This window comes from Struthio camelus, chromosome 3, assembly GCF_040807025.1.
Source record: "Struthio camelus isolate bStrCam1 chromosome 3, bStrCam1.hap1, whole genome shotgun sequence".
In the NCBI taxonomy this organism is placed as follows: Eukaryota; Metazoa; Chordata; class Aves; order Struthioniformes; family Struthionidae; genus Struthio; species Struthio camelus.
This window is the reverse complement of record NC_090944.1, coordinates 76,264,404-76,386,299: the sequence shown is the minus strand read 5'-3', so window position 1 is coordinate 76,386,299 and position 121,896 is coordinate 76,264,404. Positions and strand designations below refer to the sequence as shown.

General features: G+C 37.7%; 3 protein-coding genes across 4 annotated transcripts; 1 reads left to right on the top strand and 2 right to left on the bottom strand.

Annotated features, from left to right (window-relative positions):
* Positions 1-15,390: 15,390 nt before the first annotated feature.
* VTA1 (vesicle trafficking 1) lies at positions 15,391-58,328 on the bottom strand. Of its 2 annotated transcripts, none has more exons than XM_068938518.1 (8): positions 58,109-58,328; positions 43,721-43,815; positions 40,219-40,346; positions 39,618-39,693; positions 35,382-35,493; positions 26,427-26,600; positions 24,566-24,646; positions 15,391-18,178 (listed from the first exon to the last, which is right to left on the bottom strand). In XM_068938518.1, the coding sequence occupies exons 1-8, from the start codon at positions 58,215-58,217 to the stop codon at positions 18,033-18,035; spliced, it is 921 nt and encodes a 306-aa protein (XP_068794619.1). In that variant the 5' UTR covers positions 58,218-58,328; the 3' UTR covers positions 15,391-18,032. The 2 variants fall into 2 exon arrangements, with proteins under 2 accessions (XP_068794619.1, XP_068794618.1); XM_068938517.1 differs by having other exon boundaries at positions 26,427-26,603; positions 58,109-58,319.
* A 3,943-nt stretch (positions 58,329-62,271) lies between these two features.
* On the bottom strand, positions 62,272-64,289 carry GJE1 (gap junction protein epsilon 1). Its single transcript, XM_068936496.1, is given in 4 exon segments — positions 62,272-62,379; positions 62,381-62,647; positions 63,032-63,214; positions 64,281-64,289. Coding segments are annotated over 4 exon segments (567 nt in total).
* Positions 64,290-71,316: 7,027 nt separating this feature from the next.
* Positions 71,317-89,293, top strand: NMBR (neuromedin B receptor). Its single transcript, XM_009688941.2, has 3 exons — positions 71,317-71,732; positions 86,048-86,396; positions 88,584-89,293. The coding sequence occupies exons 1-3, from the start codon at positions 71,317-71,319 to the stop codon at positions 88,983-88,985; spliced, it is 1,167 nt and encodes a 388-aa protein (XP_009687236.2). The 3' UTR covers positions 88,986-89,293.
* Positions 89,294-121,896: the final 32,603 nt, after the last annotated feature.

Here is a 121,896-nt window from a genome sequence, read left to right as displayed (position 1 = left end):
ATACTCGGCAGACAGGTAATCTAAACTGAACTAGCATCAGTCTCGTATTTTGAAAACGGACAAGATTTAAATTTATCTATCAATGCAATATAGGATGTTCTGCACCTTACGTGCATTTCTAAATATCTTAGAGACTGTGGAATGGGATAGGATTCGGAAGTTTTGTTCTATACTCTATCATGTTGCCATACACAGAATTATTAACGCTGCCCACTTGGATATAAGAACTAGAAATACTGACAGTGACAAAATGCAGCTTTTAATTCTTAACTTGTGAAAACGTGCCATAAATCCCTGCCCGATGCTGTATTCCTTCATCAGAACAATTCATTGCATCCTTACAATTATCTTATTGTACATGTGCATGTAATACATTTAATATATTCTTTCTCCATCTCATCTCATTTATATTCTTTTAATATGCTTTAGTCACTTTCTTTACATGATTCACTATAGCTACTTCTCCCCAATGAAGACTGTAAAGATGAGAGAGAGAGAAATTGAAGGGCAATTAAATCTCCTGCTTATTTGCCATGTTTTAAAATAAACTGTCATATTATCTGTGATCAGTCTATGTTTTGTTTGTGTTTTTATGTAGAATTTCTGTATATTAAAAATATTTAATTTTATGAAACTCCTATTACACTCATCTATGAGTGTAATCATGCTTACAGACCATTCTTCTCTTTTTCACTGTGATAAATTCCACAGGAAACTGTGGTTCAGAGCCTTAATTTATAATAAACTTGAACAGCCCGGGAGTTGCGATTGCCAGGTCAAAAGCATAGCTGAAATTTAAACACCAGCAGAAATGGTGTTTGAAATTATCAGCATGAGAAGTGATGTAAAGAAAGAACTGATTTTGACTTTCTAGAGCCATGTACTAGCTGAATTCCAGGTACAATTTATCTTTTCTTTCTAATAGTTGGATAATTTGAGTGCCATGTGGAACCAGCTGTGGGTCTTCTGTGTACTCCCTTACTGGTGCTGAGTTCTTAGATCTTCTTTTGTAAGTAAATTTAGACTCTGTGGCAGGTTATTGAAAGCAGAATTTGCCCAGATATCCTTGCCTAAAGACTCTCTCAAATTACTTGGACAGAATACATTGTTCCTCACTTGGTGTCCCTTTTTCACCACAGGTGCCATTTGTTATCTAATTTATTGCATTACCTTGCTTCAGGATCAAGGGTCCCGTATTCCCATAAAAGGTATATTAGGATATAAATGTTTCTCTCAGTTTGGTGGAATTACAGAAAAAAACTTGAGGAGTGGATTAAAAGAGAAGGCAGGTTAGATTATTCATTGGAGTATTATATCACAGCACTGGATACCAGCTCCAATAAGGCAAGCAAAATGAGCCCAGTCTGTTCCAGGGAATTTATTTACTTCTAAAAAAACAGAATTTGTGCTGAAAATACTGTTTTTAATAGCACATTCTCATTGTGCGTTTCAGGACTGTTGTTTAAAAATTTGTAACTAGCTTTTATGTCTACTGCCAGCCATCTTTGCAGGAAAGCCAAGAGATCAGCTTGTGAAAACTGAGCCCCTCCAGCAGTGCACATTTCTTATGGCTCAATGAGGAACACTCCGCTACAGTGCTGATCTCTGTCTTTTCTGGAGATAGAATAATTTAATCTTTTGTAGACCAATGACAATTAAAATATATTAGAATGTTACAATTAATAAATTTTAAGACTAATAAATCATATCAAGTGAGATAAGAACCACCCATTTGTTGAGCCTTTTATGATTTTTGCTCCCATCAACAGCAATTTTTCCTGAAGTTTATCAGTTTTATTGAGCTTGTACTACAGAAAACAGAAGACATTCTCAAGAGAAGAACAGCCACTAGTTGGATGAGACTCATAAGAATTTACTAGCAAAATGCAATAAAAAAATAGAACTCCAAAAATTATAACAAAAATGCATCACTATAATCAAAGTAAAGGCTAGATTTTTTGGCTTTGGCCCCAGTCCCATGTTAGGGATGGTTCATAAAGTAATCAAAGTTAAATATAAAAACGCACAGTTCTCCCTTCAGAGGTTCAGCTCTATTAGGCACGTAGGAAACTCAAGGCTCTGTCTGATCCTTAGGTCTGTATTGTCTCCTAGTTTTGCCACGCAGGCAGTGCACAATGTCTGCTGACTCCAAACAGGCAGGAGTAGGAAGTCTAATTAACATTGGATATACTTAAACATGTGAATACACTTCTTTAAGAAGAAGGGTGCTTTGTAAAGCTCTGGCATGCTTACATCTTATTTTTTCCTAATGCATCATACTGTAGTCAGAAGTACTGGTCTTGAATATGCATCAGAGCAGCTTCTGAGACAAAATTAGTATATACTTAAATCTCATTTTGTTTTTAAAATGACATTCCTATTTGAAAGGAATCAGTTAGAACCACAGAACAGAGAAGAAATAGCACACCTGTCAAACAGATAAAACCTCGATATAGAAAAGTGGCCACAGTCATGTAGAGTAATGAGAGCTAGAACAAAGCTTGGTCATGCTGTTTGACAGAGGGTCCTGCTTCTAACTCCCTTCCCCTGGTTCATTTGGGTTTGCACCCAAAGGTTTTGTTATTCAAGAAACTTTCAAAATACAAAGCAAAACGTGGCCAAAGTAGACTCTTTACTGCAAAACACTGACTCCAGCCTTTTTTCCTCTAGACCAGTCTTGGTTGACTGGATTGTCAATTTTGGCAAATTTAGCCAAGTTTCACATCCAAAACTGTCATTAGAGAAAATAACCAGAGGTGCGTCCTGTTAAGAAAGGATACACTCAAAATTATAATGGAAAGAAGCACTGAAAAATCAACATTTTGCCTAGGAATAAGGCTAAAAACTCATAGAAATATACCAGTGGTGTATTTTTCCCTTCCAGTTATGCTTACAAATTGCTTATCTTGTATAAGATGCTCAAGAAAAATACATTTGAGATTATCTGTAAGGAGAAAAAAAAAGTTCTCCTTTGGTTAGCCTGCTGACTTTAAGGAATGTTGATGAGGTACAGAAATAAGTGAGTCCTTCCATCCTTGGCCATGGTCACGCTGCTTTGAACAAGAATGTGGGATTAGTAGAAAAAGTGAGAAGGTGTGGGAAATCTGTATCCCTGCAGAAAAGACAAAGAAATTCTAAAGCATGCCAGCAACTTCACGCACAGGCAGAAAACTGCAGCAGTCTCCAGGAAATGTCCAGATGGGGGTATGCCAGCTGAAAATTATGACTTCTATTCCCAAGCAAACCTTGGAAACTGCAACTGCTATAAAGGCAGGAAAGAAATATCTGAAAAGACACACACAAAAGCCTTTGTAATAGATACATATTTCTGTACCATGTGATCCACAGACACCAGACCCTAGTATTGCAAAGCAGATGGGCAAAATCATTATACATATTGATGACATTTTGTCTATATAAACTTCGAACCTGTGTGAAGAAACTTTAGAAGCACATTTTAGTAGCTAAAATCTTCATAATAAAGTCTTAAAATTCTGAACTGATTCTTAAGAATATTCTTCTCTTTACAGCATCTTTTCTTCCACTCAGAGCAATCTGGCTACAAGTTCTCCAGCATCCTCCAATTATTTTTCCCCACTTCTCTTTTACATGATCTGCAATCACATGTCACCAAAGAATATCTCTGTCCCTTCTCCAAGAACCTACTGCTTCTGTAGATATTAAAAGGATTCATGGAAATCACACTTGCAGATATGCCTATAATGGCATACATCTGTACGAGCACGCTCTGTCTTCCTAGGAGAACAAAGCAAGCCATTCACCAGCACCTCACACAACAGTTACAACATACTGTCAATAAAAAGAAAAAAGAAAGAACTATTGACAAGCCTAAAGTACCTGCCATACCTGCCATTACTATTGCCACATCCAGGGGAGAGACTGAGTTTCTTTTAAACTTTACGATTTGTTCATGAGTCATGATAACTCCAGGAATGAACAAGCTCGCTGCTTGCATGAAACAGTAATTGAAAGCAGTCAGAGAAGGGTAAACAAAATAAAAAGAATAATGATTCTTGCACACAAATGTTCATATTGCATAACCTTCTCTGCACAGAATTCCACATGCTAATTGAAAGGTTTAATTTTGTCCCCAGCAAAGTGTTAATTTCATCATTTTAGTGAAAGATCTTTAAGGTTTTAAGATCCTTCCTACTGTAAACAGAGAACTTGACCATCTAAACACTGAATTAGACATGACAGAATCATATATTACCAAGGTGGAGGCCAATGGTTACATGCTGAATTTTATTAGCTTTCTTTCCTGCAGAATCTGCCAGGGTGACTCTCCTTACTCCCTGGCTGCTTTGAGCATGCTAATAATTTTTTTTTTTTTTTGGGGGGGGGGGGGAGGAGAGGCAGGACAACCCAAAGAAATCTGAATTTGCATACAACAGCTGAACACTGCAACAGATTCCAGGCTTCGGCATGATCCTGAAGCATGCTGGTTTGTTTGTGAGTGCCATAATGCAATTTAGGATCTACCATTTGGTGGCAAGCATAGCACTTAAACAAATATCAGATAAAAAATGGATACGCTGTGCTAACTTTTACAGCCACACTTCTCAAGTACGGAGTATGTTCAAACATCCATGTGGCTAAATACAAATTTGTACTGACATTCTCCTACTTTTTACTTTGCCTCTGTGTGGTCTAAAATACAGCTTGAAGTTTTAAGCAAAACAGTAGCTAGCTGAACGTTTGAACTTAGTAAAAACTTATTGCATACAAAATATGCAAATCTCTCCCACTCTGGACAGTCAAATGAATTTGTGGTGTTACTCGACTAAACTCATTTAAAAAGTGCCAAGAGTGAATTTTGCTCTGGAAATTTCCTCTCTCGCATCAACCTTCTCCTATATTTTAGGTTTATATTGTTTTGAGGCTTCAAATACAATGGAAAGCAGAGGTTTTATGTATCTAGCCACAGACAATTATTAATTACATTGAAAACTATAATTCTGTTTACATTTTCAAACATTAAGTGCATCATCTTATTAAGATGTCCACACAGAAGAAAAACAGAAGCTTATAGTATTGATAGCACAAACAATTAGCATGTTTCCCAGAGAAATAAATACTGCAATAAAGGTGTAGCCAGTTTAATCTTCTGCATTTGATTTTATTTTAGAATCTGGGTTCAGTTTTCCTTTTTCTATACATTTCTGTGTAGAAATTTCTATATGGAAATTTCTGGGTGTCGTGTGCTTTTCAAAATGAAGTCCTGTTACTGGCAAGTGCCCAGGGCATAGCTAGAAAGAAGGTCCAACCTAAATTTTCTATTATGTTTTACATTTGCAGTAACTGTATAATTTACATTGCATCTTCATCAACAAAACATGATATGGTTGTTCTAGCAATAGAAGGGTGTCTTAAAAAGCTGTCATATTTCTGTATTCAACAATCTCTATCATCCACTCTCTAACAATGGTACATTTCCAGCTTCATCTGCCCTACTGCTATGCATGGATCTATCTCTTCCCTCCTCACCTCCATGCAGTGAGGCTTTTCACCTCTTGAAAAGCCCACTACACCAAAACTGTCAATTAGTTGTACATACAGACAAGAGGGCAACCGGAATGAACTTTCCCTATGAACAGAAAATGTTGAAGCCAATATAAATTCAGTCAGCCTCAGTCCTGGGACCATGCTTAAGGAGGACAGACCTATCTTCAGAATAAAACGTACGATGAATTCTGGGAGTAACCTACTCCTCAAAGAATACAGAGAATCAGGTTTGTACCCCAGGGCCTGACTCTTTCCTACGCTCCTGGCTGGAGGGACAGCTAGTAGGAAAAACTTCTTTTGACAGAGAAAGAAAAGGAAGCAAATAGTCCTTAGTCAAAAGGCTGGTATCAAAAATACAAAGACAAAATTAAGTCACATTAAGGATCCTGCCCTTCAATAAGAGGAAAAGGCATCACCAAATGCTTCAAACATTCCAGACTAACAGAGAATATTCAGAAAATTGCAGCTACAACCACTGGTTGCACATTCATTGCTCTGGGCTTATGCATTCAATGCTTGATGCATTAGCTCCACAGACTGACTCCCAGGAAGGTGAAGAGGACCTTCTGAAGCCATGTAGAGGACTCTAACCAGAAATAGTCCTGACCAGTGCTTAAGACTGAGAAATCTAAAGCACTGAAGATGAAGTTATTGATATGCTTACTTCCCTTAAGCTGAACAAAGATATTTGTGCGTTTAAGGTTCAAGACCTACTCATTTTTAATGATAAGAAATAATGGTTGTAAATCCCCCTTTTTCAAGGCATGTTCTGAACCTGATTCCATAACTAAGTCTGATGAGGTAATCAATTCCCATTTCAATGAGTTTTCATGGGATGAGTTCTAGAACAGAAACAAGAGGAGGAAGGAGCTCAAATGTGGTGAAGAAATGAGCTGCGTTTAATAATTTTGAGCGTGTCCGAGGTTACTGAACTGCCAAAAACTGGAGATAACTGGTACCTAAAGGGATGTTAGGTCAAAGAGGCCAGTTATAGCACAGAGGACAAACAATTTGGATTGCAGAACTCAAAAGAACTCAAAACACTTTCTTTACAGCTATTATATGTAATATCAAGGTTCAAAGTCAATAGTGATACCTCCACAGAGGTTCTTAAACAGATTCTCCTGGAAGTCGCCTATCTGGGCTTTGGGAGACAGAGGGCAAGCGAGCATAGTATATGTAACAGACTGATATCCTTTTAGAAGTGAAGGGAGAACACCTAGAGGCAAAGTAAATCCTTGTCAAAAAGACAACCTCACCATACAGATGCTAAACATACTTTCCTGCAAAGGAGGATTCCTCACTGTAGGCTAATTTTTCTTTAGAAATCAAGAGAAACACAGTGGACATTAATGCATGGGCTCTGGTATCCTGCTGGGAGGCCCAAAGTCACGTGTAACAATTGCTTTGTTCTACTTGCACATCAACATCCTCGAAGAAATTACTTAGCAGTCTTGCAAATGGTTAAGCAGTTGACCATCCTCTATTTACAAACAAAGCCACTCAGTTCCTGATTGTCACACTTTAAGGCTGCAATAGATATGAGGGCTGCTGTAGTAGGCTGACAGGGTCATATGAACAAAACAAGCTGCTTCTATACCATTTAGTACTTTTTGACAAAGTTCCTAGATATCTGAGCATAGCGTCAAGTATTTTGAGATTGCCCACTCAGTACGTACCAGCAGCAAGGCCTTTGTTTTGGAGTGGCGAAGGAAGACTCTACCAAGACATGGATCGATTCAACAGATTTCTCTTGCAGATGTACTACTGCCAGTTGCATGCCAAAAATCAAGAAATTGCTTTGAATCACAGCCTTAAGAGAGGCACAGGAAGAGATTCAGAAAAACAACTGATACTCTCAGGTCTTCCTAGGGTGTCCCATGAATACCTTTCAAAGAGAAGATCTCTTTCATCTCTAAAAGCATCCCATCTGTCCCTTTTTAAGACATGAATATGAAAGGCTTTTAAGCTCGGATGCATAAACAGATGTTTTATCCTGGGAGCTATAGCATAGAAGTAACATCTCACATAGTTGAGGACTGAAAGACAAGAAAGATGACTGGAAAAAAAAATCAAGAAATATCACCACTGAGAGCAAACATATGTAGAAATGCTGAGTTAGCTCATCTTGTTGTTCAGTTGAGGACTGGGGCTGTGTGACCCAAGGGGAAAAAATTAAGCAGGTTTTTCTCAGGCTTGTCTTGAAGATTTGCACATTGCACAGATGTTGGTGCCTACAGTGACTGGCAAGACTCATCAAAATAGTCAAAGGAAGCCAGACGATCTCCGAGCAGGTGAGTTGTGACAAAGGAAGAAGTTTTAGAATTAGGACCTGCATCTCAGTAGAGAGTGATCTTGGTAGACATTTTCATTTTCAGATATCAAAGAAATTGTCTTTGCAATTCCTGGAAAGACAGTGGAAGGATGTCTAGCGCAATCCAATATGCTTAGTTTCAAAAAACTCAGTGATTTGACCAAATATACATGAATCAAGAAACTTGATGGATATAGGAGGAATCATTTACAAACAGATTACTTCCCAGAAAGTCACTTGAACAGCAGCAACTATTACACAATTACTATGAGAAGTTGCTGTAAAAAAGCAGCATTCTTATTTTACACTGTTTGTATCTCACTAGACCTTCAGCAGGGAGGGCTGTCAAATACTCAAGAGAGTCTGAGAAATTTATCACCTAAAGCTGCATGGTAAAGGGAAAAAAGCTTCAACGGTGTTCACAATGCTCTCTCCAAAAGAAAGCTGAATGTTACAGAACAACTTCTGATTTAGGTAAGTGGTTGAGAGTGAACAAAAATAAAAGTTGCCTTCTTTCATGAGCACCTACAAAGTACATGGCAGTACATGGTAAAGTTCCACCTCAATTCAGCAAACACTTATGCACAGGAGTATTCTTAGTGGTTCAATAGAACCATTCACATACGTGAAGTTAGTCAGGCAAGTAAGTGTTTGCAGGATAAAGGCCAGATATGTGCAAAGCTTCTGTTATCAAAGGGCTGCTGAGCTAAGTGCAGCGATCACGAGTTGTATGCTTCTTCTACAAATATAGATTTAATATCTACACTAAATGAGGCATTTTTCCCAGGACTGTGGTTACTCAATTCAGCCAGGACTGGGGGACTCAATTACTTTCATCAACAAAGAAATGCCTGCCGTTTTTCACAACGGTTTACAGGGTTTTTGATATGGCAAGGTAACTGCAAAGCTCTATGTCTGAGTGGCACTATACCCTGGAAAGATGCTATACTATACATCTGTATCTTTGATAAGCTTTTCATGTTGCAAGTTTAAAAGGTGTCTACATTCTGAAACGTATTGAAAGAAAATACCTAGTATCACCGGGTTATTTTTCCAACAGTCACAAGCGAAAGTACAGTAGTTAGAACTCATAGGATGCACAAAATCTTTTCCATCTGCTCCACACTCACTACAAGTCACAAAATGCTTCTAATGCACCACAACAACCATTAGGTCTAACCAAGACAAAAATGACACATTTTTGGAAGACACTGGGAGAAATCAGGTCATCACAGCTTCTCAGACCTTGCAGTACATTTATCTTCAAAAGGTAATATTTCTAGGTTATTTCAGAAGGTGAACCACCAGTCAATGTTGAGCCGGAACCAGAAAAACCTTCCCCAGACCTCAGAGACTGACAAACTAAAATTTAAGCTCCGGAATCACTTCAGTCTTGTAATATAATCCCATCTGTAAGTTTATCCACGTGCTTTAAAATGTTAATGCTCTTTGTCCCTACCGCCCTAAGAAAGCCATTCTGTAATGACTCAATTTATTTTCAACAGCATCTCCATTTTCTTAGTCATCTCAGCAGCATTTCTTTGCATTTCTTACTGTTTAATAACTTCCATCAGCAATGATCAGAAATAAACTTGATATTTTAAATGACAGCTTACTTACTAACCTGTAATGAAACATTTTGTCCAATGCATCTTAAATTTGCACTAGCCTGTTGAATTAAATGAGGCTGATCAGGACGATTTCAGTTTCTAGCATCTTAGTTTTTTATTAAAAATTTTCTGTTCTTAGAGCCCAAGCGAGTGACTTTGTATTTTTGTGCTATTCAATTTCACTTGTTTTTCACTTTACAGTTACAGAATTCTTCCTAGTTCTCTGCAGTACTCACAATACCTCCCCAACTGCATCTCACCCACAAATTGCACATGACCGACTTAGATGGTGACCTCAATCTAGGTCACTGACATACGAAAAAAGATCTGTCCCAAAGTTGATCTCTATCTCCATCCAAAAATCATTCAGAATTTACTGCAGTCTCTTTCCACCAGGTCTCATCCATTTTTCAATTCTCATGTTAATCTCATTATTTCCACTTATTTTTAAAGCCCTATGTCAATCATTACTTCAATTTAAATAAATTAAATTCATTGCATTCATTCTCTAAAAGCTTAATAACTAAAAATGTATCTGAAACTTCCAAGGGGAGAGGTTAGAAGAAAATACACTGTATGTTATCATATGCATATTTCGACTACAAGGATTAATTGTCCTTGGTTGGTCTTTTGTTCAGAATCCAATATAAGATTTTGCTCAATCTTATGGTTAAACTAGTAAGTCTGAAGTTGGTCACAAAATTGTTTTTCTTTTTAAATAAACCCAAGTGCTTTATTTGCTGTTCTTCACTGTAAAATGCTAACTCTGAATTAATTAAAAATCCACGTTACTAGATTTATACTTCTTTTAGTATAAGGACGCAGGTCCTCCGATGAACCAGAAATTTTAAGATTTGCTTCTGCACCAGATGCTGGAATTTCTATTACTCTGCACTCATTTTCTTTGGGTAATGAATCATTATTCTCATGCACTTCTTCATCCTCATGGAAAATGGCAAGATGGTTGAAAATGGCAAGATGGTTGGAACATAATGGATCCTCAAGCTACATCCATTTGTAAGCATACTAATGTAAGAATGCTTTTCATTAACAAAAATACTTTTTGCAAGGTAGAGTTTAAGTTAAAGAAAAAGAAGCTGTAGGCCATTCTTAAATTTCTGTCAATTCTATGCTCCAAGGCACAGTAATACACAGCTGTATTTTGGCTGTCTTCTAACTCATCATGTTACATCCAACCTGTAGACTTCCATGAAGTTTCAAAACCTATCTAGCTTGTCAACTTTTTTCCTCAGCTTTCAGTGCCCTATTGAAACCTCACATTCAAGGTCAAACTACACCTTTTCTGCTCTACGTATTTCCATTTTCCCTCCCCTACTACTACATCAACTTTCATATTTATTATCCTATTTCCCAGGGTGATGTCACTTTTTACCTTCTGCTTACACGACCAGTCTGACGATTTCATAACTTCTCCTCTATAAAACTACATAAACCTTTTTCTTCATCATTTCCCTTGCTCTCCCTACTCCGTCTCAACTGCTAAAATTGCTGCCTGTGAGTTACAACAAAGTACATTGTCTCTATGTCTCAAATCTCCTTATTCCTGCCCACTGTCCCCTAAACTATTCTACTGAGCTTTGCTCCATTTTGTCCATTCTCATTATACACACGTTCTCATTATACATTAACACTTTCTCCACCTCTCCCAAAACTCTCCTATAAAATTGATTTATTTCATTAATTCTTGGGAAGTTGTCACCATAATCAACCTTTGTTATTACTTCATCTGTCGTGTAATTTCATCTTTTTCTATATCTTATAAAGTAGCACGCATGTTTATGGCACTACTCAAATATTTTTCATAGTTACTTTACATCAAAGGTGCATGCCTATATTAAAAGCAGAAAAAAAACCCTGGCAATTTCTAGCATGTGAATTTTTACAACTATTTCCATCAATCCTCAGGTCTGTTGTCTTTTAAGATTATGCCACTTTTTTCTCATAACCTCTGCCAAATCACAAGGTAATAAGATTAGGTTTAAAATTGTTTGATTAAAAAGTAATTAAGTCCTCAACATTGTAACATCATGCATTGTCTGCAACCAGAGGAAAATAACTTTACAGAAAGAGGACAGGGGAAGAAGTGAAAATGCGTTTGAAATATGTGTATCTACAGGAGTAAAGTTTGCATTAACAAAAACGCACAGTAACAATATCCAGTAGCGTGTCTCTGTGGTCTCAGATTTTAACTAAATTCAGGCATTTATTCTACCACATTAAAAGTCACCGAAATTGCCAAAGAGCACAGCAAAATACAATTTTAATATGCTCTACCTTAGCACTTTTTTTTTTATTTTTATTTTCAAACTTCTAGTCAAGATCAAAACGCAAGTAAACAATCCTGACTATATTAAGAAGTCTTAAATCTAAAGAAGCCCATTTTACAGATGGGTTAATTAAGACAAAGTAGATGATTTCACCAAACGACCAAATCACTGTTAGAACTTGCAACTCCAAGTTTTCATACCTGTATGAAGACTGGTATATCTACTGTTCTACAGTTTCTTTAGTGAGGCCCATATTTAATCAGTTAACAGAAACTATAACTTCTGTGAAGCATCAAATCTGATCCCATGGAGGGTAACAAACTTACCAAAGCTATTAATATGAAAATCAAGTTGATAACTCATGGAAATGAACCACCTCCTCCCCGAATAACATTTATATAATCTGAAAATTTTTAAGAGTCAATTTTTACACTTCATTTGAATTAAACCCTATCAACTGAGGCATACTTACCAGTTCTTCTTGTAATGGTGCCTTCTGGCAGAACGTGTCAAACCACAAGGGAAATAATTTGGGCTCTGGGGATCTCTGAACTGGCTTATTAAAAAATTAACTACTTCATGAAAACCTTGCCAAGAAATTGAGTAAATCAGAAAACATGGATCTTTGCATTGCTACTGATAACCTTCCAGTACCAGAGCTAACTTGTTACAGCCTATCAAGACATCACTACACTAAAGCATGTTTTGCAAGTGTACATTTCCTTAGAATTCACAATTTCTGATTATATTCTATTTCAAAATATATGACTATGTTTCAACAAATACTGCCCTCATCATTGAAATACGATACCAAATGATAGAGCAGATTACAGAAGATACTTTCACAACAAAATCGAGACATTTCAAGTTTCTTACATGTTTATTTTTTGTCCTTTGAGTTTAGTTGGTCTCTGAACTCCAAGAGTCGGGCACTTTGTTGGGCACTGATTGGCGATAAGACTCTCAGTGGAGTTAAGTTCCGCACATCATCCTGCAAATATTGTAGCCATATCGCTGCCAAGGAGCCCTTGATACTCAGGAGGGAAGTAAAATCTCTACTTTTGCTCTGTGGTCCACACCTGGCAGAGCTGAGATCTGTTAATTTTCTCAAATTACCTGAGAAGGTCTAAACATGTAGGCTATTACTCATCTTTAGTACTGTATTAAATCACAACAATCTCCCCTCTAGGTATGGAAAAACCACAAAGCAAATACAGACAGGGAAGAAAGGGAGGCAAATCAAAACAAGAGGAAAGGACAAGATCAGGAGGTAGCCTTTTAAGGACAAACTGTACCTTACGCAGTTATTTACGCAGTTTCATAATATGTTTTCCAGAAAGAGCTCCCCCTACTATAAGTTTTAATCATCTAATAAATTTGACATTTTTTAAGAGCACATTAGTCCCAAGGGTAAGAAGGTATGCTCTTCCCCATTTTCAGAATGTTGTCGACTTTTTTCTTCCCCCTTAGAGCTAAATTTAAATAGTTTCTGCTTTCGTTTCCTCAACTAGCTTAACTTTCTCCTGTGCTGTAACTTGCATTTTTTTCACAGTTTGCAGCCAAAACATTTTTGACACTCTACTGCTCCTCTCCATTTAAGATACCTTAACTATCTTCCTGTAATCTTTTGCCTTAAGCTCAAGCTTCTTCCTTGTCTCTTTCAAGGTGCTACAGAAAACCTGTTGCAGCTAACACCTTACTGCAGTCACTGATGCACTCTCAGGGTTCCTGGTGGGAGTCTCAGTATTTCTTCCATTTTCTCCTGCAGTCATTTTCATGCCCTCTCCCATTACCACGAGAGTGAAATTTGTTTTTCTCCACTGGCACATGCCTTTACTCTCTTTCAAATTTTTTCTGATGCTCTTATTTACAAAGTTCGTATCCTGAGATCTTTTAGGGCATTACACTCAGAACCATCTCTATGACCAGACTGTAAATTCCTTATGTAGAGGAAATGTTCCAATGCTCTTGTAACGCAAAAAGATCTCTGCTGCCAACATTACATTAATTCCTTTCTTGCTGATAGCGAAATGTTGGATGTAAATGCATGTTGTCTTCAGTTCTGCTGTGACTCTACTTGTGCACTGAAAGGTGACAACACAGGAAGAAAGAACAGACACGTTGCTGCTTTGCCTGGTACCAAATTGGTTAAAATTGTAAAATGTAAAGAATATAGAAATTCTGAGGTGATTGTACAAAACAACTGCTGCCAACATCAGGATGCACCAGTGGTTTAGAAACTTAGCATAAAACGTCAAGTTTCCAAAATCCAGATATCCAGGCTCAGGGTCTAATTCCATAAACTACAGAACAAAGAACATTTTAAAAAGCAGCAAGAATCATATTTTGTAAGTGAGGGCACCTTGCAGTCTCAGTCAGAGAATTACCACAACAGAAACTGTGACCTTTTGTAACTAAAACTTCCTCTAAAATTTATGTTTCTTTGTTTGTTTGTTTTTAAATCAGGCTCCTATTTATTTTACTGCGGATATGAAAAGGGAGGAAAGCAAACTTATTTGGAATACTGCACAATTAAAAGCTAACCTTTGGCACCATATTAGTGCATTTAATGTTTAGCACTAAATCCAACATTTGTCAGCAGTGCCTATACATTCCTATCTGACACTTTTCCAATACTTGTAAACAATGTACTAACTGTATTTTTTGGATGGCATTCTTATGGCTCACCATTTAATTTACATGAGTTATGTTATAAACAAACATACTCTTCCCCCTTGCCCCCTCCTCCCGCCCCCAAAATCCTACCTCACACAGTAAGTTTCTTTATTGTTAATGTCTGGTAGACAATATAGGACCTAGTACTTACAATCACATCTTGGAATACAATCACGCTTAAGTCTGTGGCTTTGAAACTTCACCTACACTGGATATCTGTTAAAAATTCCTCCTGAAATGACTGGAACAATTCTAAAGGAACACCTCCAGTACTAGCAAATCCAATTGGAACACTTCCAAAAAAATCTCCACCGTTGCATATGGAAGGGGCAAGATACCGTCCAAAACATTATACAGGAATTCTGAAGTATAGTGTGGAACTTTCCCTGCAGACAGGTGAAAGTATAGAGAACTGTAAAAATACTAAATAATTCCAAAGCCTTATAAATAACAAACATTGAACAGATTTACTAAAATATCTTACATAAATAGCAAAATTGAACATGGATTATCTGACAGAAAACTTTTCTTTTTCCTTTTTTAAACACTGAAGTAGATTGATAACTCGTAATAAAAAAGAGAAAGGCCAACAAACATGTAAGCGGAGAAGAGTTGTCAACTGAGGTGTGCAACAAGAAATGCCAAGTTCCTGCTATAACCATATGTGTTGGGAATTGGTTTAAGAGGGAGCTATAGGTGGATGCTTTATCATCCAGAGGGGCTGTAAAATCAATCAGTCAGCACTTAAGGCCCACACAGTATTTAGCAATGGGGCCATAAATTCCAGTGTCTGCCACGAATTCCAATTTAGAATATTTACAGGATATTTATTTACATTTTCCTGACTGTTCTGCAACATTGATTTGAAGTTCCGGGTTATCTGACACTCTTAAGTTGTCCCAAAAATGGCTGCACTTAATGGAATTTGAAATGTTTTGCTATTTACAGTTTGCTTCAGGCACTGGTTTAGATGACAAATATTCAAAAAGAAAGTGTTTATTCACAGAGCAAAATATTACAAACACTGGGTCTTTTCTCCAAGCTGAATCAACTGCAACAAATACTTTAAACTATGTAACCTAGAACTCTAAGCAAAGTCGAACAGAATGGCACAAATTGTTTCGGCATCCATAGAAAACCTAAGGAATTACGTCGCATGAAATGCTAGGAGCTTAAAGAGCTGGCTTCAAACATGGCATGGTGAACTGTTTCATAAAACTACTAATTAAAAAATATGATCAGGACAAAATAATTTTACGCAAAAAAAATTCTTCAATATGCTAATTCAGACATCATGGCCTGGAGGTTAGCACTGGGGTATCTTTAATTTTCTAGAGTTCATGAGAATTTCATATGGCAAATTCTCTAAAAAATTCATTTTCAGAAAGAACACCCTGATAGCTTCTCCATGAAATTCTTAAACTTCTGTATAAGGATTTTCATCTCCATTCCATTCAGTGACAGTTGTTTTATTTTTTCTAGACACAGGAAAATTACACATCTGTAAGTGTTCACTCAAACTGCTTATGGCTTTTTCACTGATGATTCTCTGGTTTTCTAGAGGTTGAACATAAACATGACCAACAGACAATCTGTTATACTCTTTAAGAAATACTTAAATTTAGTTTGCAGCCTTCTTATTTACTTATCACATCACTTAATCACCAAGAAAAAAAAACAATTGTAATTGAAAAGCTTCTAATTGATACAGTTAATATCACATCTTGCTTTTTTTTTTTTGTGTAATACAAAAGCCCATAAGTTCTTTTAATTATTTTATAAATAGAAACAGCAAAATTGACCTTTCTCCTTCAGGTATTGGGGACTGAAACTCCACAAAGGAAAGGAAGTCATGATTTTTATAGCAATGCAATATAAATTTCTACATGGAGGAACGTCCTCCACCCTCCTCTTACCCGAAAAGCAGCTTTTCAAATCACCGTACAACCCCACAATAATATAAATGGAAGAATTTACAGTAAATCAGTTTGATGCTGAAGCTAACTGAAGGATTTAACTTGTACGAAGCACTGTATAAAACACAGGTTCACTGCCCAAGGTTATAGAGCATTACTGTCCAAAATGTTTAAAATTCTTAACTTCCTAAACCAATGCAAATCTAATTCAAACTACTGTCCAGATTAGCATACGTTCCCACAGCATAAAACAAAACAAAAATAATACTAGATCTCTTTTATCTATTAAATGTTGCTCAGCTAAAATGTACTATGATAGATTAATACATTTCATACTAACCTTTTCAAACTTGCTGTTAAACAGATTCTGCTCTCTTAACAGGATATGAACAGGTGATTTTAATGCATCGTTATATGTTTGTTTGGTTTTCTTTTCCTCCTCTTTTTGCATTAAATATCAGGTATATTTTAGTCACTGGAAAACAGTGCAGCTATAAAAGATACATACATTTCATCTGGAGACTTGGAATGAAAGACATACCAGATAACCTGATGTTAAAATATATTACACAAATCAGACATGCTTTAGGATATACTCATTAGTTCACACTAGTAAAAAGGCTTGCCTTTTTTTTTTTTTTTTTTTTTTTTAAAAACAGCATGGATCGATTTTTAACAACCAAGAGCTCTATAATTGCAGGGATAGACCTTATAAAGACCCGAAATTCTGTTTCCAAGACACTTTAATTCCGACGCCCAAAAAGTCTCCACAACAAAGCAGGCAGGGAAGAATGCCGGCTGGAAATACCAAGCTCTATGACACTAGTACTAGAGATGAACCTACGCTACAATAATGGTTGAAGAACTGCTCTATGATTCAGCCTATTAAAGAGATGGAACAACTATGAAGTAAATCTCCCTGAAAGTTCATATAATCTAGAATCTCTCTTCTAGTTTCAGGATCATCTCTGATTAATATCAGTATTTCCTCTTAACTACCCATACATATACAAAATTTTAAACGTTCATGCAAAAGGAGCAAGACTGGTATACTGGTACGCTGCAGTCCACAGCATTGTGGGGAACAGGGTCAGAACACCATCAAAATGACTCCACCTGAAGTATCAAGAGATGGATTTCCAGCATATTTTAAAACTAAACATAAATGTTGACTTGGATCTCAGATGATACCCAAATAATTTACACACTGAAATAAATTCTTTCCATTGTGGATCTGTCAGTCCTCTCACGTGCTCTCATTTCAGAAGGAAAGCTCTAATCTTAGTTACCATTTTAAAGCTATTATACTTATTAAATATTTGTTCAAAATAATAAAAACAGACTCAGAATTTTAACAGAACACTCTTCTGTTCATGGTTTTACAGATTCAGCATTTTCCCTCTCCAGTAGTCTAAATATTGCAACGTGAATTCTAACTCTTGAGCAGTGTTCACAGTACATTCTTCAATTTTTGCTTATATCAATCCACTGCATCCATATATTTCTAGTTCCACTGAGTGGAAAATGAAAACTGTTTGAGATTCCTACTGTACCATTAATTGGTAATGTGACACTGAAACAGTGATTTCACTGTCATGGGCAATGGGATTAAGAACTTTTGTGTAACTCCATTCCCCTAACAGGTACAATAATAAACTGTTAGTTCTTTAGGCAAAAGACACAAATCTGTTGGACAAAGGCTTCATTCTCTGCCTGTAATCAGTAACTTGAGGGCCTTCTGTAGATTCTGAACAGCAGTGCTCACATCTTCATACTGCAAAGCACTGCCAGCATATTTGCAATATTTCTGAGCTCTGGCAAAGTCCTCTGGAGTCAAACGGACTTCCCCTGCAAAAACACAATTATTACAAAGTTATAATAAAGGAACTCTGACTGAGTTGTCATCTCAGATCATTTATATGTTTTTGACTTATATTTGCAGTAGTATTACAAAGATCAGGCTACGTTGTTTCTTCTGTTAATTCTTCTTTCCATTCAGGTAATGCTCAACGACTTTGCTGCTGCCATTTGAAAAATATAAGAGAACCTTTCAAAACACTAGTATTTATATACAGTGCCTTTCATGAGTAAGCCAATACCTTTGAGAAAGATCTGGTCTTCATCTAATGCAGCAAAGGAGAGCTTTTTAGGCACAATAAGTTAGCTGTAATCATGTTACAGCCTGTAAGAAACAAGGACAGTGGTTTCTGTGCTGACTGTATAATTACTTTGCTCTCTCCTTCAGGAATAATATACTTGCAGTCAGAAACTGTTCCCTCTCAACTGGAATAACTTTTCAAGATGCGGAAACATTTCTCACTGCAGTCTTTTTACACATTTTGCATTGCTGTTTGATTCAATTAATGTTTATGTTTCCACTGTTTACACTGAATGAGTGGAAACAACATTAAACGTGCCCATTTTTGTAATACTGCAGAACACTAGCGAGAAAAATTCTCACAATAAAGTACAAAACAATTAATTGTCATTTATTAATTAAGAGTATTTTCTTAAGAAACGTCCAAACACTGAGAAATCTGTAGTGCTCACACACATGTATTCAGCTTTCTAAAAGGCCATTAGGGACTTAGACCCTAAGTGGCAGAATGTTTGGTATGAGAACAGTGTCACTGATGTGCACATAACAAAGTACGGTTACGCTAATGCCCCTCTCCCCCTCCTCAACTCTTGAGGAGTCTGGAGGCTAATCCCATGCCTTTCCAAAAACCTACCTGCAAATTCTAAACCCTTTACTCATGTTTTCCTCAGCACAAATTGTAAAGGATAGATTCTTATGAACATATTTGAATAATGATACATAATACTAAAAATTAAAACACATTTATTCAGTAGGTATCCTACAAAGCATTTATAAGCAATAAACAATTTCACAGATTAAGAACAAATGCATTTTTAAATACACCACAGATTTTAATATAAAATCGGTTAAACAAAAGCCGAGCTATCTAAGCTTAGCTTTATAACTTTTACAAAGTACATGAAGATACCTAAGTGCATTTTATTTGGTACAATTTTGGTTAGCTGGATCACTTTCTTTTAAAATAAAACTCTCTTGCTAGCAATACTGTGAGAACATTCACTAAAGCATCTCAGTTCTTATCAGAAAATGTCTATTCTATTTGCTTTTCCTTTTCCCTATCTTATTATTTAACAACAGTTTTTGAACAAATAAAATGGAAAGCACGTGAAACTACATTGGTTTGCTAGTTTTCAAAACAACCATAACCAGTAATAAGCAGGAGGGTAAGTGCTCTTAAGATTAATTTTACCCATTTTTAAATAGCTGTTGAATATTGAGGCACATGACAATTCAGTGAAATCATTATCACTGCAGCGTATATTAGTTTACTGTTGAATCTGCAAAGCCACATTAAGTCTCTCAAAACACATATACACAAGTAAATACGTGTGTGAGTGCATGCATAAACACAAGTGTACACTTAGGGTATTTTGTAACCTAAACAAAGTCACAGGCTAAAAGCAGCTGGGGACAATTTACAACCACAGTACTGAACATATCTAAGAAATTAAAAAGAACAAGTTCCCCTCAAAGTTGCTTTATATTACGATGCCAAAAGAAACTAGAAAATCATTCTTTAAAAAACGGTCAAGGCATCAGTCCAGTATTCAACTAATTTTTTGGAAGGAAGCCTAAACTCACCATTCTAATCTTATTTTTACAGTATGAGCTCCATTAATGTTTTGCTGGCATAAAGCCTTATTTATTATGAAATCTACTTCAGATGCTATTATGACATAACTTAAGGGGAAAAAAGTTAACTAGTTCAGACTTATAAATTGAAGGGTGTCAATGTCTTGATGCGCTGAGTGGCCTCAGCTCCCACTGAAGTCAGCACATCACAATGGACAAACAGAACAGAAATAAAACAGCCTTGCGTTCTTACGTTTTCAAAATACCATGGAACTTAAAGATGACATCTATACTTACATCAAAGTTACCACCCTAAAAGCCTGCCTATTTAAGTAACTAATTTAAACTTACACATTCTAAGGGCTAAGCTCTGAAATACCAAAAATATTGAGATAGGAAAAAGTACACTCTACTTATCCTGAAAAAAAAGCTGTTTCTGTGTTAATTCAAAACTACTAGCACACTAGTTATATTTATCACTGAAATGTGACAGACGTGGAATCCATAATTAATGTCAATAAGCATAATTCCTTTAGTTTAAAAGGGGAACACAGAGTGAAAACTGAAAGCCAATTTGACTAGAGCTGTTGAAAGTCACGGTGAGAAAGAAAAGCAGTTTCAGAATGAAAATAATGGTACTGATATCCATTTCTATTCAGATGCTTTTTCCTTGTTATGAAATTGCCCAAGTGCAAGGGCAATTTCATTAAGAATATTTCAGTGAAATCACTGAAACATGGTGCATACAAACAGTGATGGCAAACAGAATTTTTAGCAATGCTAATTACTAAATGTACTACTTTTTAAAAGTATTAAGTGCTACTTTAAATGACTTTTAAAAAACAGATGATCTTTGGTCCCATTAAAACAGTTAAGATATTCAGAATGTAAATCCTCAAAGATTTCTTAAGATCATAAAAACATGTAAAATGTCACATTGTTATTTCTACTTTATGTGTGGAAAATCAAATATTATTATACACACAACTAGAATGGAGAAATGGTTTCTCTATATTATGCCACCTGTGGAGGGAAGCAGAAGGGAATTTACGAAAGTTTTATAAAAGCTCCATGTAACACAGCCATGAATGCCTTTAGTGTTGGCAAAATCTAGGGGTAATAAATTTTTTAAACAAACTACGCCAGAGAACTGCATGCACATACTATACACAGTTGCCACACAGCTCCACGCTCTTTTAGTAGTGACATTAACCAATATGGGAAAGGCTTTGAATTGTTTAAGTTTTGACACTTTCAAAAGCTGAAGTTAAACACTGAAACCTGTTCCTATAGGACAGGACAAGTATTGAATGCGTCACACTGACTAAAATCAAAGGAATGCTGTTACTTTAACTTCATTTTCTTTCAGGAATATATTCCACTCTTTCCCACCAAAAGTTACTCTCCCATCACAGCATTAAACAAATTGCTTCCCTCATGTTATGGGAAGGAAAGAAAATATATAATTTATTTTAAAAATATACATTTGATCTGACTACCACAAACAGCCTTGCAGAAATATGTGGAATATCCTGTTTGGCTGTGTCTATACTAGTACATTAAACAGTGCCAGGTAATGTGCCTCAGCACTGGAACTTGACTGTCTACACAGTCAAATTGCTGGAACTGACTCCAATATGGTTTTGGCCTATGCTAACGAGCACTTTCCCAAACAATTCCTGGGCATGATTTGTGGTTAGAGCAGGCTAGAGACCATTCAGTACTGGTAGCCTTCATGAACTACCTTGTTTAGGAGGTTTAAAAGTTTAATAGTATTGATGTGAATGGTTCTGTGCCAGCTGTTTTCAATATCAAATATTTACAGGCAGGTTTAATTTATTAGTATAGACATAGGCATTGCGTCCAAATCGTGAAGCAAGTGTACTTTTGCACTGTGCTAGCTCTATAGATCGACTGAAGGGCAACACCACTCCCTTCCTCCCTCCCAAAGAAAACCACATTTCCATAGGAATGGTGCACACCAAAGCCTTAACCTCAACGTGCAGCCAAGACCTAGCCAAAATACATACTGGGACTCAGGAACCGAGGAGGGCTCCTAGGTCCCACAGTTTAATACTCGGAGCACAGTACCGGTGCACGTAAAAAGGAACTTCTCAACAGGAGGTAGAGAAAAATGATTTCGCCTGCTACTCTTACATGGCTAGGTAAGGGAGGATGTTTTGGGTAATGGTCAAGCATGCTTGGCAAGAATACAGAACGGTCACAGGCAAGGACAAACACTTTCCTTCCCTCTCAAACTTCTTAATTCTAAGCATGCAAAAAAATTGTATTTTACTGTATCTCTGCTGACTGACACGTCCCTTATGCCCTCTCAAACTCCGACATAGTTGAGAGCATTTTTTCTAAAGCTTTCACAACCAAGGATCCGCATGAGCCACGTTGCCTTCCACTTTTGCAAAACATCCTAATGATAAGGTAACACCTTGTAACGCTGTTAGAAGATCCACATTTGTAGTAAGAGGAGACACAGGGAGGAAGAACGCAGGCATGCAAATACTCAGGTTAGATTGAAATAGAGAGTCATCGCTATGCTGGCAAAAGGTCTTAACCTCTTAACTACAGGATATCAGTTATTATGAATTGTTACACATGCAGGGTTATCTTAATTCATTCATTTCAATATTATTTAATTTACATATTTATTTAATCAGGTTATTACAAGTAAATGACTGGAGGGAGCAATGCGCTGATACTCCCCAGATACCAAATAATGGAACTTCTATTACCTAATAAGTAAAGTTTGATTCAAAATTTTGACATTTTTGGACAGTTAGAGTTAAATAAGTAAACCAATAAACATAGACAACTAGAAATTTCAGAGTAGTTATCCAAAAACCTATTTGAATGACTGTCCAGAGGATTGCAGTAAGCTGATTATACAGATATGAAAGCTTTGCTGTCAAACAGTAGAAAAATCTGTTTTCCAAATAGCAGTTACCACGTGCAAGCTTATGTAATGCATTCAGCCATTCTGGTTAAGGAGTTACCAAAACCCTTATAACCCTTATAGCCCCAAGAACTCCAACACAAATGCCAAGACTAAACTGTTCAGCTAAAAGTCTGAGGTACTGCTCTCAAAGACTTAAATGTAACAAGAGACATTATATCAATGTCAAATAAACTGTAGGATGTGCCTTTTGCTCTTAACAGAATATTAAAGGTGAATATATCTTTACCAAAGGTAAATTTTGTTTTTTTCTGCAATCTTTTAAAGACCTTTTCTATGAAAGTGACTTTTTTAATATAAAGATGGACACACCCTTAATTATTTCGTTGACAACACACACAAATCAAGCTGAAACACTGAATTCCAGTTATAGCATTCCTCTTATTAAGCAGAAGGCTTTTTCGGGTAAACTAGTATTTTAACATAAACACCCCCTCTAATAACATGATAAGTTAAAATATCTACTAACCAAACATTTTAAAGTCACAATATACAAGAATATACCTATCCAAACTCAGTGGTCACAACAGGCCAATATTTGACTGTACCTAGTACTGGCACTCAGAACACCAATTAAGTATACTACCAGTTTTCCCTGACGAGGATAAATAGCAGGAGAGAATATGAACAGTTTTCATACCAAGACTTATAAACTTTCCCCTCACTCAACATCCGGGTTATATTGCCCACAAAAATCTAACTCTTATAATAAAACATATGTAACCTACCTTTTTATTATCTCTATTCCATGGACAGAACAACTCTTGGGAAACAGTTAATGATTTGTCCTAATGCACATCACTGTTCACACTAGAATTTAGGATGACTCCAGCTCTTATAGTCAGTCACTATTTCTTCACAGGCCATGATTTCTCTAAGGTTAGCATTTATGTGTGCAGTTCAAAGAATGAGAAATATGCAAATAAACATAATGTGCTATTAGGTTATCGCTGACTCTAACATCAAAGACAGAGGGCATCTAAAAAAAAAAGCCTTGATTAAAGAGTAAGTGAAAATGATATCATTAGTAGTGTTTTATTATATTATTTCACTTAATATAGGTATTATTTATAATCAACATGCACTCCTGGCATACAACATAACTCGTATGCTGCAACAGAAACAGGAATATCTTTCTTTATTATTTCAAGAAGTAGATAAATAACATTACTTCTGGAGAATAAGTATGTAAGTAAAGGCAATGTGTGAAAACAAGAAATTAGAAGAGAAAAACAGAATATAGAAATAGAATATATAGAATAGAATATAGAAAGGCCATCACCAATATTACCATTCTGTAATATAAGCTTTTCTGAGGACAACATAACAAGTCTAACACAACGCTAGTGCATTAGCTCAAAACCAAGTCAGATAAGCAACACTAATCACACACTATAGCAAAGCTTTCAGAACCTATTAAACTCCTAGCAACACAATGTTTAGATGATGTCCATTCTTTTTAAAATTTGTGAATCAGCAACATTTTGATAACAGTTACACATTTCTCAAATTTCTTAAGTGCTGTAAATCATGGGGGGAGGACGGGGATGGGGACACGGGACACCCATACACAAAGTAAACGCCATCACTTTACCTGCAGACTGAGCACTGTAAAGGGAAGGATCTACTAGAGGAATACTCTGTGGAGAAGGCTGAATGGTATTACTTGTCACACCTGAAAATCAATACAAACAAAAAAAAAAACTGGGTTATTTTTATTTACGGACTTTAAAAGTAAGTAGCTGACAAACTTAAACAAACAAAAAGAACAGTACAGCTAAACTGAATGACTCAATGTTTTGTTTTTTTGTGTTTTTTTTTGTTTTTTGTTTTTTAAACTTAAACAGCTCATAGCTTCCCAAGTCTGAAAATCTGGAACAAACACTCTTAAAAAAATCCACTGCAAGACTACAAACTTTTTATGAAATACTATCCAAGAAATGACAGGCTATTATTTACTTTATCAGTACTGCAATTCACAGCAAATTTTTTTCAAGCATAGAAAAATTTAAGAAAATACAGGTCCAAAAACATTGGTTACTCTAGAGTATTGAGGAAAACATGGAGGAAGAGAAAAGTGATTTTTTAAATTCAGACTTTAAATTCTGCCTCTTAATATCAGAGGGAGGCTATATTGCTTTATTTTTAAAGCATCATGCTTGACATTTCATGCTAGCAAGTAATCTCCTTCCTAATTCCTTCAAAAACAATTAGTGACAATTAGAAATGCTAGCTAGCTTTAAAAGGGAAATAGCAATGCTAGAGAAAACAGCATATTTTGCTGTGAAGCATTCCTGTATCTATGTTTGCATTTTAGATATTATCACTGGATTTTATCCAGAACTATGCATATTTTTGCAGTATGTCCAGAACATAGTAGATTAGCATACAGTTATTTCTAGAAAATCTGCTATGTAGGGAAATGATGAAATACCTTTCCTAGGATATCTGTTATTTCATGGAATTACTGGTGGGGTTAAAACTATGTAATGCAAAGAATTCACGCATGCCAGCAGGCTACACACTCTAGTTTTCTGATCTGGCAAATACAAAGTGTACATATTTACTTAGGCTGAATTTAAAAACCAAAAAGCCTGCCTATCTTAAGGACTTCCCATTGATAAAGCTGAAAAAGAGCATCCTGAACTTTTCATAATGTGAAGTATTCTTAAAATGAGAAATTTGAAAAAAAAAGCTCCACTTCATACAAAAATACATCTACAGCAATCAAACATCACCGGGACTGGAAAGGGGACTTTCGTTTTTTAGACTTAACTGTAATTACGGTTAACAGGAGATGGAAAAATTACTTGTCCACAAATCAGCTAAATACAACTTGTTTTTTTATACAGCAACTGGGAAGAATATTTGATTTTAGTCCAAAAACGACAGAGAACGAGAAAGCTGTAGGAGCCAATATGTTTAGTAAGGACAAAATATCCATTACTATTATTATTTGAGGTCAATCACACTAAAGTACTAGCATGGGAAAAAGAGCATAAACCAAACAGAAGAAAGATATGAATAGTGCATTGAGCATGCTCATTATAGGGTCGTTATAACCGTTTCAACACTATGTTTGGTATGTTCCCACATAAAGAACAGGGGCCCATCTGCACAGGGGAGGCTAAATATGAAATGAAATCATACGATCTCATCAGCTGATAAATGGTGCTTCATAGCACTTACATTGTAACGCATTCCTCTTTAGGAGAAAAAAATCTTGTCTGCAGGAAAACTCTTTCCTTTAGTCCGTATATGCTTTCTGGTAAGCATTCCAAAATATAAATTATGTATTTTAAAAATGTAAGACCATTTTTATAATGTTAATTTATAAGGCTGCTTCTGCCACAGAGCATAAATACTGTTTTACTCTACAGGTAGTAGAAAGAAGGCTATTTTGGAATTTTCCTCTCCATAAAGGTATGTACTTTTTGGATAGAAGTGTGACATACCTGTGTTATGAGGTACTTCAGCCGGAGTGTTGGCTGGGGCATGGGCACCTGGTGGTATATGTATGCCAGTGTAATTACTAGTTGGTATGTTGTTTGCTTCATAGGTAGATGACGATGATGGTTGAGCTGTTCCGCTATGGAGAGAAGATGAGCCTGCTTCTTCTTTTTCGGCATCTGCTATGACGACACAAAACAGGAATTATTAACTCCCTTCTTTACAAACATTTCAAAACTCAGGCTTTTAAAAAACTCCTTTCTGTTTTTGTAAGTAGAAAAGTTGCCACCACAACATGACTTAAACCACTTACTGCTGATTTGATGAAGTAAAAAAACAACATAACACCTGATAAATATTGATAAGCTCACACACACTTTCAAAGATCTATTTTGTTAAAATTGAAAGATCATCTCCGTACTAGTCTGAATATAAAATAATGTGACTAATTAGTGTAATCCCTTATAGTTCCATGTCTACATTAACAGCGTTTGAACAAGATATTATAAACATGCAGCAATCTGCATTTTAATATGTATATGACCCTGAATAGGGAAAACTGAATGGCATTTAAAGCATTCATAAAAAGGAATAGAGCGCCAACCCTTCTACCCTGTATCGATTAACCAAACCACATACAAATAATAAAAAAGGAGCTTTGAGAAAGTAATACCAAACAAAAACACTAAGATAACTAAATGCTGCTTAGCTGAGCTGTAACTGTATTTAGAATACTCAGAGTACCTAGTACACTACACAAATATTAACGTTCAGTCTATCCTACAGCGTGTGCAAATACCATGTTTTTAAGGTTCTGGTCCAGTCTACTCCATAGTGCTTTGCAGACCCCAAGAGGAATGCTCCGGTCTTACTATCCTAATGACCCAGCTAATTTAAAAAGTGATTCATTTCTGCTCCTAAATCTGTGTTAAATCCAAATAAATAAAGCTAATTTTAATTTGCTATACATGTATCCATCTGTATCAACGATGTCAGGTGGAACAAGCATAGTTTTGGGAAGAGACTTTCCTAATTGTGAGTGCTTGAAAGGGAACAAAAAGGAATACAGAAGCACAAAATCTGCATGTGTCTAGAGCTGGCAAAAGTGAGGTCTTTTCTTTATGAAATCCATACTGACCTTCAGTTATGTATTATGCAAATACTTCTACAGCCCGAGAATAAAACACTCTACCATTATAAATATTAGAAACTTTACCTATTTAAGGTCTCACATCCTCCCCTCCAAATCAGAGACTACCTTTGGTAAAAATAATTAAATACATTCTAATTCACAATGCTCTTTACTTCAATAAAAGGCTAGAATGAAAAGAAGAAAAGTGGACAATATTATCATTAGGCTAAGGTCACATTTACTGAACTTTAATAAACACACAATTAAATAATAAGCTTTTGTTTTATATTGCAAAGTTGCAATAGTTCATCTTCACTTATAACGTCCTAATACTAATAACAAAATCCCCAGATCCACAAAGCAATACCAAGGACTTTTGTTTAAAAGTGTTAAAAAGGTGAAGAAACCTAGAATCAAAATTCCATCAGGAGTGCAAAGTACCGCCACCAAAATTTAACAGCAAAACACAGAATATGGTAAAATTTCTGTCTTACTCTTGTAAAAATTACTTTCAATTGCTGCATCCTGTAATTCATTCTGGAGTTTTATTTAGCTGTTTCTGACATATACAGACAAACATCTGGCAGATTTCTGGAAGGCAAAAGATATCTTCAGGTGCCAGATTTTCCCTCTGTGGTATTTTTGCTAGTGATTCATACTGTAATATCATCTAACATGGATGTAAGTGAAATTAAAGTGTTAAAACTGGTTAAAAAAAAAGTGAGATTCAAAAGTGAACACCAGATATGCTACTTTTCAAACAATAAAGTAATGATGGGAATAAGCCACTGGTAGCATGCTTTCCATGTTCAGTGTCTGACTGGAGCTAGTATTTTGGTGAAAGATGTTGTAAAAATGGCTAAGCCACTTTTGACAACGAGGGAGTGAGGAAAATCTGCTTTCACTGTACTTAATATCTCAGTTAGTAGAATTTACCTTTAAGTACTTGCACAGACGCAAATCTTTAATATACTTCTTCCTTTATTCTGCCCTCACAGCCACCTGATGCCCTAGTCTTGCTCTTCAGTCCCACTCTGATTTCTCAGTCTCTGTGTCAGGATTTCATATCCCGGACATAAACCCCTTGCCCCACACTTGTTCTTGTGCCAGTCTTGCACTACCTCCTGATCTTCTTTCCAAGATATTTCCAGATCTGGCTCCAAATTGCCTGACTGCATCAGTTCTCCATGTTCTCCAGTCACTCCTGCACAAGTGCACACGCTACCTGGCTCCAGTTTATTCCCACTATCTGCTAGTTTCCTTTTCCAGGCAAGCCTAATTTCAAGGCCAGTTCTTTTCCTCTTGGCTCTCTCTCCCAACTTACTCTCCTAACTCGGGCTTCGTCCCTCTGTCTGTCAATCTGGAAGCTTCTTCCTCCTCTTATGCCAAGCCAGTCTAGAGACTAAACAAGCTTCCTGCTCTTAATGCCAGTTTCCCATCCACAGCAGCTCAGAGCTATGACTGCAGAAGAGGAAAAACCCCTCCGCCTTAAGGATGCTCAGTGTACAGGGAACCTTTAGGGAGTTTGTTGGAATTTCACAGCTGAAGTCAAGTATGTGCAAACTGCAGTTTCTCAAATGCACAGAACTTGGGCCAATCTTCGGCAGATTTTCTTAGAGACAGGAAAAGCCCATCTCTGGCAAAAAAAAGGAAAGAAAAAACACCCAGTAATCTCCTGCCAACCTCTTTGTCCAAGTTTCAAGCCACCATAGAGATTTTCCATCTCTTTTTCTCCTTTCAGAAACAATTCAATCATTTTGACCAAAATTAATAATATGAAATAAAAAAAATCTGTACACAACATTGGCCATGGAAGATATAAACTCAAATGGTCAAAGTTTGACAATGCTATGAACAAGCTAAAAAAAGTGTTAAAGCCATTCTTAATAACAGTGCCCTTAGAGGCACATTCATAGAAGTGCAATATACTTTTAATCGGGTATATATATCACTTGGTTAAGCTCAACTGTTTGAGTCGCTCAACTTATTTCCTTAAGTGATAATTCAATTAGCAAATGTTAACTGCACTAAACATAAAAGTAGTTTTGCTTAAATTAACACTCGTTTATTAGGTGTTTCAAGTGCCCAAATGTCATCAAAGCGTAGTAAGTATTCTTTTTGCTAAGTAAACATTAAAAATGCTATTAATCAAAGATTAAAGTATTAGAACCACATTAAGATACGTGCTTGAAATATTCCTGCAGTTCTAGCAGCTTCTTAACAGTAGTGCTTGCAATTTTCTTAAGAATGCTGAAACATGCAAGGCTGCAAAACAGTTATACAATTGCTTCACAATCGGTTTCAGCTACAATTGAGTTTCTTTTCTTGTACCCTCATCACACTTTTGTGCTTAAATCTCAGCATAACGGATCCGTGTACTCTCTAGATTCTCCTCAGAGCTAGAGTAATCCAGACTTCTTTTGGGGGGGGAGAGGTGAGGGGGGTTAGTTGAAGGTAAGACTTTGTGGAGTAGGGCTGACACTTCCAACCTGGTAAGCAAATCTTTGTCCAAAGATCAAAACACATAATTCTTAAAGTTTAATGGCATTCCTTGTTAACCCTCTGGATTAAATCCATTAACCTTCTAGTAAAACTACAGGATGTCAGTGATTTTGAGATAAACTCTAACTCACAGAAACAAGCATTACCCAGACACGTGGGACTGGAACAAATCTCATAAGTTATCCTTTATGTCTTCACATGAGTTGTGCCAGAAGTTAGAAACATAACAGACGTTTGCTTAATTTATCAGAGAATTTTCAGCGAAAAGGATCCATTTTACAATGTTTTTTTTTAAATCAAGATCTAACATAAATCTTATTTCTATTAGTTTACTATATAGCAAGACACACAAACAGCACCTAACTTGAGCATTTACAGCCCTATAATTAACTTCAGCAAAATATCATTTTTAAATTAGCCTTAATAGTCACTTTTTTTTTTATTCTTACATGAGGTTTGGAACTCCATTGCAAACTATCGTGACAGCAAAATCCATGGATTAATTAGTTTGGTAAATACAATCAGTGAGTTTTCCATTCTGAAGTCAGGAGTCTTGAGATTTGAAACGATAACATAAGTAACTTAATCTGCATTACCACTACAAATGGGCACATGCTTTGCAAGAAAATATTGTACGCAATGTGCAAATGTTTTCCTAATATTATCGTGATCTCAATGTCTTTTTTACGTTACAAATTATTATGCTTTAGATACCACGGAAAAATAAGTAGTATTGAAAGGAAATGTACGGTCGGTCTAATGTAAGGAAGGGCTGATTATGATTTAACATCTGCAGTCCAGAGCACTAATCTGAAAACTAGCAAAATCTATTTTTAGGGAGTCTAGAGAATTAAAAAGCTAATGTATTTGCTTTCATCTATTAATTCTAATTTAAAATAACTTAATTTTCCTCATTCTGCTGAACTGTTTCTCTCTAGCTTGGGACATTGCTAACACATGCAGAATGCAAAGGTCTCTGGCAATACAGCTTATATATATATATATATATATATATATAGTTATATAAATATATGTTTCCCAACTTTAAGAAAGGAACGCAAAAACTTATTACCTCCTTGCACACTATTCATTATCCTAGTGGAGACGGTAGAGGTTTCATGGAAATTGTCAATATAGATGCAGAATACTTTTTGCAAAATAAGGGGTGACGTTTACTGTATTTTACAGCAACAACACCTTGCATATTTAGAAACTTTCTCATATTTGAGATTATATTGCTAATTTTTTTATATTAGTACAAAATCTTACTCGATGACCCAGGGCTACTGTAAATGACCTTTTTGTGTACTCTGGACTTGTATTCCAACTGTATTAATAAATCAAGCATGTCATTTCAAGTTTCCACAGCAGCATCCTGACAAAAGCATCCATAAATCCAACAGCAGAAGTACATAAAGCATGCCTATGTTACTGTAAAAACATCTCTAAGAGTTACAGTATGGTTTTCAAGAATCACAAAGAAAATAACACTTTGGAAAAAAATGGTAATTTGTCAAGCTACAGAGACCTAGTTTCATTCTATTTAGACACAGACTTTTTCCACTTGCAAGGGGAGGAAGAAAATGAGCAAGTAGAAAGGAATGGGGAAGGTCCAGTCATATATTCAAACAATGCTGCTTTTCTTCCTACGATGCACAAAGCAAGAATTGATATTTTTCTTTTTCCCAAATCTTCTAATAAAAATTAATTTGCATAAAATCTTTGCCTCAGTTGTGTAAAGCATTATGGACACCTATACTATAGAGTTATCTGCCAAAAATAAAAGGCAAAAAGGATTTTTCATTTCATTGTTCAGAAAATTAAAGAGCATGAGAAATGATGTTAACACCCAAAAGGTACCTCAAGAAATTAAAAAAAATAGCCAAATTACATATATTGTAGGAATGTTAAAATTTTGTCTAAGTCAGGATTTCTGTCCATCTTATTTTGCTTGTAGATAGCACTTTGTAATGAAAGCAACAATCTTCACCTATTCCTATTACTTCTTGTAATGACCTGCAATGAAGACTAGGGTTTTGAGTAGTCCGAACTCTACTTTCCCTCTAACAACAGTTTCTTATGTGGCTTGTAGTAAGTCACTTACCTTTGCCTGCACATTAATAAAATGAAGAAATAGCCTATTTATGGCTGCTGAGGAAGAATTATTGTTTGCACATGTTAAAGATCACAGGAGCTACATACATTAATTTTAGCAAAAGTTTTGTAATCTCTGCTTAGAATTGCTTTTTGCAATCGTATAAAATTCAGAATTCATTTCACATAATCAGGAATTCTTTTCACATAATCAGGTAAGCTTTGCAAACATTACTAAAGCTAAGAGTGTGGTCATTAAAAATACTCATTTAAAATCAGAAATATTAGATTGGCCTATTTTTAACATTTATTTAAAAAAAAAAGCAAAAAAGAGCACTTTTCTCACGTTATCTTCTCTATTAAATTCCTATCAAGCTGGTGTAATCTGATTTATAAAGATGCAGTGATGTTTGCAGTAAGAACTGCACCATGAATTTATCTTACTACAGCTTTACTAATGGTTTAAAAAAAAACAAAAACTTTGCGTTCAAAGAGATAGAATGTTGAAAAAGAAATTCATTTGCTAGTGCTTCATTTGAAATACAGCTGTACTGAGGATGAAGCATATTTCAGTGGGTCAAGTAGCCATTCCAGGGTTTAAGTGCGTAGGGGGATTTTCGGTGAGTAAAATATAGTACCAAGAGTAAGTCAGTAGCTTGGAAATCAAAGTAGAACTTTCTCATAACTAGTTCACAAATACTTGAATTTCCTTATATTTTACTGTTTCTTTCACAAGAGTATTAATACTCAAACAGTATTTTCTTCATGACCCTGCAGGAAATTTTAACTGGCATCCAGGCTTTTGTTCACTTCGTTCACTTTTAACAAAACGAATACTAACAATAAACAGGGACAGATTTTTGGTACACATGGAATAACGGTGACAATGATTTATTTTATAGTTTACTGTAATAGTGCCCTTAAGATACAAACAATAATAACAGGTTATTGCGGAGAGTCATTTTTCAGACTTTTTTTGGCTAAATTTGAACTTCAGAAGAACTCTTGCCCTATCCTCCTCCCTACTGAGTCTGTCCGCAATCCTCACTCCTCAATGCTATTGATTCTCTTTTGTATCTGCAACTGAACAATTTTTTAGAATCATAAAATAACGTTGGCTGAAGGGTTCTCTAGAGATTGCCTGGTCCAATCCCCTGCTCAAAGCAGGAATAACACAGATCAAGCTGCTCTGTCCAGTGAAGCCCTGAATATCTCTAAGGACGGAGATTCCACAACCTCTCTTGGCCCTTGTTCCAATATTTGACCATATTCTTGGTGAAAATTATTTTTCCTAAAAACTGATTAAATTTTTTTTTTTGGTTGCAACCTACGTCTGCTGCCTCTCATGCTATCACTGCGCACTTCCAAGAAGGGTCTGGCTGGATCTTCTCAAACCTCTCCTATTAGGCAGTTTAAGACAGCCAGTGGTTGCCAACTGGAATAGGATGCTGTACCTTAGTGGAAGAACCACCAACCTGATCTTTCTATAAATAGTATGCAATACTTATCCTCCTCTTTCTTCATAGGCAAACCAGAAAGAAGCTGGAAAATATGACTTTATAGGATGAAAAGTTTGAAAATGAGAAGAACAGAGGCAGTATTTTAATGTTTTGACATGTTTTAAATAAAAATCAATATACAGAAAGCTACAAAGCTATTTGTAACAATGTTTTTAAATTACAGGTTCAGACTTCAAAATCCACTGAAGAGCCAGGTACAGACCTCAAGCACGAATGAATATATATATTTGTCCCTCTGTTGTACTGTAGCTTTATTTATTGATCCTTTTAATTAGAAAAATTTGTATTAATGAATTCAAGCTTAAGTGAAAAGAAAGAAGGGAATATTAACTTAACCGACACTATGCAAATTACTAAGTCCTGTGCGCCATGTACGCTACAAGCTATGCCATGTATGCTACAAGTTGAGTTGGGGGAAAACAGAGAGACCCCTTATTAAGGAAACTGCTATCAAAAGCAAGTAGTAAACTACCCAAAAAAATTAAACATTCATAACACATTAAGCACAGAAAAATTACAAGCTATGGGAAAGGAAATGGGTGAAAATATTTGGCAAGTTATCCTTGTATTATTTAATGTCGCAACTATATACTGTTTTTATTCTGACATATTTCCACAGTGTATCACTTTTTGCATGTATTTTGCTTGTAACATGATTAACTCAAAACCAAAATCAGTTTATATACACAACAGCATTCCTGTATCTGTTCCAGCGTACACAATGGCACACTGCGTAACAAGAGAATGGAGCTGTCTTTCTCAGAACAGGATGAAATGTGATGATTGTGCACTTGCCAGAGATAGACTGCACAGTATGCATTCTGTTGCTTCAGATGGAGGCCAGCTTGCATCTGCTCACTGTGGTGATGTCAGTTTAAGAAAGCTCTAAACCAGAAGGATGTGGATTCCCATAACAGTTCTTACTGAAGAACTAAGAGTTAAATTAACAGTGGACTGTAGACAAGTCTTAATTCATTAAACAGAAGACAGGAGAAGTTACAATGTTGGAGGTTTCAAAAAACCTGTTCTGAAAAATATCCATTTTGGTAAGTGAGTGGCCTTGGAAATCTTTATCTACCAGTTAAGGAGAAAAGTTCAAGGAATCTTGAAGAAGAAAGTTTGGAAATCAGAAAAGCACAGAAGGCAACTGAAAACAAGAAAAAAAGGGGACTAAATGAGAAAGTGGCAAGGAATCAAATCTAAAGAGAGTAGGCACAAGCCTATCTTGAAAACTAAACAACTATTAATGGAGGGTGTATGCATGTGTGTGTGGCGGGGGGTGTCTCACACATGGGTGTTTAGACTTGAATTCTATGATGAGTCAGTTTTCTATTCCTATTCAACTTCTGAGAGAGGATAAACTGGCAAAAAAGAACATAACTACAGAAAAGATTTGAAAGAAGGACAGCAGGAAAGGTTGAAGATATGCATGGTTCTGGCCCAAAGGTGACAAAGATGATAATCTCCACTACAGAGGGAGGAAAAAATATATAGATTCTGTTAAATAAACGAATCATAGAGTAAAGTCTAATAAAAGTAACAGTACAAGAAGCAGAAAAGAAAAAGCAGAAAAAGATCCATTGTAAACAAAACATTAACTAAACGGTGAAGCTACGCTTCCTGTCAGATGCTCCCTGAATAAAAGCGTATGCCACCATTTTGGTCTTGGCCCAGCCCATCTGCTTTTTCACACAGAAAAAGGAAACACGTACCAAAGCCTTCTCCTTCCATTCCAATAGGTCCGGGCTGAGGAGTCTCTCCATTCTTTAAGCAGTTATGAATGTATGCTGCCTTCCATCTGGCATACTTCCTGTGCTGAACGTTCTGGGGAAGGTAAAAGGCCAGACATTTCAACTGCTCATTTCTGTGACTTAACGTATTCAAAAAGAAATATATACAGGTCTTCCACCCTGGCAAGAGATTAAAAAATAAGCTGCTTTCTCTGCCATTATTTGACACTACTTTAAAGATGAATGACCCATGGGAAATATATCAGTGAATTAAAATCTAAAAAGCACTGCTCTAAGGGGATCTCAGCATGAAATGAAAATATGGAGATCTTCAATTAGTGCAACATGCCAGGAAAAATAAAGAAATTTAACCAAGACTATTTACTGCGAAGCACAGAGCACTGTGTAGTAAGTACTGATATGAAATGATAAAGAAAGTTTCTTATCTTCATAAACTTAGAGGACTATTTAATTCAGCTTTAAATATCTGAAACTGAAAATCCTACTTCTTCTGATCGATAAGACTGGAAATTTTTTTGTAATGATAATATTTTAAATTTCAAATAGGTATTCAAAAGTATGACTATAAAAAGGCTGTTGTAGCAGCAGATTAATGCAGGGGTGGAAAGCATGCTCTAGGACCTACAATATCTTGATTTAGTATCTTTACAATATAGCTAAAAATCAGATGAATGAGTTTACCTACATACAGACTATAAGCATAGGAAAAGGGCTTACAGTAATAATGACTTTGAATAAACTACTACTTACAAGGTTAATAACGCGTTTACTAAAAAAACATGAGTACTTCTCAAAAATGCTAATTATTATATTGGTGCACAATACCTCTTTTTGCCAATTCTCGTCCTCTGAAATGAAGCAGACGGTACTAAGCAATAAAAATGAGAAAAGAACCTGCTGCTTGCCTTTCTGATTCCATTTCCATGGTAATAGTTTGAAATTGGAAAAAAAAGTAGGGAAGGTTTATAACTTCATTATTTCAAATAAATATATACTTCATTTTTGACTATTTTCAGTTTCTGGGAAAAAGAAACTGAAGACAAGCGTTTCACTTAGGGCCTTCATAGATTCTTCTTTTCACAGAGCGGAACATCAGTGACTGAAACAAATGTTAGAGTCTCAACTGTGGCAGGGTTTTCCATTTCATTTTTTAAAATATACTTTGATGTTCCTAGGTGCAACATTAATATGGTCAAACATGAAGCGAGGATTGGCCATGTCATATCTCCTGGGATAGCTACCATAGATTCTTTTAATCCAGAAAAAGTTCTTCATTGCGGGAGAAATCTTAAACTGATTAGGCAAAGCAACGGCTTTGTCAGAAGTTATAGAAGAAACAACCACAGTCACATGTTTTGACAGGTATGAGGGTACTGTGCTTCATAGGATGAGGTTGAATATAAAGAGGTGGGAAACATGGAAGGATAAGTGAAGTAATTTTGCCAGGTGAACAGTGCAGTGTTGATAGCATGTTTTCTACCAACAATAAAATCAGAATACTACTTCTGGAAATCCACTGCAAGACACCTGTCACTAATTTCCAGATTAGCAATCACAGGGTAAATGTGGTTCAGAACCAGATGTACGTTAATCTCTTTAAAAGTCCTGACTGAAATGATATTCACAATCTTAGAGAATTAATAAGAGATCCAAAATTGTATTTCACAAAACCCATTGCACTGCTGCTCAGAACAGGACAAGCTACAAGTGCTACAGCATAACGGATAACGTCAGCAAGCTCCCTGGTTCCTATTTAATTCATATCAGCTGTGTCTTATAAAACATGTCTTCCAGAAAGTCATTTCACCTAGGTCTAATATTGAGAAGTAGAACATCCACTGTTTCCTCTAATACAATCTACTCATACTATCTAATCATCAGTCACTCACCAGTTATAAACATATACGTTATTTACAATACCCACTGTCTGATTTTAAGTGTCAACTACCTGCTTTCTGCTGTTGACTTAAAAGCCTTTTAATTGTCAATATTCCATACTTTTGAAGGCAATTCCATACTGAAAAGACAGACAGATGGTCTGACTTATAAGTGGTAGAAAATGTAGGCGTCTTTCTATAACCAGAGGCAGGCTGAGCCTTACTTCAGACTAACACTGAAGACTTCTGCAGAATTCTGTGACATCCCCATGGCACACTGATCCCATCACTCCTTCATGTGGCACTGGATAAGGAAACCGGTGAAACTTAACAATGGTAGCCAGAAGTGGAAACCTATTACTGTATTTTTTCTACATAATATTTTAATAAAGTTTTCACTAATTAAATGAATTAAAAATGAGATGATATCCTGCTTCTTTCCAATCAAAGCACTGCTGTCCTTTTAGCAACAATAAAAAAAAAATATATATTCAAGAAGTAAGTATTTACCACCGCTAGGATTCCACATCGGCATTTATAACAGTTTTTTCCACACGCACAAAACGATTGCCTCAGGACCTCTGAAGTTACTGAATTGTGCACAGGAAGTGTTACAAGCAGGGACTGGATTCCTACAACCTGAAGTTGTGTGTCTTATCAGTACATTAAAACGTACACTTACTCTCTGGCTGTATGAACTTTGGATTCCAGGGTGCATAGCAGCCAGTTTCAACAGAACACACTGAAGAGCACGCCACACTTGTGTCTCTTGACAAAAAAATGTATATAGGAATCATTTCAGGCTATGGAAGACTTAGAATCCAAGTGTTCCCTTCCTCGGACAAGAAATCTATCATTAATATCTATACATACTACTATACATTAAGTACATCACCATCAAAACCATTCTTTCATCTTCCTTCCAGTCTTATAAATGAAAGGAGCCATAGCTACTGTTTTTTAAACCTAGCAAATCTTCCTGCACGTTAGGCACATCTATCAGATCAAGGTTCTCAGGGGATTTAAACACAGGATGTCTAGCCTGTGAATTCCAAACAAAGCATGGAATAGTCTGGGCCCAGCACAGACACAGTCACAGCTTGTTATGTGTCTTCAAAGTAATAGAACTTTTCTAAGGGAATTTTACTAGTGGAAACATAGAAGATTGTAGCGCTCCAGCACGTGAGAAATCAAAATATTTGTGAATTACCTACATGGATTTAGGTGTCCTGAGGTGTACTAAGCACTTACAAGATCAGCGCTTGCTGACTTGGTCTCAGATGATTTCATATCATTGCTGCTTCTTATTTATTGCTCAGAATACTCCAACCTTCCTTTAACGATCTTTGAAACGTCTTTACCAGACAGTAACAGCTTTCTATAAATTTTTGTCCTTGCCAAATGTTTTCAACTTTACCATTACATTTTCAAAATAAGTTTCTCATTCAGTAAATTCAGAAAGGAACATCTAACTTTTAATAAAATATTCCTTGTCCTGGAAGTAAGAGTGTATGTTCCAGCATATTTGAGATTAATTCTCCCGTGAGGCACGAGTAACAGAAAGCAGCTGATCGTGCAGCTAGGAGAAAAGCTTACTTTGTAATAGACCTAGACATTATTTTAGTGTGCCTTAATAAAAATAATTACGATCTCGTTCAGTCAATCCTGGAATATTTGTTCGCTTAAAAAATAAACTGCCGTGAACAGCACTAGAATTGGGTTTGTGTTAGTTACTTTAGTAGATAAAATTTTTGAACTAAAATACTAAAGTCCTAATGGTCAGATAGTAAGTCACTTTTTATGAAACAAATTTATATCCTTCCAGCTTCACATATCACCTTTTAAAGGTGGGGCTTGTTGCAACATCAGAAGTATCTATTCTAACTAAAACTGTACACAATTCCATCTCAATTATTGCCACTGTAAAAACTTCCTCCTTACAGGGTGAAAAAGAAAAAGGTGTGAAGATGGAGATGGCCAGAAACTTTGCATCATTTTTCCCTGCAGCCATTTATACTTAGTCAGTGTAATGCTGCATCCCATAATAATGACCAGACTTTGAATTTGAGACTGATACTTGTTAAGTCATGAAGTATCTTCTAATAGATTATACTTATCTAGTATTTCACATGCAACTTATATAAATACCTAGCAAGATTGCCTATGATTTACCAACATGTATTTGACTACACCATTAAAACCAACGGTCTTTGAAGTTCGTATTTACAAACTGTAAGAACATTTTAAGGAATTAAAATAGTAACTTGCATCTGTGCTATGAAAAGCACTCAGATAATACACTGGTATCCTTAACACTTACCTCTTCAGAGAGCTCCCCAAATACTGTCAGAACATCTATCAGAAGACTTGCAGTATAAAAGGACTTTATCATGTTTCTGCAAAAAAAGAAAAGATTTCACTAACTTGGTAACATCAACCTTTTAAGAGTTGGCAGTTTAGATTATACTGTCTTATTTAAAACCAATCATCACTGATTTTTTCCTTTTAATCTGACATTGAAGAACCCCCTTCATGATATTTAAACTTAAGAATAAATTGACTAGTCTCCTGACTACTACACAGAAAGTTTTCTTGTTTGTTTGTTTGTTTCTAAAGTGGCTTATATGTTCTGCACTTGGTTTATAATTTAGAACATTCACTAGACATCCTACATTAGTTCGGTATCAGTCTGGGCCTTTAACAAGCTTGCCAGAAGGTGGACAACCTCTTCAAGACTACCAGAAGGAAGGGAACAGTGAGCAAAGTTAAGAGACAGAGAAGTAGTAAAAAGTGGAGGTTTCCAAAAGAGAAATGAATGCATTAAAGCACAGTTCCTGCTTCCAGTCATACTAAGAGAGTGTGGATTCAAATTCCCTACAAATCTATTAATTCAGGCAACAAATCAAAGATTTTTCACCTACTTATGAAACTGCCCAGCTCTGTCTTCATTGTCTGCATACAAAAACATTTTCAAAGCATAATTTTCCACATGAGCACAACCAACAATTTCCTGAGTAATAGCTTCATTATCACCAAATTGCTTTTTCATCTGAAAAAAAGTTGAAAAAAATCAGACATTCATTAGCGTCTTAGACTTTGGCAATTTTACAATCTAATTCAAACACAAGAAGCTGCTGATTCTGACAAATCCAAGAAAAATTTAAAAAATAAAACACTATACCAATTATTTTACAAATCTCCAGCTTCTTAACATAATAAATGACAACAGCAGACTGCCAATGAGAAAATACATTATTTTGGAGAGAAAATTATTATGAATTAGTAGCTCTGAATAATATCCACTAATACAGAATAACTTTTAAATAAAAAAAAGAACTTTAAAAACAGAGACAACAACATGCAACTGTAATACTGCAAAAGAATAACTACAGATTTTTTTTCCTTACTATCTGAAATACCAAGAGCTGTGAAGCCCAAATGAGGATTCAACTCACTTAAATTGAAAAATAACGCATGTTTTGCAAAGATACTGTAGGTCAGACTGACTATACATCTTCTCTTTTGCAAGATTCACTACAGCAGATTACCTCTTTAAAGAGCCCCAGTCCTACCTTGACTGGTCTAGCGACCTACAGATTTACTGGAATTTTCAGTGTAAGCAGCATGTTGCCATTCAAAGACCTCTTTTCAAAGGGGTTAGAGTACAAGAAGCCTCAGGTTTCCTAATAAAAATCAGTAAAGCAAATAACCCTGTTACAGTTACAACAGGTGGACTTACAACTTCTGAATAGGCTTACTGTTTGCGCACAAGGAAATCTCAAGCTATCCTTTGAGAACAAAAACAGGAACACTGTGTGATACTAACCTGCAGTCCTTATTTTGCCAAAAGATTTAAAAACAATCTCTGAATGGCACTTATTTTTCAGTGTGTGAACGTGAAGAAAATTTAATCCTACAGGCTGCATTTCTATAATATTTTTCACATTGCTGCCAACTTTGCAATGCATATAATGTTGCCAGAAAAGTTACTTGTTTTCAGCAGTGAAATACAAACATTCCAAATAGTGCTTTAAACTTAACAGATTTTTGTGGAATTCATATTCTACACAAAGTCTTTAAAAAGCATTAGTGTTTTTCAAAGCGTAATTTTGTTTCTTTCTTGTTGGGTGTATCATAACCTTTAAGTTGTAAAACATATATCTGAAATGAGACATTGTTGAAGTTCACTGAGGAAAAAATTGTTTATATATATTTTATAAGCCTATATATACACCTTACACTTAGAAAACAACTTAATATTAGACTTGATCTGATGTTCAATGGAGACAGTTTCAAGGGCACAAATAGCACTCAGTTGCATACACTCCTAAAAAAAATTAAAGTTGTCCAAGTTGTTTACTTCTGAAACTATCCTTCGGACAATCTGTAATTCAGTACTGCAGTACTGATGTTTTTAACTATGACTCATGATTTCAACCTAAAAATCACGCAAATTGGGTTTAATTTTAGTACAAGCATTTAAATTAAAGTTACCTACTGAAAAAGCAAAACACCACAGCTACATGTAAAATATTTTTGATCAAAACATGCATTTTAGATCCAAAAATCACCATATTTAATTAACTACAAGGATTTTTCTTGCAATAAGACTAACCGGTGATTTCTAGATGTTTCTATTGTTTTATCCCTTGCTAGCATAAAATTCAGAATTGTTTGCAAGCTTCTGCCTAACCTCTGAAATAATCAATAGTAGCAACACACCAAAACCTGAGAGAAACATTGAGCACAGATATGTGAAACTCCTTTATGCCCCCTGCTGGTTAGTTGCAGTCTGACAATGGCCACCGTCAAATTTCTGTAGCGATACTAACACTCCAACTTGTCGTTCTGCCCACTCTTCCAACTCCCCCCAAACGCTACACCAGAACTGCTTAGACGTGCTCTCTCTCTCCAGCTTTCCACCACCTGGCTAAATAGAACAAACACAGAATGCTGCCAAAAAAAGTTACTTGGTTTCAGAAGTGAATTCATATTCTACATAAGGTCTTCAAAAAGCATTAGTGTTTTTGAAAGCCTAATTTTGTTTCTTTCTTGAATACAAACAGCATCATCTGCCAGCATGCACGAATACTTCCTCCTTGTATCACCTGCCACATAGACAATATTACCATTAACTGAAAGACAAACCATCTTAATAGAGACAGACACCCAAGGGTTTTTGCTGGGTTTTTTTGTCTTTCCGTATTTGAAACGGAAAGTGTAGCTGCATACTGCAGATAGTCTAGCTCCTGCAGTACTATAAGGAATCCAATAACCTTGAACAATCTTTAGCGAATGTGGAGGAAAATCTTTTGGAGTTTTAATATATTCTCTCCCGTCACCCCTTCCTTTCTGGTATGAAAAATCAGAGCTATGAAGATGTTGAAGTTTCATGAAATAACACACCAACAACAATTCACTTCATCCTACATTTTTGATTGCTAAAAACCACTGATAAAACATAGCAAGGAAAACAAGGTATGAACAGAAGACAAAAGGTTATGTGCAGTCGGAAAAAAAAAATCTGAAGAATTGAAGGCTTTTTCAGTAGTTTCACACAAACTCTTCAGGCATTACTCTGGCTAGATTTTGAACAGAAATATTAATATTGAACACAAAATGTACCTCTGCTCCATTTTATAATGTTACTTTCTGCTTCCAAACTAGCCCTTAAGCATTAAAATCAATACACTAGTTCCTTCTGGACTATTGAAAACTACTCTACAAAACACCAGTCTAAAACAGCTACCGAAGCTTAAACTGACCATTGGTCCCTTTCTTTCTTAGTTTAACTCTATTTAAGGTTTTAGGTTTTCATATTATTGGGTCCTCTCAAAAGAGTTTGGCTTTTATCTGCACAGACACGATCATGCTTATAAGAATTCATATAAGATCCCCAATCTCTATTAGGAGATTGGATCAAAAGTATTTTAATCTTTTAAGAGTATGTTTTAAAAAATTCCCTAGGTACAAAAATTTGGGAAAAAAATTACAAAAGCATGAAAGACTAGGCTAGCCACTCCTATAGAAGTGGAAACAACTCTCAAAGACCACGTGGAATCAAAGACAAATCAATAAAAAGGTCTTTTGAAAAGCCTGCGTTTATTTCATAATAAGTGATATCTTTTCTCACTTATGAGAGTGAGAATATGTTGATGTAGTATCTTTGTAATTCATATCGTCTAAATGAAATTATAGTGTAAGTGTGGACTGTAATGAGGTTGGAGAGGGAACGAGAGCTTTACCTCCTTCCAGTCCTTCTGACAATTTATTACATACAACTTAAAAAATATACACAGTATGCCTGCATACAGAATATTTGCATTATTAGCTGATGACAGAGAAAAGACAACATTTGCAGAAGCTTAAATAGAAATTAAAGTAACATCACAACTGTAGAGGAGAGTAATAAATTCTACTCACAGCTTCCAACTGATCCATAAGTTTGGATAAAAATTTACGGCATTCTGGGGTTTTACTATCAATCTTCATCCCTGTTTGCATTGCATACAAACGGCCTTTAAAGGAAACAAATCAAGAGAGAAAAAAAAACACAAGAGCGAATGAGTATCTATGGCAAAACTCAAACTCAAAGCAAGCAATGTCGTTCCCCCCCCCCCAACATATCTGAAAGACAAAACTCATCTTGTGGCTTAACAAGGGGCTACTACAGTGCTACGGAGCACTAACAGCTAAATCTAGATACGTTCAGTCTTGCAGATATACTGGGAGGTATTTTTCTGAGTTTGCTTCATTTTGAAACATGAGCTTTCCTGTTGATTTCAATTGACAGTTTGCATTGCTACGAAGCAATATTAACTGCTTTTGCAAAAGACCACCACCCGTCATCTGCAACTCTCTCAAATGTGACCTGAACTCAATTTTTATCCCAAATTATATGTCAAAAATTTTCACAGAGCTCTTAACATATATGTATAAGTATTGAGCATATGAATATAGGCAGAAATGGAATGTCCGGTAGCAGGAGCTAATTAGCTTTAAAACTGAACTTGAACAAATGGACTTCAACATCTATTATATCCATGTATATATATACACATCCTCAAAAGGCACACAAGACAAACACCCCACCTTTATATCAGATAAGACAAACATCATTAAACTTGCCCTACAAGTAATGTTTCCATTTTTTCATATGATCTTGACATTGAGTGATTAACCTCTTCCAATTAAAAAAAGACCAACAAAACTACCAAAATCTATGAATTCTTTGTATGCACATGCCAGAATTGGACATGCTTTAGGAAAGAGTAAAACCAAAAAAAATTATTTTTCCCTAGGATTAAAACATAGACAAGTGATAAGGGACAGTAACCAACTGGAGAAGGTTCTTCACAAAGCAACCACTCTATTAATTCATGCTCCTGACCCTCAAGGAAGTCTTACAAAACATCTTCAAATGCAGAGCTTAAGAACAACAATGTTGTAAACTCTACTGAATATTATCATGAATTAGTTTTTATGGCACACTCCAATGACCTTCTTCCTGCAAGCCCTTGAGCTTTGCAAAATGAAACTTATTTGCTTAACAGCTTTATCATCTCTCCCTTTCTAAATATCCTTTCATGCACTACAGATACCTGTCACCCTTTTCTCTCAAAATCATTTCAGTTATCACAAACATAGAAAGCAATTGTTTTCAACCTGTACTCAGCCTGCTGCTTGCTGCTGAACACAGGATATGTTCAACAGCTTGCCTGCCCTTTCCACTCATTATCAGTTTGCCTAATAAAACTGAACATCCCTCTCCACAAAACTTTCCTAGATTCTGCTGATGGACAAAACAATTTAAATCATTTTTCTAGATTTTAAAATTAGCATTTCACAAGTTTCAAATGCATCTGATTATTCAAACTAGACGAAGTGTACGTTCCTTATTTGAGACAGTAAAGTTGACACATTTTTGAATTTTAAAATAAAGCTGTTTTTGAGTTGTCCAACCACTAAAAGACTAGAATATTAAAGAGCAGCTAAGAAATAAAGAAGCTGTGCCCTTCAATGCCTCACTGCTCTTAGAATTTAGAAAACAAGCTAGCACCCTTCTACTTAAGTCTTCAGTAAAAACTAATCAAGTAAACATCTGTTCTAAGCTGAAATAAAAAAAATCAGGAATGAATACAAGGTATGAACAAATGAAAATGAAAATTGACAATGATAAATGAAAGACAGCAGTTCTAAAACAAATTGTATTTGCCATCAGCGACAACACTGAGATTAAACTAATTACTGATATGTACTCTCAAATCCATCTTATTTATCTTCAAGATGCTGACATATTATCATTAAGAACTATGAAATGAGCAAATGCAAAGTTAAAATTACATTTCAAAGAAATCAAACATAGAAAGATGCAGATTTGTATTTAAGGCACTCAATTTAAGTCTACTGCTAATTAAAATATCATAATCGTATGATGAGAGGTTAGTGTTTACAGTCTTCAATTAAACTGATTTTTAAATATGCACTTGATTGAAAGCTTCCCTTAACACGTTTCATGGTATAATTTAGTAACTTACCACTTAGGAATTAACAAAATGGATGTCAGATCTACGGGCCACCTAGATCAGTATTTTTTATTTTGACAGATGCAAATACTAGACATTTTCAGATGAAACCACAGGAAATGAATGCTAGACTGATGTGAGTTGGGGCGACATAAATTCAGAATATCCTTGATCACTACCGGATACAGCTTTCTCTTAAGCTATACGTATGAAGAATCCATCTTCATACCTCTTTCAAAATTATATAAAGAGAAACTCTTTATAAAAAGAGCTCTTACACATAAACGGAAATCTTGCAAACTTCTTTTTTAGTGATTAGGTTAATCCTCAAAACTCAAGAGCTACTTATTTGTAACTGTTACTCTTCAAGATTGCTACCTATATGTGGATTTTTTTTTCACATGCACTGCAAATACACCCATTTAAATATGGAAAACAAGAGAACATTTTTCCAAAAAGGGGTGTATTTAAAAGCCTGTGGCAACTGTATGCTTTGTAGGCAGCCCTAAAAAGCCAGTCCCCTTCCCTTTCAGGATTTAGAGACCAAGAAAAACTCAAAGACTCCCTTCAGGCATCCCAGTGAACTAGAGCAGAGGAGCGAGCCTTGAACACACAGAGAATACAGGTCAAAGAACAATAGTTACAGATAAGAAACATGTTTTTCTTGTCTATATACAAATTTACACTATGGGTGACTTCAAGCAATGTTCCTCATCAACATGACTTTCCTGTTTGAAAAGGACTCTGGGATCAAGGTGCCAAAGAGCTTGCAGGTCATTAAAGCTTGGAGAACTGTTCCCCAAAGAATATATACATTCCCATGAAACTATGGAAGTGCTCCAAGTAGGAGCCCTACACGCTCTACAGAGACACTATTAATGTCACCTGAGCTAAGGTTAAACGTGCTTCAACTGTCACTGCAATTACATCTCTGCACCACATGATCAACTATGCAATGAGACAGTTACTGCATCAAACCATCAATCCTTCTGATTTTAATCAATGTCAATACAAACTGGAAAGCAGTCTTCCTGAAGGATCTTACTAAGGAAAAGTCAAAGCACACTTAAGTTATCTTAACAAATGCAGGGAGTCCAGAGCTATCTTTCAAGAATTCTTAAGAGTTCAAAATTTTTTGCGTACTCATTTCATCACAGATGATGAATAGGTTCAAAAGGGGTACTGCATATCAAAACCTAGCCAGAGACAGACCTCTCATGAAGCAATGATTGAGGTAGGGGCAAAAGCTTTTACTTATTTCTCAAGTAGACAGTGAGGAAGGCTACGATGCTTGTGAAAATCACTCTTGACAGAGCACGGCAAACTAGTAGCATTCAGTACTGAAAGAGAGTCTTCACTGAGGGAAATGCAAAAATATCTTTGAAAGTAACCTTCTTGTAATGCAAAACTAGGCAACCTGCAGGTCAGAAAATGCAAAGCATAGCCTGCCAGTCAAAATCGTCTGGAACAGCGGCTTCAAATCATGAACTGAAGAAACTGAAGAAAACTGATGTATTAAGTATACTTTCCACAGTTTGAAGCACACCAGTCACAAACAAAATGTTGCCAAGAAGAACACTTGAGTAAACTTACTGCTTTACTCAGAGCTGCTCTAGTCAAAAGCAGGGGGAAGGCAGGGGACTTGAAAAACTGTGTCAATAATTATCAAACTTATCGGGCAGACAGCAAGTGATATTGTTGAAAAACTGAAAGATCTGAGGAACTGCTCTGATAGAAACAGAAAAGGATGAAGGGAGAACAATCTGGTAGTTGCCCCTACTGATAATACTGAAATGATAATAATATCCTTCTAATGTTTTTAAATACTTCTACTCCTTACATTTTTGTGTATTATTATTACACCTCATTCCTAAGGCAAAAAATGTAATTTATTTCCAAACACACTTTTTTCTGTGCCTGCATCTTTTGTCATCCTTCTGTCTACTCCCTCTAATTTTGAAATATCCAGACTATTCTAGATGAAGGTAACCTCTAAGAGAACGGTGTTTTCAATACCATGACTTTTACCACCTTATGTGTCCCAAGTCTTGTATTTTTCATTTCTGTGCAGTTTATGGCAATGCCATCAACATAAATATTACAGTAATAACATGCTCTCATCTACTAAAGGCAGTCTATTATGCCCGTATTATATCTGACTGCAGATGGGCAAATTCACTTCATTACCGAATATTCAGCAGCAATTAGCAGAATTTATTTTTCCTGTGTTAATATCTTCAATGAAATTTTAAACTGGCAAATAATGGTCGAAGAATGGTCTTCCATGTTTATGTTGACAGGAAATCTCAGTGGCAAAGACCTCCTAAGCAAGAGGCCAAATGTCTACCACCTTCAACATCTCTGTTTGCTGAGAAAGCCAAACATAGTAAGTCAAGATTTCTCCTCATTTCTTAAAGAAAATAGAGTAATTATTTACATTCCTTTAAATCCAGCTATTCTGGTTTCTATAATACTGCAAAAGCAATGGAATGCACTTCTACATTGCTTGCTGAAGCCACATAAATCCTGTTTTAAAGCAAATAGTTCAATTTCTAATAGTGTGGCGTTCAACTCCTAAACGCTATGGACACCACAGAAAGAGATACTCTTTTGTGTTCTGCATTACAACTCTATTTCAGTCAAAGAGATTGCCTTTTAAAAGAGAGCACTTGAATTTTTAAATGGCTTGAGATGCCATTTTACATCAAAATGATTTTGAAGTGCTTTCAAGCAAGAACTCTGAGTCGAACACTGCATAAAGTGCATGTCCCAAATGACCACAGTAACACACTGTAAAACCAAACAACTAGAGTTTTGGGAGCCATTTGCTTGGTTATCTTTAATAATAACTTTCCTCTGTGACAAGCCAGGCTGCTGAAAATTCTGATATAAAAGATAATTAAAATCACAGATTGTAGCTGCAAGAGTTTTCACGTTTTTGAAGATTAAACAAATTACTTGAAGAGTGTAGGTATTCCTGGAAATGACTTGCAATTCTCCTCTCTATTCACTATTTGTGATGAACATTTGGAATACTTGGAAGCAAATAAATGAGCACGATTACTGGTTCTTTTTAAACTTCTTTTATGCAATTGTCTTCCTCCACAGATACTATGCTGCTTCCCCTGTCTCCCCTCCCCTTCACCTAAATCATGTAGCGCAAAGGATTTTAATGTGGTCAACCACAGTGGTACATGCAAAAAGCATGGCACTGAAGAGGTAAAAGAGGCTACACAGACCTAATGTCTAAATATTAATTAACGTTGCAAGTAGAGCTAAAGTCACTTGTAATCTTTTACGCACAAAGACAGACCTGTTTTGCCAATTATTAACTAAAAGAGGGTTTGCGCTCAGTTTTCAGACAGGACATTTATCTTCAAATTCATAAAGACTTGGCAAGTAATCATTCTCAGAAAAATGTTTTGCCAAGACAACTACAAAATTTATGTCTTGATTTGTTGCCCTTAATCTTTGTTCAGTAAATACTAAGTGTGGGTGTGCTGGAAGGAATTATACAGTGAGCTTTACAGAAACTTCTCTGCTTTTATTTATGTCACGTAATACCACGTTATTTTTCCTTTGCTAATACATAGCACAATTTCTGAGTATTTTGTCTTTAGTATGTGCCAGGCATTCATTCCTAATACACAGTAAGTTATTCCAGATTTATGTTTGGATAACAACTGAAACTCCCCAACTCCCACTTTAAACTAACTCTGTGCCAAGTAAAAGTACTGGAGAACAAAAGTTCCAGCCAGCTAGTATGCACAATAGGTTGATTCTATTTTCTAAGTTCTGTCCGACTATCTTTCTCTTTCCTGGCCTAGCACGATTAAAAGATTACAGTTCTTCTTCTCTACACATAATTAATTCTATTCCAGTACATAAACAAAAAAATATTAAGAACTGGAATATTTTCAATACTTTTCATTGACATATTCCACAACTCACATAAAATAGTAACAAAAAAGTTGCCATCAACTTAAGCCAGATTTTGCTTTTGGTTAAGAGATGAAAGCTTTTTCACTCCATAATTCATTAATCACTCAGACACTAACCTTCCTCTTTTTCCCCCCTGTCACATCGCTGACAGAAAAATGTTTGTTAACTACTTGGTACAGGCAAAACAACAGCTGAAACACAAATACGTGGGAGCAGGAACTCAAACATAGAACTGAATTGTATTCAAACTACTGCAAAAGTATTTTCACAAAGAATGCATCTGCATAGAAACAGAAAAATGAATTATTCTTCCTTTCAGGAACACTACTGTATTACACAATATTCATGTAACTTTTGCATGCAGATCATAAAAACACGCTATTTCTACATGGCCAAATCCAGGTTGTAGAATTAAACGAATTAAAATACTCTTAAAAATAGATTTCATAGCACTGAAACAAACAAACACTGGAGGACTGTATACTTCCTCCATACTGTATGATGCAAAAGAGAAAGTATTAGACTGATGGCATCAACTTATACCCCTAAGTTTTCCATAGGAAATACATTACTTTTAAATATTTCCAAATAAAATTACTTTAGGGAGAAATACAGGAAAAAGAAATTCTTCTTGAGGAGAAAGCTGGGGGTGGTGGGAGAGGAGGACTACACATCAATTTTAATAAGAAACTCAAAGCAATAACCTCTTCCTCCCCTCAGATTCTTTCTAATACTCTAAATCCTATAGTGCAGGACGGATTGATAGTAACGTATTTCAAATTATGTTACATGCTAGCCAAATCGCGTCAAGTCAAATTCTCAAGTAAAACGTATGTCTCTTACCTAAAGTTACTGAAGATTAGAGTAAATTACATCAAATTCACTATTATTTGAAGACTAGCAACTCGTGAAAATAACTAACTACATAGACAAAATGGTAAAATTTGCAATTACAAATAAGAACTTAGGTGATTAAGGCTAGATGACAAAATAAGTACTCTAATTAAACATCTACTACAAATATTAGAAAATTATTTGTTTTTCATTCTTCAGTGTGCATTAAAGACCAACCTTGGTCTCTTATAAAATTTGATTAAAAGATCTATATATAGAATTGCTAACTTTCTAAGCTTTTGCATAATATTTAAACTATCAGCATTTTTCAAATGCTTGTTTTCATATTCTAATATGGAAAATGAAAATGAAGTATTTCTAACTAAAATAGAAAAACTACCTTAATTATAAGATTTACAGTAATCGGGATCTCAAGAAGGCAAAAGCAGAAAGTGTCTATCCTGGGCTAGTTATGGACTAGAACGCAGATCTGAAGAAGTCCTGCAGTACATGTTTCAGTTGAGTTTAAACTGAAAGAAAACCATTTCAATTCTCAGGCTACGCAGCTGAATGAAACAGAGCATCCTAAGTGGCCATGACAGTGAGATGTGTTTCAGAAGCGCACTCCTGATCTTAACTGCCAACAGCACCCTGGGCAGCGTTAGGAAAAATGTTGCCGGCAAGTCGAGGGAGGTGATCCTTCCTCTCTGCTCAGCACTGGTCAGACCACGTTTGGAGTGCTGTGTCCACTCCGGGCTCCCCAGTAAAACAGAGACCTGGGCATGCTGGACCAAGTCCAGCAAAGGGTCACAGAGATGATTCAGGGACTAGAGCATCTCTCATATGAGGAGACTGTTTAGCTTCAAGCAGAGAAAGACAGAGGGAGATCTTAACAAAATGTATAAATACTGATGAAGGGAGTGAGGAAGACGGAGCCAGACTCTTCTCAGCGGTACCCGCTGAAAGGACAAGAGGCAACAGGCACAAATTGAAATACACCATATTCCATTCAAACATTAAGAAAAAGGTTTTTAGGTGAGGGTAGTCAAACGCTGGACCAGAGTGCCCAGAGAGGTTGTGGAAACTCCACCCTTGAAGATATTAAAAACTCAACTGGACATGCCTCTGAGCAACCTGTACTAGGGACCCTACTTTGAGTAGGCGATTGCACTGGAAGATCTCCTGAGGCATTTTCCAGCCTCAATGATTTTGTGAGTTAAAAAGCTAATATCAGTGCTCCTGTCTTCAGAAGCAAGCAGCAAACCTAAGGTTTCGGTTCTAAACAGAACTGATGACAGTTCTAAACCTGCTTCCAGAGGCTCAGACGAAATGAAGTTGCACCCCAAAAATGTAAATTTTAAGCTGGAAAAATGCATGATAGTATATTTACAATTTACTGTGTACAATTCAACTTTAGGAGTCTAATACAAATACATATACCAACAGCAATAAAATTTTCATCTCTAAAATACGCATGCTCTATTTTATTGCTCTCATTACTATCGCCGTCAGAGCAGGTTTTGTTTTTTTAAACTCATTACCTAAGTAATCACAGCAAGTGCCAGAAGTACTAGTTCACATTACCTTTAACATTTGCTTCTAGATACAATTTGTTTTGAGGACTGTGGGTCTTATGTATTTATTTTTGTTATTCCAATTAGTTCTCCACTTTTTTTACTGTATCTCCACAGTAAAACTAGAGTGCTAGTCCAGTTTTCCTGTTTTCAACCCTTTGAAAAAAATTAGAGCAAACAAGCTAAGACTGAAAATAGACAAAAAGCAAAGCACAGGAAGAAAAACTGAAAGCGAGGAACACTTTTAGTTCATACTCATAACACAATCAAAACAAGTTTCAAAATATACTATGAAATGGATGTCTATATCTTATGTATTTGACCACGTCAGTTAACTTATCCTGAGCAAAGAACAGATTAAATCTTTTCTTCAGGACATAATCTCTAGTAATAGGCTTTACATCATTAGCAGGATTAGTAGGATGGAGAATAGCTTTCTGCCACCAACAACATGAGACTATAAGTGTACTTTTACAAAGGTATTATATATAACTGGTACAAAAATGAACATTAGAACTAGAAAGCTCAGGGATTTTATCTTAATAGATAAGGAATGTTCCAAGAACATTATTTTATGCATTTCATTTCTAGAATACCATGGTTAAATGGAGTCCGTGTGAATGTGCAGAATCCCTCCAGGGAAACAGAGCAAATACCTCTGCTAATTTCTATATTACTTCTGAATTGTGTGCATCTTCTAAATTATTCATTCAAAACTGAATCAAAGTCATGAAGATATACTAAAGAGTTGAATAAATTAAAAAGTTCATTTAAAATATGTCTGTTTTTAGCCATCTGCTTTGAGGATGAATCAGTAAAAACTTACAATATTTCAGCAGATGGTAAACTACAATAAGTTTTCTATTACACAATAATTTTACATCCTCCAAGTTCTGCGTTAGGCCATGAATTTTACTTTTTGTCTTTTTTTTTTTTTTTAAATGCAGGGTTTTATAAATGGTTTGCTTTGAGAAGCTTGTCTCATGGATATGCGTAAGCTTGAAAGTCACTCAGATTTCACGGAGATTTCCATTAAAACCTGGACAATTTTTCACTCAAGTGATTGTCAACTTGTTGTGGAAAAAAACAGTCTCTAATGCTTTTCTCTCCTGCTGAATCCCCCAAAAACACATATGTCTACAAAACAATAAGAACCTTCAGAAGGATATCTCTGGTGCTTTTCTAGTGAAAGAAGTATCCGAGAACTGTGGCGGATTTTCTTCATAACTGTTTAAACCAGATCATGTCCACATATTTCAAATTAACGCCTTCTGATGTTTAGCAGGCTGTAAAATAAAATCCTCCATCGCAGTTCTGCTTTTCAGAAGTTACTAGAATTATGTATTATTTCATACTGTGATTACTGGATTTCCAAAAACTATTTGCATTTTAGGTTGTCATAACATTAATGCTTTTCTTGCAACTCACTGACACTCCTTTCAATACTTTTAAATTACATTATTAGAACATCAATGAACAAGTACAAAAACGTTTAATACACAGCACTACTAATCATCTTTGAAAAGACTTGTATTCCCAGCAGGTCGAGGGAGGTGATCCTTCCCCTCTACTCAGCCCTGGGGAGGCCACACCTGGAGTACTGTGTCCAGTTCTGGGCTCCCCACTACAAGAGAGACATGGCACTCCTGGAGAGAGTCCAGCAAAGGCCTACAAAGAGGATGAGGGGACTGGAGCATCTCTCCTATGAAGAAAGATTGCAAGAGCTGGGCCAGTTCAGCCTGGAGAAGAGAAGAGTGAGAGGGGATCTCATCAACGTGTACAAGTATCTGAAGGGGGAGTGTCAAGAGGATGAGGCCAGCCTCTTCTCCGTGGTGCCCAGCAACAGGACAAGAGGCAATGGGCACAAACTGAACCACAGGAAGTTCCATCTGAACCTGAGAAACAACTTCTTCACTGTGAGGGTGACAGAGCATTGGAACAGGTTGCCCAGAGAGGTGGTGGAGTCTCCTTCGCTGGAGATATTCAAAAGCCGTCTGGATGTGATCCTGGGCAATATGCTCTAGGTGACCCTGCTTGAGCAGGGAGGTTGGCCTAGATGATCTCCAGAGGTCCCTTCCAACCTAAACCATTCTGTGATTCTGTGACTTTAATAAAGAGTACTAAAAGTTTGAAGCAATTGCTATAAAGGAATTTTTTGCTCTAAAAACAAAAACAGAAGCTTCCTGAAGACAGAATCACCTCTCAAACACTGCAATTTTTCAAAAAATAACCTTTGAGTCAGACTGCCTCTGAGCACAGTTCAGGGATATAATTTCTGTAGTTGTTACACAGACTACAGATTACTTATCAAAGCCTGCCTCCTTGTGTTTGCAGGGTTACATCTCTTGAAGTACTCAGTCACACTCATTTAAGTTAACAAAAGAAATGTATTTTACTGACCATTAATCATTTATTTTCCTTTTGCTAGTGGACCTATGCGGCAGTCTTTATTGGTATTCCCTTACACCTATTGAACCTAATGACGATTACTGAATATGAATTTGCTTCATATTAAATGACTGTGATGAACAAAATAATATCAGAGGTGAGAAAAGGTATTATATAGAGCAGCATACGGTCTAAAAGAAAGCGTTCAACTGTAACAGTCTCAAATGCTTCATTAACTATAAAGCACCTTCTAATTTCTTTAGAAGACTTGTTTGCTGTTTATTTGAGACAGATGGAGCATGTCTATTACCTAATAAACAAACTTCATTCCTTGATTTCCATACACTCTATACAGTCTCCACAATTTAAGAAGTGTGAGTCTTTGCAAACAAGTATATTTATGATACATGCTGTCAGAAATCAAATATATTTTTCTTGTTTCTATAAATTATGTCTGTTACTAATCGTGGCTACGACTGAAAGGAAGCAAGTTTTCCAACAGCATATAAAGGCACTGATCATATGCTGATTTCAGTATCTAAAAAGTGAATTAAGCACACAGGGTTTGTAAGGAATATGACTAGATCTAAATTTTTGCAGTACCACCGGAATGTACCACAATAAAAAGCAACTGTGATGTGTTACGCTGCACTGCAGCACCAGTGTTCTCCTGTGTCATGTGGAAAACTATGTGGCAGTTGAAAAATAAAGAATCACAGAATGGTTCAGGTTGGAAGGGACCTCTGGAGATCATCTAGTCCAAACCCCCTGCTCAAGCAGGGTCACCTAGAGCATATTGCCCAGGATTGCGTCCAGCCAGCTTCTGAATATCTCCAAGGATGGAGACTCCACTACCTGTCTGGGTGACCTGTGCCAGTGCTCTGTCATCCTCACAGGAAAGAAGTTTCTCCTCAGGTTCAGACAGAACTTCCTGTGTTTCAGTTTGGGCCCGCTGCCTCTCGTCCTATCGCTGGGCACCACTGAGAACAGTCTGGTCCCATCCTCTTGACACCCTCCCTTCAGATATTTATACACATTGATCAGATCCCCTCCCCTCAGCCTTCTTTTCTCCAGGCTGAACAGGCCCAGCTCTCTCAGCCTTTCCTCATAGGAGAGATGCTCCAGTCCCTTCATCGTCTTAGGAGCCCTTTGCTGGACTCCCCCCAGTATGTTCATGTTTCTCTCATACTGGGGAGGGCAGAACTGGACACGGGACTCCAGGTGTGGCCTCCCCAGGGCTGAGTAGAGGGGAAGGATCACCTCCCTTGACCAGCTGGCAACACTCTTCCTCATGTGACCCAGGATACTGTTGGTGCTAATACATTTTTCAAAGGCTCAACAGATTCAGAGTTTTTTCAGTCAGGCATTTAATGAGAAATGGTGTTTTTCTTTAATTCTACTTAAAATTTGTGTTGCTTTCAAAATGTTATCTGAAAAACAGCCTCAAATTTTTTTCTATACCTACACTTACAATCACATAATCTACTTTTTAAGGAAAGCTTTTCTTATTCACGGCATGCCAGAAGTAGAACTATATACTATACATGCTTTGGCAATAGCAATATTAGTAATTGATACTTTGGGACTCTAAACAATTGCTCCAAAAACAACAATATTCAAAACTAATTGTTCATAAGACCTTTTTTTGCTTCACTTGCAGAATTAAAATAATAAAATGTTTTCTTATGAATAGGAATTCTGCATCTTAGTCAAACTTCTCACAGCCATAGGAGGAACCAGGTGTCATCAGCGGAAAACAGGTGTAGATGAAATAATAAAAGGAATTAGTGTTTTGAAATGATGTCACTGGTCACTGATTTTTATTCTGTAAAAGAACAAAGGATCTAAGCACCTTGTCTTGAAAAAAAGGTGCCACCGCTTTTTACTTTAAAGAATAATATATGGAGAAGAATATCACTAAAATATATTCTTCAGATGTGCTGAAGTACTTGAGCAAAAAAATAAACAAATATATACAAATTTTCAAGCTACTTAAAACAGATAATATAAAGCACTTTACAGAAAATGCTAATACAGGATTCAATAAAATTAACTTTTTCCTGCACATTAGGACTCATATTAAATTTCAGAATGGAAGAGATATTAAGAAAAACAGGGATCAGCGACCAAACCATTTCTGTTGTAAATTAAAATCAAAATTAACTAGTATTTCCTTACTTACACTATCTGCTAGTATTTTTATTGAGTACTTAGACATGGTGCTATGTCTGGTTAAAAAGAAAAAAGAAAAAAACACATCCTGACCTTGCTCGTGCTTCCTGTTACACACAGTAGCCTTTGTCTTTTGTTTTTCCAGCAAAAAACAATTCATACTACTGAGAACATCTAATTTTCTAATATGTAGCTGTCTTGCTTTCTTGGTAATACTTTTCTATATTAGCACACTGTTCACATATAACATACTAAAATTTCTTCTGATAGACTTGCCTGACATTTTGAGAGCTTTCCGAAGCCCGTATTCCATGAATTTGCCCTTGCAACCTTAAGACAAATTAAACTATTATTTACACCACTAGTTTTTTTTTTCATTTAATCCTTTCTGAAGACAGGCTACTAACTAGTAATCCCCCAAAATAACCTCCTGCTCTTAAAAAACAAAAATCCCCACATTTTTGGGTAAATGTATATAATAGTAATGGTATGCAATAGTTCGTATTTACAATCAGCTAACCTTGGAAAATTTCCAAGTGTGGTTATGAATGGCATCAAGAATGTAAGACAACTTACAACAGGCTTGCATTTCTTAAGCAACTCTGGGAACCCTACAAAAAGGTAGACCTGCCCCCTGACAATTACCAGTTTGGAAGCTATGGAGTAGCTTTAAAGGTTTAGAGTAAGAGAGGCTGTGTTTCACTGAAATGAACATGGCAAAAAACAAACAAACAAACAATCCAAGTCCCCTCCTCCCTTAAAAAGCCCTGAGGACGTGAAAAGCCTAGCTTAATAGCAGATAAAGTGAACATTATTAAAAGGATTACAGATTCTCAAACCAAAACTGGTTACTTGGATGCAGGACAGAGAGAATGATTTTTCAGCAGGAGAAAAAGTCTGAAAAGTATCTCTACTGTTAGTTTTTTAGCGATACTTACAAGCACTACCCTAACACAGAAAAGTCTGTTTTTACATGTCTGTGTGTGCCACTCAAATATTTAGGCTGTTGGCATACCCACTACAAACACTAAGAGGCTTTAACGCTGCAAAACAAACAAACACACAAAAACACACACACACACACACACACAGCTGAAAGAAGGGCTCGGGCTCGCACCCGAAACGCCTCACAAGGAAGACCGTGGAGCACCACGTCCCGCCCCAAGAGGTGCGGCTTCCCCCCTCACTCTGCATAGGGTAGGGGCGCGCCGCGCAACCGAGCGCACCGCGAGGAAAGAGGGAGGGAAGCAGGCAGCCAGGCAGCCAGGCGCTGAGCCCGCCGCCGGCGCTGGCCGCTAGCGAGCCACGGGCGGCCGCCGCGGGGAACCGGGCCGGGGCCGGGGCCGGCGGGGCGGAGCTGCAGCCGCCTCACTCACAGTAATACGCCACCACCGGCTCGCGCTTGTCCAGCTCCTGCGCGGTTCGCAGATGATGCTGGATGCTCTTGAACTGCGGCGGCAACGGGGGAAGCGCCGCGGCCGCCATGACACCGGCGACTGGGCAGAGGCGGCGGCACGCAACGGCGACAACGCTCAGGGCCAACGGCTCTCTCGCTCCGCAACCTCGCGCCGGCCGCTTCCGCTTCCGGCCCAGGGCGGCTGCGCGCCTGCGCAAGCCTGGCGGCGGCGGCGTACCCGGGAGGCGCGCCCCCTGCCGGGCGGCGGTGGCCTCGCCTCGGCGCTGGTGGAGCGGGGGGAAAACCCCGCAGCGGGCAGGGGACCGGCTCGCCGATGCCCGAGGACGACAAGTTTCCCGCACCACCTGCGGGCTCGTTGGTGTTTGAGCCGTGTTGTCGAAGCAGCCCCCACGCGGGGGTGGCCGGGGCCCCGGGAGCGCCTGGGCCCAACGGGGCAAGATGGCGGCCTGGCTGCCGGCAGTGCTGGCTGCCGGCCTCCCCTGCCCTTCCCTGCCCCTCTCTTGGGCAAGTCAGCGCCCCGAGCCGTGCAGGCCTTCACAAAGGCACACGGGGAGGGTGAAGATTCAGCTACAAGTCAGGCCCCTTTTCAGTTTCCAAAAATCTTCTCCTTGCACTCCTCCAAAACTCGGTTGTGGGCCGGGAAGTCGAGCGCTGAATGACAAGCGCTTAGTTCTACTCAGCAGCTTCCCAAGCTGATCAGACTTGTGCTGTCTGCAGTAACACCGTTCCACTGTAGATCTTTCCCTTTCCTCTAAGCACGGCTCACTGGAGAAGCGTTGCTGCGAATGGCCTGGTTAGTAATGTTTCACTGAATTGGGCTGCTTCCCAGAAATCAGCCAGTCCTCCAGCCTAAGAAAGTAAATCTCTTAGCAGAATCACAACTTCCCAGAAAACGTTTTCTCCGAGAAACCTCTGGAGCTTTCTGTTTTTGTTGAAAGGGGATTAGAAAATTGGAAGAAATGGGGACCGTTGAAGCAAAATGGTTTAAAATGGATCTTATAAACTAGCATATAATTTGTTTTAGTGTCTGTCATCTTCTCATGCTGACAGCATAGTTAAATGATTTCTTAATTTCTTTTAAATTGCTGTGTTTCCAAACTTCCCTCTGGTCTCCAATTGGCTATCTGCAAGACCAGAGAATATCTGTGCCCCAGAGTGTAAAGCAAGATGTGTGCCGGAGGGAGGAACAGGGGTAGGAGAGATGGCTGTGCTGTCTCATTGCTGTCCTGAGAGAGTGCTGGAAAGAGAATGGAAGTGAAATTATGGCTGGACAGAAGAAAGGAGGAGAAGAGAACAAGGAGCAGTTGTAGGACTGGGATGTTGTGGTGTTGTACTACAAGCTGTCTCGCCCAAAGCAACTATACCTTTCATGTAAAGGCAATCACCTCACTTACTAGGGTATACTGAGCTCATTTCGTGGCAGCTGTTAGAGGAAACAGTTATAAGGCTCTTTGTTAAGTGTGAACTGAAATGGGAACTGAAATGGGTGTAATGTCTGCCTAGAGACAAAACTGATTGCAAACGCGGCAGCTGGGGATTGATTTAAATGCTCTCTGTGAAAAAGAGGCAGCTAAAGTAAGGTGGAAAGCAAGGAAAAAAGTCAAAGAAACACTTGTAATGTAACCCTGATATAAGCAGTGAATATACCTCCTGCTGTGTTGTGGGAGACAGGACTTTGTGTATTCACTGTGTAAAGAAATAGAATTGAATCAAAGAATCCCCAAGTTTATTATGTAATTCCTTTCGCAATGGGAAAAAGCCTTCAGGATCATCTCAAATACTTGCTAAGTATTTGAGCTAAAATCAGACAGTGAGGATACCAACACAGAAACACATGATGTTAGCAGGCATATTATAAATCTCTAGGGGAGCAAGGATGAAAGGGAGCTGCAAGAAAGCAATGTAAATAAGGATAAAAGTGATGGGAATTTGGAAGACTAGAGGAAAGAAATACTTAGGGACACTTGAGAATACAAAGAGTGCCAGAAAACAAATGGTGAAAATAGGCAAGAAAGTGTTGAGAACCTTGGGGAAATGGTTCTCCACATGAACATCATATCTCCATCAACACGTTCCAGAAACTAATGATGGAATCAGACGCAGATGAAAACATTACACTAAAAGACCACAACATCTGTTTTGTTTTTAAGTGAAAAACTGAAACTGAGGAATTTGAGAATTTTCATTTCACAGGACATGAAAAAATCTGCATCTGGTCTGATCTGAGACGAGAACACATTCTGAAATGTTTCGGATTTTAACCACCAAAGGAATGGGTGAGCAGTGGGTAGTCCAGTACTTGGAACCTCCTGGATGTTCTCAGGCAGCCTGGTGCTAGTCTTGGCTCTGCAATGCTCTTGGCAGTCATGGGGAAGTCTCCTGAGGGGCTGAGTATTCAGACACTGTTCTGACCTTTCTAAACTGTTTTGAAACGTAGTGAAGAACGTCAAGTAATGGAAATACCGAACGCTAGGGAAAATACTGACAAGGTTGTGATTAAGTTCTTTTGTTTATTTACAAATAAATGATTAGGTATGATTTGAATACAATTGGTCACAGCTGTACCTAGAGTATGGAAATAAATTCTATTTTTAGTAGTAATATGTATTTGTGTATCAGTATTTTGTGATTCACTTTGATGTAAATAGCCCTGAAGAGATCAAATCCAAAACATCTAAATCATGCAAGTAATCCCATTTATATGCCAAGGACTACTTGTGTGGGTTAGAATTACAAGTGTTATAGAACCTGACCTTGTCTGGGGCTGCTTAAGTAAACACAAGCAGCAGTTGATGGTAAAAGGCTTTGTTTGAAAGAAGTTTAAGATTTCTATCAATCCTGAAGAAGAAACTGGAGCACAAGAAAACAACTGATTCCTACATAAAGCCCAAGACCTAACCTAGTAAAATAATTGTAGTATGCAAGACTTTTATTTAATTGTTATTCTAGCAACTGCATACAGAACAGTAAGTAAATAGATGTGACGTAGCAAAAAATTCTATGGGCCTAATCGTGCAGTCATATACTGGCAAAACTTTCATTGAAGTCAAGGCATGAGTGGAATGAGAAAAATGAGTTTTTTTGAGATTTTGTTTCTTTTCACACTTTAAACTCTCTTAGCCAAAACTAAGTCCCAGAGCTTTCTACTCCTTCAAAATTAATTGTACAAAATTGGTATATGTTTTATATAAAATCCCTATTTTGTCTCTGAAACTTTTCCACCATGAGCCATAAGTATATATCCTAGCAAGTCACATACACACACACACACACACACACACACAAAAGGAGACTAAAATGTATTTAAAATACAAAAGATGATAAGGCATTCAGAACAGTGCAAGGAGTACCATGCTATTCTTTCACTTTTTAAAGGAGATTCACAGCTACCAGAAAACGCCCAACTGGAATGCTGCGAGTTAAGCTGATATTGGTGAATGTTTGGTAACCGCGGCATAATTAGAAGTTTCTGCACCCAGGGAGGGGGCTGAGATGCAGGCTGCAAAAGTGGCACTGCTTGGGAAAATGTTAGAATGCTCTCTGGTACCTCGAAAATATCTGCCATTACTGCCTACTTCTCAAGCACAAATATTCACTGACTTGCAAGTAAGTCATAAGACTATGCCTGGAATTTGGACTAGCTTTTCTTGGCAGGTCTAAATCATATTGGTTCTGACTGCGTGTGTTCAGAAAAGTACCATATTTCATCAAGTTGTGAATACATATATCCATATCTATATCTATATAAAAATACAAAATCTCCTCCACCTCTGGGAGCCAAAATACTGTAAGGGTCAGGTCCTGCAAACACTTTACTCCTATATGCATTTTACTACCTTTGGTCTATACATGGAAGCAAAGATTATTCACATTACTAAAGTTTTTGGATGAGGAATCAATGTCTGATGACTACCCTGCAGCAGTAATCACTGGGGGAGTTCTCCGCAAAGTTCATGTCAGGGTAGTTCTGTGCAGCGCTGCATGTGGACAGGAAAAGCTCTTTTTCATAGGTTGAGATCTTTTTTGTAAAAACACAGACCAACAGAGTGATAAATGATTAGGAGTGATTAAAAGTGCAGTGACACCATTGACGTTTTAAGAAACAGGCCTCTATATAAGACTTCAAAAATTTCGGCAACACACAAGACCATGCAATCGTGGTAAATATATACATAGCAGTAAGAAAATTGTCTTTTCAAAGTGCTCTGGCACCATGCTTTGGCTCATGTTAAAACTTGTTATCAAGTGCTTCCACATCACACACATAGATTCGGTTCACTTCAAAACTAAAGAGTTGAGTCGGAAGCCAAAAGGTCACAAGTTTGAGGATAATGCTTTACAAAACAGAGAAGATTACAAACAAACAAACAAACAAATAAAAAACAGTGTAGAAAGGCTTTGGGAGGATATCTTCCTGTTTGATGCTCTTGCATGCAGCATAAAGGTTAAAAATTGCTATAGGTAAGAGTACAGTCACCAGCTGCAATGCCCAGAGCACCTGAAGTGTGGCTGCGACATTGTTGTCGGATCATGTACAACTGCATTGGGACAGGTAAAGTAGTCACAGACTAGAATATTTTGCAAGCTGTTTTTTAATATATATCAAATGTATAAACACTTAGGTGACACAGTAAAGGTAAAAAATCACTGTTATGTTTTAATTTGAAAAACTCAATTGCTTTCTGAAAGGTGAAAATGGTTGTTATGAAGGATAGAAAGCACCATTTTATCACAGATGTAAGGTTATTAAAAGGAAAATACTAATTAAGTGATCATCATGTCAATCAATTACTACTTTTTATGAGGAAAAATATATTTATTTTTTGCTGATTATTTTTTAAATATTAGATTTCTACAATGAAAAAAAGAGGAAGAGGATTACTTAAGGAGTTATAGGCCTTAGGTGGTTGTAACAGAAAAGATTAACTTCTCTCTTGTCTGGGTCACAGCTGAAATGCAAGGCCTCACTTTCACAAACAGCAAAACCCAAAAGGCCAAGGAAAAACATATGAACTGAGCCAAAGAAAAGAGTGTGGAACTGGCCAGTTACCGCTGGTGGCCTGAGCTGCAAATCACAGGGTTATTCAACATGAAAACAAATGAGCAAAATTATTGCTGGAGGCCTAGTCTTTCTCATTATCCAAAATAGTTATTTTATTCCACTTGTTTTAAAACAAAGAGAAAGGAGGCACACCTATGAAGGCTACAGCAGATCTCTCACGCCGTAATGGTTTAGAACACTTTGTTGTTGCTACCAGTTTTAGATAAACATTAATTTATCCAGCATTTATCAGTTAATGTGTTTAGCCACCTTTATCTGTATTCTGCTGTTACAGACTGAGCCAGAGAAAGCTGGGTCCTTTGATAGAGAGTCCACTCATTATGTTAGTAATCTGTTGATTTACGTGACATAATGTAACGGCAGAATAATGGCCACTGCATGCCATTACCAAACCTAATGATATTCTTGAAAATTAAATTTCAGCTTCTGCAAATGGGCTACTTGTAGCATCCAGGCCTGTTTTTGTGCGTGCGCCCTTCTGGATGAGCAGCGCCGCAGCCAAGCGGCCTGCTTGCAAAGCCCTAAACTATTCCTTGAGCGAAGCATGGAGCCGCCGGGGGCGCCCCTGCCGTCGTGCGCCCCGGCAAAGCGGTGCGGACCGGCTGCGCGCTCGTGCCCGCCGTGGCACAGGGACGTGCCCGGGGACAGCCGTGTGCTCGCCCGAGTCTCGGCTCCCCGGACACTCCGGGCGCTGGCTGCCTGCGGCTCCCGGCTTGGCAGAGGGAACGGGCTGCGGAGCGGTTCAAGCGGCAGTTTGCAGTTTAACAACGGCTCTTTCCCTGTGCAAGCCCAATGAAAAAGGAGGCATGTATAGCCTTGAAAGCTGTAGGGGCAAGACTCTGAATTCGAATAAATAGCGACAATTGAATTAAGACAAATAATATTATCCTCGAACATTATTATTAATGACTTATTGGCAATCATTAGTAATAAATAATTTTCAGCATACTCCATATGCACAACGGAGGCGACTCCTTCTCAGAAGATCTGTACATGCATGCATATGCATGCCCTTGACACTCGTGGTGGTAAACAGAGACAAAACACACAGGGAAATGCTGAGACGTACCACAACCATGTTAGTTTTGAAACTAGCACGAATTTTACCAAAAGATGGGGAGGAGAAGGCATGGAGATTGGAAAGAAAAGGAAGAGAAGAATTAGCTTATTGTTCTGTTGCTTATATTCAATAACTTATTCGGCATTCTGAGGAGGTTTTACAAGAAAATAAAACCCAATAGTGAGACCCAAAGAGCTACATTTACTCTTTCGCCTCCAAAGTCATGAGACACCCTCCTTCACAGCTGGCTGCAGCGTGACTTGAAACTGATGTAACAAGAAGTGTTGCATGCTCTATAATGTATATTCATATGCTTAGAAATATAGGTGTGAGGAAGGGAAAGATGAGAGTGGGGGATCATTTTGTGTAGATCTTCTGTCTGTGATGACCAGTAAATTATACTAGAAAAGCTGTATTGACTGCATGATTAAAATATCTACTGTAAGGCACCGGAGCGCTGTTTGTGCGGGGAGAAAACCCCATGCCCTCCATCTGCTTAAGTATCTGTGTGCTAGCTTACAAAGACCGTGAAAGTACATTGGTACATGTCATTTACTGCAGCTCCTTCTTCAGATAGTTAATTAGAGTCTGTTTACCTCTTGGAAGATAGTAAAACGTGTTGTAGTAGTAAGTTGTACTGAGACTGGTTTTTTGCCTTTTTTTTTTTTTCCACATTTTGAATACAGCCTGGTAGTCCACCGCATACTGAAAATGCTTAGGCTTGTGTATACTGGACTCAAAGCAGTAATATCTCACAGTGCTATATGATCTGCACGAAAATACTATCCTTCTCTGTGCAGGTGTGACTAACCTTCCTTTTTTTAAAAAATGTAATAATTATCATTACAGTGCATTGTTGTATTTTTCTGTTCATAATATATGTGGAGCTTAATTACCACCGAAAAGCACTTTTTAATGTTCTAACAGTACTATAAAATTACCAAAGTAGCTTAGCATACTGAACTGATTTTTAATATTAGCAGTCTTTAATGATTTAAACCTTTTAACATATAAGTTGCTATTGAAAACCTGTTTCTTGAAAGTACTTCAAAAAATACTTATACTGGTATTTCTTATGAGCTCTTTAAGCAGAAATATTTGAAAAGCCATAATGGGAAAACTGAACAACTCCTGATTTCTAACCTGTGATACATCTTTCAATGTTATTTTGTAATTATCCTTGAAGTATAATAACCATTATTTTTACATTTATTCATTAACATTAACCTACAATGATCGTTAAGGTTGGTCCTAAGGTTGGTTTCTATGTAGATAGAAGCAATATTTTAGGACGTTCTTTAGGTAAAACGATACTATATACAAATGCTACTCCATATCTCGTTGTTAGGTGGGGATACCATAACTGCTTATCTGAGTCATGTCTAAGATAATCATATCATTCTCTCTGCATGACCTCAGTAAAATTATGGAGACTTTGATGTCTGTCTTGTGATAAAGGTGCTAAGAGAAGACTTAGCTGGCAATGCTCTGCTTTAGTTCTGGGAACATGTAAGGAATATAGATGAAGTGAAATAAAAAATGAATTCTGGAGAGGCTGTCATATAAACCTACTACGAACCCTGTGAGCAGTGCTCAGTCCCCACTAGTCATTATGGATGGGTCCATGATAAAAATACCAGTTTCTTAGAAGTGGGTTCAAATGCATGTCATATGAGCTAAAGCATAGGAATCCCTTTATCGCTGCACTGTGCAGAACCTAAAACCAGTGTTTTCTCTTTTGTCATGATGTTCAATAAGTGTTTCATAACACTACATTATGAGAATAGTAACTTTAGAGGGGAACAGAGTAAGCTGTTACTGTGCAGTCTTTCTGAATGCAGTCTACTAAGGCAACTCCAACTTGCCAAGCAGTTCTTCTGGAACTTTCTTGACAGGAAATCATTACTTGTTTTGAATTTGCAGGAGTGACTGTTAGTTGTCTGTTGTGCACAAAGAGAATAGAAGATATTGGTACACACTTGTGTCTAAGCAAGTCCTAAGCTTGGCTTTTAGCTCATGGTTGCAGCTTTAGCATTTTAATCAGTTTTACTGTAGTAAAGTCTTTTTTAGACCTTTTTAGCCTTTTTTAGTCTTTTAAAAGACTTACCCAGTCTTTCACTGTGTAAGTCTTACTGTATAATCACAGTGAAGCAAATGCATAGACTTGTGCTTAGATTTTTGCTGAATAGGAATGAAATGCCACTTTAACATTAAGCACACGTAGAAGTAGCCGTACCTGGTTATATTGAAAATAAACTGGTATCACTAAGATAAAATTCTGTATGCCTGAAGAGAGCTTGAATGCCCAGATCTTAGAGAGCAGCTTCTCATGTCAGCTCTTCAGCTTTGCTTAGCCCTGGAGGCACCTGAGTTTCCACTTTGGTTTGCAGAGTTCCCACATGTCAAAATTCAGGCATACACAGAGACCACTGCTAGCTGCAGATTGGTACCTAATTCCCAAGCATCTTCCAGGGCAATTCAGGGCTGAGATGGTGGTTGCCTCACCTTCAGCTAGGGCAGAAAGCTGGTGGGTCCAGACTGCTTCCTTGGGGTCATTTTAGTCACCTGCTGGTTTATGTCTGGCACAAAGAGCAGCAGGCAGGGGCACGTTCCTCAGAGATTGTGTCCGGATTCAAAGTCTATGAGGTGGGAAGAAGGACAGACGAAAGATAGCCTGGATTTGTCTCACAAAATTATGGGCTCAGCCGTGGCATTCGGTCTGGGGAAAAGTGGGTGCGTACCTCAACTTTTTCATCACAGCATTAAAATAAATAAATAAATAAATAAAAATTCAAAGTATGTGTAATGGAAAATGCATATTTAAACAAAAAAAGAAATATACCATAATGAATCAACCGTTAGCTTTCTTTTTTTTTACAGTCATTATATCTAGTTGTATAGACTTAATGAAGAGGAATTTTCATACTAGTGTTTGCTGTGGCAAGGGGTAAAGACTGTGTGGCACACATCTGACATCTTTGCTGTTAATTAGCTTCTTAGAACTTGTCCCTGTGCAATCACAGATGAACTCAGCACTACTCTTTTGAACACACCTAATCTGGTAACTCATGCCATTTGTGACAGCCTCTAAAAAATTCTCAAGAGTTCTTTTTGCATACTTTTCTCCTAGTGTGGCCTCTGGCATTGTCTATGAGATTGCTTTTCAGTGCTATTGTACTTGTACAAGTATCTTAGAAGTTTGGTATTTAGTTGTCTAGCCTTAGAGTCCTAAAGGTCTGGCCTTAGAGATGTAGCCTGAAAGGTTTAGCCTCCCTAGAGGCTTTCCAACACAAAATGTTTCATATCCAGGATAGAGAGCCCTTAACTCCATCCTTTCCTTTCTTTGAGTTCTCCTGGCTCCTCCTCCCAGCTTAGACCCACTTCCTGCTGCCCACCTAGTAGCAGCAACAAGGCTTGTTACCTATTTTGAAAGCTGGCAAGAGGGGAAGTTGTATATGGAGGATCCTCTTGCCCTTTAAATAAGGCCTCTGACTTAAGAACCTGGAAGGTACTGGAAGTATCTGCTAGGGAAAAAAAAATCTGTATTCCAGCAACAAGAAAGAAGTCATGACCTGTTTAAGATTGCCAGGTTATCATACATCTAACTGTCTGGGAGAATTCACTCTGTGCTACAATGCATGTCTATTTTTTCCAACTATGTCTGCTGGTTTAATGTGTGATATTAGCTCTACAAACCTTTCCCTAAGCAAAACTCAGTGTTTTAAAACCAGATAATACATGTTGTTTGTTTGTTGTCATGTTTCTTTTTAATCCAAGATGCGTATCAGGCTTTCAAACATGATCACTTCCATGGTTATATTTGAATAGACTTACACAGATCTCTCATTCAGTTTGCAAGTTGATGCTTAATTACAGGTGACTATAAGTATTTTTCATGGCAGATATTTTTGGACCTTCATGGGATTACACAAAGTTTGTTATGACATGCAAGCCTCCAAGCTGTGGAATAAGCTAATGCCATGGGCTGCACAGATATACAGGAGAGGAGCCCTTGTCCCTGTTGGAAGCAGTTCTCAGCAGAGGGCATCTGTGAGATGTGTGGAGTTCCTCGTTCCTGCACAGACTGATTTTGCATCCCTACATTTGGGAATTACTGATGAGGCAGCTTTGCCTCTCATGATTCCAAGCTGACAGAGTCCCTGCTCAGTGGAATCACGCTCCCGGAAATGCTCCACCTGCGCTGGCTAATTGCAGTTTATGCAGAGTTTTTTTCTCACCAGTGAGGAATACGTGTCACACTCTCTCTCCCTCTTGTGCTGAGCGTTGCATCACAGCTGCCTGATGAGATTGTCTCTAGCCTATAGCCTGAAAAAACATCCAAAGAGATGGATGCATTCTTTTGTTTGAAAAGTAAATGATGAACGGTTTACCTGCAAGGATCTGAATTCCGACTGTTTTATGTCAGGGTCTGTGGATCTTTTACCTCTCCTCTTCCCCTCTGCAGGAAATTATATTCATGCTGGTTAAGTATATCCCTCTGCCTTTACACAGACATCTGTTGAATGACATTAGAAGCATAATCTAACTTTCTGTTTCCTTTGAGCTGGAGGCACTCACAGTCTTTAAAGCTTATTTCCTTGCTGTTCAGAGTTCCGGAAATACACAGTAGATAAAATGAAGTGCTGGTGAAATTCAGCAACATAATTTCCCACTGAATATATTTCTATTTCCTCCAGCTTGGAAATTCCATCCTTCAATCTAAAGAACAGGTATAACTTGCTAGGGTAGAAATTCTCCTGGAGGATGCCGGTAGGAGTTTCAGAGTGCAACAAAAAATAAGAGGTCTACTTACCTCTCCCCACACAAACTTTAGGTGAAGTTTACTCCAACAAAAGCTTTTTAAATGTTCTGTCAATATTCCTGCAAGAAGACTTAGCTTTTTGATCTCCTAGCTAAATCAATATTTAAAGACATGTTTACTGTAAGCTATTCTCCATTCACATATGAATCCATTTTCAAACAAATAACTGAAAGGATCACAGTTCATACTCTGGGCTCACAGGGTCAAAGCTACATGTTGATCTAACTGGAGGAAACCAAGCAGAATGATTCAAACTGTTTGCAGGAGCTTGAATATTGGTGGTGTCAAAAAAAATGTGTACGGTCAGTAAAGTAGAGGATACCAGCAATTCTGAAAATTACCCAAGCTGATAGTGAGCCTGGCTCAGAGGGAATGTAGCTGAATTTAACACAGGGTGGAGGAAAACACCAGCTTTATGGCAATTTCTATCAGCTGCTGAGTGGTAAATATGAAGTCTGTAGCCTTTCTTAAGGCAGACACTGACTGTTTCCAGTGGGATTTACTGGATTTTATAGTAGACTAATTAGCATCATATGAATCAGTAATTTACAGAACTGCAATAAAATATATATTCAGGAAAGTGAGAAGAGTCACAAAGATCAATCAACAGATTCAGAGAAATGTAACTTTTAGGAAGCAGTAATACTTTTCATTTAATAATCTTAGGACTATAAGAGGTTATTCACTGATGTCTTCAATTCAGTTCCTGCACTAGACAGCATGCTGTGGACAGGTCATGTATTACTGCACATGTTACGCACTTTGTTCCTGGTATTTTAGCGGCCAAACCCTTTCTTCCACTTCAACATGTCCTCCATATGTTCATTTTCTTTTCTATACCCCTGACATAGGCCCATAGGGCTTCAATGTTTTAGTAATATGAACAACTAAGTTCACTGCAAGCTCATACATACCTCCTTTTGGGAAAAGGAAGGGAAAAAACAGTCCACACAGAATGTTTCTGACAAATGCTACTCTTCTTCTACCTTAAGTGTTTATATTGAAAACATGAGGAGATTTGCCCCCTTTCAGCATATTTCCACTGGTACCTAGATTAATGGATTCTGATGGAAACAGATGGAACCATTTGGGAAACAAGTATATATGCAGGCACTAAGAAGAAAAAAGATGCTACCTCACTGAAAAGCAAGAGACTCTGGGGACAAGTGCTACACTTTGAAGAGGCAAACGACAGTTAATCTCCATTCTCATGTATCATTTACATAGTAAGGCATGGATAAATTGCATCATTTGTCCCCATTTCCTTAGTTGAGACTAGTGTTAGATATAACTTTACAAACCAAACCCTAAAACTTTAGAGCAGCTAATTACTTTCAGTAGGACCTATTCAGCACATACAACTAGATGACAGAAAGGAAATCCTTTCAGCTCCCACCCTCTTGCTACCCGCTACCCCGTATTGCAAAGAGAAGTGCTTTCAGCTGGATAAATTGCGAAGATCGGTGCCTGGAAAATGCGCTTCTTCGAGGTGAACCCACTCCCTGCCCGACTTTGCGGACAGCTCTCTGGTTTTGCAGCGACTCTCCTGGGCGCTGGTAGCGGCGGAGGTGGGGGGGGAGCACACGAGGCAGAGGCACCGCGGAAAGGCGGGCGGCTTTGCAGCTCCCTTCGCGCTAGATCCGCCCGGGGCTGGGGGCGAGGGCACAAGCCTGCTTGCGCCGGCGGGAGGCCGGGCAGGCTCCTCCCACCACCAGGTATAAACCGGGGCTGAGGAGTGAGGAGCTGGCGCTGCCGCGCCGGCGGCTGCGCGGGACGTTCAGCACCGGCTCTGCTGGACAGCGCCAGCGGCTGCGCGGGCGCGCACCCCGCGGCGGCGGCGGCGGCGGCGGCGGCGGCGGGCTCCGGGATGCTGCCTGCACCCTGCCTCCGCGGGCAGGCGCTCCCGAGGGCTGCTGCTGTCTTCATGGAGTTCGCTTCCCCCAAAGTTCAAGATTTCGCCTTTCCGCCCTCCAGGAAAGGGGCTTGGCGAAAGAGCTGAAAGGGAGCAGCATGAGTTGGGGTTCTTCCCCTCCCTCTCCTACCGCGCCGGCAGACTGCCTCCTCTGCATTTTTGAGAGAAGGAAACTGGACAGAGAAAAAGGAAGGAGAAGGAGGTCAGGAAGGAAAGGAGAGAAAGTTGATTCGCTTGCAAAGAGGTGAAGCTTTTCAGTGCTTCTCACTGCATTTTTCATCGGAGCCCTCAGGTCTGTGCAGAGCTGGAGGATGGAGGCAGAGCTGCCGTCTGTGCTCACAGTGATGCCCCTTGGGGGAAATGGGAGCACCCATCCGGAACCAGATACTGTCCTGCTGCCCCCAGCACAGGGCATAGCCATGCTCACCATCCGCTGCGTGATCCCCTCACTCTACCTGCTCATCATCAGCGTGGGCTTACTGGGTAACATCACCCTCATGAAGATCTTCATCTCAAGCAGTGCCATGAGGAGTGTGCCCAACATCTTCATCTCCAGCCTTGCTGCTGGTGACCTACTGCTGCTGGTGACCTGCGTGCCTGTGGATGCCTCCCGATACTTCTCTGAGGAGTGGCTCTTTGGGGAGGTGGGCTGCAAGCTCATCCCTGTCATCCAGCTCACCTCCGTTGGTGTCTCTGTCTTCACTCTCACTGCCCTCAGTGCTGACAGGTAAGAAAGCCGGGCTGCCCCTTCCCAGCCCTCTGTGGCTTGGGCTGAGGCTGGCCGGAGCTGGCACAAAAGGTAAGGCACCCCTCCAATAAGATATCCTCACTCAGACACGTGAGCTGCCTGCACTGCTCTTTCCCTCAGTGACTGATCGCGTGTCTGGTACTAACTTAAGTTAAAGGGCTTCTGGAGTTGGATGCACCCACAGCTCTGACTTCCAGGGCACCAGCTGGGGGGGCTGGTCTAGTCCTGGCTTCAGGACCTCTGGAATGGCCCAGGAACAGCCTATGTATTGAAATCTTGTTCATTAAGGGAAGATTTTAGACCTTAAATGTGATTTATGCCAAGCTACGGTGACAAGTCAATAGGCAGTGAGAAGCTTAAACCAAACCCATCATAGAGATATTTTTAATAGGTTTGTTTCTTTCTGCAGAGAAAGTGTGTGCGCATGTGTGCATGCTTACATGTGTGTGCACCTTACCAGGACAACAACTCACCAGAGGTGACTGTGAATTTGGAAGCACCAAACTATTCTGTTCTAATTATCAGTCTTAAACTTTTAGGTCATACTATGCATTTCAGCTTCTCCTGGACACATGGAAAAGGGGAAAAATATGGAAAGAAACACCTCCATCTCTAGTATCTGTCACTTTAGGAAGAAACAAAACACTAGACCCCAAGCTTTTATTCCAAATTAATTTAAATTGAAATACTTAATCCCATATGTAAAGGATTTATATTAACTAGATGGCTGTGGGATTGTGCTTCAGGCTCTGAAAGATAAGTATTGCAAAGGAATTGATAACTTTAAATTAAATTAAATGATCTCTTTCTTCCCTTATCTGAACACTTTTTTTTTTTTTCAGACAAATCAAAATGTTAAATTCCTTCTCCATAGGATTTGTCTCATTTTCTTTTGTTGGATTTTTAGCCAAACAAATTTGTTACACTGGCCTATTATGTAAAGGCTTCAATTTGATAATATATTTTCAAGCTTACTGCAAAGGTTTCTTGAAACTTTTAACTCTTGTTTTACAGAGTATAACTTTAATATATAACTTTTTTTTTTTACAGTCAGTTCAGTGAATCATTTGATTCCATCTAGGAGTACTATTCAGTTACCATCAATTTCAGTGGTATTTGAATCAGAACCTAAAATACTTGTGTGTAAAGCCCTCATAACATATGAAAATGGATTCAGTTTTTTGAAGAACAGCTTGTGAAACATACTTTGAAGTGACTGTAACTCCCCAGTTACCTCAGTTAAAAAGTATACTTCAGATCGTCCTTGGAGAGCTAAGCAAATCTTACGTTTTCCTTTCCGCTCTATTGATATTGTTAAGAAGTGTGATTATGGTGTCTTATAATAAAGCTTATAATAAATATATTCCTCCAGCATTTTGGAGTCCACACTATGTACAAATATCAGAAATGGTTATAGTAAGGACTGAACAACTCTGTTTCTTTTCCCTCTCTAGTTATCTTTTCAGTTACTGAGAATAAAAACATTACTTTTTTGTTCAAGCAGAACAACCATTGACTCCAGTGGACAATATCTTTTCTGCTAGATGGCCCATGTCAACTTTCGGTGAAGCTGCCTGGACTCTTGCTTTAATCGAATATGAATAGGACTCTATTCTAGTTTTTTGTACGACAGAAATTTGTGCTGAACTGAAGAGGAGGCTTTGAGGCTGAGGGTTTTTTATCACATTAGTTTGTAGCCAGATCCTAACAGGGGTCATCTTGACTAGGTTCTGTTACGGGGAAACAGTATGGATAATTATGTCAGCAGATGAGAAGTGGTGGCAGCTTCCTGTAGCAAAGAGGTGATGAAGAGGTGAGGCCTGGCTGGGGGTAATAGCATCCCTGAGTAAATGAAGTTAGTACAGGACATGTGACTGCAAATGGGAAACAATGGTATCATTAAAAAGGCTCCATTATAATCCAGTACATGTTCCATCTGGTATACAATAATGTCTTGTCAGTGACATTTTTCACAGAGAGTACTCAAAGTAAGTTTTAATATATGATCATTAAAACCTTTCCTATGTTTTACTTGTTATTGCCATGAGACTTGGTTTCAAGTTGGAAAAGAGACTTAATAAAACTCCATTTAAAGTTCTACAGGCACAAGCACTCAAAAGATACAATAGGCAACAATTTTTAGTATTCTATGTAGTGTGTTTGCCTGAATTCTTTATAAAAAATTCTGCATAGAAAATTACATGCATGTGATATATGTAGCAAAAATTATTTCAGTGGCAATAAATGCTGAACTATCATTGCCTGCCAACAGAAGCTGTAAGAAAGAAAATGTAGTACTCGTTGAATACATATCTTTTCTAAACTTAATTTATTTCATATGACTTTTTGTCACAGAAGTCTCTTTCAGCATCACTAGCTCTTTCAGTGTGACAAACATCCATTTTTTATCTGGAAGCTTCATAATCTGAGTTATTTTTATTTATTTATTTTGTGTACGAACATTGTAGGGCATTTATAGCAGTGCTTCCCAGATTTCCCGAGAGTACACTGTTTAAGATTAAAATTAGCAGTACACAGTGGACCTTCCTGAGATCACCTGACCCCATCCCAGGACTAGCTGCTGGTCCTATCCAACAGCCTTTCTCACTCTTGGGCTCCTGTGGGACAGGCCCTGGGTCTGTGAAGCTGCAGCCCCGCATACTTCAGGGCAGGCGGTGTGGGAGATCAGTGGCACTGGTGGGGGTAGTGAAGGCTCCAACGTGGCAGTAGATATGATGCAGTGGTGGTGATAGGGGCAGAGAAGTGTGCTGGTGTGGTGGAAACGATCTCCCTCTCCTCTCCTTCCTGCTTGGTGGTGCAGGAAGACTGAACCAACCAACTGCTGAACCAACCATCCCCTCTCAGTGCCACATGGGAAAAGTGCAAGGACAGCATGCCTTCCCGTCATGGCCAGTGCTCCTGTTCATTTTCCTCTATTGGAGAAGAACTAGCCTCTCTCTAGATATCTTAATATTCCTTTGGTTAAAAAAAAAAAAAAAAGAGAGAGAGAGAAAAAAAAAGGGTGGATTTCAGAAAGAGAAAAACAAATAATTATAGGGGGTGACAAATGAAAAAAAGGAAAGGAACTGAGGAACTAAAACATGAAAAACAAGAAAATAGAGAACAAAGGGGCCACAGGGTGGAGCACCCCCAGAGGTGTGGCAGGAGAAGGAAATAGTAGAGGGGTCCCTGCCAAGATTCCTTCTCCTGGTGCTGGGCAGGGTTGACTTGGCCAGGGCTAATGGATGTTAATGAGAAGATTCCAAGGCTTGATGTGGTCTTGGATGAGGAGGGTAAAAATGAAGAGGTGAGAGGAGAAGTGTAGCCAGAGTGATTGCAACATGACACAACTGAAGAAAAGGTGTGCCAACATCTCTTTCTCACTGCAGAAAGGGTAGAAGTCAAGAATGAACCTAACCTGAACAATGCCTGACTCGAACCGTGAGATTAGCTTGTCCACTGCTCCAGGGAGGCTTTTCCAGTTTACATCCACGGTGGACCTTGAAGTTAGCTCACAATATAAACTGGGCCCTTGGGGCTCCTCAGTCTCTTTTCAGGGTAAGAGATCTTGCCATTTTGTGTCGGGGGAAGGACTCTAGTGTAAAGAAGTGAAGAACTAGCATTAAAGGATGTTTCCAGGGTGTTGTTCAGAGTGAGAGGCCTGGATTTCCCATAGCCTGTGATTTGGAGAGGTGGCTGGAGAGGCTTATGGGGCAGAAGTCTAAGAAGGACTACCACAGCGCACACTCTGGCCATCACTGAATTATCATGTATGCAGATTGAAAGCAATTGTATCCACAAAATTCCAAGAGAGCCGGAATGAATGGACCTTGAAGTTAAAAATCACAACTCCTTACAACAGCCTTAGATTTGTCCCACATAGTCTCTCCCTTTCTCCTTGGCTATTGTTTACATTTTCTTTTTTTTTGGTGAGAATACAGGGATTAAATTTCATTCTGCTACTTTTTGTAGATTGAATTTTCTTTCTAATGAATGGTTTAAATATAGTAGATGTTGCACTCTTATGAAGACAGTGAATCTGAACTGTGCAGCAACTGGCCCTACTACAATTCAAATAAATGGCATCTTCTTTATATTCCTCCTAAAATGTGTGACAAAAAGACGGCTTTGAATACTTGAGTAACCAGGTAACAGAATTATTTTTCAGTAGTGCTGCCACTCCATTTCTATATTTTAATAACAAAGTATTTTAAAAGCTTAAATTTATACTTAAATAGCTAAATATGGTGCCTGCGACATTTAAAAGTATGTTCTGTAGGTCTGAGTAGCTGAACTGTATGATCCAATTGTTGTTTTAGTTCTTTATTTGTTTTAATTTTGGAAGATTGCATTCTGTATTGTGAAAGTGTAAAGAGGTTCAAGAAAAGTTTGGTGCGGGTTTAATAATATATTATCTACATGCTGACTTTTGACTACAACAGATAGCAAAAATGTTTCTAGCTCAGCCCGTGTGTATACAATCTCCTACTTTTCTAGGGACTCAGGGAAATGGTTTGAACACATTCAGAAGTCTGAAAAGGGTAGTGACTTTAGAATTTCTGGTCCTCAAAAATATCTTTAATAAAGACAATTTATTACTTCTCTTCAGAATTCTTTTAAAATTTTCATCTTTTGGTATGTAAGATGCTGATTCAGGATGAAATAATATAGTTATCAAGGCCCTTTAAAATCCTCATTCCTCATTACATGAGGTAGAGCAGCTAAAGCAGCAAGGTGGACATGATTTCCTTTTGAGCTCTAGCATCCAACATTCAGGGACAAAAAAACCTCGAGAAGGAAAGTAGCATTAAATGGCGTTCTGAAAACCATCTATGATTAATCAAGCAATAAAGAAAAAATAATCAAAGGTAAAATGCAAGAATATATGAATAAAAGGAAAATAGGGGCCTAACTGTATATAATAAATGGGAAAACAATATCATATGGAGCCAGTAGAACTATGGAGTCTGTAAGTATAATGATAGAAAACCTAACGTTTAAGGTAAATGTATTGAGTGACTGACTTACCGAAATATATTCAAAAAAATTATGACCAGAACTTTTCTCTCACCAAAGGTGGTAGAAGAGTGGCTGCAATTATGTGATAGCATGCAAAGCAAAATAAAGCCAAGAGATGTTGGGAAAGGTTTGTGTTCTTCCAGTCTCTCACATTTTTTTCAGATAGTCCTTTAATTTACATGTGCAAACTTGACTCACAAAATAAGGCTTGCCAGAACACCTTTGTTGAAACTATGACATATTTTGTAGGGATCAAAATATATTAGTAGAGCCCCAAGTCCTCAAATGTCTTTTGAAACAGCTAATTTACACTATTCATTTTGTTATTTGGTCATTTGATAACATTATGTTATGCAGGGGAACTACAGGGTTGGGTTACGGCTCTTTGCTCAGCCTGTCATGCCAAGAATCTTATTCTGGCTACACGGCTCTGTCTTGAGAGGCTACACGAACTAGCAGGAAGCAACATGTAGCCTATGTAGTAGTAGGAATCAGCAAGGTTTTTTGCACAAAATTGAAACATTTTGATCCAATGGAGAATGGTGTGATGCAAAACCGTTGAATCACAGAATCACAAAGTTGCTGTGGGAAGGAGTGGGAAGGGACCTCTGGAGATCATCTAGTCCCAGCCCCCTGCTCAGAGCAGGGCCAACTAGAGCTGGTTGTGCAAGACTGTACCCAACTGGGTTTTGAATGTCTCCAACAAAGGAGACTCCGCAACCTCTCTAGACAACCTTTTCCAGTATTTGATCACCCTTACAGCAAAAAAGCTTCTTTTTGTGTTTAAATTTTTTTTCTTATGTTTAATACCTAGCTCAGTGTCATGATATAGGGATATAAAGAGTGTATAAAGAAGAAAGCCCTCCCAGCTCAGCTGCTTAGAATGAGGGTGACAAGGCATATGGGAAGTTTCTCATCCAGCCGTCATAGGAAGAGGAAACAGTATAGCCCCAGTCGCAGCAAGGTGATTGTCATTGCTGGAGCTCTGCCCTTCGGAGTGCGCTGCACCCTCTGTGTGTTTACACACCAGCAAGACTCCTAATGGGCAGGGCCAGGCATACCCTCTTTTCTTGGAAGCTCCCAGACATTACCTCACATACACAAGCAATTGTGAAGAAGGATAGTTTAATTTTTTACAATCAACATGTTGAGAGTGGTGCTCCAAGTTATGCAGCTTATAATTACTTGCTTGCCTTTGGGGGTTCCATAATACAAGCACGGGAGCAAGATTTCTGCCCTCAGCAAAGGGGGAGTCTCATGCTCTCATGAGAAGCCTGGACTACCATTCAAGAGAACTAGCATTCATTTTTCAGATACAATCAATTGTAAAGAGATAGCTGGGATTTGCTTGTATTATGCTACTATCTCTTCTCTGCCTTGCTGCATAAATAAACTTAGTTCAGTTGTCTGCTTGCTGTCAGTAGGTTGAACTTTTCCCAGAAGTAGGAGTAGTATTTTTTGTCAAGTTAGTTACCCATATAACTTCATATTATTGATATAGTGAAATGTGTCCCCTCTAAAATGTTCTAGGTTGTTTATAACCATTCCATCCAGCTCAATGGATTGTGATGAAAAATATTCCAGAAAGAAAAAGGGGATGAGAAAAATAAAAAAAAATCTCAGGAGAAATTTTATGTCTAGAGTAAATTCAAGAATTACCTATGCTAGATTAAGTTTGTCTAAGTCTTGCAATTCAAATCAGCTGTTGGAAAAGTTCCTCTTGAGACATATTTACGTAGTTGAAAATGATTTATCGGCAAATATCTTTTTCCTCCCAAGTTAGGTTAATGATGTTTATCCTATGTGTTTATCCTATTCTGTAACTTTATGCAAACATAAGCATCTGTTAAGCCTTTGTGTTCAGCCCTCCACCGGACTCCCTTCAGTAGCTTCATGTCTCTCTTGTACTGGGGAGCCCAGAACCAGACGGACACAGTACTCCAGATGTGGCCTCACCTGGGCTGAGCAGAGAGGGAGGATCCCCTCCCTTGACCTGCTGACAACACTCTTCCTAATGCACCCCAGGATACCATTGGCCTTCTTGGCCACAAGGGCTCCATGTTTGATTGTTCGGTTTATGAAGATTGTTATATTAACTTTTTCATCTTCAATTTTTTAATGCTCCTTTTTTACCATTGTGTATTCTTCATCCACACTGATTTCATTGCAAAATTTCAACAGAGTTGCAAATGAAATGGAACTGGAAACAAGTTTAAAAGTGACAGGAAGTTGAGCATCCTAGATGATAAAATAAATGAAGTTGCAGCTTTTACAACTCAGAAATTAAGATTCTGTGTCTAGATTCTCACCTGGTAAATCTAACTCTGTTTCAGTTATATTAATAGAGATTTGGTTATTTAATTCTTCCTGGCTTATAACATTTCTAAAAATCAGCTGACCGTGTAATATTCTCCTCAATAGTAATTTTATCTGCTATAGACATGGGCTATTACTGAATTAATTAAGGAAACAGGAGGAATGGTTTTGTAACAGTAATAGTTTAATAAGGGTAAACTGCCAGTAGGCATTTTATGAGATGTGGTTTTCTGCTTCCAGGTACTTGAATTTCCGTAACTGATATCTCTTATTGACCTTCTGCTCCAGCACTCTTGTTTTTATGAGGTGGGAACTGATCTTCTTTATTCAGGTATTTTATCAGTATGATCAGGATCACAATGAAGCCTGGATGCAAACTGAGACAGTCCAGTCAGGAGAGCTCTGGGCATAGACAGAAGAGGAAATAGAACTACTTGCGTAATTCTGAAGTCAAGGAAGTGCATAGTGGGCCAGAGTAGGCCAGCCATTGAGCAAAGCTTTCTGGGTGGGCTTCTTGGGATCAGACACCTAAAAGTCTATGGTTTTTGCTATATATATGTGTATATATATATGTAGGTATGTATATATATGTATGTAAGTATATACACACGTATACATGTACACACATGCGTACATATTTAGCAGTGCCAAAAAATAGACGTGGGCACTGGAAGTCAATTGCTTGTCGAATTGTTAGAGCAGTCCACGGTGTAGTTTTGACTTGAGCCAATCAATATTCTCCTAAAAATTTTCTAGGTATGGTTCAGGAATAAACACAGGCCAGGGGTGATTCCCAGCAGAAGTGTATAAAGCCTATTTTGTTTGGATGTGATGATCTTGTATGGGGGCATAAGAGAGTTTAATGGGTTTGGGTGTCGAGCCTATGCCACCTGGCCTCCAAGCTAAAGACCAGGCTCTGACTCTGTTTAGTTTACTAATATAGATGTAACCTAAGTAAGTTCTTTATTAAATCTGTGTCTTAGTTTTTTTTTTTAATTTTTCTCCCTTCATAGCAACCAGTAGCTTATAGAAACTGCAGCACCACTGAAAAGAATTTATGCAGATATATATGACCATCTTAATAATATGTAAAAATATGCTTATCAGTGACCCTCTGTATATAACCAAATTTAAACATAAATCTATTGAGAATACTAACTCTTCTAAATAGGAGTCACTGTCTTCAGGAAGAGAACTGAAAAAATGAATGGTGGTCCTTTAAACTAGTGCAGTAATAAGTGAATGGACGTTTACAAGTAGCAGTAAAAAGGCAGACTGCAGGCAGTGAAGTAGCCTTGCAAGGTTTGTACTAGCTTACAAGAAACGTGGTTAACTAATGTGACACCTCATACAGCACAGCAAGAGAAAGGGGCAGCAAAAGAAGCGCTAATGAAAAGGAGAAATGCAGAGAAAAATCTCCACTGTCCTCTGAAATGCTGGATGGATGGGACAGGGAATATATTTAATATGAAAAAAAAACCTGGGGAACTTTTGTATTGATTCTTCCCAGAGCGGAGAAATCATACAAAAGACTAAATTAGACCTTTTTTTTTTTAAGTATTATTCATAGTTTCTGAATGAACAGGGCATATTTCTTTAAAGTGGAAAACTTATTCCCTCAGGAAAATCTTAATATTTTCCTCCTAAGAAGCACAGAACATATGCTATTGGCATTCAGTTTAATTGTGTTTACACATAGTCTGCTAATCTTCATTTCAAACACTGCTCATTATATTGAGCTATCAGACCTCTGATATGCTCATTGCTGGTGAATACAATTCTCTGCAGTGAAGAAATAAGCACAGAACAAAAACGTTGGGACTAATGATAAAGATTCTAAGAAATCCGTCTTAAATTGCAAGAATATTAAAAAATAAACTAATTATAAATATGTTGTAAATGACAACCTCAGCCTTTTTGTGTACTTTGAAAGAATTTCCCAGAACACTGGACATCGAATGATTTTTCATTCTTCTCAACTAGATAATTTGTTCTTCTCTTAATGATGCAACTGGAGCTGAGTTAACAGAACTACCCATATAAGGAAAAAGGGATTTGGCCCTATCTGAAATTTCATTCTAGTTCAGTGATGTGGATGACAACTCAACACTGTATTAATATTTTTAACAAATATTGACCAGAAAGCCGTGCTTCCATGCTTGATAAGTAGATATATTTTGATCCCTTTACATTGTCAGACTAAACGATATCTTTCTGTGTTTGAAATCTTAATGCAATGACATAATAACAGCTATTATGGATATGATCTTGATAAACGACTCTAGAATGCAGAAAAGCAGCACTGCAACACAGAGACATCAGAAGCTTTATAATACAGCCATGCTACCAACCTCTCCTCTTCAGCTCCAGTATTAAAACAAAACTCAAGATAAATCAGAGTAATATGGATGCACTCTGCTAGAATTAGGTCCCTGGCAAGGGCTAAAATATGTATTTCCTGTTAATACTGGACACTGGACTCAATCATCTAAATTTACTAGAGGAGTTTACTGATGTTTACGTCTTTGCTTTTGATAAAAGGGAAATGAATCTGTTATTCTCTATTCTAGACTAAACACTGTTCTTCATTAATAATTTGAAGGCTGAAGTTTCTGGAAAACTGCAGAACCTGTGGTTTTCATCGTCTCTGTCAGATTGACAGACTTTGTCTGCAGAAAGTGAAACTTAAATGAGTTTTTTTTAGAGACTGATAAGAAAATCACTCTTTCTGTCTATCGTATTCATATGCTGGTATTACAAACATTTTCCTGGAAAATTAGATAAGGGGTCATGATTTCAGCTAAACTCCCTCTACCTGTCCTAGTGTGAATTCAGGGCCTGCATATGTCAATTATCTCAGTGGTAGAAACACTGGGAAAGTTCCGGCATTGCATTCTTAGACAAACGTTTCCTTAGGCTGCTGCTGCATGAAGCAGACCTATGCTTCGGAAACCAGAATGAAAAGAAATGTCGTGGATGGATGGAAGAATATTTTTTGGTTTGCTATTCTGTGCTGTCTTGAAACCAGCTCCTCCAGACGATTGAAGAACATCGGAAAGCTTGAGGCTAGTAGACCTGATGGCTTTCTAAGTAAATGATCTAATCTAGCTGTGAAGAAATAGAGGGGCAGCGTGTAAACATACTCCATCACAAGATCTACTTTAAGTATGTATCCTTGTAGTACTCAGAACAGCCCAGGGCACTTTATTGTGGTTTGTTTAATTTGCATTGTGTGGACACATAGCAAACTGGGTGATAAATGATGATCATAATTGTGGTAGGTGGCGTACTGTCATAAACAAGAGGAATGTCCATGACCTAGAGAGTTTTTAAGTGAGACAACAGCAGATGCAGTCAAAAGAGTACAGGGAAATATTGAGATTAAGATGGTAGGTTGTAATTCTAATCCAGTGCTGCCTAAATATTGTTTAGTTATTCTGGATTTCCTTTTGCTTTATTTTCATTTGTTTTTGAAAGACATCACAGTTCAGTACCCTAGAAAAAGAGGCAGCATTGCGATGGAGGGACAGCTTAGGAGGAAGCATGACTTCTTTGGAAGTCAAGTCTGTGGGAAGGGGAGTGGCATTATGGACTCAGCAAAGACAGGAGCAGAGTTTTCCATACTTATTGGGAGCGGAGAAATATATTTTTAAAGGCCTTTGAAAATAAAATATGTGGAGGGGTAGATAAGGAATACTGGGGTTTACAGTGTAGCAACAAACTATATCTCTGCTGAATGAAGATACTCTTTCTTTCCTTTAGGAACTTTTTGAATTACATGGATGTGTGGAGACTGCTTTGTAATGACAGTAGGCTATATAAACAAAATCAATATCTGCAAGTTTGTGCATGTGTCTGTTGGCAGAAACCGCAGCTCTAAAGAAAGGAAACTTATTATAAAAATATTTCCTGAGTTGGGATGCCTTTGTCAGCAGTGATAATGATAGAGGATGTAGGAAGACAGAATTTACATGAAGACTTTCAATTAAAACCAAATGCATATTTATAATTATTTCCTGATCTTCATAGCAACCTATAATTTTCTCTTTTCATCTGTGAAGTTAAGGAGAAGATGGATTTTGCTCACTAATTTGACTAAATAATTTGCTCCCTTACTTTGACTTACCACTGTTATTTTATTTATAGAAAATATGCACTTTGTCTTTTAAATAGCTGGTGGTATGTTTTACCCTTACCCTGGTTCTATACAAAGGAAGAGGCTGGGTATTCATTTGTGGAACACTTCTAATCTCACTCTATTTACACTTGATTTTATCTGTAACCTGTGTCTTTCTACTCTATGTCTTTTCATAGATATAAACAACATGACAGATTTTGTAAAGTATTTAGTACCTCTTCTTGACACAGTACTGAACAGGGCTCAGCCCTACGAAAAAGGGTACCACATTGTAGTCAGTTGAAGTAACAAACAGAATTTTGAGAGATATGATTAAAGAAGAGGTTTTCTGTGCTTGACCTGCCTGTGTTTGTAAAAAAAATAGCCCTCTGCTTCAATGTCTTCAACCTGAAATCAGCTCAGGGGGAAATCATGCTATTTACTGAAACAGTAGTATGTACTGAAACACAAATATTTGCCATTTTGCTAGTAATGTAAGGGCTTCTGAAAAGGTCTTCCATTTGGATATCAGCCAGACCAAATGTTGCTTAAGCAGTGAATTTTGACACAGTCACTGTCTGAGGTAATAGGACTATGATAAAAATAATTTGAAACACTGCCAAGAGAAAACAGAGGAAAAAGAAGTTTGGTTAATACAACACACGATATTTATCCACCCCCTAACAAAGATCCCCAAACCAACTCTAAAGTGTAAAGTTTTAAAGAAATTAACAGATGTGAGGACTTGACGTCACCTCAATTGAATGAAATGAAATAGATGATCTGTCTTTATGTAATGAAATCAAGGCAGACATCAATAGGAAACAAATTATTGACTAACAAGGTCACAGTTTATGCTGGGGAGCCTTCATGTTTTTTGTAGAAGCTTCTATCCTAGCCACAAAAATATAAAATATTTCTATTACTCCTTGGTGTCCAGGGAACTTCTCACTGTGTGTTTGAAGAAATGGTAAACATAAATTATCAGAGGCAGTTTAATTTTCTACTCGATGATTTGGATGAAGCACAGTAAAAATCCTCTCTTTGAATGCAGAGGGAATATGAACACAGATAACAATTATTTTGAGCTCTTTAGTTCTCAAGGATTACATATAGCTAATTCTGTAGAAACTGTAAATAATTCTCTTCGGATCTTAAAGATAGGTTATCACTGCCCTGAGAAAGGAAAGTTGCAAGACAATTTTAACTTAAATATTCTCTGAAGAAAAGTTTTTGAGTGTAACAAGACAGTACTCTGCTCTAGATATTTCCATGGCAGAGCCAATTCCACCCTTGGGTTCCAGCAAACTCACGAGTTGCTGCATGGGGATATAGTTGTTTTTTTTTTTTTAACTGCAGCTCCTCAAACACCTGCTCCTGGTGTTGAGGGGTTATGAAGTGACTGTTCGGACCTGAAAATTAGCCATAAAGGGTATTTGGGATCGCAACTCCATTTCTTAGCATTCCCTTGAGCAGCAATATTACACTTAGCCATAACCCAACCCCTGCTATCTATTTAGATATCTGTCCATACTATTAGAATATCTCTCAATCTCCTTCTCCCTATTAAACTTTTCTTTAGTGGTTAAAGATAAATCATTTTCTCATTTTGATAAACTTCTGCCATTTCAGGAAAAAAATAATACCCTGTGTCAGATGAGAACTGAAAAAAAATTTGAAGGGGCAAAGAAACAACATCAGATTAAGCAGCCTTCCAAAATACCACAGCTTAGATTCAATGTTCATAAGTTTAAGATATAAATATTAAAATATAATAAATCTACATTTTGAAAGAAAGTTGTTCAAAATCAGAATTAAAAAATCTAAACAAAACATTCAAATAGCTTTGAAATATTTTTCTCAAAAGTCTATTTAACCTCTTTAAACGGACTTTTTCCTGTGGGAATTCTTACTTTATACCAAGTTCTGGAGCAAAAATGTTATGCAGAAGAACTCTTGCCCAGCTTCTACTCGTTGTTCTAAATGTTTGCTGCTGCTTATGAATTTGCACTGCTTATGAATTTGTCAGTTCTATAAAGGTTTGTATATAATTATATATTATGGGACAGTTTCCCCAAATGCAGTATACAGCAGCAGCTTCCAACTATTTATGTGGAAATGTTTACTTTATTTAAGAGTTTAATACTTCTGCACAGGCCATTCCTGCCAGACTTTATAAAGATGCTTATATTCCAGACATTAGAGCCTGAACAGTAAATCTGTGTATACGGAGACGCTGAGGTGGAAAGGCAGGAGCCTCCATAGAAGCAGTTAGTACTAGTCTGACTAGTTAATGCTAACTAGCTGATTTCTGTCCTATACTCCCAGGTCGGGGCTGGTGAGGTGGGACTGAGTCTGCACGTAGGGAAGATGTGACAGGGAGGAGGGAGTACTGGGCTGTGGGAGCTGATGAAGAAAGTGAACTCTAGGATGAATGTGCTGGCATGACAGTGAGTTTGAAATATGGAGGTAGGGCATGGATTTGGGGATTTACTGAGAGGATTTAGGGAAGAAAACAGGGGGTCATGGCTGCTTCCACATTTTCCCCTGGCTGGCACCTACTGTCACAGGTGGTATTCAGGACTCCTGTTGCCATTTCTGATGAGCACATACACAAATTAAGTCAGAGATTTGGAGAACGCAATTAGAGATAGAGTTAAAAAACCTTGACATTTCAAATAAGAACGAAATATGTAAGTAAGAAAGTGGCCTTGACCTACACAAAGCCCAACCAAGCCCAACCAAAGCCCTGCTCAAAAGTATGAAGTGGCCTTCAGCATCCCATGTTGAGTTTGAGATGATACCTTTCAATTTATCAATATTGTATTTTCATCAATTTCAGGTACAAAGCAATTGTAAATCCCATGGACATCCAAACATCTAGTGCAGTGCTATGGACCTGTGTTAAAGCCGTTGCCATTTGGATAATCTCCATGCTCCTGGCAGTTCCTGAAGCAGTCTTCTCCGAACTGGCCCACATCTATGACAGGGACAATGCCACTTTCACAGCATGCATACCATACCCCATGACGAATGACATACACCCAAAGATCCATTCTGTGCTGATTTTCTTAGTGTATTTCCTTATCCCTCTTTCCATTATTAGTATCTACTACTATCATATTGCAAAGACTTTAATAAAAAGTGCTCACAACATCCCTGGAGAATACAGTGAACATTCCAAAAGACAGGTAAGCAATTTGCTTTTTACTTCCTGGTGAAGATTTGTATACTGTGTACACTTAGAAATGAAAGTATGAAAACTATAAAATCCTAATTGTCGGATTTCTCAGAGGATTAGTTCAGATTTTCCCCGTGCATCAGCTAAGCCTAGGATTATCTGAAAAATCTACACTGTTTTCACTATTATTCAAGTGTTAAACCCAGTATGTAAATTAATATGAGCAAGGAAAAAATTTAAATTCAATATTAATGAATATTCCTACAGAAAATGGGAAGTGGGATTGGTATATATGTTTGTATATGCTAATGTAACCAGCACTTGTGTTCTTACCAAGGAAAAACATTTTTTGTGGTAACTCCTGATGGCTCTCTCTATATGCAGTCCTTTTGGGAAGAAATCTTACATGAACTTTTTGAGAATTCTCCCTATTATATCTGTGCTTGGAAATGGAAAGACTGACAGGCAAGAAAAAATCTTCTTACGTGACTGGAGGTTCTTCTCAGACCAAGGAGTGCTGGAAATATGAACACTGAGCATGAGTAGATTTTTTTGTGGCTTTCTGAGTAGACCTTTCTTGGATACAATCCTGAACTCAATTACAGTTTTCTTAATGCCCTTTTTATTATAGATGCCATAGATCTCTCAGTTTAGATTCTGCATACCTTTGACAAAAACATTTTAGGAAGCAGCTCCAATATAAGGCACATCAAGCCATAAGAGAGCAGCAGGCTGTTAATAGAAACATTTATTTACAGACAAAAGCTTTCGTAGTGAAAGTGTCTCAGCCACTTTACAGAAACATTAATATTGATAGAGAAAAAAGCCTTATGCCCATTAAAACAATTTGGAAGGGTTTTCTCTGCCAAAGTTTTACAAAACACCTTAACACTCAGTGAAACCTCTTTGCATATATAGACTGTACACACTCTTTTAAAAGAACGGCTACATTCCCCTGTGTCCTTTTTACTCGGCATTTCATTTCCACTCTAGCCTGTTTCTTGTCAAAAAAATATATATATTAGCACTTCATGGACTATTTTATCTTCCTGTGAAATACAGGGAGTCTTTTGGCTGAACTCTCAGGATGGAAACAATGTTTAATTTATGTTACATTTGTGAAACCACATGTATTTTCAAAATAAGAACACATTTTTTCATTTTACTTAACTTTTTTGGCTAATCTATGAGACTCGGAAGGGTAGAAGAATCTCCCAGCAAGAGGAAGCAAATTCAGATTATTGCTATTGACTTAAGTTTCCTTAGGCAATAGCGTGGAACTGTAATATTCACACCATACCTTTTAGTCTGCCTTTGCAATCTGGCCCAGTGCAATCCTACCAAATTAGAATTCTAGAGTTTATATCCAATTTCCCCATATTTTCTGAAACCCACTGGTTCTGGTTTAAATGGAGCTGAGAAAACTATATTTCCTTAAATTTATTTCACAGATTTTGAAACCCTGCTGATTTTTTGAGTTTAAAATCGACGGCAAGCGATTTCCTCTCAACACTTCAGTCACTCCAAATATCTACACTGTAATCCAATTATACTTTAGCAATGCAATGAAGGCACATTTCTTTCATCTCATTGTTAATGCTTGACCAAGCCTTTTACCTTACCATGGAATTAAGACGCCCCAGGCTTTGCAATATACCTGTCTGATAGTTTTCCTAGGAGAGAGGTGCAAGATGAGGCATTTCAGGCAAAATGAGATCTAAGTACCACCTTATGGCTAACACTCTAGGTGTCAGACTAAAAATGTCTCTATATCACAAAGCCCTCAGTTTCTAAATAACTTTCTAACTAAGGCCAAGTTTCAAGCCAAGCACTGAGATTCCATTAGAAGCGTTTATATTTCATGGCATCCTTTGGCGCGTTCCTTCAGGCTAAAAGCCAATGTATACCTGGAACATGAATCGCTCTTGCTACACTTATTTGTATATTACAGAGAAAGAGCAACCTTCTGTAACTGCAAACAGCTAGGGTCTTTCACTGTAAGTAAACTAAAACTGGGAAATGAAAGTAAGTGAGATAGAAAAAGTAATTCAGTCCCAGAAGGAAGTAATTTTAATGGTCTTATCTAAGATCATTCTTAGGGTTAATGTACATTGAAATGCTACATGTTTTAATTAAGTCTGTTATGTGAATTAGTTCTATTCATTGTTATTCATTTGGGTTTTCTTCATCTTTTTAGATGGAAACTCGTAAACGTCTGGCAAAAATAGTTCTCGTTTTTGTTGGCTTCTTTGCTATCTGTTGGTTTCCTAACCATGTGCTATACATGTACCGATCCTTTAATCACAATGAGATTGATTCGTCGATAGGACATATGGTCATCACCCTAGTGGCCCGAGTCCTAAGCTTCTGCAACTCTTGTGTCAACCCATTTGCACTCTATTTGCTCAGTGAGAGTTTTAGAAGACATTTCAACAGCCAGCTTTGCTGCGGGAGGAAATCTCAGCAACAGAGATCTGCCAGTTACTTGCGCAACTCTTCTGCCATTCAAATGACTTCCCTGAAAAGCAATAACAGGAACACAGTGACTAGCATGACACTCCTGAATGGGCACAACTTCAAACAAGAAATGTCATTATGATTTAATAGGTGCAACCTGGGAACAGATTTGAGCTTTTTCTTTGTGGTGTGTAACTCGCTTTTGGCTCTTTCAATAAACTTAGGCCCTCTGGTCCTCAGGACAGAGGATCTGTTACAATCTTTCTGAGTTTCTTTCATATCTACTCTTACTTTTAGAAAGAAGTGAAATGTGTATTTTATTGAGAAAGCTGAACTGATTGCCTTCAAATTATTCCTCACAGAAGATGCTAACATAGATTTAACATACAAGAAAATAAAATAATGGTGTGACTATTAGTATAACGGTTCTAAGGCTCTTTTAAAAAGGATAGATTTTCTGTATCTGGAAAATATGTACTTTTAAATGAATACTGATCCAAACTCATGTTTTATTCTAATAGATTCTGCATGATTTTTAGCTATGCTCTTTGTACAAGCATTGTTCATTAAGACCGGTAAGCATTATTTGAACCAATTAAGGAGTCATTTGAAGACATATATTCTAGATTAGGATAAAAATATTAAAGGATTGAAGGTGATATCTTCCAGTCACTTATATTTGCCTTGTTTTGTTCACTACAGAAATTTATTCCAGATAAGTATTTAATTTTTGGAGGTTCTGTTTGTTGTTTAGAGATGATAAATTTATCTGCTAAAATTACATTCTCTTTCAAGATTAACCACTCAAATAAAATAAAAATGTGTGGAACATGCAGGTTTTCTAGAATTTAGTAATTGAAAACTTCTTTCTCTGATTTTTTAAGTTTGCAGCACTGTTGTGTTAGAGAGTATACTGGTCGACACGCTACTACTATGATTTGATACTACTAACTGATCTTGCTGATATCACTACACAGCTAAAATGACGGTAAGTGTAATGGGATGGATGAACATTGAGGATGGTCAAGTTCCAAGTGGCTTTTTCAAAGAGGATCTGTAGCAAAGCTTCCTATAGCTACCATAAACTAACTAACTAAATGGTAAGGTTATTTAGAGACTTAGGAAACAAGTCTTAATTTAGGATACTTATGTCCTGAAAGTTAGGTGCCCAAGTGCACGTCTGTAGTAGTGTATGAGCTGGGACCAGAGGTGCTCCTTGGAAGCAAAGGTCCCTGTCATCCTCTCTTACTGGGTTTCAGTTTGCATCTCAGAGCAGTCTCAGAGCACAGAACCCAGACTGTCAAATGAAAACAAACTGAAGGATGCAGCTGAGAACACATCTAATGTACTCTGACCACTCATGATCATTTAGCCCATGGGACAAGACAAGCTCTAGTCTGAAATAAGTCTGCAGTGATGAAACTTGGGTCGTTGGACTTTGGTTACACAGCACCAGCACTCCTCTTGCATATAGCGTTTACCAGTATAGACAAAGCCTAAGTACTTCTGAAAATCTCCTGAAAATACAATTTTTTTTACTGAGGGCCCTGGTGCATAAACTGACTATGCACTTCTGAAAATTCAGGCTGGGCTGCCTAAAAAAGGGATTTTAAAATCTTTAGTATTCAACACAGAAAATAACAAGTTGAAGGTCTGAATGTCAGTCAGCGTTGTCTAGCTGGTAAGACCTGTGGCATGTATGTGATCTAGTTAAAGCTGTGCAAAGCGTTTAAATGACTAAGTGAAGTGTAGATCAGCTTAATACCGCCTGGCCAAGCTGACTGCAATGGCTTGATGGCTTCAATGGCTGCTTGAGATACTTTACATTATGGGGTAGGCTGACATGATTTTGTAAATCTGGCAGGAGTAATTCAGGAAACTGCCATTCTTCACAGTCTGATACTGCCTTATCCTCCTTTTTCTCCATTTCTCCTATTATTCTCTCACTCCATGCCTTAATTTTATGTGAGCTCATATGCTCTCAGAACTTCCCTTTAGTTTTATGCAACTAATTCCTGGATACTAGCCAAAGTCTTGGATTCCTTTGCTCTGGTTAGTCACGCATCTATTTTAGCCCCAGATATTTTGCTCTCACAAAACATAAATTCTTAAAGCCTTCCTTTCTCAATTCTCTGTGGTGATCACTGACTGTGATCAAGTTTCCTTTTTATTTCCTTTTTATTTGTTTTTGGCTGCATACTTCTCAATTTGTTTGGCAGTCTCTCTGCACAACATAAAATTTCATAGGACCTTGCAGTTCATCTTATTTTCATGTGGATGTTACCAGATGATATGGGTACCATACTAAAAGAAAAATTATCTACTTTATAGTAGATGTGATGCTTGAATTATACTCTTTTCACTCAATGTCTTAAGCTGCTGTGTGTGCTATGGACAGTATGAGTCCGCCTTCTGGCAGAACTGCATGCTACAGCCCATTCTTTTTGGTTGTGTGAGGAAAGTATTCCAGGATAGACCATAACTCCTTCTTATCAATAGATTAGCACATTTTCAGTTCATTATTTCCCAAACCTCACTCTCAAAGCTTGTTTTGCGTAAGTAGCCTGAATTGTATATTCCTTCTCTATAATTCCTGTAGCATGACATGAGGGAATTATTTAATCCGTCTGGAGATTTTTTAGGTGTATTGCTATCACAAAATGTACATTTTGAATATCTCTGTTATTGAACATTCATACGCATTGTATATAAACATAGATATTTATACACATATGTGTCTATTTCCAGGCAACTCTGATAACAATTAAATACATGGTTGTAGAATGCAGTATATGAAGTAATTGCTTCTAACACTGTAGTCAAAGAAACAAAGGAGATCTGTAAATGAGATAATGTCTGTTTTTCAGATATAGCACTGAGATCTATGACAAAACAGTCGCTAAAATGCCATTTGATTCTTTTTTCTATTGTGGAAACTTTTTTATTTTCAATCTTACTCTCTTGAGTTTTGAGGGTTTTGTTTCAATAGTGTTGTTTGCAGCTGTCGAGAAAGCTACCCCCACCCCCTTCTCTCACTCGGTAATTACAGTTTTTTCTGTGTAAGGTACTTTATTTTTTAGATTGGAACTTGCACAAAAGCAGTCTTATAGCATCACGTCTCTCCGCTCTGCCTGAAACAGAAACAGTGTAACGTTGAATAGTGAAATGCGAATATAGTTGAATTCTCAACAGACATGAGGTACCTCATGTAGCATTACATTGTGAAGTTGTAGTTGTCTTCAACAAATTTCACTACAATACAGAGAACAGAGTCTGTTGTGTAAAAATAGGCCATTCAATAATGTCACAACTTGAGCTCACAAAAATGGTAAATGCTTTTGGGAATCTACCTTTTCCAAATACTTGAAACATCCGTAGGGCTCCTCATCGATGCTCAGTGTTACCTGCTATTGGCTTCTTCTCTCGTTCTCATGCTATGTTGAGTCTTCTCGTTCTCCTGCCTGAGAAAGCCTGGAAGGGGCCCTTCCACTATACAAGAAGAGGGTATCACAGAATCACAGAATCACAGAATCGTTTAGGTGGGAAGGGACCTCTGGAGATCATCTAGTCCAGCCTCCCTGCTCAAGCAGGGTCCTCTAGAGCAGATTGCCCAGGATCACATCCAGACGGCTTTTGAATATCTCCAGCGAAGGAGACTCCACTACCTCTCTGGGCAACCTGTTCCAATGCTCTGTCACCCTCACAGTGAAGAAGTTTTTTCTCAGGTTCAGATGGAACTTCCTGTGGTTCAGTTTGTGCCAATTGCCTCTTGTCCTGTTGCTGGGCACCACGGAGAAGAGGCTGGCCTCATCCTCTTGACACTCCCCCTTCAGATACTTGTACACACTGACGAGATCCCCTCTCAATCTTCTCTTCTCCAGGCTGAACAGGCCCAGCTCTTGCAGTCTTAAAGTATGGGGGAGGCAGAATGAGAACAAGAATAGAGGAAAAAGGTACGTCTTCAAAGGGTTTTTGCTTGCTCATGGATTGCAAAGCCTGCCAGTATGACTGCATTTTTGTAAAGATGATTTGCAAATATAAAAATTTTTAATAGGTTAGGGATCCCTTTGCATCTGAGGACTGTGAAAGAGAAAGAAAGACATCTTAAAATGAACCTCAAGAGCTGTAGCTTGCAAAGAGAGTGAAAGATTTTTTGTTTCAAGCTATGGAAATAAACAACGAAAGTAAAACCAAGTACATTCCGACACTTCTAGCATTGGTCCTGGGCCAGTGGAGTGGCAGTCTTTCCAAAGCAACTGACGTCAGTAAATCAAGACTTCCATGAAAGCGAGAAGTTTAACTTAAGAACTTGAGTCCATGCTCTACACTGCCGCACTTTTTGCAACCACTAAACTGGAAGGCTGGCACCAAAAGTATATTGCTTAGTCAGATCTGCTTCTGGTTTCTGCTTTAACTTCGACAATTGTCTAATTAAGTTTTGACAAGTTGCCTTCTGATTTATTTCTTACTCCAAATACTACCTTAGTGACTGGCCGTAATACAGAAGAACAGTGCCTGATTTTACCAAAGTGCTGTTAATGACTAATTAGTCTCCTATGCCTTTTTTTCTTTATGTTGCCATTTATCATCTGTGACTTAAGTCAACAGGAAAATAGCAATATACTAAAGCTGATTTTTTTTCCTTTTTTTGTTTTAGGGGTTACAGTTAAACTCTATAATTAAATAAGGTAGATTAAAGAAGTTTGGATCATGTATCATGACGTGATGTAAGACAGTAAATTCTATAGCACTGATTTTGAACAGAAACAGTATCATTCATGGCAATAATTAACTAAGCTGCTGAATTGTTTTTAATCTATTAGGAGAAGCATTTTACTACTTCATTCTTTAAACAAGGAGAGTCATTTGTGAGTCAGAAGCTCTCTGTCATTGCTAGCGCAGTGCAGTATTGATTCGCTTTGTAGCGCATGTTTGATTCAAAAAAGACACTTTTACTGTGTGAACACGTAAGGATGCTCCCTCTATCACAAGGCAGGTGATACCACAGCATAGCTGTTTGTAACCCTTCCCAGTTCTGAACTGCTCCATGAACCAGAGTGGAGGGCTTTCTGTAGGGGGTCAGGGAGTCTGTGGTGTAGCAGCGTCTTCCTCCTGCCCCTCCTGTGCCGCAGTCCACCTCCAGCAGAGGCAGCACTGGCCCCAGCTCTCTGGGCTCCTCGCACTGCAACCCCCTGTCTTACATGAGATGTGTAAGCACATCAGATGATTCATCACCTATTGCTGTAACTGTTTGCACCACCTGGCCTGGCCAACTAGCCCTTGCCTCTGGCCAGGGCACCATGGCTATTCTTGTCAGAGCACTCCTATTCCCAGTGGTACATGCTATCTCTTGGCCTTTTTATTCCATGCAGCTTGAGTGCACACGCACAACTATGCATAGCCCTTCACTCAGGCTGAGCGAGGTATTCCTTTCTTTGCAATAATTGCATAGCCTGAAGTTATGCTTCGCTTTTGACAATGTATTTTTTAAGAGTTGTAAGAATATGAAGTTTTACTAAGAGCTAAGGGTAGATGATCTGAACACAATGAAATAAAATCAAGATGATGTAAAAGCACTGCCAGTTCCAAAATGACAAAGTACCCTAATCTTCAAGCATCCTAATGTATGAAAACAAATGCTGCCAAGCCTCCCACCAGCTCTGCTGGTCTGATAGCAGAGTTACTTGATTTCTGTAATGGACTAGCCTTTTGAAGGAGTGCAGCACATCCTTGGCTAGGCAGATGAGAGTACAGCAGCTTCTCTGATCTGATTATCTAGCTGTGGAGAATGGGGTCATCATCAGCAGGTGAAGTATTCATAGGAAAGAAGGCTAACAATGGCAAATATTGTGGCTTTTACTGTGCACCGACTTCTGTTATGTGCTTCTTCCACATCTAGACTCTGTTTGCTTTCATTTCCTCTCTAGACAAAGACAGATATATTCTCCATGTTTTATTGCTATCACTTTTGTACAGATTCAGCAAAGGAAACACAGGGACTGCGGTAGTGTTTCACTCAGTGAAGGAAGGATATCGTTTTAAACCGCCTTTGTACCCCTAGGAACTACATAGGCTGCTGTGCCTCAGGTTAACTTTATATCCATGGTTGCTCTAATAGTCTGGCTTAGCTTCTTGACCTGAGCACTGACAGAGAAGGAAAAGCTGAAATCACTGGTACCTCTCATTTCTCCTTCTTCTCTTTTGAGTGAGACATCACTGATGTTGTCACTTCTAGGACCACAGATTCTTCTATTCCCATAGGATTTCTGTTTGTTCATTACACAGGGCAAGTCCTAAAGATAGCAAGGGTCACTGTAAATCTGGAATTTCCTAATTTTGGAGTGCTTCACTTTGCTACTTAAATAATGATCTTCTGTTATGTTTTCTTTGAATATTCTATATGATGTCTGCACAGCAAAAGGCTTTTTGTGAGTTTAGCCTTTATTGAAACAAAATAGCTCAGCCACTCTGACAGCTTGTATCACAGCAAGTCAGGCTGTGTTTTCCAGCATGCTGGTCAATATTAACAACGAGCTCAAGAGCACATTTCAATTAAACATTATAGTCTCAAACCAGTCTATACCCAGCTGGGATTTAACACCACCTGACCAGAAAAGGAACTGATGTGTTTCCAAGTAACATTATTAAACCTGAATAGATCCAAATTCACAGTTTAGCTCTTTTGTCCACAAATACCATAGAGGATAAAGAATACATGCAGAGGAAAGGAAATGTTCCTTTTACACCATGTGTATGGGACAGCCAACATGCTCGTGGTAACACCCTGTGAGGTTCCCTAACGGCCAAATATGTGCTCTGAAATTACCAATTTCTCAACCATTTTAAATTCTGAACTGACTGTAAAGATGCTTTCTGATGTTTTTACAGTGTCAATAGCAGCCTGAACGAGCTTTAGAAGAAGAACACATTGCCATAGAATTTTCTACCATATTTTTCAACAACCTATAATCAAGAATTGAATGCTGCAGATGAATAACAGTTTGCATGGAAGGTCTTACAGTCCAATGTCCTCTTGGGAATATCCATTAGTTTTCTGTGGCAGTGCTTGGATTATGGATGCAAGTAGGATGCCAGAAGTTATATGATGACATACAGTATCAACATTTAATTGCCAAGAGCTGAACTGTTAAGAATTTACATGAAACTGTCATATCTGCAGTCAGATTGTGTGACTAGAGAAGATAGATACAATAAAAATATTTTTAAGCCTCTTGTATATCAGAAAATGAGAAGAGTAAGAGGAACTTTCTGTTATAAAGGAGAAAAGTTTTTTTTTAGGTCTTATCTTAATGACACATAGACTTAATACACTAACTCGATAAATTACTGCCATTTGGCTAGCCTGCAAAACCCCATCACCGTGCTGATCATACAGAAAATTAAGTATTTTCTAATGTAGGTTGTTCTCTAACAGAAACTATTTTGAATATACAAAATGATATCTGGAGAAAATAGCTTGACCTTAACAAGCTGACCTAAGTCTATGCCAAAATTAACTCATAGGAAATGATAATTGTGTAATTAAGCATTACAATTAATGTTTCCTGTTAGACTCAAAAAAATAAGGAATTCCAGCTGCTTTTATCTTGAATTTTGACTGCAAATTTCATAGCGCGTGAGCCAAGAAGGCAGTTTCTGCAAAGCAACTGTCCCTTCACTGTTTTCACCCTGTTGATCCTTCTTCGTCTTGTACCTTGTGTTGCCACTTATATAGAGAGTGTAAAGATGGCTTTCTGCTCTAAGTTGTGGTCATGTAATTTTCTAATAAGTGATGGAGTCATATTCATTGAAATGGGCTCACAGCAGTTTACACCTTGCACAGATTGATGTGATGATCTACAGTGCCGGAGTATGACTACTCAGGACCTGTGCTAGTATGGTTGTTGCTCACATGAGGGCAAGATCAATCACTTAACCCCGCAGATACCAGCCCTTGAAATCTGCCAGGAGCTCCCGAAGGGAAAAATACTGGAGGATGAGAAAGTAACCTGGTAAAATAACACTGGATGCTTGTCACTGGCCCTGTAGGACACATCAGACTTTGATTTCTTACAGCCTTTCTTACAATTTTATGTGAACCTGTGCCAGTTCTGTCCTGCAGAGGCACTTCAATCTGGCCTAAATCCCTGTGAATATTTAGCTGTCTGCCCACCGGCATCACTAGTTGGAAAATCACAACCAGCTCAGGAGGTCTCAGAGCTGCAGATGGCTGGAAGCTGGGGGGCTACTCAGGGATGGTACCGCACGGACATGCCCTATTCTTATACTCTTCCCTAGGCATCTGCTTTTGACCACTGTAGAAGATACTGATTTTGTAAACTTTTGGTCTGATCCAGCATAGGTTCTTTATTTGTTTATCTACTCATGTTACAGATCAGAGATGTTAGGCCTCACTTAAATCTAGAATAACTGGAAATTAGGAAGACAGAAACGTTATTTGGGGCTCTCATTGGTGTAACCAAGTGCAAAATAGCAATTTTGCACTATATTTTCTAAGAAAAATTTTCTGTACTAAACAACTAATATGATGCTGATGTCTCTAAGATTCACCTACTTTCTTTCCGGTTTACCTTTTTAACATGAACGTCAGGGCCGTGAAATTTAACATAATATTATGCATGTTTATTCTTGGCAGTCTAAAGCCATAATGAATATTTAATAAAATAGGAATTCTTATATAACTTTATTTAAAATTCTTCTTTAGTAAATGTAAAGTCCTTTGTTCTGCAGCAGGTGTACCCCTCTCCTTGTAATTAATAGGAATTGCATGGGAATACAGAGATGACAATAAGGTAGTTCCTCAAAGTGCTGGTGGATTATAAATCAGAGCATATGGGACTAAGTATTCACTGCCTCGGCAGTTACCTCAAATTCAGTATATTTGGGTTCTGATTAAATTTTCCTTTTAGAGAAAGGCTGCTGAAAAATTAAATCTTAAGAGCTCTATTTTTCAAGCTGAGAACATGTTGGTAAGTGTTCACTGTAATCAGTTTGATAAAATTCCATTTGTTCATCTCACTTGGCCTCTGTGATTCCCACAGAAGCACACAAACAACAAAGAACATCTGAAAATCAAACCCCAGTGTCCAGAGCTATGGTTTGCGCTAAGATTGTCTGAAAAATGGAAATTCTTCCAAAGAAAATAAATAATCAAAAAGTCTCAGCTAATTTTTCCTAAAAAAAGTCACATTTTATATGAAAAAGGTCATTTTAAATTTATGAAGGACAATGACAATCTTGTTTTGAATCTAAGGAAAAAACAAAACAAAATGAGATTTTTGGATTTAACTTCAGAGATTTGTTTTGTTTGAGGAGCAGAAGAGGAGAAAAGATTCAAAAATGCCCAATTCATACTCTCTGTCATCAGTTTTAAATCTAGTGAAGTGACTGACAGTCCCTGTGGGCCAATGATCTGTGCAACAGGCTAAGTAAGAAGTCCAGTTCTAAAGAATCTGTCTTGTGTCCAGCACTTTACCAGAAAATTCCCTTTATATTTAACTAAATTGCACATGAAATGGTCTTTAATGTGAAAGAGTGATCTGAGCAAGCACAACATAGTAATCTGACTGAAAGTGTGGTAAGCAGAAATGGTTAGTCCATCAGTTTATAAGGCAAAATCAAAGATATTTTCTGGTAAATTCTTGTATCAGACACTACAAAAGTGAAGTCAGGGCATATCAGAACCTTCTGTTTTGTTCACAGAGCTTGCACAAGGGCAGAATCATCAGAAAGTTTTAAACATGAAAACAGTTTCCCTTCTTAATGGGGTAAAAAGGTATACAACAGATATGACCCTTGGGTACAGCCTTGAATTATATATAAATTGTAAATATAATTAAAATATTTCTTTTTATACAAGTTGTCTTTTGTGAACTCTCCTTGTATCAATGACTGTGCAGAACGTTCATAAAGAACCAGAAAAGATGTAACATCATCTGACTTTCAAATTCTTCTGCACTTTCAAAATATAGTAAATAAAGTGTGGAGAGTGAATAGAAAATATTACAGGTGCTGCAAACAACCGCAGAATGCTAACTTTGCCGTGCATGTTTTTTGCATTCTCTTTGCTAAATGGAGAATAGCTGTGTTATGTAAAGTAACATAAGACCTAGGTAATTCATACATCCAATGCAATGGAGTAGACAGACATTTAAGCCTACTGAAGGTTTCTATGCCCTTTGCAGAGTGTCCCATCCTTTTTAGAATTGGTCAGAAGTAGGGACAGCTAACAAACAACACAGGACTGATCAGAAAATTCAGCTTGATACAGCCCCACAAAACCGGACAAGTATCTGTCTTTAAAGAAAGCAGTGAAGATGTATCTAAATATTAAGAATGCATTTCATCCAGCTGTAAGTAAGCATCCAAATTTAGGCTAGACATGTCTCCCAGACTAGGTATTCATTTAAATTGCAATCCATCCCTCCTATCACAGATGTCTAACTCTCCTTTTATAGATTACATTGCACTACAGATGTCTGTGCCTTCATTCAGGGTAATGCAGATCTTGAATGCCTGGACATTTATACAGTCTTGCAACTAAAGGTGCTTGCTAGGAAATCACAAGTGAGCACACTCTGATTTCTGTGCACAGTGTTGCTTTCTCATCATCATTATCATAACCATATTTTGCAAAAACAGGGTGGAAACCCTTCCTGCTTATCAAGACCCAGTAACAGAAAAATCCCCTGCACACAACTGCATTCTGCCAAGAGGGAAAGGTAAAGCGTTTATAAGACTGGTGCTGAAAGCAGAAGCGGTTTGTTGTCGCAGGCAACACTGTATCAGGACCATAGTGCTGTACCCTAAACACTGACTGTACCCTAAACAGTAGCCCCCTTCCATGGCTGGCACTCAAAAAGGCAGCTGAGTGAATCCTACAAACTTTCCTGTTTCCTGTAGGCTAAGGATACCTACTTAGCCTGCACAGTAAGTTAGACGTTACTCATGCTTTTACTAGGGCATTGCAGTGACATATGCACCTAGAAGGATGAGTTCCTGTAACATCGCATGGAAACATAAAAGGGGTGAAAGCAAAGGGAAGGAACCAGAGAGCACTCCTAAGGCTTCCAAAAACATTAGACATTTTACTGAGAAATCTGACTTGACCCTGGGGCTTCCAGCCCAGGGGCTGGGGACATGCACTTCATCAAGGTCCTCACTATTTTCGCAGGGTGCTGGGGTGTGGGACAGGTGAAATCCACAGAGGTACTCATATATTCTTCCTGGCAGGGGAGCCCTTCTTATAGGAAGATGCCCAGATACCACCTGGCATGAAAAAAGAAGAGGAATCCAACAACACGTCCCTCATCAGGGAGTTTGGACAGAGATGGATCTTCTCTTGTTCCTTTTCAGTGGGTGCTTCTAATTGCATATTCAATGTCATGCTCTGCACAAGGATTTTTCATTCTGAATTCAAGTATTCTGATAGTTAGTGCCTTGGGAAACATCTGGATGATTTCATTTGCTGCAATTGTGCTATAGTAGTTAGGAGAGAGAATTCTTCCTTCCTACTTAAATTCAGCGAGCTTTTCAGCTCCAGGAAAAAAAGAAAAAAACCCAAAGTCAAGAATTAATCTTTCATATAGTAATATCACAATATAAATGTATTAAGCCAAAAAAAATGGAGAAATATGATTTTCTCAGTCTGTTGTTAGGCCTCCAGGCTATGCTGATAGATAACATTTCATTTTTCTTCCCCCTTCTGTGGCAGTGCTAGTGCTATTCCTTTTGGAAATGCTCCATGGTACAAATAACAAGTTAAAACCACTTCCTCCAAGCTGGGAGATGAAGATGGAACATTAAGTTGAAAAATCAATGGTCCTTATAAGATTATAGTTTTATAGGGTGGGGAAAGGAGACATCTGAGACCAGTCTTTAAATCTTAAGAGGCAATGTATGAGACTTCACAGACTATGCAGTACTAACTTTATCTACAGAAAATTTATGGCCCTTAGGAAGGCAAATTTCTTAAGCTATCTAGAGCCTACCACCTGTGATGTGCCCTACATGGTTGCAGGGAGACATAGCACAAGCCAGTACCATACTGATAGGATGCTGGGATACGGGTAGGGATTTCACCCAGACCTGGAAGTTGGAAAGTGTTTAGTAATACTGAGCTATTCTTACAGCACTAGTATTCCTTTCAGGAAAAGAAAGTACGGAATCAGTGAGGTTGATTCTAAAACAATTACTGAATAGGTGGAGTTTCAGTAAAAAAGGAATTCTCTTTTTTTGTGATCATCTTAAAAAAGAATAATGGTAGGATTTTGTGGCAGGAGGCTTACTGTGATTTGGGTGAGGACTTCATTAGCAGTATGGCAGAGAGAGAGGAAAGTAGCTGAGAACATAGGTAAAAGGACCATAAAATACCTTTTTTCTTATATTTGTTTTAAAAGCCTTACTGAAATAAGACACCACTATCTCATGCTGAGTGGATAAAGACAATTTCAAAGACAGATCATATGTCTGGAATAACTCCCAAATTATTTCAGAGAACAAAAGCTATCTCAATACCTTCTTGCCATTCAAAAACTGCCTGTTACTGAGGCCACACGAAACCCTGAGAAATGTCAGGCTCCTAATGCATGAAGGTGCCTTTTGTGCTGGCCAGGCAAGTCTGACCTCGCTGCAAAAAAAAAAACCTTGAGAGCATCGGTAACCATAACACACTTCCCATCTCAGCCAAAGGGGCTGAGCACCTGGGCTTGAGGGCAGTATGTGCTTAGGGCACTCAGGCACGCAAGATATGAAGGCAGTATGTTTACAAGCTGATCCTTCGGCCCCCCTAAGGGCTGTGTGGCAGGCTGAGTAGACCTTACACTCCCTACAAACATCTGCTACCTCTCATCTTATACGCAGATTGGAAACTGCTGATCGATAGGCTGCATCTCCCTTGACTCATATGTATACTTAGACCTGACAGTCACTGTCTTCCCTTGTTATCTTGGAGGACAGCAAAATAAAAGAGAATCCTGATCTATATGGAGAGTCCAAAAACTTCAGTAACACCCACAGCAAAACAAATACTGATAAGAAGACTTAATACTAAATGTATTGTCCAGATGAAAATGATGATCCATGGTAACTCTTCTAAGATACGTTGATTTAAAATATTTATGTTCTGGCTCTATGTGCTTGTATAACTGTGCTGTGCTAGTCGTTGCTGTGGCCTAAGACAGGTTTAGGTTTGTCTGAATGCAGGTTATTGCTAAAATGTTCCACTGCTCCAGCACGATGAACACTGACATGACAATCTCAGTGGTGCAGTCTTTCCTGGCTATGATGGGTTTTAAGATAAGTGACTCTCCATTTCATTTCCTCTTCTTTCACTGTCTTATCTATTTATCCTGTCAATATGTGTATATGCAGTACTTCTTTTGAAGGTACCCACTCTTTGTTGGTTTTTTAAGCACTAGTATAATAAAAGCAATGTTAATAAAAATATTGCTGTGTTATCTATTTCTGAATTCTGGGTGTAATGTCAGACAAACATTTTCATTACATCCTGCTCAAAACATCTGTTTCATAACTCTTATATTCTTATCTCCAAATGCTGGTGTATAAAATACCTGTTTTCTGTACTCTCTCTGACCTGCAGTGGCTTACAGTCTGAGACAATACCACGATAAGATTTGAGATCCTGAATCTTACTAGTCTTGTGGTTTGTTTCTAAAAGAACATTTTATAAGCTCAGACTTACTGTCTCCTATACCGAGCAGACGAGTAGATAAACATATCATTAAACTATCTCCCCTCCCCTCCCCTCCTTCCCCTCCTTCCCCTTCTCCTTCCCCTTCTCCTTCCCCCTCCCTGCTTCCCTTTTTTTTTTTTTTAACCTATCTCTGCTCAATAAATATAGTCTTGCTTAGAAGTAACAATATTAGCTTGAAGCAGGCATCTTAGCTCTCATCTGGAAGTATTTTTGATAAAACTGACAAAAAGGGTGTTGCTTGATTCATCATCCCCTCTATCTAAAACTGTTAAATATATATGCTGGAAGGACTAAGATGCTGATAGGCCTCAATGTGCACAAAAGGTGATTATTATGGGAAAGAGAAGGGGAAAAATCAAAAGTTTAATCACTGGCCTTAACTGAATACTATTTCTCTGCCCTAATGACAATATTCAACACCTAGCACACATAATAAATAATTTGTCTCAGGTGTACCTTGTTATTAGCATTTCCAAAAGCTGTCAGTGGCTGCCTGGTTGACAGACTTCAATCAGCTATTGGTTTATCTGTAACAGCTTCCAAGAATGGGGTTGATTCATACATGCTGTAGTAGCTGTTCTAATGAGGGCTTTTCCTTCCAAGGATACGATTTTCACCTTTTTGTACTAAATCACAATGGATTAGACTCTTTATTGAAACTTTTCAACAGAATTTGAGATTACTTTAAACCCTAAGGACTGGCTCCTCAAGCTTTTGCCAGCTCACTTCCCCAGAATGTTATCTTATGATCTACAAACTTTTTTTCTTTTCCAGAAGTTTCAAACTCGAAAGTATTTTTAAGTAGAGTCTTTACTTAGTACTAGTTCTTGGCAGGGGAGATAAAGAGTCTGGCTCTGCAGAATATATAACCTATTTTGATGCAGGATGTCCGAAGGATTCTTGTACTCAGAGGTGTCCAAATAGATAACCAAATATATATTCATCTTTCAAGTTATTGGTTATTGGTTACCTGTTCACTTAAAGCCAACCATTTTGTTATGCTGATGCTGTTACATCATTGTAAACATGGAGAATATTTAAGCTTCCTGACAGGAAAAAATGGAGCTGAAGAGTTAACCTGGTAAAAAGAGAAAAATTCTTTTCCTTGGGTAAAGGGGATAAATGGACCTTTGTGATGCTACTCAGGTGCATCTACAACAATGTAATTGACTGTAAGCAGCTAAGGCTCAATCCACCCCTCATAAAGTGAAGTGACTGTAAGCCACACATGAAAGGACCATCTCACTTGAGAGAAAGCATGTATTTGGGATGTTAAAAATCAAGAAAGCACCAGAATAGGTACTTATGAGATAAGCAGACAAGGAAATGAAACCTACGAACAGAGTTTCAACATCAAAATCTTATTCACTTATTCCTATCAACCCACTGCTTTCTCTGGGGATTCATAATACATTTAAGTCTGGTATCTCTCTAATTAGATTCCTGACTAATATGCATTGGATGTGTTCTCATCCTATCTTGAATCTAAATCACACTTCATTTAGTTCTTTAAAGCCATACATTCCACTAAGGCTGCCAGGGAAGTCAGTAACCTTAGCAGAGTGTGAGCCATCAGTACTGAATGGAGGCTCCTAAGTTAGAAATGAGGCTTTTCTACTAGAATAAGGGCCACAACCCTCTCCTGACCATCTTGACCTTTGATTGAATGATGAGAGTGAAGGTGAGAGGAAGGAGAACAAGAAAGTGATTAATTTTCTCTCCAGCAGCTACCTAGATTAGAGTAGAGCATGCATTAGGAGACACTAGCTATGGAGAATGGAGAAATATGAGAAGGTCATAATACAGTATTGGGACATGAGAGGACACACAGGCACGAGCAGAAGCAGGCAGAGGGAGACCAAACAATGAGTCAGGATCAGTTAGTTTGGAGCCAAGGCACCACAGGGGGTTAGGCAGCAGGGAGAGGCAAAGGAGGGAGGTGGGAAATGGTTTAGGGAAGGTCAAGCTACTTAGTAAGTTTGTCACTAGGCTGCTGGAAACACGCCTTTTGGCTATGCAGAAGCTCTCACAGCTGCAGTGAATACAGCTGCACTAAGAGATGATGGCTTAGTGATAAACTATGGACCACCTACACACCTATGGGACTTCTTCTGGCAGGTTCTGTAGTAGCTTAATTTGTTCTCAATTTAGTGTATACCATGTTGTGTTAAAAAGATCTAGCTGGGAAGCAGGGAGCAGGATTGCTTATTTTGAGGCCCTGGTGTCTGCCTCAAGCAGCCCTCTCTGGTGACTTCCTCATCTGAAAGTAAATAGACAAATCCAGGAAGGAAAATCTTCTGTATGGTCTGGTGGGCTAGACAAGGAGCCTGCAGCTGGAGAATAACTCCTGAAAAGAATGAGGGGAGCTCTTACAGCAGAAAACAGACCCATAGGTGAGAAAGAGAAAGATATTAAAGTAATCAGAGAGGAATCATGGAAAGTGATAGAGAAAACATTTTTCCTTCGAGGAAGCAGTGGGAAGAGAGGTGATTTGCTTTCATACATTTAATTTTAATCCGCCTCACCTAAACTCAGATCTGAATTTTCTCTACACAAAGAGTTATTTTTTACATGGCTAGTATTCCCTTCATCAATAAAACTTAACTGTATAAGCAGGAAACTCTGATCTGTTAATCTGCTTATCACAGAGACCAGCTGGGCAATTCCAACTCGTTGCTGCCTGACTTGGGATCCTGCCATACTGCTTTTAGAGGCAGGTTGAGCCCAAAGCACCTATCTGTAACCATCTCTCCTAACGTAATTAAGAGTGCTGTTTCTGGCATCCAAGCTATGGGCTTCTTTCAGCACATGGCCAGTAAATTAGTGAAAATCAGCCAGCCCAAATCCTCAAGAATCCATGCCCCAGAGAGCATCTAAATATTTTCTGCAGTAGCTTCCATGAGGCAGACTGAGGAAAGAACACCTGAGAACATCCTTGAACCCAGGGACTGGAGTTTTTCTGGAGAGGCAGGTTCAGATAATGAATGAGACAGAAGGCTTGTATGTTGTGCTGAATGCCCTAAATCCCAGCTTGCTGGGTAGCTATTCTTTATCACTGCCTCCTACCTGCTCCCTCTACAAAAGGAAGGATGTGTGTGGAGAGTGCCTCCTGGATGGGGCTATGCTAACAAGATAGAGACATGGCTAACTGGCAAATCCTTCAGATGTTTAGGTCATGCTCATTTTTGGTGCTGTCAAGGCACGTGTCTGTTGCATGCCTCACAGAAGAAATGTAGCTGCTTTCAGAATGAAATGGTAGCAAGTTCACTAAAACTTGATGATCCTGAGAGCTAAATTTTAGGCACTTCAAGTAGCAAATTTGGGTTCCCTAGTCCTTTTCTAGGATTGAGCCCTGTGGGATCACATCACCTTTCATTCCTACATTGCCAAGTTGCAAAGTCACTAGTTATTTAGATAGCACAGATTCAGATCGGCTGGCCTTGCTACATATGCCTGCCTAATAAACACCTGCCAGGCAGCTAGCTAATAGCTAGCAATTAATCTTTGGACAGTATTTTGAGGGGTCTCTTTTCCATTTTAGCTCATTTGTTTAGGCAGCAGAATGCAGCTGCAGATGAAAACTGTAAAGCTGGTCTAGCCCGCCTCCCTGCCACTGCCAGATGTGGTGAAGCAAGGGTCCAGCACAGGAGGGGAGTGCGCATGACGAAATTTTCTAGCTGTCAGCATTCACCTATGTAACATCAGTGTGAAGAAAAGTATAAACCTCTGAAGAGTAACAGGGAGCTTTTTGGCAGGAAAATTATTCAAAGCAGAGGAAGTGTAGTCAGCACTGCATAGGATCAATTATTTAATAGCAGACTGAATTTGAAATTAAAGGTTTTAAGTGTTTGTAGGACACTGCTCTCTGTGAATCCTCTGTGCTGGATTCATTCATTCCAAAGCTGATGCTTTGGATGATCTGTGATGATCTGTGACCATGACAGTCTCAAAAAATAACTGAGTACAAAATGATCTAACAAGTTCCTCTAACTGTCAATGTATTAAAGGTGTCATTTCAGACTTCATTTTCTGTTTTGAAATTTTAACACTTCAAGCAAAAGTTCCAAGGAAAAGAAGAAGATTCCTGATATCAAACCTCAGGGGACTGATCTGAAGGGAAAATAGGCAGTTGCTTGACAGAACTAAGTCAGGCCGCTTATTTACTTATCCAAAAGCTTAACATCTTTGCAAAGAAGTCTTTCTGCCTTAGATGGACTTCATTTTTTAGTCACAGAGGAAATACATTTTCCTGCTCTATTTAATTCTAGCTATTTTATTTGTTCATTTACTATTGTGGAGACTTACGTGTTGGGACTTAAGACAAAACCTCCAGTTGTTAATGAAGGCAACTGAAAAGCATGGGGTAATATAAGTGTAATGTGAGTAGATTTTGAAAACGTTCTTATCAGGATATCAGCTCAGGTTGGTTTCCTAACGTTCTTTAATATAATCTGCCAATTCATATGGCAGCTGCAACATTACTTTTCCTTCACTAGATTAGTTGCTGTATTTCAGCTTCCACACTGTGAAAATGTCTTTTTCTCCTCATGAAAACAAGGCCCAAGGAACTATTGTCTCAAACAGGAGAATTTAGGCCTTCTTTTTTCACCAAATTGCTTGCAAATGATGATAGGAAGATGGGCAAACTCATTTTCTGTAATGTGATAAGAAAGAGCTAAATTAATGGATATGCAATTAGAGAAAAGAGGGAATAATTATTAATGAAATATCTTTCATTTAGATCGGAATATGTAGATTTGCTTTGATGAGTTAACAGAATGTATTGCCTTTTCAGCATAATGTTGGTTCATAACAATATTAAAAGCATTTGATTTCTTTGACTGGGAAAAAAGCCAATCCTAATCACAGGCACAATAAATACTGCTCTAATCCCCTTCTCTCTGTTTTATCTCCCACATATTAGTACAAAAACATTTCAGTACTGTTTAGTCACTTATATGCACTGGTAACACGGAACTGTCCTCCTAGAATGTACCTTATTTTATTCTATAAACACTCAACAATGGTTGCTGCAATCCCTTTGTTAATCACCTTACTAAGCACATTGACACTACACGATTTTTGAAAGAGCATGAGTTACTATTGCTAACTGCTATTTTTGTAGCCTAGAATGAGCAGAAAAAAAAGAAAGAAAGGCAAAGGATGGAAAAAAGAGAATAAAATAGAGAATCATTCTAATAAAAATAAAATAAAATTCATTTTTAAATCTATTTTATGTATTTTATCTACTCCTCTTCAGCTGGAGGAAATCATCATAACTCCTTCACAGGTAATGGAGTTATGCCGTTTTACGAGGATTTGGGCATAAGGTTAAATTACAAGGAAGACTAATTTGCTTAAATAAATTTAAAGGACTTTGCTGACTTCCAGAATGATTTATGTAGTAAAGAAATCTCAAATGCTGACTTTTCCCAGAGCGAAACAATACTGTTTATCTCTTGGGGATGAAAAGACAGGACAAGAGAGGCCTAAAATAATGTGAATTGAAAAGACCTTTAATGGTCTACTTAATCTATTCTCTCTAAGAGTAAATTTTACTACAGATATTTTGTCTCTGATAAAGAGATATGAAGTCTAGCTTGAAATAAAAAGACAAATCCAATGGTTGAGATACCATATTCTGCCTTGCCAGTGGTATTATTTACCTCATGTTTGATATGCTGGCATTACTAAGCTTTCTTTCTGATATTTAACCTGAGTATTTCTTCTGCATTTTAGGAGGATTGTAACTTGTTTTCTTCCCTGAGGTAACTAGAATAATTGATTCCTGTCCTATTTCAAACACTGATTTACACAATTTTGTTAGAATTGTCTCCCATTCATTTTTGTCTCTGAATAAAGCATTAAGTAAAGTCAGAGAAGCATCACTCCAAAAACCTCTGATCACTTTCTCGCTCCTTAGGAAATTACTGTTAGCCTCCTGAAATGCATTCATTCGAACATTGTCTTAGAGTCCTCTTCTATCTTCTGGTATATAAATGGAAAAAGAAAGCAGGAAGTTAAGACAATATTATCATGATTTAGTTTAGTTTCCATGCTTGAAGATCCCAAAGTGGTTTATATGCTGATTTTCTAAGAAGTCTCTCTAACGAAAAACTAAAGTGCAGATATGAGCAGAGTAAGTCATTAAACATTTTTGCATACCGTGAAAAGTCTGTTACCCCATCCCAGAGCCTCTTGAAGTCTCTCAAAGGAGATGTACCTTCTCGAAGAAAGACAGCTTTATACTGGAAAAACCTTACTGCACTGACAAAGGAGAGCCCTGTTTAAATGTCCTTCCATTCCCAAGGGTTTCTTTCACTGTAGTTGCAGATATCCTCTATACATCCTCTAATAAATCTATTGATAGCTATTAACCCCAGGAATACCGGATCATAGAAATAGGATCCTAAGAAATCATATATACTGGAGAAAATAATTTTAAGGCACAGTAAGATTTCTGAATGCATCACTGTTTTCCATGTCTCAAACAGTGAAAGAGGAGTCAGTAGAGACTTAAAATATATTTTGCCGTCTCACAGTAGACCTAGACTAACTTTGTGAGTATCCAAAAAAGGGAAATACTGCATCCAGTGAAGTGTATGATTTAGGTCAGCCTGTTTCCAGTTAGTTCCATGATAGCAAGCATCTGGCACCACATAAATGAGGCAGGAAATGAAGGCCTTTGTACTCTTACCTAATAGTTCAGATTATATTCAAATAAAATATAAATATTCTTTACTGCTTATCGTAGGAAAGGGGGAAAATTGTTTGTCATGGTTTATTACAGAGTATGGTTTACCTCCTCTCATTCTTAAGTGCAGTTATCCTTTAAAAAGCAAACTTTGCTCATATAATCATGTTAAATATGAAGTCAGAACAAATTATATGGATTCTTTTTCTGACCTTAAAGGCTATACCTTTCTGAGATACTTATGCTGGAACATAGCAGGGACACTAAGGAAAGTAGACTCACCTCTGCATTTCCTCACTCCCATAGACCCAACATATGTGCTTCTCTTTATAAAGAAAACAATGACGTGCTTTATCTCAATAGCAGGCTATACCTTCAGCAGCAAAATGCCTTCTAATCTTTCTTAGAGAATATATTTGTCTAGAGTTTGAGGAATTAAGAAAGCAAGTGCAGTTTCTTACAAAAATCAACCATGAATAACACCTAATGCCAACTCAGACTGCAAGTTTGAATGCTGGATTACATTTAATTACATTAATCATCACAGTTCTATTACAGTCTCCAGTAACCACGAACTCTTGACTTATCTGCGTGAGTAATTACTGGTTGTGATCCAGCTTCTGAGCGAGCTTTTGAAGAAGCATGCCCTTTTACATGGAGCTCAGGTGGATGTTTGCTCTTACTGATGCTTATGTGAAGTCTGTGTTTCATTGAGCCAGGATTTTAAACTCTTCCCTTCTCCTTTTAAAAGCAAAAAAGAGTTGTCCCATGTTTTCTTCTGCCTACTGTTACTGACCGCGTCTAGGTGCAAATGCAGTGCATGCTAGCATATTTGAGGGTTTAAAATGTGAATGGAAAAGGTGTGTGCAGCTTCATATGATTTGAAATCTGTAGTAGTAAAATGTGCCTCATTTCTTGAGCAAGTATTCTGGGCTAACACAGTAGCGGAGCTGTGTATTTATGAAATATATTAGCAAAATTTTCTGTACAATAGTATTTCAGAAAAATAATAAATGCCCTCAGAGTGAAAAAAGAGCCATATAATCATTACTGTAAATAATTAATAGGACATCCATTGATTAAACGGGATGAATCCTTAACGTTGTGAAGTTCAGTCTTGGTCCAGCTCAAAGAGAGAGTTTTAGCTCCATTCCTGGAACTGTTAGCATACTGAGCTGACATTTGCCATAGCTCTGTGACTGTAAATTACCTAAAGTTATGCCATTAGCACTCCAATATCTGTGACTGCAGAAACAGAAAACCCAGAGTACCTATGGGCTCCAGTTCTAGATTTGTTCATCTGTTTGTTGAGAGGAAGAACGTGTGATATATCCTTAACAAGTGCCTACACATCCTCACTTGGGTCCTGCAGTAAATATAATTTAGATTCCTTGGCTGCAGCCTTTTCATCCTAAACTGAAGAAGAGCTCTACAGAAAAACTGCATCCCTTTATTTTCAAAAGCTAGAAAGCAGCACCTCTTTTTGCAACTGAAAAATCTGTTTTGTTATTTTCAGTAAATGCTGCTCATGAGTTGTAGACATTTAACAAATGTTATTCATTAATCCAGGAATTAGTCATTTTAGTTATATCAGATTATATGCAGATTAAGCGTATCAGCCAGTGACACAAAGGGTTGACTTAAAAAATATTGCATAGAGACAACAGCCTGTCTTCACTTTTCGTAGAATAGAAGTGCTCAATATTTGAGTGAAAACCTGAAAAATTTGGAAATTTTCTTTGGCATTAACTTTTTTTTCTAATAGTGAAATATGATAAAAGCAATTCAGAAATTTAGGTATTTCATTGCACCTGTTCCAATAGCTTCGTTCTTTTCTTCTTGTTTCTATCTGTAAATAAAATAAAATAAAACTAATTTTGATTTTTTTAATGTATCCTCATAAACTGTTTTTACATATAGCATCCTATGTTGTACTTGATTCTTGTTTTTGCTAACTTAGAATTATCTCTCTTTGCTATATTTCATCACTGCATGTTGATAAGGAATTATATTTGTTTTAAGAGCGACCACATGTATTTTTTGTTATTGTCCTCTTATGTAAACCCACAATCCTCTCTGATTTTAAGACAATGTACTCAGCAAGAGACTGAAATATCACAAAGAACGACCTCCTGGTGAGAAGAAGCAAAAGACAGGTTTCTCTTAGCAAAAGATAAATTCTTTTCATGGGTTTTTTCCTCAGCATAACAAAGGGAACCATAGTAACATAAGTAAGCATATATAGCCTTATCATGGCAAAAGCTGTAATTGACTGACAGCATTGAGACAAAATTAAAGACCAAAAACATTAGTGTTCAAAATCTGCAAGCAAAGATGCAATGATGTTTCAAATTTTGTTTTTGGATTCAGAGTTCATACAAATTCAGGGATAAAAGCTAGTAAGGGTAAGTAGATTTGAACAATCTGGGGTCCGTTTCTGCTGATGTAACAAATGTTAGTAACTAGGAGGGTGCCTGGTGAAATGCAAGTCTTTGTGCAGTGCGTAAGGTTTGCTGATAACTTTCCCAGCTCTTGGAGGCTTATTGAATTAGAAAGATATTCTGCCATACTGGTTATTATTGCTTATGCTACATTGGTAAAACAGTCTTGGTCTTTTTTATAGACTGTATGTCATGACACCAACATCAAATGCTGGTTTTCTCCTCCTGCAGACCAGATAACGTTGTTTTGCTTGAAGAATCACAATCTGCCCGGGGGGTAATAGAAAAATTAGTCTAGATTCAATCCATAAGGAAGTAATCGGAGAGAATATTATAAATGGCAGCCATTGTAACTTCCTATGGTGGGGCAGGGGGGAACCCAGAAACTAAAGAAAATCTGGAGTATATCTGTTTTACAATATATATTGTCATTTTAAAATGTGCTAGCAAGTTTGATTGATAAAAGCAAAAAAAAAGTAAAACATAAAGCCTCTGGTAATGAGTGTGATTAGTACTTTGTGACCTTCAGATTGAAAATTGACATTCATAGTATTAATAGAACATGTAATAATCAGATGAGAGCCGACCTGAAGTTCTCAAACCTTGTCATTAATAAGAAAGTACAGGTGAATTGATTTTGGTATTATTTTGGTATTGATTTTGGTAATATTTCCATTGGGGATTTTCAAGGAGCAGCTTTCAGTTTAGGATGATTCAATATTTTTATCAATAGTCAAGAAGTAGATAAAAATAATTCTTAATTACAATGTACACGTAACACAGAGATGACATTGTGTGGCAAATAATGATGGCAGGATAGTCGTACAATGATATTCAAGAGTTTTGTTAAATAATAACTGTCCAAAGGAAAAAAAAAAAGCATAACTAGACCCAAATACAGAAGTTGATGCTACACTTCTGTAATGGCGGAATGCATTTTCCAAAGAGATAAGTGATTGAAAGTAAAATTACAACGTTGTATTGTAGTAAAAAGCCTGCTGTTACCCTTATTCACACTAGGAATGAATTAGCAAGTAGAAACATGTTTTTACCGCTGTAAATAGCTTTGTTCTATACAAGAAGAGTACTGAATCCCTTGGCTATGCACATTTTTAGAAGGATATTGGGAAATTGCAGATGGGGAGGTGCAAAGACTAGAAGTAATGAAAGATCTGTAACATGACTTTCTTTTAGAGACTGAAAAAGTACTTTGTTTAGTGTATCAGACAGAGGAGTGACTGGTGGCGTGATTCAGTTGTACCAGGATCTTTAGTAAGAGAAAAGACTGAACTTGTTAAAAAAATTTTCAGCTGTCTGGAAGAGAAAACATGATAAAAGCCAATGATCTGGAATTAAAGCTGAATAATTCAGATGAGAAATTAAGTCAATGATACAAATGACCAAGGTAAGCAGTAAATATTAACAAGAACAGCATTTTTATTATCATAGTCATTATTGTTGAGCTCTTCAAATGAAGACTGAATGCTTTCTGGAAAAATATATTTTGGTCAAATTTAAATTATTTAGATTAATAGGAGAATAATTGGGAGAAATTCAAGATATACTAGAAATCAAAGAATCTGATAATTCCTCCTGGTTTTCAGGTTTTGTGTCGAGATTTCCATGTTTAGCATTTACAACAAATATACTATGTATATTTTAAAAATGCATGGCATGAGTGTGTGGAAAGTGGTAGTGATGGAAAGGGAAAATCTACTTTTGTATGTCTCATGCAATACTTTTATCTCTCTTTTCTTCCTTTTATCCAAAACTCTCAGAGTAGTTTCTTAACACAAGAGTTGTATAGAAAAAGTTTATTCTAAATGGACAAGAAAGCTCTATGGAGATAGCAAAGTGCTTTTATGTCCAAACTACCAATAGCACTTGTAAGTTCAGCTGATTTATTCATAAAGCATATTGTAAAAGCCTGCTGCAAAAGCAGGGGTAAGGCTGTTTCAAATATCCATTCAAAAACAGCTGTGATATCTAATATAATCTGGAGAGCAGTAATAGACCCCAGTGCTCCTAATTTCTGCTCCAACATGCAGTAAAATATAATTTTTAGAACCAAAAAATGAGCAGATGGACAGTCATAACAACTCTGTAACCAGCATCAAGATATTGCTTATAGCACTGTGATGCTGTGAGTACAGCTTGGTAAGCAGAATGTTTGCAATGCAGATGTAAGCTTTATTCCCTCAGAAAATGCTTTTAGATCAGCCTTGAAAAACTCCCTTTTTATTTTTTATTTTTTCATTTTTAGCAAAAATTAGAGAATACTAATATGCTGATTTTCAAAACAACAGCCTAGGATGAGAAAACAATCCTGGTCAAGCAGATATGGTGGCCTAATTCCTCCACTTTCTGAAGGTTTTATACAAGAAGGGCAATCATTTTGCAATGAGCAAGTCTCATCACCAGACTGGGAGTGGCCATCAATACCTGGAAGGTTTCTGTGATTGAGATGAAACCATCTGATTAGTTTACCATCTTCAGAAGCGGCAGGTATCATGGAATATTAATGTTTAGGATTACTGAGAGCATGTATGCATTACAAATAGAGGCCAATGCAGAGATCCCCTAAGCTAATACTAACATTAAGATTACGGACAGTAAGTCCACAAGATGCAGCAAAAACGCTTTGCAGGTGTAGCAGGTCAGATCCAGAAACAGTCATGAAGTACTGTCTCTATGCACTGTATATTAGCTTAAAGGCAGTGTTTGATGAACACAGCCTCTGGGGTTAGCTTTGGTGTGGCAGCAGTAATGTGAGGGGTCTGTTGGCATGAGAAATCTGGGAAATTTTACCTCAACAGTGTGCTATATGGAAGCATTTAGTTCGGTAAAACCATTGTTTGACACTGCGTAGGTGCCATTTCTTTCCAGATCTTGGTGAGGATGTCCATTTGAATCTTTAAGTATAATACTATATCTAATCAGAATCGTCAAAGAAAGGAATGGAATGAAATATTGGCAATTAAATCTTATGTCACCTCTGATGCTGGGAACCCTGAGATGAAGCAGTGTTAGACAGACCTCTCAATCAGGACATGGCATATTGTGCAGTTCCTGCCCACGGTAAGGTTTGCCAGTATTTTTGTCTTTAGATCTCTTATGAGATTTTTCTTAGAGGAGAACAATTCTATTCATCATTCCTATTGTCAAGCAAATATTATTCCCATGAGAACATGCTGCTTCACTTTTGGATAAAGATAAGGACACACAGGTGGCATAATCATTGGTGCCAACTGGGAGCTCTCTGCAGGCTCCTCCTTTACAATTAGCTGGAGCTAAGGGATATGTGCAGCACAGCTCGGATGTGGGCCTACTCAGGTTAACTGTTACGTGGATCACTAACCCCTTGACGTACAACGGTCTTCTGGTTAGGGCCGCCATAACTGCCTGCAATCCTGATACTTAGGGAGGAATTTCCCTCTTGGATGCCCATGCATGTAAAATGGATTGTTTATGATGCAGCTTGTACTCGAGAACTGCCTATCTTTATCACATGCTGTGTAAAATATGTGCTGTTTATTTGTAGGTGAATACCGGTATTTGCTATGTATTTTGGTAAGTTCATTTTCCTTTCTTTCCCTATTTTTCTCTCCCTGTTTATCCGTGACAGAGCCAAACCCGAGCCTTTTAAAGTCAATGGAAAAACTTCTGCAAATATCAATAGACCTTGAACGCATTTTTATGAGCATTTCAGAATGAGGCTTCTACCCTGCTGAAGGATTGTTTAACCTGTGGCGTGTGAAGGGCAAGCAGAGATGGCAGCAGGCTCCGTCATAGTCCTTAGAAAAGTATAGTTTTTCCAAGTAGAGTGTCCCTTTTGTGTAAATTACCTATCGTGTTTGCGGAGATGCGTTTAATATGATATTGAGCAGGCTGAGAACAGAGAAGGTACTTCTCTTGGTGGCAGATCAAGTTTAGTTTATAAAACTATTAAGTCTGCGGGTGAAACTAGCTATCCATCTTGTTCTTAGCACATCTGCACTGAAAATATATCCAGAATTAGATCTGATTTGATCTGATTTCAGTGGATCTACTAGTGTTAATTTGTCTATTCTGGAGTCCCATGCTTCCCCACATATAACTTGATTGATTTCCAAAGCAGATACACTATATTTTTTTTCTCTTTTACCACTAACCAATTTCATAAACTAACTCTCCTTAGACATGATGTCTTAAATGATGTGAAATAATTAGTAGGTAGATGTTCTGATGGCTGCACCCAGAATATAAGGACTTCAGTAACAAACTTTTTTTTAATTGAGTGTAGCAAGAACAGTAGGTATTTATGTCTTTACTTTCTTTAAGTAAGTTTTGCTGAAGTATCTAGATATATCTACTAGCTCTCATCAGCTGACTTTTTCTGGTGCAAGGGAAAATGCTCTATCAGCCTGCTCTGCAAAAAGACATTTAGTCTAATCCTCCCTGCAAGGCTAAAATTCATGAACTTAGTGGCTCTGGTTGGTTGTCAACAAACACAGCAAAACGTGTCTAGATTTCTCCGTGATTTCAGATCGGTTAATCATAACCGATATAACCAACTTTGCACTTCTTGCATTTCAACTGCCACTTACCCTGCCATGCCATATAATACATTGCCTACTTGGATTTACAAATGGCTTATAAAGCAAGATCCCATTAAATCTATGTGCTTATTGATTTGGTCTTCCTTTCTCATCATGTCTTCCTCTCACGATAAAAGCGCACGGACGCTGCTGAGGACTGTTGCAATTCTAGATACCTGAAGACGAATAAAAACTTTATCCACACAGAAGAAATTTCCCTCCTTTAAGCATGAATAGGAACTTCTATTGAAAGGATGGCTTAAGTCAAGTTAGTGGTGTTGCGAACGGAATTAGGATCTAAACGATACCCACAGAAGCACAACGATGTTCTTGGGCAATTAGCCTGAGGATAATGTGCTTCCCTGCCTGGGGATGTGACTCCATGAGCTCTGTGTTTTGAATAATATTATCCATATAATTAATGTAGATTGAGGAGATGTCAGGAGGAAAGAATTAGCCAAATTGTGTTGGGTTTTGACAGGCACTAACGTACGATTGCTATATTCAATTTCATTTGCTCCTAGCTGGTATTGTGCAGTCCAGCCTCACACTTGAGCAAACATACGTAGTTCACTCTGTCACCTGCTTCACCGTCTTGTCACACGTTGTGTTCCCTCTATGGCAACAAGCTTGTACTGGTAGCAACTTGGCATAGAAACTCAGGGATGAAGCACAGCTATCTGAACACATAGAGAGCTTTTGAATTATTGCAATATTATTAAAAGTTCCTTTTTCCCCTTCCTTTGCATGTATTGTAGTAAATCAAAGGTCTCTGAAGCCAAAGCATTAATACTCAGCAGGAAGCTCATTATTCTGAGTTCAGCTACTCTAATTTTAATCTTTTCAAAATGGTTAAAATTACTTTTAAGCGCTCTTCATCTGGAAGCTTTTTGATGCCAGTAGTCTGTCTGGTGTGTCTCACTTCGGTCTTGGCAATTTCAAAGTACATATCAATTCAGGCCTTGCCTGTGTGCCAAGCAACTAAAGATTATCAACCAGTGATAATCCTTATTAAAATATTTCTTAAAAGCTATACCAAGAAAACATTCTTCATTAAGTAAAGACAATATGCATACATGTTACAAGCACATAAAGGTCTCTTCCAACACTACAAATTGCCCAGAATTGGGTATTCTGTATAGAGCCACGTCTTTTTCAAAGAAAAGTCTTTGATCAAAATGTCATGGACGATTAAATCAAAGTGAAGGCCGAGATCTTAAGGTGTTATAAGCGTGGTACATATATATACATGAGAGTATACATGTGTGTGCATATACGTATATGTATGTATTAAGTTGTATATATTTTGTTATATTATATTATTGTTCATGGTCTGGTATATATTTTATAATATAGTCAAATGACGTGTGAATATCCATATGTAATGTCTGCATTTCATCTGTATGCAGCTTATGCATATAAAATACAAGAATACATATACATATATATAAATATACACATTTATAATATTCTGAACAAAGAAGGCCATAAACATCCTTAAGACTTCCTAAGTTTATTGACTGCTTCCCTCGGACTTCTATGGCTTTCTAACTTTATTCTGAATCACGTACGAAGCTACTTTTTTCCCCCGAACCTAATTAAAATCTATTTTGTTCTCACTATTACTGCTATTATGTGACCTCCTCAGGGGCCTGTGTTTTTGACAAAAGATGTTGATCCTGGGATGCAAATATAGGCACGGGAAAAATATTTGTGCTGAATTTTCTCTGGTCTTCCCCTGTTTCTGCTTTTGCACCCTATTTGCTGACTTAATGAATTTTCACAGTGCTGAATTTCCTGTAAGTATTTTTACATTTTCCCCTGCAACAGCTCACATCATTGTTCACTGTGTGAAATGAAACGTAAAGTGTTCTATGACTTCCTCGCTTCAGGAGATTGCTTTCCTTATGGGTTCATAGTACTTATTCCAGTAGTGCCTAACCAAAAAGTATAGAGATACTATGATTGAAAATAAAACGAAGTGAAAGTAAATTTTTCATTTTGATGTGTATGGAGACTCATTCATCCTTGGATGATGTTAAAGGGAACTGCAAAATACGTACCTTAAAAGAATAAATGATCACCCTTAAGAAACCTTTCTATCAGGTTTCTATTAGAGCAATGTGTATTTACTTTTGATGGGAAAAACAATGTGAACTCTACTTTGCTCCTTAAGATTCTTGATCTTATTGCAGTTATGCAAAGAGCAAAAAGATACAATTTTCAGTTTTTTATGCAGAAGGAATGTTAACTGCTGTCATTCAGAATGGTATAATACAGTTTTATTAAGCCGTTTTCCAACTGAAATGACTTCACTTTTTACATTTAAGACTGTTCTGACATGTATTTTCTGACTATAGCAAAGCAGTTAAGGGAGAGCTGTGACTTAAAACACTGTGTAGACCGAAGAGTGCTTTCCTAAACGAAAGCATAGGAAAGTGCCATAGAGTTATTGAGCGGTAATGGTATTGAACAAATTGTATCTTAGAGATTTAAATTAGACGATCTGTGTGATTCAAATTTCAGATGATCTATGTGTTCCAACTAACAAGAGGTTCAATTTTTGCCTTTTAAATGTAAAGAACCTATGTATAAATTATTCCTTACAAGTTATAATTCAATAGTTAGGAATTTTCTGCAGGACGGATGTATAAAATAAAGGGAAGCCATAGGTTAGTCATTTAATTTTTATTTTCCAGTTTATTACATGAGAAAGATATTATACAAAATTAACCATATGAAATATACTTGTAAGGCATGCTAATTTATTTTTCAAATACGTAGAGCAAAATAGTTTTTTCTAGTCCTAGATTATAAAAGAATCTTATTTTATGATCTCAAAAACTTCTAAAGGCAGTCTTGCAAGTTATTCTTACTTTATTCATAGGAATAGTTTTTCTGCTGGTGAGTAATCATGTCATTGTTATGTTTATGGTAACTTTCAATACAGAAAAGTAGATGCTAAATCAAGATTGAATATACACTTGTGAAAATTTACAAGGCAGTTGAACATATCTTCAAATTTAATCTCATTATTTAGATAAGATAAAAGGTTCCACTTATTTTATAAGGAAGACTTGTATTTAATAAATAACTGTTATTATAATTGTCTACCAATAGTGATCAAGCATAACATTTTGAAATGTATGTCTAAAGTTTTGTATCTGCTCTTCAGTTAAAAATATACAGTATGGAAATGACTGAAAATAAATACTTAGATCAACCATAATTCTTTGGTGATTGCAAATGCTGTGAACATAGCTTAAGTAGGTAGCTAAACTGACTTTGCCTCATCAATAGTTTGTAATGGAGCATGAGTAGCGGGAGTTTGGTGTTTGGTGAGTTTCAGTCTATTAGGAAAGAAACCAAAATTGAATCAAAAGTGGAAATACTGAATTCAGACACACTTCCTAAGACATCGGTTTTATGCAGCCTTTACTGTACGGGAAAACACGGAAAAATGTTGAGGAGACAGGTGATTGAAGGCAGCCAGACTGTTCCATGGGAAAAGGAGCATCTGCAGGGCATGTTGACCCATAGCTGCGTGGCTGAGCCCATGCCAGTGTGGCGCTACACCTGGACTTTGAATTAAGGTTAGTGATGAGCTTGATACACTTACTGCACATGTGTATAGTCTACAAAAACCTCATATAGTGCCCCTCCATGGCATTCCTCGCCATGGACCGAAGCTCAGCACTGCCAGGAACTCTCCCACTCCATTATTGCCTCAATCAGGAAATCGCTGGGGAACTCCTGTTCAGACGCAGAGGTAATAAATACTTAATATTGACCATAGTGTTTGTGTATCTGTCCCTTTCGGGAGTCCAGGCACTGCCTCCACCTTACCCTTACATTTACAAACATGCTTACCATGAAAAGAGGGAGAAAAGGAAGGTTTCTACAACATATTAATTTATGTGATAGGGAAGGAGTCTAGACAGGACTGAAAATTAGTTTAAGGGTTTCCACAACATATTTTTTTTCCAAATTTAAGACAGGATTATCTGAAAGTTATGCATCTAAAACTAAAGGAAGGAATGAAGTTCAACATTGTGGTTCAAATTTTCAACCCCTGGACACAATTCTGGGCAGCCTCCAATGTGCTCAGAAGAGCTGGCAACATTCAACTTTCTATTAATATGTTTCATCTCCCTAAACCTGAAGACATTTGGGTTTAAGGCTGGCTTTAGTCTCTCTCAGCAGCTCTTTCAGTGCATATCATGATGGTAGATTAGAGCTGATTATTGCTTAAATTCATTGGCAGTGGCATAGCAGTTAGCATGAGCTAGGCCTAGTTAGCATAGCAGTTAGCATAAGCCCATGGACTTTAAATAACTTGTTTTTCTTAGAATAGATGAAATATGAGCAACCTCTTATCCTAAACAACAGAATACTGTTTGTGTGCTCAGGAAAGTAGATATCCAAATCATACTAACAACCTATTGATCATCAAGAAGCGCAAACATGTCCAGAAGTGTCTGGAAGAAGCAAACCGTGAGCGTCAGCAGCGATGACAGCAAATCATAAAACAACAGTGCAGTTTGGACAGAATAACCACCAACGAGGCATTCTCTACCCAATCCTATAACTAAAGACACCTCAAAAGGTTACCTAGAGCCTCTGGCAGACAGAGGCATCAGGGCCGAGATGCTGCAGGGAACCTGGATGAAATAAGAACTGAAGATACCAGGGACTCCCATCACCCTGCACCAGGATTAAGGACCATCTGTCCAACATGCAGAAATCCTGAGAGAACTGAAGAGACCCTTGGCATCCCATGACCCTAGACAAGGATTATGCATGGCATGGCTGGATCCACCTCGCTAACAACCCCAGCTTCTCTCCTGGCCTGCACTGTCTTACTTGCAGAACAGAGAGGTTGTGGAATTCATAAAATTTGATATATTTGTGATTAGAATGTCTCAGGATTCAAATCCTTTTAGCTTCCACACTGTCACTTGATCTTAAAGTGTGACACCCATGAAAACTTTCTGATTGATCTTCACAGAATCACAGAATCACAGAATCGTTTAGCTTGGAAGGGACCTCTGGAGATCATCTAGTCCAACCTCCCTGCTCAAGCAGGGTCCTCTAGAGCATATTGCCCAGGATCACATCCAGACGGCTTTTGAATATCTCCAGGGAAGGAGACTCCACCACCTCTCTGGGCAACCTGTTCCAATGCTCTGTCACCCTCACAGTGAAGAAGTTTTTTCTCAGGTTCAGTTTTTTCTCAGGTTTTTAATGAAACCCAGACTGTTTCATCCTGTTTTGAACTTCATGTTAACAGGACTTAAGTTTATACTGCTTTTAATATACTCAAATGAATAGCAGAAAAATTGTATTAAGAAAATGAAGGGCAATTTTAGCTCAAAGAGAAAGTAAGCATGAACACCAGGTGTCACCCAATGACCAAAAGGCTAAGGTGCTCCAGACAGGATGAATGTGGTTCTGGAACAGCATTTGAAGAACAGGGACCAATATAATCACACAAAAGGTCACTGCCTAAAGCTGTCCTTCAGGAAAGTAATATGTACAAGAATCGATAGAAAAGGAGGAGGACAAAAAAAAGTATTGTTTGACTAATATAACTAGCTACGTAAGAA

Coding starts and splice junctions, on each gene's coding strand:
- VTA1 (XM_068938517.1), bottom strand. CDS start 58,217: ATGGCGGCCGCGGCGCTTCCCCCGTTGCCGCCGCAGTTCAAGAGCATC. Junction 35,494..39,617: donor TTGGGGAGCTCTCTGAAGAG/GTAAGTGTTAAG, acceptor TACCTTCCCCAG/AACGTTCAGCACAGGAAGTA. Junction 24,647..26,426: donor TGAAGTACCTCATAACACAG/GTATGTCACACT, acceptor ATTGATTTTCAG/GTGTGACAAGTAATACCATT.
- NMBR (XM_009688941.2), top strand. CDS start 71,317: ATGGAGGCAGAGCTGCCGTCTGTGCTCACAGTGATGCCCCTTGGGGGA. Junction 71,733..86,047: donor ACTGCCCTCAGTGCTGACAG/GTAAGAAAGCCG, acceptor CATCAATTTCAG/GTACAAAGCAATTGTAAATC. Junction 86,397..88,583: donor GTGAACATTCCAAAAGACAG/GTAAGCAATTTG, acceptor TCATCTTTTTAG/ATGGAAACTCGTAAACGTCT.